The sequence below is a fragment of the Convolutriloba macropyga genome, chromosome 2 (assembly GCF_964194025.1).
Source record: "Convolutriloba macropyga chromosome 2, txConMacr16.3, whole genome shotgun sequence".
In the NCBI taxonomy this organism is placed as follows: Eukaryota; Metazoa; Xenacoelomorpha; order Acoela; family Convolutidae; genus Convolutriloba; species Convolutriloba macropyga.
In genome coordinates this window covers 44,551,001-44,695,179 of record NC_134469.1, presented here as the reverse complement: position 1 = coordinate 44,695,179, position 144,179 = coordinate 44,551,001, and the positions used below count along the sequence as shown (strand labels likewise).

The following is a 144,179-nucleotide window of genomic DNA, read 5'->3' as shown; positions in this document are numbered from 1 at the left end:
CTAGGAAATTTTGAGACTCTTTAGGATTCTCGTCAGGAAAAGTGGGAGATAATGGGTTTCCCAGTGAGAAAAATGAGAAAACAGTGGGATTGTTTGTAGGGAAAATCAGTACTAGAGTTAGCCAGGACCCGCAAAAAGTTGTTCCAGAGAAGCCGGGACAGTAAAGCACAAAAGCACACGATAAGGGTGAGGGACCCATAGAAGCCGGGACCCTAAAAAAACAAAAGCTGTCCCAGAGAAGCCGGGACAGTAAAGCACAAAAACACAATAATGGGGAGGGACCCAGAGAAGCCGGGAACCCAACAAAACAAAAGCTGTCCCAGAGAAGCCAGGACAGAAAAGCAGAAGCACACAAGGGATGGGGAGGGACCCAGAGAAGCCGGGATCCTAACAGAACAGAAGCTCCCAAAGGAGCCGGGAGGCAGCAGCAGCAAGTGCTTTTGAGATGCATTCAATGAGTGATATCAAGGCCACGCTGTCAAGCGGTGCATCAAAATCACCCAAACCATGCATCTCGAGAAAAGAGGGGAAGGGACCCAGATAGGCCAGGACCCGCGAAAAACTGTCCCAGAGAAGCCGGGACAGAAAAGCAGAAGCACACAAGGGTTGGGGAGGGACCCAGAGAAGCCGGGACCCTAAAAGAACCAAAAGCTGTCCCAGAGAAGCCGGGACAGTAAAGCACAAAAACACAATAATGGGGAGGGACCCAGAGAAGCCGGGAACCCAACAAAACAAAAGCTGTCCCAGAGAAGCCAGGACAGAAAAGCAGAAGCATACAAGGGATGGGGAGGGACCCAGAGAAGCCGGGATCCTAACAGAACAGAAGCTCCCAAAGGAGCCGGGAGGCAGCAGCAGCAAGTGCTCTTGAGATGCATTCAATGAGTGATATCAAGGCCACGCTGTCAAGCGGTGCATCGAAATCACCCAAACCATGCATCTCGAGAAAAGAGGGGAAGGGACCCAGATAGGCCAGGACCCGCGAAAAACTGTCCCAGAGAAGCCGGGACAGAAAAGCAGAAGCACACAAGGGTTGGGGAGGGACCCAGAGAAGCCGGGACCCTAAAAGAACCAAAGGCTGTCCCAGAGAAGCCGGGACAGTAAAGCACAAAAACACAATAATGGGGAGGGACCCAGAGAAGCCGGGAACCCAACAAAACAAAAGCTGTCCCAGAGAAGCCAGGACAGAAAAGCAGAAGCACACAAGGGATGGGGAGGGACCCAGAGAAGCCGGGATCCTAACAGAACAGAAGCTCCCAAAGGAGCCGGGAGGCAGCAGCAGCAAGTGCTCTTGAGATGCATTCAATGAGTGATATCAAGGCCACGCTGTCAAGCGGTGCATCAAAATCACCCAAACCATGCATCTCGAGAAAAGAGGGGAAGGGACCCAGATAGGCCAGGACCCGCGAAAAACTGTCCCAGAGAAGCCGGGACAGAAAAGCAGAAGCACACAAGGGTTGGGGAGGGACCCAGAGAAGCCGGGACCCTAAAAGAACCAAAAGCTGTCCCAGAGAAGCCGGGACAGTAAAGCACAAAAACACAATAATGGGGAGGGACCCAGAGAAGCCGGGAACCCAACAAAACAAAAGCTGTCCCAGAGAAGCCAGGACAGAAAAGCACAAAAAACACAATAATGGGGAGGGACCCAGAGAAGCCGGGACCCTAAAAGAACCAAAAGCTGTCCCAGAGAAGCCGGGACAGTAAAGCACAAAAAACACAATAATGGGGAGGGACCCAGAGAAGCCGGGACCCTAAAAAAACAAAAGCTGTCCCAGAGATGCCAGGACAGAAAAGCAGAAGCACACAAGGGTTGGGGAGGGACCCAGAGAAGCCGGGATCCTAACAGAACAGAAGCTCCCAAAGGAGCCGGGAGGCAGCAGCAGCAAGTGCTCTTGAGATGCATTCAAAGAGTGATATCAAGGCCACGCTGTCAAGCGGTGCATCAAAATCACCCAAACCATGCATCTCGAGAAAAGAGGGGAAGGGACCCAGATAGGCCAGGACCCGCGAAAAACTGTCCCAGAGAAGCCGGGACAGAAAAGCAGAAGCACACAAGGGTTGGGGAGGGACCCAGAGAAGCAGGGACCCTAAAAGAACCAAAAGCTGTCCCAGAGAAACCGGGACAGTAAAGCACAAAAAAACACAATAATGGGGAGGGACCCAGAGAAGCCGGGACCCTAACAAAACAAAAGCTGTTCCAGAGAAGCCAGGACAGAAAAGCAGAAGCACACAAGGGTCTTTTCGATCCGAAGAATTGATAAATCTCATTCGCGACAGTTGTCCAACACGAAATTTGAATTGAACTGTCATCCTAACCAACCAGTCAGGCTTTCAAAGACAATACTTTTTGTAAATAGCGTGTTTTGTAACCAGACGTTAATATACGATCAGTCATATGCGAAAGATAACACTTAAAAACGGAAACTGAAGAAAATTTTGGGTTCATTTTACCCCTTAAGTTGATTTTTTGTGAGAAAAAATTATCAGAAAAAACCCTCCGCTAGTGTGTAACCACGCTACGTTAGTCCTCCTATCTTTTGGTTTTTGAATCAGGATGTAAGCAATGATCTCCTCTGACCTCAAACAGTTTTGAAATGGTCTTTTCGATCCGAAGAATTGATAAATCTCATTCGCGACAGTTGTCCAACTCGAAATTTGAATTGAACTGTCATCCTAACCAACCAGTCAGGCTTTCAAGGACAAAACTTTTTGTAAATAGCGTGTTTTGTAACCAGACGTTAATATATGATCAGTCATATGCGAAAGATAACACTTAAAAACGAAAACTGAAGAAACTTTTGGGTTCATTTTACCCATTAAGTTGAGTTTTGGAGAGAAAAAAAACTATGAGAAAAAACCTTCCGCTAGTGTGAAACCACGCTACGTTAGTCCTCCTATCTTTTGGTTTTTGAATCAGGATGTACGCAATAATCTCCTCTGACCTCACACAATTTTGAAATGGTCTTTTCGATTCGAAGAATTGATAAATCTCATTCGCGATAGTTGTCCAACACGAAATTTGAAATGAACTGTCATCCTAACCAACCAGTGAGGCTCTCAAGGAAAATACTTTTTGTAAATAGCATGTTATCTAATCATACGTGAAAATATGACCAGTCATACGCGATAGATAACAGGAAAAACGAGAACTGAAGAAAATTTTGGGTTCATTTTAACCCTTAAGTTGAGTTTTGGTGAGAAAAAATTATCAGAAAAAACCTTTCGCTAGTGTAAAACTCAGCTACAATAGTCATCCCATCTTTTGTTATTTGAAACGGGATGTAAGCAATACTCTCCTTTGACCTCAAACAATTTTGAAATGGTCTTTTCGAGTCGAAGAATTGATAAATCTCATTCGCGACAGTTGTCCAACATGAAATTTGAATTGAACTGTCATCCTAACCAACCAGTGAGGCTCTCAAGGACAATACTTTTTGTAAAAAGCATGTTATCTAAACATACGTCAAAATATGACCAGTCATATGCGATAGATAACAGGAAAAACGAGAACTGAAGAAAATTTTGGGTTCATTTTACCCCTTAAGTTGATTTTTCGAGAGAAAAAATTATCATAAAAAACCTTTCGCTAGTGTGAAACGACGCTAGAATAGTCCTCCTATCTTTTGGTGTTTGAATCAGGATGTAAGCAATGATCTCCTCTGACCTCAAACAATTTTGAAATGGTCTTTTCGATCCGAAGAATTGATAAATCTCATTCGCGACAGTTGTCCAACACGAAATTTGAATTGAACTGTCATCCTAACCAAGCAGTCAGGCTTTCAAAGACAATACTTTTTGCAAATAGCGTGTTTTGTAACCAGACGTTAATATACGATCAGTCATATGCGAAAGACAACACTTAAAAACGAAACCTGAAGAAAATTTTGGGTTCATTTTACCCCTTAAGTTGAGTTTTGGTGAGAAAAAATTATCAGAAAAAACCTTCCGCTAGTGTGAAACCACGCTACGTTAGTCCTCCTTTCTTATGGTTTCTGAATCAGGATTAAAGCAATAATCTCCTCTGACCTCAAACAATTTTGAAATGGTCTTTTCGATTCGAAGAATTGATAAATCTCATTCGCGACAGTTGTCCAACACGAAATTTGAATTGAACTGTCATCCTAACCAACCAGTGAGGCTCTCAAGGACAATACTTTTTGTAAATAGCAAGTTATCTAAACATACGTGAAAATCTGACCAGTCATATGCGATAGATAACAGGAAAAACGAGAACTGAAGAAAATTTTGGGTTCATTTTACCCCTTAAGTTGAGTTTTGGTGAGAAAAAATTATCAGAAAAAACCTTTCGTTAGTGTAAAACCAAGCTACAATAGTCCTCCCATCTTTTGTTATTTGAAACAGGATGTAAGCAATACTCTCCTTTGACCTCAAACAATTTTGAAATGGTCTTTTCGAGTCGAAGAATTGATAAATCTCATTCGCGACAGTTGTCCAACACGAATTTGAATTGAACTGTCATCCTAACCAACCAGTCAGGCTTTCAAAGACAATACTTTTTGTAAATAGCGTGTTTTGTAACCAGACGTTAATATACGATCAGTCATATGCGAAAGATAACACTTAAAAACGGAAACTGAAGAAAATTTTGGGTTCATTTTAACACTTAAGTTGATTTTTTGTGAGAAAAAATTATCAGAAAAAACCCTCCGCTAGTGTGTAACCACGCTACGTTAGTCCTCCTATCTATTGGTTTTTGAATCAGGATGTAAGCAATGATCTCCTCTGACCTCAAACAGTTTTGAAATGGTCTTTTCGATCCGAAGAATTGATAAATCTCATTCGCGACAGTTGTCCAACATAAAATTTGAATTGAACTGTCATCCTAACCAACCAGTGAGGCTCTCAAGGACAAAACTTTTTGTAAAAAGCATGTTATCTAAACATACGTCAAAATATGACCAGTCATATGCGATAGATAACAGGAAAAACGAGAACTGAAGAAAATTTTGGGTTCATTTTACCCCTTAAGTTGATTTTTCGAGAGAAAAAATTATCATAAAAAACCTTTCGCTAGTGTGAAACGACGCTAGAATAGTCCTAATATCTTTTGGTGTTTGAATCAGGATGTAAGCAATGATCTCCTCTGACCTCAAACAATTTTGAAATGGTCTTTTCGATCCGAAGAATTGATAAATCTCATTCGCGACAGTTGTCCAACACGAAATTTGAATTGAACTGTCATCCTAACCAAGCAGTCAGGCTTTCAAAGACAATACTTTTTGCAAATAGCGTGTTTTGTAACCAGACGTTAATATACGATCAGTCATATGCGAAAGATAACACTTAAAAACGAAACCTGAAGAAAATTTTGGGTTCATTTTACCCCTTAAGTTGAGTTTTGGTGAGAAAAAATTATCAGAAAAAAACCTTCCGCTAGTGTGAAACCACGCTACGTTAGTCCTCCTTTCTTATGGTTTCTGAATCAGGATTAAAGCAATAATCTCCTCTGACCTCAAACAATTTTGAAATGGTCTTTTCGATTCGAAGAATTGATAAATCTCATTCGCGACAGTTGTCCAACACGAAATTTGAATTGAACTGTCATCCTAACCAACCAGTCAGGCTTTCAAAGACAATACTTTTTGCAAATAGCGTGTTTTGTAACCAGACGTTAATATACGATCAGTCATATGCGAAAGATAACACTTAAAAACGAAAACTGAAGAAAATTTTGGGTTCATTTTACCACTTAAATTGAGTTTTGGTGAGAAAAAATTATCAGAAAAACCTTCCGCTAGTGTGAAACCACGCTACGTTAGTCCTCCTATCTTATGGTTTCTGAATCAGGATTAAAGCAATAATCTCCTCTGACCTCAAACAATTTTGAAATGGTCTTTTCGATTCGAAGAATTGTTAAATCTCATTCGCGATAGTTGTCCAACACGAAATTTGAATTGAACTGTCATCCTAACCAACCAGTGAGGCTCTCAAGGACAATACTTTTTGTAAATAGCAAGTTATCTAAACATACGTGAAAATCTGACCAGTCATATGCGATAGATAACAGGAAAAACGAGAACTGAAGAAAATTTTGGGTTCATTTTACCCCTTAAGTTGAGTTTTGGTGAGAAAAAATTATCAGAAAAAACCTTTCGTTAGTGTAAAACCAAGCTACAATAGTCCTCCCATCTTTTGTTATTTGAAACAGGATGTAAGCAATACTCTCCTTTGACCTCAAACAATTTTGAAATGGTCTTTTCGAGTCGAAGAATTGATAAATCTCATTCGCGACAGTTGTCCAACACGAATTTGAATTGAACTGTCATCCTAACCAACCAGTCAGGCTTTCAAAGACAATACTTTTTGTAAATAGCGTGTTTTGTAACCAGACGTTAATATACGATCAGTCATATGCGAAAGATAACACTTAAAAACGGAAACTGAAGAAAATTTTGGGTTCATTTTACCCCTTAAGTTGATTTTTTGTGAGAAAAAATTATCAGAAAAAACCCTCCGCTAGTGTGTAACCACGCTACGTTAGTCCTCCTATCTATTGGTTTTTGAATCAGGATGTAAGCAATGATCTCCTCTGACCTCAAACAGTTTTGAAATGGTCTTTTCGATCCGAAGAATTGATAAATCTCATTCGCGACAGTTGTCCAACATAAAATTTGAATTGAACTGTCATCCTAACCAACCAGTGAGGCTCTCAAGGACAAAACGTTTTGTAAAAAGCATGTTATCTAAACATACGTCAAAAAATGACCAGTCATATGCGGTAGATAACAGGAAAAACGAGAACTGAAGAAAATTTTGGGTTCATTTTACCCCTTAAGTTGATTTTTCGAGAGAAAAAATTATCATAAGAAACCTTTCGCTAGTGTGAAATCAATTTAAAATAGTCCTCCTATCTTTTGGTACTTGAATCAGGATGTAAGCAATGATCTCCTCTGACCTCAAACAATTTTCAAATGGTCTTTTCGATCCGAAGAATTGATAAATCTCATTCGCGACAGTTGTCCAACACGAAATTTGAATTGAACTGTCATCCTAACCAACCAGTCAGGCTTTCAAAGAAAATAGTTTTTGTAAATAGCGTGTTTTGTAACCAGAAGTTTATATACGATCAGTCATATGCGAAAGATAACACTTAAAAACGAAAACTGAAAAAAATTTTGGGTTCATTTTACCCCTTAAGTTGATTTTTGGTGAAAAAAAATTATCAGAAAAAACCCTCCGCTAGTGTGAAACCGCGCTACCTTAGTCCTCCTATCTTTTGGTTTTTGAATCAGGATTAAAGCAATAATCTCCTCTGACCTCAAACAATTTTGAAATGGTCTTTTCGATTCGAAGAATTGATAAATCTCATTCGCGATAGTTGTCCAACACGAAATTTGAATTGAACTGTCATCCTAACCAACCAGTGAGGCTCTCAAGGACAATACTTTTTGTAAATAGCAAGTTATCTAAACATACGTGGAAATATGACCAGTCATATGCGATAGATAACAGGAAAAACGAGAACTGAAGAAAATTTTGGGTTCATTTTACCCCTTAAGTTGAGTTTTGGTGAGAAAAAATTATCAGAAAAAACCTTTCGCTAGTATAAAACCAAGCTACAATAGTCCTCCCATCTTTTGTTATTTGAAACAGGATGTGAGCAATACTCTCCTTTGACTTCAAACAATTTTGAAATGGTCTTCGAATCGAAGAATTGATAAATCTCATTCGCGACAGCTGTCCAACATGAAATTTGAATTGAACTGTCATCCTAACCAACCAGTGAGGCTCTCAAGGACAATACCTTTTGTAAAAAGCATGTTATTTAAACATACGTCAAAATATGACCAGTCATATGCGATAGATAACAGGAAAAACGAGAACTGAAGAAAATTTTGGGTTCATTTTACCCCTTAAGTTGATTTTTCGAGAGAAAAAATTATTATAAAAAACCTTTCGCTAGTGTGAAACCACGCTAGAATAGTCCTCCTATCTTTTGGTATATGAATCAGGATGTAAGCAATAATCTCCTCTGACCTCAAACAATTTTGAAATGGTCTTTTCGATCCGAAGAATTGATAAATCTCATTCGCGACAGTTGTCCAACACGAAATTTGAATTGAACTGTCATCCTAACCAACCAGTCAGGCTTTCAAGGACAATACTTTTTGTAAATAGCGTGTTTTGTAACCAAACGTTAATATACGATCAGTCATATGCGAAAGATAACACTTCAAAACGGAAACTGAAGAAAATTTTGGGTTCATTTTACCCCTTAAGTTGATTTTTCGAGAGAAAAAATTATTATAAAAAACCTTTCGCTAGTGTGAAACCACGCTAGAATAGTCCTCCTATCTTTTGGTATATGAATCAGGATGTAAGCAATAATCTCCTCTGACCTCAAACAATTTTGAAATGGTCTTTCCGATTCGAAGAAATGATAAATCTCATTCGCGACAGTGACAGTTGTCCAACACGAAATTTGAATTGAACTGCCACCCTAACAAACCAGTGAGGCTCTCATAGACAGCAAATTTTGTAAATAGCGTGTTTTGTAACCACACGTTAATATCCGATCAGTCATTTGCGAAAGATAACACTTCAAAACGAAAACTGAAGAAAATTTTGGGTTCATTTTACCCCTTAAGTTAAGTTTTGGAGAGAAAAAATCATGAGAAAAAACCTTTCGCTAGTGTTAAACCGCGTTATGTGAGTCCTCTCAAGTTTTGGTATCTGAATCAGGATGTAAGCAATACTCTCCTCTGACCTCAAACAATTTTTAAATGATCTTTTCGATTCGAAAAATTGATAAATCTTATTCGCGACAGTTGTCCAACACGAAATTTGAATTAAACTGCCATCCTAACAATTCAGTGAGACTCCCATAGACAACAAATTTTGTAAATAGCGTGTTTTGTAACCACGCGTTAATATCCGATCAGTCATATGCGAAAGATAACACTTAAAAACGAAAACTGAAGAAAATTTTGGGTTCATTTTACCCCTTAAGTTAAGTTTTGGAGAGAAAAAAAACATGAGAAAAAACCTTTCGCTAGTGTTAAACCGCGCTATGTTAGTCCTCTCATGTTTTGGTATTTGAATCAGGATGTAAGCAATAATCTCCTCTGACCTCAAACAATTTTGAAATGGTCTTTTCGATTCGAAGAATTGAAAAATCTCATTCGCGGTTGTCCAACTCAAAATTTGAATTGAACTGTCATCCTAACCAACCAGTCAGGCTCTCAAGGACAATACTTTTTGTAAATAGCATGTTATCTAAACATACGTCAAAATATGACCAGTCCTATGCGATAGATAACAGGAAAAACGAGGACTGAAGAAAATTTTGGGTTCATTTTACCCCTTGAGTTTTGGAGAAAAAATTATCGGAAAAACCTTTCGCTAGTGTATATTCACGCTACAACAGTGCTCCCATCTTTTGTTATTCGAAACAGGATGTAATCAACAGTCTCCTATGACCTCAAACAATTTTGAAATGGTCTTTTCGATTCGAAGAAATGTTAAATATCATTTACGACCGTTGTCCAACACGAAATTTGAATTGAACTGCCATCCTAACAAACCAGTGAGGCTCTCATAGACAACAATTTTTGTAAATAGCGTGTTTTGTAACCATACGTCAATATACGATCAGTCATATGCGAAAGATAACACTTGAAAACGAAAACAGAAGAAAATTTTGGGTTCATTTTACCCCTTATGTTAAGTTTTGGAGAGAAAAAATTATCCAAAAAAACCTTTTCTCTAGTGTGAAACCACGCTACGTTAGTCCTCCTATCTTTTGGTGTTTGAATCAGGATGTAAGCAATAGCCTCCTATGACCTCAAACAATTTTGAAATTGTCTTTTCAATTCGAAATGATAAATCTCATTCGCAAAAATTGAATTAAATTTGAAAGAAAACACAAAAGAAGTGAAACACTCGGAAAGAAGTTTCCAACAGTTATATTAAATCATTTTCAATCAATTTGAACCGGGTTTCTCTGAAACAGATTAATCGCGCTCAAAAGTTACGCAAAGTGTAGACAAAATTAAGCGTCCGTCTATTTCTCGAACAATGCAAGGCGATAAAAGTTTTTTCACATCAACTAAGGTGACATCACTATTCGCACACTGAATTAAATGATGATTTTCGTAGCAGCTACTGACCAATTCAAGCCCCTCGTCCAAATTCACTGCTACTCTGGAATGCTCGGTTGGTGACGAGTGATTTTCGAGTTTTTGTATAAGAAAACCTGTGAATGTTTTCGATGAGTCAAAATCAACAAGATGCACAGCTGCACTTTTTTCCGAAACATCAACAAATATGTCAGTCAACTGACCAAAACCTGTCGCGCCTTCTTTTTCATACTCAACAAAATGCACGCAGGTTTTGTTAACGTTCCAAGTACATTTACTGCCGTGACAAGCATACATCTTAGAATCTAGCTCAAACGTCTTGCTTGACATTAAAGTCTCCCGGCTTCCATTTACTTCAATTATACGCTCCGTAGGCTGAAGCAGCTTGAGTGAACCCACTGTTATCGTCTTCGAGTTTCCCTTTAACTTTTTCCTGAAAAATCGTCTTTGATGCCGTTTGACTGCTAGCTTTGTAGCAACAATGGCACTTGTGTTTGGACCAATAGCGCGTTTCAGATGAAAATGAGCGGACTCAAATGGAATTGACGACAATGAAGCCAGGGGTCCCGTCTTTTTTGCCTGGTCAGCTAGATGACCGAGAGAATGCATATTGTAACTTTGAGCCGCTTCTCCATAAAAATTAGGAACCAATTTCCGAAAAATTTTGATAAGAACCTCTGCCTTGTCATAACTCTGCTCTCTGACCGGTTCAATTAAATAACGTATTGCAGTACTCAGTAGATAGAAGTGCACAAACATGGGCACTGAGAGAACACCAAAAAAAGACACAAAGCCGTATAAGAGAAACAACTTCAGTTCTGTTGCCTTCCAATACTTGAGTGTTTCTAGAGATCGCAATTGTCTTTTGTTGTCAGTTCCTGGCACCTTACATTTTGAAAGGTTGGCTGACACCTGCGTTTTATTCCGGCCCAAAAATTTTCTCGATCCGTTGATTCTGCAGAGAAGGGTTTTGACAACACCAAGGAGCACTTGATGCATGTAGTCTATCAGCATTTCATCGGGGAGAGTAACAACACTTTCAATTGCTGAGGGCCCTAAACAAAAAGATATCCAAAACAATTGGAAAATTTCTTGAGTTTTTAAGGGACTCTAGGAAAAAAACAGTGACTAAACGTTCTTAAACTCGAGCTATGCAGTAATGGGAGAAAGAAAAGATCAGAAATATTACCTCTTAAACCATATAATGATCTGCACTCTGATCCCAGGCATTCCAAAATTAACTGCCGCTCTTTTGATGTCCTTTGAGACACATCAGGCTCATGGAACGGATAAATCCAGGTATCTTTAGCCAGAGCTCTACGTCCAACAGCTAGGCAATTCGTGCACCCATAACGCCCATTAAACTGAGTTTGGTTCACTAGAGGTGCTTTCATTACCATATCAACAATTACGTATTTTAGCTTCACAGTGAACGTATAGGAACTCCCATTTATCTGGAGAACCTTTGGCGAACTGAAACCTGACAGGATTTTGACTGTATGTTTCATCAGATTTTCACAATGCGGTTTTTTTTCTCCACCAAATAATGAAACTAAGAGTAAATTCCGGTAGCTAACACGTCGCCTTGCGGGTAAGTTGAGAAGCATGAGCCAGACTGGGTACAGAGAAAACTTAGCTGAGTTAAAAGGAGAAACCCCGTCAGTGCTTAGAGCAAAATATAAACAGATTTTATTCGACTTCGGTAAACACAAGTCAGTCTGGAGTTGATAACCTTCAGTGCTAACAAGATCAAAATTTTCACTGAGCAAGTGACTGAGTTGTCGCTCAAAATTAAGGTCATACAGGAGGCCTTCTGGTAGTTGAGTTTCACTAAGGCCAGATAGTGAACTGATTTCTTGTTGTCTTAGTGAATATAAGCTCGGCAGATTGTTAGCTGCAGGTAACGCTTTTCTAAACAAGGAAAGAACTGCGCCCAAACCACGCTCGGGGAGATTATGAATGTCAGCTAATTCTATTAACTCAGAGCAAAATGATCGGGTAGTCAAACTCGAACCCAAACAGATCATCTCTTCAATTTCAGAGCTACTTGTCATGTTCGATCTTTCACGCCTTTCATCATCAGAGTGATCACCTTGAGACCCTATCGGCTCCAAAAGCTCTTCGTCGTTGTCCGATATAAAGTCAATTCTATTAGGCGTTGAGCATTCCTTTTCTCTTACATTGTCAAAAAAAAGATTAGCTTCGGATGAAATGCCTAGACTTTCATTTTCTGATATATCGGGCGACGCAGTAATAGAGCTCGAAGACTCGGAAGATGTTTCGTATCTGACTCTGTACCGAGACTTCTTAATTCTTCGCGGCTGATAAGTTGGCCCAACATCTCGATGTCGCCTACGAAGTTTTTGAAGAGCTCGTTGCTCTGTGGTACTTGTCACGAGCCGTTCGCTAACAGTGCTTAGGCTTCTAACTTTTCCAGAGCGCGTCCAACTTTGAATTGGATGTTCTTTACCGTGCATTTCAGAGAAGGGACATTCGCAATGCACTCTATTTGGGCCAAAATAATCACCACTGTATAGCACAGTTATTTCATCACCAGGAAAAAGACCGTCTCTTGAAATCACTCGAATGCTCACTTTCGTTCGCTTTGAATTCCCAACATAAGTACAGTTTTCCCTGCAACTAGAATTGATGAAGGAAACGCCTCCTAGCATAATTTTCGATCCCGTATGATGACGAAAAACCGACACATCGTTAACACCCTCAACAATTTCGCATTCTTTAATCGGAGCCAAGAAACCAACAAGACCAGGTATAACATCTCCTTTCACAAATCTTTTCTTAGCAAAGACGCCAAAGCTTGTGAAACCGTTGTCCATTTTAAAATTTGAAGAAAGAGCTCGATACTCAACGTTTAACAAAGACAGAACATCTTCCTTCTCAATTTCGTTTTTCAGATGACTGAATCCGGACTGGTTTTTAAGAGATAAGTCGGAGACAATTTTATGGGAAACTTTGCCGTCCGAATCAATGTACTTCGAAGTGAGTTCAGCATCTGCTAACGCTAAGTCATGCCAAAATATATGACGATTCATGTTTTGTACTAAAGTATGAAACAAAGGAGTCAATTGGGTGTGGAAAAACTTAGAAAACAGTATATTCAAACAATTTCAAACACCGACCAGGCTATCTAAATTTGATGTCGATCCCCTAACGAGCGTGATTTGAACCAGTTTAAAGTTGTATAAACCGAAAAGAAAGACAAAGGAGGAATTGCTTTGGCTAAAGTTTTATTTCATTTCAATTGCCTTATCCCACATTGTGAAACAGTCGGAATGGGTTATAATGAGAACGGAAAAAGCGTGCAGCGAAAAACTAGCAGGCCACAGAGGTTGAATTTAAAAATAAAACATTTTAAGCATCACTGAATCAAATTATAGCTTGTCAAAAAATTGATTAGTTCAACACATTATTAAGACAACAGCAATAAGTTCTAAGAAAAGAGGATAATCAAACTCAGTGATCATGACTCAGTGTCCCGGTTAACAATTTTTGCAGCAAAAAATTTCGGATTCTACAAAGCAATCATTGCAACTAAATTCTCCGCACTTCGGACATTCTACAAAGTCAGCATTTGTGGATTTGACATTTATGCGGCAGACCGCACATCGTAGTGGCAAGAAAGAGCCAAAACTTGAAGTCAAATTCCGTTTCTTGAAGCTTTGCCACCATTCAGTTCCTGCTTCCTGCCGTTCATGCCAAGTTGCAGCGAAGTTCACATCATAGTACTTCCCCTTTTGATAAACATATCCCAGTATTTGCTTTAGTACTCTTTTTCTTTGTGAGCACCAACTTTTGATATCAGTAGCCAAGGCTGCCTCTTGGATTTTGTTGAACACGTTCCTCTGAGCAGGACTATTGGTCTTCAGCTTCCTTTTCAGGGTACTCAGTGGCACACCCGTAGACCGTGCAACACATCTTGCTCCATAATTCCCCTCTTGCACCAAAAACAACGCCATCTTCAAATCATACTCTGTGTAGCTATGAGCGGTTTTTCGTTCGTAGGATCTAGGCATTTTGCATCTTAAACAGTTACACAAACGGAGACAATAATTGTTTCAAAAATTGATGCGTTATCTATGTTATTTAGTAAGATGTTCCACAAAGATGTGTCGTAAAAATCAAAATCTAAAAAACGGTTCGATTCATTTGCAGGTTCTTCGGGGGACAACAAAACGAAAAGTCCAGGTTGGCATTGTCTAATTCAGAAAAATTGAGCTCAAAAAAGGAATACAAAGAAAATACAACATATTCCTTCTCAATTTCTTTTTTCACATGACTGAATGCCGACTGGTTTTTATGAGACAAGTCACAGAAAATTTTATGGAAACTTTGCCGTCCGAATAAATATACTTTGAAGTGAGCTCAGCATCTGCTAACGCTAAGTCATGCCAAAAAATATGACCATGTTTCGCACTGAAGTATGAAACGAAAGGAGTCAACTGGGTGTGGGAAAACTTAGAAAATAGCATATTAAAACAATGAAACACAGCCCGGGCTATCTAAATTTGATTTCAATCACCTAACTGGCCCAATTTCAACGAGGTTAAAGTTTGATCAACCAAAAAGAAAGAAAGGAGAAACTGGTTTGGTTAAGCTTTTACATCATTTCAAATGTTTTATCCCAACTTGCGGAGCAGTTGACATGAGTGATAATGAGAACGGAAAAAGATTGCAAAAAAACTGGAAGCCAACAGAAGGTGAATTTACGAATACCGAAAACTTTTTACCATCAATAAGAGTCATTTTAAAAGGCTAAAAAACTTGTATCAAAACAATATTAACACAACAGCATCAGTAAAAGTAAAATAAAATCAAGAACTTCTGGTTCAAAAAGTATTATCGCTGTATAGAATACTGTATGAGAGACGCTGTATAAACCAGGAAACGATCCATCGTAATTGCTCGAATTGTTTTCAAATCGAAGGCTTTCAAAACTCCTAGTTTAAGTCCAATTGTTCACCATTATTTCCGGAGTTGTTAACCGTAGCTGACAGTTTCTTCAAGTCTCTACCTTTTTGATTGATTGCCCTTCTGGCTTCCTCCCATTTATTGCCGAACCTGCTCTCGATATAGCTTTTGATAATGTTGACTTTTTCGCTGTCCAGCGGAGTACGGGTTGAAGTCTTCTGTGGGCTTATTATTCCCTCTCGCAGTTCGTCTTCCGTAAACAATTCACTTGCCAAACGGACTCCATATGCCCCAGGAGTTGCACCAGTTTTCAACTTCAAACCACTGTCACTCTTGCCAATTGACTGATCGTCTTTCGCTGGGGTTGAGATGTCGGCTCCTTCGTTTGACGTTATCGCTACTTTATGATACGAGGCTCTCTCGTTGCACCTACTTAGGGCTTCCTGCAAACGCCTGCTCTCTATTCTAGTCTTCTTAACTGAATTTTTGAGCTCTTCTGACGCGGATTCTAAATCGCTGAGAACTTTCTCAAGCTTGGTGTTCATTTCCAACTTCTAGAAATAAAGCAAAAATGAAAATTTCTTCAAAACTTAGTAAAATTGTGTTGTCCCTAAGGATTCATGCAATTATTAAAACCCAAACTTATGTGCTGTTAATATTTGAAAACACTTCAAACTTTTTAGGATCTGGAAAAAACTTAGAAAACAGCTTTTTCAAACAATTTTGAACCAAGCCGGCTATCCAATTTAACAGCAGTTACATATCTATCACGCTTTGAACGAGGATAAAGTTGATTCAAACAAAAAAGACTAAAAGAGGTTGATTTGGTTAAAAGTTTGTTTCATTTGAAGTGATCTATCCCAATTCTCGAAACAGTCGACATGGGTGAAAATGAGAACGGAAAAATCTTGCTGCAAAAGTATAGAAGCCCAGAGAAGGTAAATTAATGAATACCAAAAAAAAATCAATGAGAATCACTTCACAAGGCTGTAAAACATCAAATGCATAAATACGCCTCTCAATCAACAGTAATTACATTGAAAGCACCACTATGAAAGGTAATCGTAGCAGCTAAGAGAATCACTTTTTTACTGTATTGAAGGCATAATATCAGTTTACATAAACTTATTGCGAAAACAAAACAAGAAGCATTGGATGACTCTGACAGTCAAGAACAAATATCGACTTTGTCACAATTAAATGATTGGAATGAGATCTGGATTAATATAACAGGCAGTTGTATCAACATGAAAGAATAGTTTGCAACAGCATGAAAACGATCACACGATGTATCTTACTTTCTCGCAGCCATAAAAGTATCACCCTTCAGTGACCACCCCAAAGCCATCATTTTCCTTCGACGCATCCAGATCCTCCTTTTCAAAATTCTCAGCACTAGCATCCATCAACCGTTTCTTGACTTTTTTCGAGTCCCGTGCACAATCATTTATCGACTTTCGCGCAAGATACCATTGTCCAGGGAAACGCTCCTCGACCATCTTCTGAATTTTTTCCATGCGCTCAGGATCTAAAGCTGGTTTTGTTGCCTTCTCTGGTTGCGCAATTCCTCTAATGCGCTCATCTAAGGTGAATAATCTTTTAAAAAGATTAATACCAAATTTACCGGGCGTGCTCCCGGGCAGCTTATTGAGCACTTCGCCTCCATCAATAAATTGCTCGCACGCACTGGCTTTCGGTGTTGGCTGCGCCGTAACTTCAGGAGCGTTAGAGTCTAGAAGCTTTCGAATATTTCGAGAATCTCGTCTTTGGATGTTCAATGCTTCGGTGACGAGCTTGAGCGTTTCACAAACGCTTTCTAGAGTCTCTACAAGGCGTTTATTTTGAACTTCATTAACAGCAACTTCCACATTCTCGCTTACTTCTGGTTCATCGTTTACATCGTTGATCATTGCTGTTTCAGCCTCTTGATTTGGTTGATGTGTTTCCTCGTTATCAGACAAGTTAATAGACTCATTATCGCTCTCTACCCGGATTGACTTCGATCCTGACTGCACCGGTTCTGTCGCTTTTCGTTTTCCGGAAAAGAACGACACGATGTCGCCATCTTTCTTTTGCGGGGGTTGACTTTTGCAATTTTGAGACTTGGAATTGTCTGGCAGTTCTTCATGAAGATCAGAGAACGTTAAATCAACCATTTCTGTAGAGGACACATTGTCAATCCTGTTTTCTACTTGCGTGAGTACTTGCCTCTCACAATCCTCAGAATCCGTCACACCAATGAACTTAGCGTGAAAAGTACCCTCGTCATAGCGCAACGGTAGTTTTTTGTTCGAGCCCGGCGCATTCGCGAACTTCAATCGTTCCGAGTAGTTTAAGTCCTTCGGCCAAAACTTGCTATCTAACTCGATCGAATGGTGATCACCAGTTGATGGGAAGAAGAAGTGAAATCTCTTGCCCGCATTTAATTTTAGCAGTCGTTCCTCATTTTTCCTGTTAGATTTTGTTGACAATTCTTCAGGAATTTTGGAGACAACTTGGGAGAATAGCTTAGGCATTTTTGCAACTGAAACGGAAAATTTTGACTTTTAAATTGATCGTTCAACTTTCATGGCTTGATTAGTTCATTCCTGCTTTTTATTTCTTGGAAGCTGTCTTCAAATTCGTTCATCTGAAAAAACTTCTAGAGAAAAAGCGCTCAGACGAACAACTGAAAACAATAAAGACAGACAGCACTAATATAATTGTTAAACTTCGTTTGAGAGCAAATATTCAGCCACTCAATTGCCCGCTCAATTAGGCTCTCAATCGGCTGTTCATTGAGCCACAAAATTGGCTCTTCAATCAGTCACTAAATTGACTGTTCATTGAGCCACACAATCGGCTCTTCAATCAGCCTCTTAGACGGCTGTTCATAGAGCCACACAATCGGCTCTTCAATCAGTCACTAAATGGACTGTTCATTGAGCCACAATCGGCTCTTCAATCAGTCACTAAATGGACTGTTCATTGAGCCACAATCGGCTCTTCAATCAGTCACTCAATCGACTGTTCATTGAGCCACAATTGGCTCTACAATCAGCCTCTTAATCGGCTGCTCATTGAGCCACACAATTGGCTGCTCATTGAGCCACACAATCGGCTCATCAATCAGTCACTTAATCGACTGTTCATTGAGCCACACAATCGGCCCTTCAATCAGTCACTCAATCGACTGTTCGTTGAGCCAGACAATCGGCTCTTCAATCAGTCACTCAATCGACTTTTCATTGAGCCACACAATCGGCTCTTCAATCAGTCACTCAATCGACTGTTCATTGAGCCACAATCGGCTCTTCAATCAGCCACTTAATTGGCTGTACATTGAGCCACACTCGGCTCTTCAATCAGTCTTTCAATCGACTGTTCATTGAGCCACACAATCGGCTCTTCAATCAGTCACTAAATGGACTGTTCACTGAGCCACAATCGGCTCTTCAATCAGTCACTAAATCGACTGTTCATTGAGCCACACAATCGGCTCTTCAATCAGTCACTAAATGGACTGTTCATTGAGCCACAATCGGCTCCTCAATCAGCCTCTTAATCGGCTGCTCATTGAGCCACACAATCGGCTCTTCAATCAGTCCTACTCCTACTTAGGCCCTCAATTTATTTGAATTAGTCCTTCACTATATTGAAAAACACTTTGTTAAACTGTATAAAGATCGTATTTGAGGGCGAAATCTGACAACGTGTTAAGTACTTCTATCTCAGACAACCTAGAACGATAATTCCTTCGGCTTTAGAACCTATTTGGACTTTCCCACTCCTACTAAGGCCCTCAATTGATTTGAAGAAGTCCTTCACTATATTGAAAAACACTTTTTGTTAAACTGTATAAAGATCGTATTTTGAGTCCGAAATCTGACAACGTGTTAAGTACTTCTATCTCAGACAACCTAAAACAATAATTCCTTCGGCTTTAAAACCTATTTGGACTTTCCCACTCCTACTTAGGCCCTCAATTGATTTGAATAAGTCCTTCACTATTTTGAAAAACACTTTTTGTTAAACTGTATAAAGATCGTATTTTGAGTCCGAAATCTGACAACGTGTTAAGTACTTCTATCTCAGACAACCTAAAACGATAATTCCTTCGGCTTTAAAACCTATTTGGACTTTCCCACTCCTACTTAGGCCCTCAATTTATTTGAATTAGTCCTTCACTATATTGAAAAACACTTTGTTAAACTGTATAAAGATCGTATTTGAGGGCGAAATCTGACAACGTGTTAAGTACTTCTATCTCAGACAACCTAGAACGATAATTCCTTCGGCTTTAGAACCTATTTGGACTTTCCCACTCCTACTAAGGCCCTCAATTGATTTGAAGAAGTCCTTCACTATATTGAAAAACACTTTTTGTTAAACTGTATAAAGATCGTATTTTGAGTCCGAAATCTGACAACGTGTTAGGTACTTCTATCTCAGACAACCTAAAACGATAATTCCTTTGGCATTAAAACCTATTTGGACTTTCCCACTCCTACTTAGGCCCTCAATTGATTTGAATAAGTCCTTCACTATATTGGAAAACACTTTTTGTTAAACTGTATAAAGATCGTATTTGAGTGCGAAATCTGACAACGTGTTAAGTACTTCTATCACAGACAACCTAGAACGATAATCCTTTAGGCTTTAGAACCTATTTGGACTTTCGCACTCCTACTTAGGCCCTCAATTGATTTGAACAAGTCCTTCACTATATTGGAAAACATTTTTTGTTAAACTGTATAAAGATCGTATTTGAGTGCGAAATCTGACAACGTGTTAAGTACTTCTATCTCAGACAACCTAGAACGATAATTCCTTCGGCTTTAGAACCTATTTGGACTTTCCCACTCCTACGAAGGCCCTCAATTGATTTGAAGAGGTCCTTCACTATATTGAAAAACACTTTTTGTTAAACTGTATAAAGATCGTATTTTGAGTCCGAAATCTGACAACGTGTTAAGTACTTCTATCTCAGACAACCTAAAACGATAATTTTTTCGGCTTTAAAACCTATTTGGACTTTCCCACTCCTACTTAGGCCCTCAATTGATTTGAATAAGTCCTTCACTATATTGGAAAACACTTTTTGTTAAACTGTATAAAGATCGTATTTGAGTGCGAAATCTGACAACGTGTTAAGTACTTCTATCTCAGACAACCTAGAACGATAATTCCTTCGGCTTTAGAACCTATTTGGACTTTCCCACTCCTACTAAGGCCCTCAATTGATTTGAAGAAGTCCTTCACTATATTGAAAAACACTTTTTGTTAAACTGTATAAAGATCGTATTTTGAGTCCGAAATCTGACAACGTGTTAAGTACTTCTATCTCAGACAACCTAAAACGATATTTCCTTCGGCTTTAAAACCTATTTGAACTTTCCCACTCCTACTTAGGCCCTCAATTGATTTGAATAAGTCCTTCACTATATTGGAAAACACTTTTTGTTAAACTATATAAAGATCGTATTTGAGTGCGAAATCTGACAACGTGTTAAGTACTTCTATCTCAGACAACCTAGAACGATAATCCTTTGGGCTTTAGAACCTACTTGGACTTTCCCACTCCTACTAAGGCCCTCAATTGATTTGAAGAAGTCCTTCACTATATTGAAAAACACTTTTTGTTAAACTGTATAAAGATCGTATTTTGAGTCCGAAATCTGACAACGTGTTAAGTACTTCTATCTCAGACAACCTAAAACGATAATTCCTTCGGCTTTAAAACCTATTTGGACTTTCCCACTCCTACTTAGGCCCTCAATTGATTTGAATAAGTCCTTCACTATATTGGAAAACACTTTTTGTTAAACTGTATAAAGATCGTATTTGAGTGCGAAATCTGACAACGTGTTAAGTACTTCTATCTCAGACAACCTAGAACGATAATCCCTTGGGCTTTAGAACCTATTTGGACTTTCCCACTCCTACTTAGGCCCTCAATTGATTTGAATAAGTCCTTCACTATATTGAAAAACACTTTTTGTTAAACTGTATAAAGATCGTATTTGAGGGCGAAATCTGACAACGTGTTAAGTACTTCTATCTCAGACAACCTAGAACGATAATTCCTTCGGCTTTAGAACCTATTTGGACTTTCCCACTCCTACTAAGGCCCTCAATTGATTTGAAGAAGTCCTTCACTATATTGAAAAACACTTTTTGTTAAACTGTATAAAGATCGTATTTTGAGTCCGAAATCTGACAACGTGTTAAGTACTTCTATCTCAGACAACCTAAAACGATAATTCCTTCGGCTTTAAAACCTATTTGGACTTTCCCACTCCTACTTAGGCCCTCAATTGATTTGAATAAGTCCTTCACTATATTGGAAAACACTTTTTGTTAAACTGTATAAAGATCGTATTTGAGTGCGAAATCTGACAACGTGTTAAGTACTTCTATCTCAGACAACCTAGAACGATAATCCCTTGGGCTTTAGAACCTATTTGGACTTTCCCACTCCTACTTAGGCCCTCAATTGATTTGAATAAGTCCTTCACTATATTGGAAAACACTTTTTGTTAAACTATATAAAGATCGTATTTGAGTGCGAAATCTGACAACGTGTTAAGTACTTCTATCTCAGACAACCTAGAACGATAATCCTTTGGGCTTTAGAACCTACTTGGACTTTCCCACTCCTACTAAGGCCCTCAATTGATTTGAAGAAGTCCTTCACTATATTGAAAAACACTTTTTGTTAAACTGTATAAAGATCGTATTTTGAGTCCGAAATCTGACAACGTGTTAATTACTTCTATCTCAGACAACCTAAAACGATAATTCCTTCGGCTTTAAAACCTATTTGGACTTTCCCACTCCTACTTAGGCCCTCAATTGATTTGAATAAGTCCTTCACTATATTGGAAAACACTTTTTGTTAAACTGTATAAAGATCGTATTTTGAGTCCGAAATCTGACAACGTGTTAAGTACTTCTATCTCAGACAACCTAAAACGATAATTCCTTCGGCTTTAAAACCTATTTGGACTTTCCCACTCCTACTTAGGCCCTCAATTGATTTGAATAAGTCCTTCACTATATTGAAAAACACTTTTTGTTAAACTGTATAAAGATCGTCTTTGAGGGCGAAATCTGACAACGTGTTAAGTACTTCTATCTCAGACAACCTAGAACGATAATTCCTTCGGCTTTAGAACCTATTTGGACTTTCCCACTCCTACTAAGGCCCTCAATTGATTTGAAGAAGTCCTTCACTATATTGAAAAACACTTTTTGTTAAACTGTATAAAGATCGTATTTTGAGTCCGAAATCTGACAACGTGTTAGGTACTTCTATCTCAGACAACCTAAAACGATAATTCCTTTGGCATTAAAACCTATTTGGACTTTCCCACTCCTACTTAGGCCCTCAATTGATTTGAATAAGTCCTTCACTATATTGGAAAACACTTTTTGTTAAACTGTATAAAGATCGTATTTGAGTGCGAAATCTGACAACGTGTTAAGTACTTCTATCACAGACAACCTAGAACGATAATCCCTTAGGCTTTAGAACCTATTTGGACTTTCCCACTCCTACTTAGGCCCTCAATTGATTTGAACAAGTCCTTCACTATATTGGAAAACATTTTTTGTTAAACTGTATAAAGATCGTATTTGAGTGCGAAATCTGACAACGTGTTAAGTACTTCTATCTCAGACAACCTAGAACGATAATTCCTTCGGCTTTAGAACCTATTTGGACTTTCCCACTCCTACGAAGGCCCTCAATTGATTTGAAGAAGTCCTTCACTATATTGAAAAACACTTTTTGTTAAACTGTATAAAGATCGTATTTTGAGTCCGAAATCTGACAACGTGTTAAGTACTTCTATCTCAGACAACCTAAAACGATAATTCTTTCGGCTTTAAAACCTATTTGGACTTTCCCACTCCTACTTAGGCCCTCAATTGATTTGAATAAGTCCTTCACTATATTGGAAAACACTTTTTGTTAAACTGTATAAAGATCGTATTTGAGTGCGAAATCTGACAACGTGTTAAGTACTTCTATCTCAGACAACCTAGAACGATAATTCCTTCGGCTTTAGAACCTATTTGGACTTTCCCACTCCTACTAAGGCCCTCAATTGATTTGAAGAAGTCCTTCACTATATTGAAAAACACTTTTTGTTAAACTGTATAAAGATCGTATTTTGAGTCCGAAATCTGACAACGTGTTAAATACTTCTATCTCAGACAACCTAAAACGATATTTCCTTCGGCTTTAAAACCTATTTGAACTTTCCCACTCCTACTTAGGCCCTCAATTGATTTGAATAAGTCCTTCACTATATTGGAAAACACTTTTTGTTAAACTATATAAAGATCGTATTTGAGTGCGAAATCTGACAACGTGTTAAGTACTTCTATCTCAGACAACCTAGAACGATAATCCTTTGGGCTTTAGAACCTACTTGGACTTTCCCACTCCTACTAAGGCCCTCAATTGATTTGAAGAAGTCCTTCACTATATTGAAAAACACTTTTTGTTAAACTGTATAAAGATCGTATTTTGAGTCCGAAATCTGACAACGTGTTAAGTACTTCTATCTCAGACAACCTAAAACGATAATTCCTTCGGCTTTAAAACCTATTTGGACTTTCCCACTCCTACTTAGGCCCTCAATTGATTTGAATAAGTCCTTCACTATATTGGAAAACACTTTTTGTTAAACTGTATAAAGATCGTATTTGAGTGCGAAATCTGACAACGTGTTAAGTACTTCTATCTCAGACAACCTAGAACGATAATCCCTTGGGCTTTAGAACCTATTTGGACTTTCCCACTCCTACTTAGGCCCTCAATTGATTTGAATAAGTCCTTCACTATATTGAAAAACACTTTTTGTTAAACTGTATAAAGATCGTATTTGAGGGCGAAATCTGACAACGTGTTAAGTACTTCTATCTCAGACAACCTAGAACGATAATTCCTTCGGCTTTAGAACCAATTTGGACTTTCCCACTCCTACTAAGGCCCTCAATTGATTTGAAGAAGTCCTTCACTATATTGAAAAACACTTTTTGTTAAACTGTATAAAGATCGTATTTTGAGTCCGAAATCTGACAACGTGTTAAGTACTTCTATCTCAGACAACCTAAAACGATAATTCCTTCGGCTTTAAAACCTATTTGGACTTTCCCACTCCTACTTAGGCCCTCAATTGATTTGAATAAGTCCTTCACTATATTGGAAAACACTTTTTGTTAAACTGTATAAAGATCGTATTTGAGTGCGAAATCTGACAACGTGTTAAGTACTTCTATCTCAGACAACCTAGAACGATAATCCCTTGGGCTTTAGAACCTATTTGGACTTTCCCACTCCTACTTAGGCCCTCAATTGATTTGAATAAGTCCTTCACTATATTGGAAAACACTTTTTGTTAAACTATATAAAGATCGTATTTGAGTGCGAAATCTGACAACGTGTTAAGTACTTCTATCTCAGACAACCTAGAACGATAATCCTTTGGGCTTTAGAACCTACTTGGACTTTCCCACTCCTACTAAGGCCCTCAATTGATTTGAAGAAGTCCTTCACTATATTGAAAAACACTTTTTGTTAAACTGTATAAAGATCGTATTTTGAGTCCGAAATCTGACAACGTGTTAATTACTTCTATCTCAGACAACCTAAAACGATAATTCCTTCGGCTTTAAAACCTATTTGGACTTTCCCACTCCTACTTAGGCCCTCAATTGATTTGAATAAGTCCTTCACTATATTGGAAAACACTTTTTGTTAAACTGTATAAAGATCGTATTTTGAGTCCGAAATCTGACAACGTGTTAAGTACTTCTATCTCAGACAACCTAAAACGATAATTCCTTCGGCTTTAAAACCTATTTGGACTTTCCCACTCCTACTTAGGCCCTCAATTGATTTGAATAAGTCCTTCACTATATTGAAAAACACTTTTTGTTAAACTGTATAAAGATCGTATTTGAGGGCGAAATCTGACAACGTGTTAAGTACTTCTATCTCAGACAACCTAGAACGATAATTCCTTCGGCTTTAGAACCTATTTGGACTTTCCCACTCCTACTAAGGCCCTCAATTGATTTGAAGAAATCCTTCACTATATTGAAAAACACTTTTTGTTAAACTGTATAAAGATCGTATTTTGAGTCCGAAATCTGACAACGTGTTAAGTACTTCTATCTCCGACAACCTAAAACGATAATTCCTTCGGCTTTAAAACCTATTTGGACTTTCCCACTCCTACTTAGGCCCTCAATTGATTTGAATAAGTCCTTCACTATATTGGAAAACACTTGTTGTTAAACTGCATAAAGATCGTATTTTGAGTCCGAAATCTGACAACGTGTTAAGTACTTCTATCTCAGACAACCTAAAACGATAATTCCTTCGGCTTTAAAACCTATTTGGACTTTCCCACTCCTACTTAGGCCCTCAATTGATTTGAATAAGTCCTTCACTATATTGAAAAACACTTTTGTTAAACTGTATAAAGATCGTATTTGAGGGTGAAATCTGACAACGTGTTAAGTACTTCTATCTCAGACAACCTAGAACGATAATTCCTTCGGCTTTAGAACCTATTTGGACTTTCCCACTCCTACTAAGGCCCTCAATTGACTTGAAGAAGTCCTTCACTATATTGAAAAACACTTTTTGTTAAACTGTATAAAGATCGTATTTTGAGTCCGAAGTCTGACAACGTGTTAAGTACTTCTATCTCAGACAACCTAAAACGATAATTTCTTCGGCTTTAAAACCTATTTGGACTTTCCCACTCCTACTTAGGCCCTCAATTGATTTGAATAAGTCCTTCACTATATTGAAAAACACTTTTTGTTAAACTGTATAAAGATCGTATTTGAGGGCGAAATCTGACAACGTGTTAAGTACTTCTATCTCAGACATCCTAGAACAATAATTCCTTCGGCTTTAGAACCTATTTGGACTTTCCCACTCCTACTAAGGCCCTCAATTGATTTGAAGAAGTCCTTCACTATATTGAAAAACACTTTTTGTTAAACTGTATAAAGATCGTATTTTTAGTCCGAAATCTGACAACGTGTTAAGTACTTCTATCTCAGACAACCTAAAACGATAATTCCTTCGGCTTTAAAACCTATTTGGACTTTCCCACTCCTACTTAGGCCCTCAATTGATTTGAATAAGTCCTTCACTATATTGGAAAACACTTTTTGTTAAACTGTATAAAGATCGTATTTTGAGTCCGAAATCTGACAACGTGTTAAGTACTTCTATCTCAGACAACCTAAAACGATAATTCCTTCGGCTTTAAAACCTTTTTGGACTTTCCCACTCCTACTTAGGCCCTCAATTGATTTGAATAAGTCCTTCACTATATTGGAAAACACTTTTTGTTAAACTGTATAAAGATCGTATTTTGAGTCCGAAATCTAACAACGTGTTAAGTACTTCTATCTCAGACAACCTAAAACGATAATTCCTTCGGCTTTAAAACCTATTTGGACTTTTCCACTCCTACTTAGGCCCTCAATTGATTTGAATAAGTCCTTCACTATATTGAAAAACACTTTTTGTTAAACTGTATAAAGATCGTATTTGAGGGCGAAATCTGACAACGTGTTAAGTACTTCTATCTCAGACAACCTAGAACGATAATTCCTTCGGCTTTAGAACCTATTTGGACTTTCCCACTCCTACTTAGGCCCTCAATTGATTTGAATAAGTCCTTCACTATATTGAAAAACACTTTTTGTTAAACTGTATAAAGATCGTATTTGAGGGCGAAATCTGACAACGTGTTAAGTACTTCTATCTCAGACATCCTAGAACGATAATTCCTTCGGCTTTAGAACCTATTTGGATTTTCCCACTCCTACTAAGGCCCTCAATTGATTTGAAGAAGTCCTTCACTATATTGAAAAACACTTTTTGTTAAACTGTATAAAGATCGTATTTTTAGTCCGAAATCTGACAACGTGTTAAGTACTTCTATCTCAGACAACCTAAAACGATAATTCCTTCGGCTTTAAAACCTATTTGGACTTTCCCACTCCTACTTAGGCCCTCAATTGATTTGAATAAGTCCTTCACTATATTGAAAAACACTTTTTGTTAAACTGTATAAAGATCGTATTTGAGGGCGAAATCTGACAACGTGTTAAGTACTTCTATCTCAGACAACCTAGAACGATAATTCCTTCGGCTTTAGAACCTATTTGGACTTTCCCACTCCTACTTAGGCCCTCAATTGATTTGAATAAGTCCTTCACTATATTGAAAAACACTTTTTGTTAAACTGTATAAAGATCGTATTTGAGGGCGAAATCTGACAACGTGTTAAGTACTTCTATCTCAGACATCCTAGAACGATAATTCCTTCGGCTTTAGAACCTATTTGGATTTTCCCACTCCTACTAAGGCCCTCAATTGATTTGAAGAAGTCCTTCACTATATTGAAAAACACTTTTTGTTAAACTGTATAAAGATCGTATTTTTAGTCCGAAATCTGACAACGTGTTAAGTACTTCTATCTCAGACAACCTAAAACGATAATTCCTTCGGCTTTAAAACCTATTTGGACTTTCCCACTCCTACTTAGGCCCTCAATTGATTTGAATAAGTCCTTCACTATATTGGAAAACACTTTTTGTTAAACTGTATAAAGATCGTATTTTGAGTCCGAAATCTGACAACGTGTTAAGTACTTCTATCTCAGACAACATAAAACGATAATTCCTTCGGCTTTAAAACCTATTTGGACTTTCCCACTCCTACTAAGGCCCTCAATTGATTTGAAGAAGTCCTTCACTATATTGAAAAACACTTTTTGTTAAACTGTATAAAGATCGTATTTTTAGTCCGAAATCTGACAACGTGTTAAGTACTTCTATCTCAGACAACCTAAAACGATAATTCCTTCGGCTTTAAAACCTATTTGGACTTTCCCACTCCTACTTAGGCCCTCAATTGATTTGAATAAGTCCTTCACTATATTGGAAAACACTTTTTGTTAAACTGTATAAAGATCGTATTTTGAGTCCGAAATCTGACAACGTGTTAAGTACTTCTATCTCAGACAACCTAAAACGATAATTCCTTCGGCTTTAAAACCTATTTGGACTTTCCCACTCCTACTTAGGCCCTCAATTGATTTGAATAAGTCCTTCACTATATTGGAAAACACTTTTTGTTAAACTGTATAAAGATCGTATTTTGAGTCCGAAATCTGACAACGTGTTAAGTACTTCTATCTCAGACAATCTAAAACGATAATTCCTTCGGCTTTAAAACCTATTTGGACTTTCCCACTCCTACTTAGGCCCTCAATTGATTTGAATAAGTCCTTCACTATATTGAAAAACACTTTTTGTTAAACTGTATAAAGATCGTATTTGAGGGCGAAATCTGACAACGTGTTAAGTACTTCTATCTCAGACATCCTAGAACGATAATTCCTTCGGCTTTAGAACCTATTTGGACTTTCCCACTCCTACTAAGGCCCTCAATTGATTTGAAGAAGTCCTTCACTATATTGAAAAACACTTTTTGTTAAACTGTATAAAGATCGTATTTTTAGTCCGAAATCTGACAACGTGTTAAGTACTTCTATCTCAGACAACCTAAAACGATAAGTCCTTCGGCTTTAAAACCTATTTGGACTTTCCCACTCCTACTTAGGCCCTCAATTGATTTGAATAAGTCCTTCACTATATTGGAAAACACTTTTTGTTAAACTGTATAAAGATCGTATTTTGAGTCCGAAATCTGACAACGTGTTAAGTACTTCTATCTCAGACAACCTAGAACGATAATTCCTTCGGCTTTAGAACCTATTTGGACTTTCCCACTCCTACTTAGGCCCTCAATTGATTTGTATAAGTCCTTCACTATATTGAAAAACACTTTTTGTTAAACTGTATAAAGATCGTATTTGAGGGCGAAATCTGACAACGTGTTAAGTACTTCTATCTCAGACATCCTAGAACGATAATTCCTTCGGCTTTAGAACCTATTTGGACTTTCCCACTCCTACTAAGGCCCTCAATTGATTTGAAGAAGTCCTTCACTATATTGAAAAACACTTTTTGTTAAACTGTATAAAGATCGTATTTTGAGTCCGGAATCTGACAACGTGTTAAGTACTTCTATCTCAGACAACCTAAAACGATAAGTCCTTCGGCTTTAAAACCTATTTGGACTTTCCCACTCCTACTTAGGCCCTCAATTGATTTGAATAAGTCCTTCACTATATTGGAAAACACTTTTTGTTAAACTGTATAAAGATCGTATTTTGAGTCCGAAATCTGACAACGTGTTAAGTACTTCTATCTCAGACAACCTAGAACGATAATTCCTTCGGCTTTAGAACCTATTTGGACTTTCCCACTCCTACTTAGGCCCTCAATTGATTTGAATAAGTCCTTCACTATATTGAAAAACACTTTTTGTTAAACTGTATAAAGATCGTATTTGAGGGCGAAATCTGACAACGTGTTAAGTACTTCTATCTCAGACATCCTAGAACGATAATTCCTTCGGCTTTAGAACCTATTTGGACTTTCCCACTCCTACTAAGGCCCTCAATTGATTTGAAGAAGTCCTTCACTATATTGAAAAACACTTTTTGTTAAACTGTATAAAGATCGTATTTTGAGTCCGAAATCTGACAACGTGTTAAGTACTTCTATCTCAGACAACCTAAAACGATAATTCCTTCGGCTTTAAAACCTATTTGGACTTTCCCACTCCTACTTAGGCCCTCAATTGATTTGAATAAGTCCTTCACTATATTGGAAAACACTTTTTGTTAAACTGTATAAAGATCGTATTTTGAGTCCGAAATCTGACAACGTGTTAAGTACTTCTATCTCAGACAACCTAAAACGATTAATCCTTCGGCTTTAAAACCTATTTGGACTTTCCCACTCCTACTTAGGCCCTCAATTGATTTGAATAAGTCCTTCACTATATTGGAAAACACTTTTTGTTAAACTGTATAAAGATCGTATTTTGAGTCCGAAATCTGACAACGTGTTAAGTACTTCTATCTCAGACAACCTAAAACGATAATTCCTTCGGCTTTAAAACCTATTTGGACTTTCCCACTCCTACTTAGGCCCTCAATTGATTTGAATAAGTCCTTCACTATATTGGAAAACACTTTTTGTTAAACTGTATAAAGATCGTATTTTGAGTCCGAAATCTGACAACGTGTTAAGTACTTCTATCTCAGACAACCTAAAACGATAATTCCTTCGGCTTTAAAACCTATTTGGACTTTCCCACTCCTACTTAGGCCCTCAATTGATTTGAATAAGTCCTTCACTATATTGGAAAACACTTTTTGTTAAACTGTATAAAGATCGTATTTTGAGTCCGAAATCTGACAACGTGTTAAGTACTTCTATCTCAGACAACCTAAAACGATAATTCCTTCGGCTTTAAAACCTATTTGGACTTTCCCACTCCTACTTAGGCCCTCAATTGATTTGAATAAGTCCTTCACTATATTGGAAAACACTTTTTGTTAAACTGTATAAAGATCGTGTTTTGAGTCCGAAATCTGACAACGTGTTAAGTACTTCTATCTCAGACAACCTAAAACGATAATTCCTTCGGCTTTAAAACCTATTTGGACTTTCCCACTCCTACTTAGGCCCTCAATTGATTTGAAGAAGTCCTTCACTATATTGAAAAACACTTTTTGTTAAACTGTATAAAGATCGTATTTTGAGTCCGAAATCTGACAACGTGTTAAGTACTTCTATCTCAGACATCCTAGAACAATAATTCCTTCGGCTTTAGAACCTATTTGGACTTTCCCACTCCTACTTAGGCCCTCAATTGATTTGAATAAGTCCTTCACTATATTGGAAAACACTTTTTGTTAAACTGTATAAAGATCGTATTTTGAGTCCGAAATCTGACAACGTGTTAAGTACTTCTATCTCAGACAACCTAAAACGATAATTCCTTCGGCTTTAAAACCTATTTGGACTTTCCCACTCCTACTTAGGCCCTCAATTGATTTGAATAAGTCCTTCACTATATTGGAAAACACTTTTTGTTAAACTGTATAAAGATCGTATTTTGAGTCCGAAATCTGACAACGTGTTAAGTACTTCTATCTCAGACAACCTAAAACGATAATTCCTTCGGCTTTAAAACCTATTTGGACTTTCCCACTCCTACTTAGGCCCTCAATTGATTTGAATAAGTCCTTCACTATATTGAAAAACACTTTTTGTTAAACTGTATAAAGATCGTATTTGAGGGCGAAATCTGACAACGTGTTAAGTACTTCTATCTCAGACAACCTAGAACGATAATTCCTTCGGCTTTAGAACCTATTTGGACTTTCCCACTCCTACTTAGGCCCTCAATTGATTTGAATAAGTCCTTCACTATATTGAAAAACACTTTTTGTTAAACTGTATAAAGATCGTATTTGAGGGCGAAATCTGACAACGTGTTAAGTACTTCTATCTCAGACATCCTAGAACGATAATTCCTTCGGCTTTAGAACCTATTTGGACTTTCCCACTCCTACTAAGGCCCTCATTTGATTTGAAGAAGTCCTTCACTATATTGGAAAACACTTTTTGTTAAACTGTATAAAGATCGTATTTTGAGTCCGAAATCTGACAACGTGTTAAGTACTTCTATCTCAGACAACCTAAAACGATAATTCCTTCGGCTTTAAAACCTATTTGGACTTTCCCACTCCTACTTAGGCCCTCAATTGATTTGAATAAGTCCTTCACTATATTGAAAAACACTTTTTGTTAAACTGTATAAAGATCGTATTTGAGGGCGAAATCTGACAACGTGTTAAGTACTTCTATCTCAGACAACCTAGAACGATAATTCCTTCGGCTTTAGAACCTTTTTGGACTTTCCCGCTCCTACTTAGGCCCTCAATTGATTTGAATAAGTCCTTCACTATATTGAAAAACACTTTTTGTTAAACTGTATAAAGATCGTATTTGAGGGCGAAATCTGACAACGTGTTAAGTACTTCTATCTCAGACAACCTAGAACGATAATTCCTTCGGCTTTAGAACCTATTTGGACTTTCCCACTCAATCGGCTCATCAATCAGTCACTTAATCGACTGTTCATTGAGCCACACAATCGGCCCTTCAATCAGTCACTCAATCGACTGTTCGTTGAGCCAGACAATCGGCTCTTCAATCAGTCACTCAATCGACTTTTCATTGAGCCACACAATCGGCTCTTCAATCAGTCACTCAATTGACTGTTCATTGAGCCACAATCGGCTCTTCAATCAGTCACTCAATCGACTGTTCATTGAGCCACAATCGGCTCTTCAATCAGCCACTTAATTGGCTGCATATTGAGCCACACTCGGCTCTTCAATCAGTCTTTCAATCGACTGTTCATTGAGCCACACAATCGGCTCTTCAATCAGTCACTAAATGGACTGTTCATTGAGCCACAATCGGCTCTTCAATCAGTCACTCACTCGACTGTTCATTGAGCCACACAATCGGCTCTTCAATCAGTCACTCAACCGACTGTTCATTGAGCCACAATTGGCTCTTCAATCAGCCTCTTAATCGGCTGCTCATTGAGCCACACAATCGGCTCTTCAATCAGTCACTTAATCGACTGTTGATTGAGCCACACAATCGGCCCTTCAATCAGTCACTCAATTGACTGTTCGTTGAGCCAGACAATCGGCTCTTCAATCAGTCACTCAATCGACTAATCAGTGAGCCACACAATCGGCTCTTCAATCAGCCTCTTAATCGGCTGTTCATTGAACCACAAAATTGGTTCTACAATCAGCCACTCAATCGGCTGTTCATTGAGCCATGATTGGCTCTTCAAAAAAAAACAGCTCAAAAAGCAAAGCAAAAATTCTTAACCATATAACTATGCAAAGATTGGCGTCAAAAATTTGAAACAGAGGTTGCAAACGTTCAATTTGGAAATTCATGACAAAATATAAAAGCACAATAAGTTCATAGCACAAAAGTTAAAAACTCAAAAACTTAAAGCACCATGAATGGCCAAATCAAATAAAAGTTAAAGCAACTTTGCAACTTTCTTCATCAACAACTTGCTAATGTTCTTATAGCACTTTAAGTGAACTCCATCTTGGAAGTCTTGTCGCTTTATCGCATTCTCAAGCTGGATATGGCGCCGCTTGTATTTGTCAGCAAGCCTCGAATTTGTATAATGAATTCCCCGCTCGTTAGACAACCGAGGTATTATGTCACAAACGAAGCATTTGTGATTATTGTCCTCCACGAAAGTTACTAATTCTCGCATGCAATTCATCACGCCTTTGATATCAGATGGTGAGGGCACAGATGGGAACTTCGAACAAATATCATTCCCTCCTAGCATTATGATGATAATATCATAGCCAACCATTTCGTCCGAATAATTCCTCCAATTCTCCAACTTCTCACCACCTTTTCCAAGGATAACAATATGTGGAGGTAGAAGTAGCTTCTGAACATGGGAATCGCCAAACACGGCAATGGACTTGTTGTTTAGATTCATTTCCGACTTGAAAAAGAGCAAAAACATAAACTTTTGTGAAGACATTACACAAATCACATATTTACAGCAGTGACCATGTTAATAAATTACAGCATAAATTAACCCCTATAGCTTAGTACCCCTGATACCCGGGGCTGGGTGGTCCCACTTCGACCCGTGGTGGGTGGTCCCAGCTCACACTTGGTGGCGTCCCCTGATACCCGGGGATGGGTGGTCCCATTTTTAACGACGGTACGGATTAAGCGCAACAAGCGATTCACAATGTAGATACACCAAAACTCTGGTTCTTTTTACTATTGGAGACGTCTACTAGTGCTAACTAATTAATCCTGATCGTATGAAGTCCAAAAAAATTAACTCAAAGAGATATTTTGAAAAAAAGAACGTATATATTGAAAAACACTTTTTGTAAAACAGTATAAAGATAGTATTTTGAGAGCAAAATCTGACAACGTGTTAAGTACTTCTATCTCAGACCACCTAGAACAATAATTTCTTCTGCCTTAGAACCTATTTGGACTTTCTCACTCCCACGTAGGCGCTCAATTGATTTGAATAAGTCCTTCACTATATTGAAAAACACTTTTTGCTAAACTGTATAAAGATCGTATTTTGAGTGCGAAATCAGACAACGTGTTAAGTACTTCTATCTCAGACAACCTATAACAATAACCCCTTGGGCTTCAGAACCTATTTGGACTTTCCCACTCCCACTTATGCGCTCAATTGATTTGAATAAGTCCTTCACTATATTGAAAAACAATTTTTGTTAAACGGTATAAAGATAGTATTTTGAGTGCGAAATCTGACAAGATGTTCAGTATTTCTATCTCAGACCACTTAGAACGATAATTCTTTCTGCTTTAGAACCTACTTGGACTTTCCCACTCCTACTTAGGCCCTCAATTGATTTGAATAAGTTCTTCACTATATTGAAAAATACTTTTTGTTAAACTGTATAAAGATCGTATTTTGAGTCCGAAATCTGACAACGTGTTAAGTACTTCTATCTCAGACAACATAGAACGATAATCCCTTGGGCTTTAGAACCTGTTTGGACTTTCCCACTCCTACTTAGGCACTCAATTGATTTGAAGAAGTCCTTTACTAGATTGAAAAACACTTTTTGTTAAACTGTATAAAGATAGTATTTTGAGAGCGAAATCTGACAACGTGATAAGTTCTTCTATCTCAGACCATCTAGAACGATAATTCCTTCTGCTTTAGAACTTATTTGGACTTTCCCACTCCTACTTAGGCCCTCAATTGATTTGAATAAGTCCTTCACTATATTGAAAAACAGTTTTTGTTAAACGGTATAAAGATAGTATTTTGAGTGCGAAATCTGACAACATGTTAAGTATTTCTATCTCAGACCACTTAGAACGATAATTCTTTCGGCTTTAGAACCTATTTGGACTTTCCCACTCCTACTTAGGCCCTCAATTGATTTGAATAAGTCCTTCACTATATTGAAAAACAGTTTTTGTTAAACTGTATAAGGATCGTATTTTGAGTGCGAAATCAGACAACGTGTTAAGTACTTCTATCTCAGACAACCTATAACAATAACCCCTTGGGCTTCAGAACCTATTTGGACTTTCCCACTCCCACTTATGCGCTCAATTGATTTGAATAAGTCCTTCACTATATTGAAAAACAATTTTTGTTAAACGGTATAAAGATAGTATTTTGAGTGCGAAATCTGACAAGATGTTAAGTATTTCTATCTCAGACCACTTAGAACGATAATTCTTTCTGCTTTAGAACCTACTTGGACTTTCCCACTCCTACTTAGGCCCTCAATTGATTTGAATAAGTTCTTCACTATATTGAAAAATACTTTTTGTTAAACTGTATAAAGATCGTATTTTGAGTCCGAAATCTGACAACGTGTTAAGTACTTCTATCTCAGACAACCTAGAACGATAATCCCTTGGGCTTTAGAACCTATTTGGACTTTCCCACTCCTACTTAGGCCCTCAATTGATTTGAATAAGTCCTTCACTATATTGAAAAACAGTTTTTGTTAAACTGTATAAGGATCGTATTTTGAGTGCGAAATCAGACAACGTGTTAAGTACTTCTATCTCAGACAACCTATAACAATAACCCCTTGGGCTTCAGAACCTATTTGGACTTTCCCACTCCCACTTATGCGCTCAATTGATTTGAATAAGTCCTTCACTATATTGAAAAACAATTTTTGTTAAACGGTATAAAGATAGTATTTTGAGTGCGAAATCTGACAAGATGTTAAGTATTTCTATCTCAGACCACTTAGAACGATAATTCTTTCTGCTTTAGAACCTACTTGGACTTTCCCACTCCTACTTAGGCCCTCAATTGATTTGAATAAGTCCTTCACTATATTGAAAAACACTTTTTGTTAAACTGTATAAAGATCGTATTTTGAGTGCGAAATCAGACAACGTGTTAAGTACTTCTATCTCAGACAACCTATAACAATAACCCTTTGGGCTTCAGAACCTATTTGGACTTTCCCACTCCCACTTATGCGCTCAATTGATTTGAATAAGTCCTTCACTATATTGAAAAACAATTTTTGTTAAACGGTATAAAGATAGTATTTTGAGTGCGAAATCTGACAAGATGTTAAGTATTTCTATCTCAGACCACTTAGAACGATAATTCTTTCTGCTTTAGAACCTACTTGGACTTTCCCACTCCTACTTAGGCCCTCAATTGATTTGAATAAGTTCTTCACTATATTGAAAAATACTTTTTGTTAAACTGTATAAAGATTGTATTTTGAGTCCGAAATCTGACAACGTGTTAAGTACTTCTATCTCAGACAACCTAGAACGATAATCCCTTGGGCTTTAGAACCTGTTTGGACTTTCCCACTCCTACTTAGGCACTCAATTGATTTGAAGAAGTCCTTTACTAGATTGAAAAACACTTTTTGTTAAACTGTATAAAGATAGTATTTTGAGAGCGAAATCTGACAACGTGATAAGTTCTTCTATCTCAGACCATCTAGAACGATAATTCCTTCTGCTTTAGAACTTATTTGGACTTTCCCACTCCTACTTAGGCCCTCAATTGATTTGAATAAGTCCTTCACTATATTGAAAAACAGTTTTTGTTAAACGGTATAAAGATAGTATTTTGAGTGCGAAATCTGACAACATGTTAAGTATTTCTATCTCAGACCACTTAGAACGATAATTCTTTCGGCTTTAGAACCTATTTGGACTTTCCCACTCCTACTTAGGCCCTCAATTGATTTGAATAAGTCCTTCACTATATTGAAAAACAGTTTTTGTTAAACTGTATAAGGATCGTATTTTGAGTGCGAAATCTGACAACCTGTTAAGTACTTCTATCTCAGACAACCTAGAACGATAATCCCTTGGGCTTTAGAACCTGTTTGGAATTTCCCACTCCTACTTAGGCCCTCAATTGATTTGAAGAAGTCCTTTACTAGATTGAAAAACACTTTTTGTTAAACTGTATAAAGATAGTATTTTGAGAGCGAAATCTGACAACGTGTTAAGTTCTTCTATCTCAGACCATCTAGAACGATAATTCCTTCTGCTTTAGAGAACCTATTTGGACTTTCCCACTCCTACTTAGGCGCTCAATTGATTTGAATAAGTCCTTCACTATATTGTAAAGCACTTTTGGTTAAACTGTATTAAGATAGTATTTTGAGCGCGAAATCTGACAACGTGTTAATTACGTTTTTTGTAGACCACCTAGATCGAAAATTAGCTCTGTAGAACGCAGACACAACTCACTCTATGGGTGCACACCGGGCTCAAATAATTGCTTTGCCTCACCACAGGAGGCTGAAGATCACTCGGTGAGTGCTGACACACACGACCTACAAAATTGCCGGGCTTGGTCACAGGCGGTCTTGAGCAAAAAAAAAACAGAGACACGCATTGCTCAAGCCGTCACTGTGTTGCCCAAGAAAGAGCGCTGCACCGCAGCACTGCTACAAAAAAACAAGGCACTCGATGAGTGCTCACAGGACTCAAACAATTGCAGCGCTTCATCACAGGAGGCTCAGAGCAAGCACAAAAAAGAAGCTCAGGCCATCACTGTGAGCGCTGAAAAGCAAAGAGAGCACAACGTGCGAACTCACCATTTGAGGGTTGAAGATAGCTGTTGTTGCACGAAACAAACAAACAAATGCTCTAAAAAAGAGCATTATTCTTACATGAAAGGAAACATAAACACAGAGAAACACAGAAACACACCGAAACGCAACGAAAGACGCCCGCAAAACTCGCGCGCATCGCACGTACGTCCCCATCATGAGGTGCACCAAAGCCCAGAAGTGGGGGGGAGCCGACTAACCGGCGTCTCAACGGGACAGGGGGGGGAGGTGCACCCCATGGGGCGAAACGCCCTCACCTTAGAATAATAGTATACATAAGTAATAAGAGGAGAGAAGATCAACCCCTCAACCAATATGGGTAAAAATTGGAGTACAGTTTACCCACAATACATGGGTACTACAGCGCTGATACTGGTACCCCAAAACATCAATTTTCCTATTTTCCCAAGGAAAATTCATGATTTTTGGCATATATTCATGGGGGTTGGGGGGGTTCACCTGCAGAGTGAAAATTGACCCCCTAGATCTCGGAAAACCCTATACAAAATATATATGGGGACAATCCCCATTACACGTGCTGTTCAAATCAATAATTTTTACACGTGCATTTATGAAATTCAGAGTTCAGAGTGACCGCAGAACTGGCAGTCATCCGCTTCTGGGGACAAAATGGGGTCAAGTTCCCTGGCCAAGTTCTCTAAAACGGCTGAACAAAAAAAAACGCCCTTAGTACAGTTTGTAGCACTGCTTAAGATACGCATCATATTAAAAAATGAGCACAATCGGTCCACTCTAGAAGAAGTTATAGCAAAAAGTAGGTACGGTACCAAATGGCCAAAAAAGCGAGGTGACCTGCCTTCAGAGCTAAAATTGGACATTTAAACCTCAGAAAACGCTACACAAAGTATACATATTCAGAATCTACGTTAGACGGGCTATTCAGAACACTAATTTTGTAACCTGAAGTAACAAAATTCAAAGGTTCAAAAAGGGTACCAAGTACAGGTACCCTGCTTCACCGGGTCAAAATTGGGGCACCTGTCCTGGCCAATTTCTCGAAAACGGCTGAACGAAACGGAACGAGACCTATACCAAAACAAAGCTTAGCTCAAGCTGGGTCTAACAAAAAAAATTATCAAAATCGATACACTCTACAACGAGTTATTGCAAAGTTAAGGTACCGTACCAAATCACCAAAAAGCCGGGGTACTCTGGCTGCAGAGCCAAAATTGACCATCTAAACCTGCAAAAACGCTACACAAAGTATACATATTCAGAATCTACGTTAGACGGGCTATTCAGAACACTAATTTTGTAACCTGAAGTAACAAAATTCAAAGCTTCAAAACTGGTGCCAGGTGGTGTCATTCGCTTCTGGGGCTAAAACGGAGGGCAAGTTTACTGGCCAATTTCTCTAAAACGGCGGAACGAAAACGAACGCCCTTAGTACAGCTTGTAGCACTGCTTAAGATACGCATCATATCAAAAAATGAGCACAATCGGTCCACTCTAGAAGAAGTTATAGCAAAAAGTAGGTACGGTACCAAATGACCAAAAAAGCGAGGTGACGTGACTCCAGAGCCAAATTTGACTATCAACATTCCGTAAAACGCTATAGAAAATATATATGGGGATACTCCCCATTAACTGAGGATTCTAAAACACTAACACTTATTCCGCAAATCAGCTGTTTTGTTGTACCTGAATTTGGGTCACCCAGAATAGCCCAAAAATTCGACTTTTTTCAAATTTAAACATTATTAACTTTCCGATGCGACCGATTTGAGAAACCAACCAAATACTGCAAGCAAGAGGGGTTCAGTGCCGACAAAATGCGACCACTCCCGTTTAATTTGGTCCAGTACTTTAGCAGATATTAACAAAATACTGACTTGTACCCCATTTTTTGGGCTAAAACCGAAGCCCGAAATCTCCGGAACTGACGTAAAACAACGTGAAACAGAGTTGCCGGCGTATTTGTGGGTGTGATTCTGGTCCACTTCGACGTTCTGGGTCACGTAAAACCTTCATGAGGAGGTGGGAAAAAATTTCCCACCTCACCATGAAGGTTTTGATGTTTTGTGTGTTTTGACATAAAACAACATCCACAGAAATTTGATGAAATCGTGAAAAAAAAAATGTTGAGTTAACCCCATTAATTGATACAAATAGCTTCAGGAACCTAAATACTGCTCAGAAAACATAAAAAGCACGCCCAAAAACTTGTTCAATCGCAAGAAAACACCACTTGACTCATTCATTTGGTCAAATGACCTATTTTGATTACCAAGTTTCAAGTTTCGCTAAAATAAACCATAAAAACCTGTAAAAAAATAGTACAATGTGTACTTGGGGATACTCCTCATCTACTGAGCAATCCAAAACACTACAATACTTATTCTTGACACAGAAAATTTCAACTATGTCGCCGCCGAAATAGCCTAAAATGGTCGATAATCGAGGTTCCTCGTTTACAGAGCAAAAATTGACCCACTCAACTCAATAAAACCACATAAAAAATACAAATGGAGAGACTCACCGCTATCAGCGGAATCCAACGAACTAATATATGTAGGGATACTAAGGTATTTTGGGGTATCCATTTTTGGGGACTCCAATCTCACCTAAAATGGTGACTTTTTTACAATTTTACCAATCCATAACTTTTTTTTACCGAGCCGAATTAGGGTAAAAAAATTATCAGAAGTGCCCGACGATTACAATACCAACACAATGAGCTCATGTTGGTAGAATTCTGCAAAGCACTTGCCTACTTATCAACAAAACAACTAACTGTACCTCTATCAATCTGAATCTGAAAGACTTTAAAAAAATGGAAGCTACATGAGGACCCTAAGTCATTACTGCTTCTTTATTAGTGTAATTCAGTTTTCCAGAGATCTATTTTATGCAGAAAGAATAGTTTTTGATTTAATACATAAGGAAGAGAGATTGCAATCAAGTTGGTCCACTTTAAAACAACTGCGTTTCCTGTTGTTATCATTTGAAGAAATTAAAGTCCTTTAAACCGTTTTTTCTGAAACTTCATCATTGATATTCACTTCAGAATCCCCAATGGCTCTCAAATTACTTGTTCGATCCAGAATTCTTAGTAGGGCTAAAGTGTGGGAAACGTTTATATTAAACTTAACCGAAACTTTGCGAAACTTAATAAACGGCAGGAAAGAGTTTCATGAATGTTTGTTTTGTCTTCTATAATTTGTGCAGTGCCCTGTTTCTGAAACATGTACCTAAAATAACAAACAAATTCCAGTTTTCGAAGGACTGGGTTTTTGAAGCAGTGCTCATGTAGGAAAATGGTATTAGTTTGAATTAAAAAGAAAATCAATCTGATTCTGAAAGACTTTAAAGAAATGGAAGCTGAATGAGGATCATATGTCGTTACCGTTTCTGTTTTTGTGTAATCCAGTTCTACAGAGATCTATTTTATGCAGGAAAACTAATTTTTGATTTAATATATAAGAAACAGAGGTTGGATTCAAGTTGATCCACTTTAAAACCACTGCGTTTCCTGTTAGTATGATTTTTAAAAATTAAAGTTTCTTTAATCCGTTTGTTTGAAACGTCAGTATTGATATTCACTTCAGAATCCCCTAAGGGTTTCCCAAATTCTGTGTTCAATCTAGAAACATGAGTAAGGCTGAAGAGTGGGAGAACTTTATATTAAAATTAACCGTTACTTTGCGAAACTTAATAAACGGCAGGAAATCCTTTTAAGAATGGAAGCTAAATGAGGACCATATGTCGTTATCGTCTCTATGTCTGTGTAATACAGTTCTACAGAGATACATTTTCTGCAAGAAAAGTAGTTTTTGATTTACTATATCAGGAAGAGAGATTGGATTCAAGTTGATCCACTTTAAAACCACTGCATTTCCTGTTGTTACGATTTTAAAAAACTAAAGTTTCTTCAAACAGTTTTTTTGAAACTTCATTATTGATATTCACTATAGAAATTCCAAATAGTTCCTTATTTACTTGCTTGACGTAGAAGCATCAGTAGGGCTGAAGAGTGGGAAACTTTTATATTAAAATTAACCGTATATTTGCGAAATTTAACAAACGCCGGAAAGCAGTGCTAATGTTGGAAACTGGAAATAGTTCGAATTAAAAGGAATATCAATCTGATCTAAAAGACTTTCAAGAAATGAAAGCTAAATGAGGACCATATGTCGTTACCGTTTCTGTTTTTGTGTAATCCAGTTCTACAGAGATCTATTTCATGCAAAAAAACTAATTTTTGAGTTAATATATAAGAAACAGAGGTTGGATTCAAGTTGATCCACTTTAAAACCACTGCGTTTCCTGTTATGCAGTGCTTATAATGGAAAATGTAATTAGTTCGACTTAAAAAGAATATCAATCTGATTCTTAAAGTTTATCGCTACCGTTTATAAAGTTTGTATTTGTACTGTGTTTTAGTTTACTGCTAAATTTTTATTGGTTCACTGCTGAATACAAAAAAGGTGGTAACCACACCTGAACTTGTTCAGGTGAAAATTTATCTGAAATACAGTTCAGTTGTATTTCAGGTGCTTTTACACCTGAAATTTACCTGAACTTCTAGTTACCTGAACTTTTTTTAGTGTTTACAAGTTTTATCTTGGTTGAAGTAAAATTCCGACTCGGAAATATCCCATATCCTATTAGAAAACGAAGGAAAACAAGCGAGAAAACTTTACTACCAGGAAATTCAGGAAAAAAAGAAATTGTAAGATTTCCTACTAGGATTTGCGAGAAAAGCAGGCGAAAGTTTTTTTTCCGAGCAGGAAATTCCGGAAAAGCGGGTAAAAGTTTTTTCCGAGCCGGAAATTACGGAAAAGCGGGTGAAAGTTTTTTTCCGAGCAGGAATATACGGAAAAGCGGGTTTTAGTAAGATAATCAGGAATCCTAGTGAGATTAGTAGGAATCGTTGCACCGGGTTACCAAAATCATACCAAGATTTTTCAAATTTTATCATGCCTGTTATCAATATGTTTCACGTTTCATTTTACTGGGCTGGGCTACACGGTCAACATGTCGGATCTGTAACAAAAAAATCATCAAAAATCTAATTCGCAACTCAGTGCGAATTATGTTGAAATTTCCGCTCCAATCAATCAGTGACCGGAAAGACATTTAATCATTGGCGACAATCTTCTAATATTGGAATTGGTCCCAATTAACTTAAACGAACCAAACCTAGGTATTGCAAGGAAAGTTAACACATTCCACAAATTTTTTATAACAAAAAACAGTTTAAAAATTAATTCAGAGAACACTGCTGAGACCAATTTATTTGTTCATTTGAAAATCGCCAAAATGGTTTAATAAGAGTTTAATTTGCTACTTAACAAACAGAATACCGAAAACAGACAGATATTCTGGGACAAATTACGATTTTTTGAATTGGAACCATACATCAGAAAAAATACAAAGCAAACAAAAAAATTTAAAAATAAAGCTCGGAGTATCTTGAAAATTATAAAAAAAATTAGAGTAGCATAATTTACAAATGCAGCTTGATAATTGTACTCTAAATGACTATACAAGGCCAAAACAGCAACTTCACAAGAGAAGCCGTTATAAACAGAAATATTGGGAATTGAATACAATTCCTTCACTTATTGAGAAAGTTATTCATCTTCAAAAACACTCAAATAAACACAAAACAGAAAATTGCAATGAGTTTTCAAACTTGACAAATGGTGAAGCGGCAGGTGCAAATGTTATAACAAACATATGAAAATTCAGCCTGTTCTATATATACGGGAGCAAGTTCTCTAGTCAAACGATTATATTCAGTAAATGTTTTTGTTACAGTTTTCGATGATTACATATTTGCGGGCAACCGTTTTTAACTTGTTCAAGGACTTGAGTCAAGTTTTCATGCGCTTGACTTGATTGATTCACAACAAGCTCCAAAAAGAACAAGGGGCGAAAAACACTTGGAGAGGTCGTCGAAGAGAAGGTAATTCACAGGGAGCCAGCAGAACTTGGAGAGGTCGCCGAGGGGAGGGTAACCCAAGTTAACTAGAAACTATTACGTGAGAAAAGTTATAAGAAATGTGACTAATCAGGAAAAACGCGTGGGAGTGCGGAAGTGGGGCGAACGAAGGTACCGTAAGCCGTTTTTACCTTCATCACACGGTGTTGTCCATCTCGTCCAGGGTGCACCTTCAACACGCGCCCAAGAGACCAAATTTCACGAGGAGTCATGTCTTCCAGGATCCAGACAACGTCATCAACTTTAAGTGGCGACTGGTTGATCTCAATCCATTTGGAACTCTTGAGTAGTGTCGTAGATACTCTTTGACAAGTCGCTTCGAGATGTGGTTCTTCATCTGTTGCGGATTTCTCCATGTCCTTAAGCTAGCTGGAATCTGGTTGTCAAATTTTCCTGGTGGCAGAGAGTTGAAGGGACGACTGATCAGGAAGTGGTTAGGTGTGAGAGGCAACTCGTTGTTGAGAAGACCAGCGACATTTGTGAGAGGTAGTGATTTCAAGGTGGCTTCGCTTTCTACCAGTATTTTTTGGAAGACGTCAAGTGAGAGTCTTGTTGCGCCTAGAATGATCAGCAGCGTTTTCCGCCGTTTGGATCAAGCGCTCCCAAACACCGCCGAAGTGGGGGCCATAGGCGGGTTCACTTGCCATGTCGTGTTTGTAGCTGCAAGACCCTTGTAAATTTTGTCGTTGTCAAAGCTCTTCACACTTTTCTTGAGCTCTTCCGGCGCTCCGATGAATGTCTTTCCATTATCACTGTACAGCAGTTCTGTTTGAAATCCTCTACTAGTGAAACGTCAAAATGCATTTAGGAAAGTCCCGGTGTTGAGATCTGGGCAGCTTTTAAGGTGGACTGCTCGTGAGATCAAGACCGTAGAGATCAAACCATATTGTTTTTCAAGATTTCCTTTTGTGTCCTCTATTTAAATTGGTCCAAAGAAGTTGACACCAATATTGGAAAACAAGATTTGTGTTGAGGTTGATGGGAAATGAAAAGCTGGAAGAGAAGCAATGATCGGTTGTATGTTCTCTGCATTAAGTCTTCCCCACAAAATGAAATACGTGGTATCGTTGCTGAACGAACGCTTTGATGGGTTCTGTTCCCTGATGAATGCATACACTATATCTATTTCATCGGGAGCATATTGAAGTCTTCCGCTAAAAGCAGCATATCGTTTTGGTCGAGTTCAATGACCGTAGTTTGCATATAGGGTGGGGCTTGAGGCATCTTTTTAATGAGGAAACTGTGGAGCGAAATTAGTTCTCTTGAGAACTTCTGGTCAATTGCTTCCCCGACAGATCAATCTCATCGGTCGTGTACTGTTGTTTGTTGTCACGATGTTTCTGCGCTCCGAACAGTAAGTTAAAAGCAGTGGCTAAGCTGAGTAGCATTTTCGTCCAAGACGAAAAACGTGCTGGGTCTATGATTGGATCTGGAGCATCTGAAGCTCTATGTGCTTTTGTTCCTACGACAGCTGGTTTCGACGGCACAGGCTGGTTATTGATTGGTTCTGATCATAACAGAAACTCTATAAGTTGCCGCCATTTGAGAGATATTTCATGTGGATCTAGGCCACAAGTGCCATGGTCGGTTGAATTGTTTAATGTAGAAATATGTCTCCATTGTTTTTGCAATTTTTATCAGTCCGTTGGCATCATATACAGGTTGTTTTGTGGAAGACGCAATCCAATCAAGGACTACCTGACAAATAGTCCAAGATACAGTTTTGTCAATTGCGAAGGGGGACTCTTTCACGATTGTAGAACGTAGCTTAACTCTAATTACTGCAGCATCGAGTTCATGTTTGGGTATGCTTGTTTTTTCATTGGAGAAACTTTACATTTTCCAATAAGGAAACAAGTTTTTGTTACCTCTAACTGGTTGTCTTTTATTCGCAGGTACACTACTGCCGCTGCCGCTATATATATATATATATTTATATATATATATATATATATATATATATATATACATATATATATATATATATATATATATATATATATATATAAATATATAGATTAAGGTATATAAATATATAGATTAAGGCAGACCCAATGTGGGCTCCTTGTGCACCCTTAAGGTATAAAGAGCTAGGGATACTTATTTCTGCGCGCGAAATAGGCTTGCCTATATCTCTCAGACTAACTGACCCTGTAACACACTGAAGATAAATTTTTATTATAACGGTGGTAATAAGGTACAGCACCGGAGTCAAGATTATACACATGGTTTATCTAACTAATAGACTGAATATAGTCAGTGGAATTCTCTCTATATAAATAAGAATAGTGCCTTCTCAGTCTCTGATTGGTTCGAAGTGTACATCCAGTATTTCTAATGCTACATCCATCAGTTGTCAAGAGTTTCAAATCCCGATTTGTGAATTGTAGTAGAAATACGTTGGATTTGTCATCCTCGTTGTAGAAAGGTGGGGTGAAGAGTAGTCTCCTCTCTGAAGTGTAATTGTGACTTGTGCCGTCATCTGAAGTTCTTGTCAGTGAAATAGTGACTAGTGTCCTCAGTGAAGGGTTAGCCTTGATGGTAGAACCAGTGAGGGTGCCAGTTACAGGGTGTGCTGGCCAGGAACGTCAGACATGTTTAGGGTAACCAACTGCTCTCACTGTCATATAGTGAGGATTTGTTCCCAGTTGGAGGATCGCTTGTAGTCTGTAGTCTCTGTCTGGTTTGTACGAGAGGATTTCTGTTTATCTCCATCTGGTTCAATGTTTGAACCAGTCGAATTTACTAGCTTACCTTCTGGTGGAAACCCATCATTTAGCTAATGTGTGTGTTATTTTTCCTATTAAATTTATTGGTCAAATTTAATGCCTTCTTTAGTAAGTCCCGACCGGGAGAAAGAAGAAAAAAAATGATCCTAACCTTCAATTGTGTTAAAGAAGAAAGGAATACAGACAAAAAAGATCATATAAGGAAGGAAATAATAGAAAATTTATATAAATAGCGAGTTTTGAGAAAACAGTGAGTCTGAGTTTTGTGGGACTGTGAGCCCAAAGTGTTATGTAGGACTGTGGACTACGTCCGATATTCGAACTCGATGTCGGGAGCATGATTGTCTGGGTCTCAGAAAAATTCCAAGAATTGTAGGTCACGTGCCAGACAAGCAGCAAGGGCAAGAGGGTTGAGGTCGACGTTGCAGTGCGGCTGCAACGCAAGAAGATTATTGAAGATTTGTGTTTTTTCTTGTGAGGGTTGCCGATTTTCTAACTTGTCCGCCATCCAGTCCCTCTAGAGGAGGTTGAAAGTGTGTCCATGCATACACTTCGTGGCTCCTCCTTCTACACATTGTAGATACTCGATTGGGACGAGGACGGGACGGTTAGTCTTCGCATATAAACGTGAAAAATAAGAAGTAATTCTTTATGGGATCGAAACGGCGAAGAGTGCCTTCTCAATAATTAGGATGAATTATATCGCTATAATTCCTATAATAGGGTAAGCTCAACTTCTTGTTCGGGTACTGAAGGCGCAAATTTGTATGAATGAGTGGATTTGTCCTGTTTAAATGATATTGTACAAATAGGTAATTGTGGACCATGTGAAGCATTTTCACTCTGTTGACCTTATGCGTTTGGTTATTTACATCCATCTAAGTAGGATGTAAAAAAACAAATTGGAGGTAAAAGGGATAATATTTTTGATAAATACGATTGGGGACGGTGTCACGAGTATAGAATGTGTTGAGGTAATCGTTCTGGCGGTCCGTAAGTGCGAAGAAGTATTTCGATTGGTGCCAGAAACTTTCTGTGAACCGATGGTTAACAGGAAAGTGGAGACACTTTAGTGGGAGGTCTCTATCTCAACCCTCTTGAACATATTCGTTCTCTAATTGTCCAAGAGAGCAGGAACTTGCTGTGGGTTTAGGTGTGTGTTGTGGTGGAGTGGGTGTATAAGTGATGCGCTCTGCTACGTGGATTCCTTGAACGGTATTGATACCAAGGGGATTCGTGAACTCGTGGAAACGAAATTTGGGGCCTTCTGATCTGTGGATGATCCCTTGTGTGGGAGCAAAGGTATTTCCTCTGCCACGGGAAGATGAGGGCCGTGAGCTTCTTGGGTGCTTGAAGTGTGACGCGCAGGCAATTGTGAAGTTGTATGGGAGAGGAACGAAGTGGGTAAATTTCGTTTGCTGCAGCTCGCGAACGTCTCCTGGGTGGAGGGTCGACGTACGGCTACTTGTCTGTCAATTTGTCGGTCGGTCGTAGATGGGTGGCTGAGGGAACGATGGTTGTGGTCGGAGAGGCCGTACCGCGGTGAGGATATGGGTGGACGTTGTGTGGGGTGTGGGCATAACCGATGGCGAATAAACCAGTGATTGCGATCGTGATCCATGGACTCTACCAGAGTACGCCCAAATTGAGACAACCGTCTCTGGCGTGGAGCGGCCTGACTGTTCCGCTGTGGCCACTTCATCAGCCCAGGAAGGAATAGTCGAAGGCTGGGAATGTGTTAATTCTGTGGAAGTCGCTGTGTAGGTAGTTGTGAAGATTGGTGGGGGTGTGACACTGTGTTTTCACTTTGTAATAGTAGCTCTTGTGACGAGCTCAGTAGTCCAACAAGAACTGAGGGACAGCTCGTATCGCTATCTATGTACAGGTGAAATTCACGTGAACTTGAAGGAGACGTGGCGGGTGAAGGCAGTGGGTTCACCCGCGCATAATTCGCTGTGTTCAAAGAGTGTGGTTGTGGTGAAGAATGAGCCATCGTGAAGAGGGCTGGGTTTTGCATCTCACATACTGGCTCTTGTACTGGGTGTGGCAGCACCAACGGGATGAGCGGTGAGGGCAAAATTTCCTAAACTTCCCGCATGATGAGGTCGTATGCCGCGGGGTTGACATTTGGAGGAACTGGAGAACCTCCATCCTGTGTTGTGGAGACTACTGTGAAGTCGCTAAAACAAAAATTGTTAAATACGAGTGCTAGGTAGATTTAAAATGAATTTCCTGGAATTTCCTCTGGTAAACAGGATCATCATTCAAAAAGTATCTTGAGAGTGAAATACCATGTGAGCGTTTACGTTTGCTTGGATGAAAAGTGTGTAATTGTATGGACTTAAAATCAAGTTTTTTGTGTGAATCTATTGGTAATTCGTAGCATTGGAAGCTGGATGTAGGGAGAGTAAAAACGTAGTTTTTGTTTGAATTTTTGTGTACTGTAGAAGAGAATTTCTTATAGAAGTTTTCAAATTTTGTGTAATAAATTCAATTCATTGTGAGAGTGTGGACTACAACTGTCGACAGAGTGTCTTAGTGTCTTCTTCTTTTCTTAAGTGATGGTGGTTTATATTGTGTGGAATCAGATTCTAAAACATGGAATATTGATTGTGAAAATACTCCGAATATTCCGGAGGTAATAATTTCAGCCAATGTGACATTGGGGCCTAGGAGAGTTTTAAGATTGTATCTGTTAAATGGACTACGAAATAAGAAAATAGGCACTGTAATAAATTAAAAACAGTCCAAATTATGGCTATTTCTTTTAAAACGTACCAAGCGTATGTGAAGATTCCTATGAGGGATTCGTTTAAATAGGCGCCCTGAATAAAATCACGCCAGTCAAAACGGCGGAGTGTATATTCTTTTCCGTTAATTAAGAGTTTGGTTGAAGTAATTGTTGTACTCACTTTGTAATTGTGAGTATTGTGATTGTAATTGTGCTTGTTATGCAAGGTCTGCAGAATTCACAGCTTGTGCTACTTCGAATTTCTCTGCTGCGTCATCTATTAATTGATTAAATTTCATCTTATCTGTAGGTTTAGTCGAATCGTGTTGACTGTATAAGCCAATTTGTTGTGCGGTAAAATCTGCGTGGTTGAAGCTGTTTTCTACTTTTTCAGGCGTGAAAGTTCTGACGGGATTCCGCGCCTTACGTGGATAGGGTGTTAAGCGATATGTGTCATCGCCGTCTGCGTCTAGTGAAATTTGCTGATCAAATTTGTCAGATTAACATGGTGCTTTAATAGACCAAGGGAAAGTCTTACGTGTGAATTGATCTACAAACTGTAGTTTGTTTTGGTAGTATATGGGAATTCGTTCGAAACATTGACTTTCTAAGATGTAGAGAGGTGATGAAACAACTTTACATTGGAAAAGTGAAATTATGTTGAATTTTTTAGTGTAGCGAATGTTTGTCGCTGTCTTGTGATAACATATCCTGCAATTGGAATTTTTTTGTGTTAAAAAGATAAAGGCCGTTTGTTTAAGATCGATGTCTAGATCGCTAAGTTTTTTGTAAAAAGATAGACTCCTGTGGTCCATTTCTAATAGGACTCGGCTAATCTTGTAGTCGAGTTTTGCATCAATCTGGACATTTGGGTATACCGCACGAAACCAATTTTGTTTTTTAAAAAAATCTTAGTTTTTAGATTTACGATAAACGAGTGATTCTTGGTGTATAACTTATCCATTTCGTATATCAGCTTTGGTATATGGTTTGATGAGAGGTGCGCCTTTCAGGAACTGTTAAGTGTACATCTTTGAATTCAGCTGATGCTTTACCGGTTGAAAAGTGAAGCCGTCATTGTATTGAAAAAAATGTCTTGGTGTTGTGCTGCATAATATGGGCGATCTTCGTTACATTTGTAAAAAAGTTTTGTGAGAACCTCAGAACGAGAAAGTGCGGATTCATCATAAAGGTGTTTCTGAAAACGACTAGAATGCAAGTGTGCGTTGTGTTGGTGAACTCTATTTGTTTCATTATCTGCGAGTGTTTCAATTAAATAGCGTTTTTGGAATTTAATCATTCGTGCGTACGATCTTCCAACATCAAAAATACGGCAGCGATTTTCGGGTTCCCAAATAACTGTGGCTTTAATATAGAATGATTTGGAGGACAGTAGTTTTGTTCAAGATCGCATTTTACGCGGATTTTCCAGTAAAAAATGCTGTCTGATTCTACGTCAAATTAAGTGTGATGTTGGTTGAAGTGACCATTCTAGTGTGTGGATGATATGTTATTCGTGTTCAAGGTTTTTACCTGGACAATTAGCCCAGGGGTTATCGGTAGCATTAGGGATCCATTCATGGTCCCTAGGGTTATAGACAATGCTTCCGTGTTGGAATGCAAAGGGTCGATAGCGATCGAGTTGGAAGCGGCCTTGTTTGGCTTCTATATTCGCTTGCCAGCGTGTGTCATCAAGTACATAAAAAAGTATTATATGTGGGTGGTAGTGGTGTTTCCCTATGAGACCAACGCGTGCAAGTTCTCTATGAGCTTCAATTTCTGTGGGAAATAAAACTCTTTCCAAATTGGTAACATACCAATTATCGCGATCAAACCTGAAGCCTCTTTTGAGTGCGATTTTGTGACAAAAGCTTTTTCTGTCGCTAAATTTAGCGTGTATGGCATAGGCTCGTACTTGAAGCGTTAAAATCTGTGGAAATGTTTGCACTTGGACAAGTAGTATTTGAAAATCTGCTGGTTTGATTTTACACTTTCCATTTTTATTGAGCATATAATACTGCAAATTTGTGACATTCTTTGGGGAACAATCATAATGTGTAACTATATGGTCCTGTACGCCTGATTAAGTTGTGGAAATGTTGTGTCGGCCTACTTCAATTGGCTGTTTTATTGAAAGTGGATGTGAAAGGAATAAATTAAAACAATAAAAAAATTAAATTTGTAATGGACATGTGTAAGAAAGTCCAGAGTGAGGATTGTAGAAAACAAAATGTCCTGCTGTCTTCTTTGTGTATCTATCAAACTTATGGTGAACTTCATGGCAGATAAAGGGTGATGAATTTGCTTTTACTCTGAGAATATGCGGTGCAGCAGCTTGTGGGTAAAAAATTAATTCGTCTTGTTAAACAACAATTTCAACAGAAAACGTGATTTTCGACTGTTTGAGTAGATTATGTGCACTTTTTTTCTGTACGGGTGTGATATTGTATGATTTAGAGATTCGTTGTTGATCCCTGTTATGGAGTTGCTCGCCCATATTATGATCTCCGAAAGGGTGGGAGGGGGAACAACAAACTTTGGGTCAAGTTTTAACAGTCAAAATTCAAGTTGGATAAGTTCTAGTAGTATCTGGGTGTTTTCCGATACAGTGGGGAGAATGTTGGTCAAGATCAGGTGTTGGTGAATTAGAGCTCAGTGTGATTATAGGTGGAGTACCTTGGAAACTGAGTGGTGGTGAATTTTTCAAAAGACGTTGATGAACTGACCATATTAAAAGAGTGATTCGAATGGGCTTGTGAGAGTAAGCGTTCAATTTTAGAGATTGGCCCTTGTGGCGGATTAAAGGGGTTATTCGCAAACTGTGATGAAGTGGGTGAAGAAAATTGAGCGCTAAGAGTGTCCGATATAGAAGTGGCGGAAATTAAGCTAATATTTTGTGGTGTATCACTAATATTCGAGCTATGAGTTTTATCTGTGCTAGGCAAAAGTTATAGGTTGAGTGGAAAATTATGGAAAGTTTGAATAGTTAATTATTTCGAGGAGTGGTGCTCGTAGTGGAACGGGTATTATAGTTGGCGGTTGAAATGTTGTGCTAGATAGAAAACCAGAATATGGTAGCAAAGTGTGTGTGTTTATTTGGTTGGGTTGATGTTGTTTTGCTTGCGCTTGGTGTATTTGCGTTTGACATTGATGGGGGATCCGGGATTACTGATTGTAGGGTAAAGTGGGGGAGTGTCCAGTAGGACGAGGTCTATCTGCAAATTTGGCAATAGTAATGACTGAGTATTGGTGTTCCTCGGTTTCTTGTGCTTGTGATTTTTTATTAAAGAGTTTAAATGATGGTGGGTGGATTATTCGGTCGCTTCACTGTATGAGCAACTAGAAAATTCTGAGACGGGCGGAGCACTTGGGTTAGTGTTGGATTGTTGATTTCGCGCCTTAAATGGATAGGGTGTTCAGCGATACGTGTCATCGCCGTCTGCGTCTAGTGAAATTTGCTGATCAAAATTGTCCGATTAAAAGGGTGCTTCAATAGACCAAGAGAAGGGCTTACGTGTGACTTGATCTATAAACTGTAGTTTGTTTTGGTAGAATTTGGGAATTCGCTCGAAACATTGATTTTCTAAGATGTAGAGAGGTGATGAAACAACTTTACATTCAAAAAGTGAAATTACGTTGAATTTTTGAGTGTAGCGAATGTGTGTCGCTGTCTTGTGATAACCGATCCTACAACTGGAATTTTTTTGTGTTAAAAGGATAAAGGGCGTTTGTTTAGGATCGCTGTCTAGATCGCAAAGTTTATTTTAAATAAATAGTCTCCTGTGGTCCATTTCTAATAAGACTCGGCTAACCTTGTAGTCGTGTTTTGCATCAATCTGGACATTTGGGTGTACCTCACGAAACCAATTTTGTTTTCTAAAAAGTTCTTAGTTTTCAGAATTACGATAAACGAGTGATTGTTGGGGTATAACATATCCATCTCGTATATTAGCTTTGGTATATGGTGTGATGGGAGGTGTGCCTTCAGGAACTGTTAAGTGTACATCTTTAAATTCAGCTGATGCTTTAATGGCTCCAAAGTTGAAGCCTTCAATGTATTGAATAAAAATGTCTTGATGTTGTGTTGCATAATATGGGCGATCCTCGTTACATTTGTATAAAGGTTTTGTGAGAACCTCAAAACGGGAGAGTGCGGATTCATTATAAAGGTGTTTCTGAAAACGACTAGAATGCATATGTGCGTTGTGTTGGTGACCTCTATTTGTTTCGTTATCTGCGAGTGTTTCAATAAAATAGCGTTTATCGAATTTAATCATTCGTGCATATGATCTTCCAACATCAAAAACACGGTTGTATTTTTCGGGTTCCCAAATAACTGTTGCTTTAATAGAATGATTTGGAGGGCAGTAGTTTTGTTCAAGATCGCATTTAACACGGATTTTCCAATAGTAAATGCTTTCTGATTTTACGTCAAAACTGAGTGTGATGTTGGTTGAAGTGACCATTCTAGTGTGAGGATGATATGTTATTCGTGTTCAAGGTTTTTACCGGGACAATTAGCCCAGGGGTTATCGGTAGCATTAGGGATCCATTCATGGTCCCTAGGGTAATAGACAATGCTTCCGTGTTGGAATACAAAGGGTCGAAAGCGATCGAATTGGAAGCGGCCTTGTTTGGCTTCTATATTCGCTAGCCAGCGTGGGTCATCAAGTACATCAAATTGTATTATATTTGGGTGGTAGTGGTGTTTCCCTATGTGACCAACGCGTGCAAGTTCTCTACGAGTTTCAAGTTCTGTGGGAAAGAAAACTCTTTCGAAATTGGTAACATACCGTGATCAAACCTGAAGCCTCTTTTGAGTGCGATTTTGTGACAAAAAATTTCTTTGTCGTTAAGTTTAGCGTTTATGGCATAGGCTCGTACTTGAAGCGTTAGAATTGTGAAAGTGTTTGCACTTGGGCGGGGAGTATTTCAAAATCTGCTGGTTTGCTTTTACATTCACCAATTTTATTGAGCTAATAAAACTGCACATTTGTGACATTATTTGGGGAACAATCATAATGTGTAGCTATATGGTCCTGTACGCCTAATTTTGGTGTGGAGATGTTGTGTCGACCTAATTCAATTGGCTGTTTTATTGGAAGTGGATGTGAAAGGAATAAATTAAACAATAAAAAAATTAAATTTGTAATGGACATGTGTAAGACAGTCCAGAGTGAGGATTGTAGAAAATAAAATATCCTGCTGTGTTCTTTGTGTATCTATCAAACTTATAGTGAACTTTTTGGCAGATAAAGGGTGATGATTTTGTTTTTACTCTGAAAATAGGGGGTGCAGCAGCTTGTGGATAAAAAATTAATTCGTCTTGTTCAACAACAATTTCAACAGAAAACGTGATTTTCGACTGTTTGAGTAGATTATGTGCACATTTTTTGTACGGGTGTGATCTTGTAGGATTCGTTGTTTAGCCCTGTTATGGAGTTGTTCGCCAATATTATGATCTCCGAAAAGAGCGGGAGGGGGAACAACCAATTTTGGTTAAAGTTTTAACAGTCAAAATTCAAGTTAGATAAGTTCTAGTAGTATCTGGGTGTTCTCCGATACAGTGGTGAGAAAGTTGGTCGGGGTCAGGTGTTGGTGAATTAGAGCTTAGTGTGATTATAGGTGGAGTACCTTGGAAACTGAGTGATGGTGAACTTTTGAAAGGACGTTGATGAACTGACTAAATTAAAAGAGTGATTCCAATGCGCTTGTGAGAGTAGGGGTTCAATATTAGAGATTGGTCCTTATGGCGGATTAAAGGGGTTATTCGCAAACTGTGATGGAGTGGGTGAAGAAAATTGAGCGCTAAGTGGGTCCGATATAGAAGTGTCGAAAATTAAGCTAATATGTTGTGTAGTATCAGTAATAATTGAGACAGTGTGAACTGGCTTTGGTAATTCAGAGCTATGAGTTTTATCTGTGTTCGCAAAATTTATGGGTTGAGTGGAAAGTTGTGGAGTGATTGAAGATTTAATTATTTTGAGGAGTGGTGCTCGTAGTGGAGCGGGTTTAATAGTTGGCGGTTGAAGTGTTGTGTTAAATAGAAAGCCGGAATTTGGTAGCAAAGTGTGTGTGTTTATTTGGTGGGATTGTTATTGTTGTGCTTGCAATTGGTGTATTTTCGGTTGACTTTGATGGGGGGATACGGGAATAATGATTGTGGGGGTAAAGTGGGGGAGTGTCCATTTGGACGAGGTCTATCTGCAAATTTGGCAGTAGTAATGACTGAGTAGACTGAGTATTGGTGTTCCTCGGTTTCGTGTGCTTGTGATTTTTTATTAACGAGTTTAAATGATGGAAGGTGGATTGTTCGGACGCTTCACTGTATGAGCAACAAGACAATTCTGAGACGGGGGTAGCACTTGGGTTAGTGTTGGATTGTTGAATAGAGGACGCATTTGTGATGATAATTTGTGGCCCAGATTGGGGCCATTATCACAATCACAGTTTTGGTAGTCAGTGGAAGTGGGATCAACAATAATTGAAAGATTTAAAGTAGTGACACTAACTCGGATTGCTTCGAAGGGTGACTCTGGTGGGATGTCAATATGGAGATAGATGAGATCTAAAAAATCAGAAGAGAAAATTGTTGACAATTCAGCAATCGTATAGTCTTTCTGGTCAAATGATTGTTCATCCAACCTTAGAAGTTCTTTAATATCCTTTATATCGTACGAGGCCGGGACAGTGTCAAGATTAACAGTGTATACAATGTCTCTATAGAGAGGTTCCAATAATTTAGGTGTTGCTTGTGGTGGAAAGATTGGAAGATAGAAAAGAGCAATATGTTCGTTTTTAAAGTCTCTAATATACAAAAACTCATTCACAACCAATATGTGAATATAAAATATGGTCGAGATTGTAGAAAATATCTTGAAAGCGGATTTGCTTAGGTTTAAAATTTTGAATGTAGCGGAAGGTATTGGCGTATGGCGTTCTCATAAATAGTACTTCCAGTCTGTGCTGCAAGTAATTTGCCTGACTGTTTACTATTGAAGATGGAGTTTGCTTTCAGTACTGTGAGACTGATAGTTTAGAGTTGAGACTGAGTGGTGCTTCTGTTAGTAGTGAGCTGAAGTGCTGCGTGGAGCAGTTTAAAGAGACTGAAGTATTGAAAGCTGGGAGGTGTTGAATGAAACTTGAGTCTAAGAGAGAGGGAGAGAGAGAGAAGCAACTAGGATGAGGGAGTGGTAGACTGAGAAGTGATTTTAGACGATATGATATAGCCTGCTCGGGGCTTAAAAAAGTTACCGAATCCTATCTTCCTATCTTGGCAAATAAGTGAGATTAGGGAACTCTTCCCGGACCGAGCCGTGGCTCAAAGGTTAACTTAATTTTTAGTTAATTTCCTTTTTATTAGTTTCGTGGGGAATGACCTGTAATCTCCCTTCTGTCATTTCCAGATGGAGGGGTTTTTGTGGTTCTGCTAAGGTAGCAGGTGAAGAGATAGTCCGTGTGCTTTGTTCACTATGTTAAAGAGTTTGATTTTCTTCCCTGTGAAAATAATTGTATTAAGGGGGAGAGGGGTAAAAAAATTTTCCGAATTATCCCTGTTGTATAGGAGAGCAAGGGAATTGTATTTTTTTGGAGTTTTATTTACTAGGTATGTAGTGTGTTATGCTAAATTGTATTCGGCTAACTAAAGCGAGAAGAGTGATTTTATGGATTTTAGGAATGGTGACTATTTGTGTTGATACGTTCGTTGTTCTTGAAGCCGAAATTTTTGACTGTGGTATAAAGACTCTATAGTCTTTCATCGGTTGGCGTCGCAGTCGAGTGTCTCCTGTAGTGTAGTTTTCCGAAGGGCTGTCAGATATATCAGACAAACTACAAGGTGGTGGGGGACGGGTTATTTGTAAAAGGTATGTCTGGGATGTCTAGACTGATCGAGACTTTGACTTAGCGATAGTCGGTTTTTTAGGATGGAGTCTTAAAAAGGAATTATCCGAGAAATATTTCCCCATTTCTTCTTGAACGAAACGTTTTTTCGGATAATATGGTACAATGTTACTTCTATGGCGGGTGATTTGTTTACCAGAGAAATCTTCTAAGTTATAAGTAACCCATGTGGGGGTGTCAATTTTTTGAAAGGTCCAAGTTTTTGTGGTTGGATCTTTTGTGATATTCCTATTTGTGTAGTTTTACTCACAACTAAAACATAAGTATTAATTTTAAATGGTTGCGCCGTTCCGAAACGGCTGTTTATGAACACGCGTATATGTTTATTCTGGTTTAAATAGTTGTGAACACCGTTATAAACTTCTGAGTGTATCCTTTCACGATTGAGAAACCAATGTGCAAAGGTTCCTTTCTGTAATTTTTTAATTTACGAGTGATGACCGAGATGATCAGTATGTGTACGCTTGGGTAAGGAATTACAAGATGAATTTAGCCAAGGTTTACAATTTCCAAAGCTATCTCTAGTGGAAGATAGGTTAAACCTTATGGGTCGTTTTGGTTTTTATCCAAAAAACAGTTCATATGGTGATAGATTCATATTGGTTTTAACTTGAATCTCTCACCATATCTTCCTAACTTCATATGGTGAAAGATTCATATTGGTGAAATGAATGCAAAAGAAAATTTTTTTTCCTTTTTTTGACCATGCGTCGTATTGTGTCTAAAACTGTGCAAAGAAATGTGTTTAATTGGCAAATAGTATTTTCGACAAATCCATTTGACAATGGTGCTTATGGCGTTTGTGGTTTAAATTGTGCATTATATGTGCGGCAAAACTGTGCAAAGTCTCTGTTAATATGTTCATTTCCGTTATCTGTTACTAGAATGTTTGGTATTCTGATTTTTGGCAATCCAATGGTCAAATAACACAGTGGGTGCATTTGTGGGATCATTTTTGGAAGAAGGGTGAAGTACAACGTAATGTGTTAATGCGTCTGCGATTACAAAGACGTAAAAATTCCCATCCGAAGACGGGGAAATTGGGCCCTTTCGTGTCCATTGAAGTACGATGAGTGAAGTATGGTGAAACTTAAAAAGATGGCTGTTGTGGAGCCATGAGGAGGTTTGGCATGGAATTGCTCGTTTGGCAATTCAAGAAATCTTGTGTAAGTATTGCAATCCATAATTGAATATTTGGAAACAGTAGTTTTTTGTGATTGTAGCGTGTGTTTTTTCACGACCAGGATAACCTGAAAGATCGTGAGAATGTGCAACATAAAATATTACTAAAAGAAGAGAAAACGGTAGACAAATTTTGGGTGAAGTTGTTTGCTGTATGTAGTACAAGAGATTAATCGCTTCATTTATACTTAAATCTTGAAATGTCGGCAAAAGTGTAGCAATCCTTTGTTTGCGCGAATAGCTAGTGAAGGATTGGAGGGGTGATTTTTTTATAGTTTCCAGAGAAGAAGTTGTCAAATAACTGGGTCTTGTTGTTGTGCTTCATAAAGAAGTGTATTATTTGGATCTGTTTGTTTGCTATAGAAATAATTGTAAAGTTCTGGAGATCTTGGTATAAAATCACCCATTGGTTGAATTGAGAATTTTATGGTTTTCAGTAATTCTGCATAATTTGCATCTTGAGTAGAGTGAGTAAAGGGTTCTATTTCATTGGTGTTTAGTGTGACATCCGTATGTTGTATAATGGGATTAGTTTCTAATAACAAGTGATTGTGCTTATATTGTGGTATTTTGTTTTGGTGTATTTGTTCCAAAGGTTGGGCTTTACTTTGAAGTTCGTTATAAAAACAGGTAGTTAGATATCACTCTCTAGTTGTACTTTGAAATAGTTGTCTTTGATCTGTAGGTAAATTGGAAAGTGTGATGATTCTGCAGTAGTGTCTGTATATACTGTGTTAACAGATTCTTTTGATACAGCCTAGTGACACTGTATAGGTTGGGTATTTTGATTGTGTGTCAAAAACAATTTATGGCATCTGGAATCTCAAGTGTTCTAGGACGGTGTTCGTCTTGTATTGTTGTCGTTAGTGAACGACTCAATAAATCTGGAAGTGAAAGTTTTTTTCTTCCGTCCAAACCATGTGTAAGATTGGAAATTTCAATAGTATTAGCTGAAATTCATAATTTCTACGGCTGGGTTTATTCTTTTGTGTGAATAAAAACAGAATCGGCTTGTGATCAGTGTACAGAATAATAGGGTGTTTGAATCTTTGAATAAAGAATTCATATTCTGAGAGTGCATAGATGATCGCTGAGCATTCGCAAAGAATGGTTGAGAGTCTAAGTTATGTGGTAGAAAATAAACGGGAATTTGCTGATACTAATTTCGTTTTCCCAAATTGATTTTTTTGGAGAAGTGCAGCTCCGATGCTGTAGTTGGAGGCATCGCAGAGAATATAAAAAGGGTTTTTGTGAACTAGGAGTGTTCCATCTGTAAATTCCTTTTTCACTCTATCAAATGCTTGTTGTAATTCTGGAGTCCGTTTGAAATCTGTTGTATCCCGGAGTTGGAGATAAAAAGGTCTCAGAATAACTTGTAGGCTATAAATAGTTTTTGAAATGAACGTAAGAAATCCGACGTAGTTTTGGATTTCTTTTTTATTTTTTGGAGGTTGTAATTTTAAAAATCCATCTATCTTTGATTTGAGTGACTGTATGTGATTATTTTGTATTTGGTGTCCCAAAAATTTGACTGAATCTAAGAAAAAAATAATTTATCTGGAGCGGCTTTGAGGTTTTCATTTTTGAGAACGTTGTGATATTGATCAAGTGTTTGTAACATTGTGTCTGTTGTAGTATCTTGAATGAAGACATCATCAAGATTTGTGATAATTTTAATTTTCCGAAGAAGTGGTTTGAAAATGCCACTCATAAAGGACGAGAAAGCTGCTGGGCCGATTGAAATACCGTAAAATAGGCGTTTGAAGCAGTATTGTTGTCCAGCTATTACAAAACTTGTGTGTCTTTCTGATGGTTTATCAAGTGGCATTTGGTTGTATGCGCTGTTCATGTCTGCTATAGAAAAAATTGGTCCTTTTATTAGTGTTATTTTAATTTGAATTGGTTTTATGGGCCAGCTGCATTTTGTTTTGTCAACCATTGTGTTTAATTGACGAGCATCTAAACCGATTTTTTAGTGATTCTCCTTTTCTTAGGATAATCACTGGTTTGATAGAAGTGCTTCCCGTAGTGAGGGAACCTTTATTTACAGGTGCTATAATATCGAAATGTATCAAGATATCGAGTAAGTGTTGTACTCGATCTTGTAATTGGAGTGGAATTCGAGCGCTCTTTGCTTTTCAAATATCGCTGTTGCTTTTAAGGGAAAATTTGGTTCTACTTTAATTTTTCCGACTTCGAAATAAGATGTTGCGTAGCATTGTTTAAATCGTGTAACAAATTGTGCTAATTCTTCAAATTGTCTTTGTGTTAATTTTGTATGTTCGAAATTGAACATAGTGAGAAATTCTCGATCTAATTCCTAAATTTCTAAATATTGAGACATCAAATGGTATATAGAACTTTTTTGTTGTGCTTTGTATTCGTGTTCTTGCTGTTTAGTGAGATTTAAACAATAAAGTTTTTTAGTGTTTCCGATGTACCTTTGGTAAGGTAATTTGAGGTATAAGCATGCTTGAATTCTGTGAGTTCATTAATGCGGTATTTTGTTGTTTGAAAATCGTTAACTGAGACGTCTTGTTGTGCATATTCAATTATTCGTTTTACAAGGGTGAGAGGGTGGTTTAAGGGGTATTGAATTAAGATTTGGATAAATGATTGGTAAGTATATTCAAGATTGTTAATGTCCCTTATAGAGAAGATTATATTTTTTTGTAGTAGTGTAAATGGTATAAATGGAAAAAATCAGATGCATAAATGATAGTACCGTTGGCATATTTATTTTTACATTCGTATGCTGTCAAAGAATAAGTTGAGATTCTATTTTGGAAAGTTTTAAAACACAGTGAGCAATCACAAATGACTGGATGGAAATAAACGTGAATAATATGGGGGTGGTTTTATTGAAAAGTCGTAAAATTTTAGTGATTTAATATCGTAATTGTCTTTGATCTCAAGTGTGTGAGATGAGCATTTAATTTGTTCAATATATTTTTCTAGAAAAGATGTTCCGAGGATGTAAAATTTTGTGTTAGATACATGCAACGTGAGTATAAAAGAAGTATTGTTAAAAGTTTTATCTCTGATACATCTGGATATAGGGTTTTACTGTACCGTTCGATTGCAACCGAGAATTATTTGCTGACGAGAGGACAAATGATAATTCTTTCAGCTGTAGTTTGTGATATTCCTTAATTTCATTCCGAGAGTCATTATTTAATACGTTAAGTGGTGCACCGGATTCTATTATAAAATCGATTTCAAGATGTGGTGGAGAAATTGTTTCCGTGTGATCGAGTGTTTGTTTTGTATAAAGTGTTAGTGGTAGTACCCAAATATTACTCTTACATGATGTGGAAGAAATGTATTTTTCTGTGAGAGTATTACATTCCTCTTGGCAATTGAAGTTTTCACCTTGGTTTTCTTGATTTAATTCTAAAAGACAACCATTAAATTGTTGTTCGGTGAGTGTTTCCTCAGAAACATTCTGTGTGTCTTTATTTTCAGTGTTAGGCACTGTGTTGTCTGTTTGTTCTTGGTCTAAAAGCGACTTGATATAGTTTCTGACGTAACAAAGTTGATTACGTGGGAATGGTCGTCGTGAACGATTTCCATCTCTATTATGTTGAAGTGATTGTGGTCTAGAGTTATATTTAGAGTTGTTCTGAGAGTTTGATGGTCTTGGGTATGGTGAACCACATCTACTCGGTGGTTTAAATTTAATTCTACCGTAATAAGGTTTTGAGTTAAATTTTGTGTACTTGTTCGGGCTTCTATGTCATGAATTATTACAGTGTTTTCTAGTGTTACTTCTAGAACGATATGAGAACGGAAGTGGTTTACCTATTTTATTGTTTGATGTGACTTGTTTGTTTGGAAGGTTTTGTTTACCTTTCATTGCTTGATTAGAGTTTGTTTTTTTCAAAAAAAAAGAATTGTCATGTGGTTTTGTGTGTTTTTTATCCAGGCATGTAGAACTGCTATGTCCTGAGCGTGAATATTTTTTGCAACATTTAGGAAGAATGTTTTTCCTTTAAAATTAAGATCATTTGATTACTTGTGTTGAACTCCATTGATTCCGTGGGCGATATATTGTTCCATTATGTGTATATCATCTACTGTGAGATGATCAACATCTAAAGAAAGATTATTAATTTGTGAAGAAAAAGTGGAGTTTGTATTGAACTTATGTGTCTCTATGTGTGTTCTGGTGATATCTTCCCTGATGTATTTTTTCTACTTATTGTGCAAATTGAAGATTTGGTTCCAGTGAGGTTGATGTATAGTTTGCAATCCTTTTTAGCGCTATTCTAGTCAACTGTGGATCAAGTGCTTTGGCAAGTGCGTCATTCATTTTTGCATTACACATATCTGGGGAGATATTAACATATGCTTTTCGAGTCATCTGTTCATTTCTAAGCGCTAATGTTTTAATTTGTTCACAGACGCACTTGTTATGCTCTCTAATAATAGTTTCGCATGTGTTTGCGGTTGTTGGTTATCAAATGACTTTTGAATTTCGCGACAAAACGCTTGCCAAATCATTTTTTTTCTAGTGAGAGGTGTGAATCACATTGTTGTGCCGGTTCAATTAGGGCCGTATGTATCATGGCATTTCGTTTCAGAATCCATGGTTCATGATACGGTGAATCAGTCTGTTCTGGTCCTGCTGTCATTACCATGTTTGATGTGATAGCATTTAAAAAATCTTCCGTTGTATATTTAGGGTCAGTGCCATCCAGCGGTCTTAGAGACGGTTGCATGGGTACTCAGCTTCCTAAGTAAGGGTACATCATTCGTGTGTTTCGGCGAACTACAGGTTATAGTGTTTGTGTGGACACCGACTGTAGAAAATAAGGAATTGGAGCTTTTGTGGTTTGTTGACAATTTTGTGAATCGAGTTGTCTAACAATATTTACCAATTGTTGTGGAGTTATCTGAATATTCTGGTTTTTATCTAGTGTCGGTTGTGTTGAGTTTTTTTCAAATTAATAGGTTCTGTGTTAAAATGAACAGAGTTCTGTCTGTGTAAACGTGTTAAACGTGTGTTCACGTTTGGTAATATAAGTAAGGTTGTGTTCAACGGATCTGAATTTTGTGTCATTTCAGACGAGTTTACAGGTTGTCTTTTTTGAATATTCTGATAAATATGTGTGTTATTAGTATTATCATTAGTAACATTATTGTTATTATTGTGATTTTTGTTTTTATCAGTACCTTTGAGGTCGACTAATGTGTTTACCGTACGTGATGAAAAAAGTGTTCCATCATCTAATTATGTTGAACTAAAATCTGATTCTGTAGTTTCGTTAGTACGAGTGTCTGTTTAATGAGAATGATTAATGGTATCCATATTTTCTATTGGTGATGCTTCCAGAGAGGTATTTGTAATTTCTGGAACATTTGTGCAGGTAAATGGTGGTGTTTACGCATTATAGTTGTTAGTTTCTATATTATGGTGATTGATGGATAATTTTTGAATAGTTTCGGATGGTATTTCCGGAATGTTTATGAAATTCGGTGGAAACCAGTCTGGGTCACTAATATAACCGAGTGTTTCTGGTATCTTAAGTATTATTTGTGAACAAGTGTCTGCTATCATCTTTGTGGCTGGAAAGATGTGTCTTACCAAACTTTTCCAAAATCTGTCTATATACCAAGATAAAAAAGTAAGAGAGTCAGAATTTTCGTCATTTTTTAGGTTAGCATCTTTCACAGAGCTTATGTTTATTGTAAGAAAATGGGTGAAGCCTTCTATTTCCTGCCGAGTGATCTTGTGTACGCTCCCTCGTCGTGATTGTGAGGCATTAACGTTAAGGGTGGATGCAAGACTTTTCAGAAATGCAAAGGAAGATTTTCGAAATACACCTTCTCTATCCAAAGTTTGTTTCTGACCATACTCCGTGAATGAATTCAAATAGTGTGTCAGATAGTGGATTAAAAAAACTCGTATATAAGACTGGTATATGTATTTGTTAGTGGGTCACAAAAGAAAAGAACCGAGTCCTTTTTGAGCTGAGCTCCATAAATTTCAACCAAATATGAAAGAAAAGCAGTTCGTGAAACTCGTGATGCTTTTACTGGTGTAGAGAGAAGAGGCTGTTGCTCTGCTGCACAGTTGTGGTATTTGAGTTGTTTTGCTGTGTTTAAAAGTATATTTAATTCATCTTGGTGTTGATAGTGTTTAACTTCAAGGGGTAAATTTTCGCGTGTTAGGCATTTGTTCTGTTGTATAAGAACAGCCAGTTGTAATTCGTCCGAATGTGTTGGGACGTTAGAGGAAGGTTGATCAACGCGATGATCCATTTCATTTTTTTCTGTGTTTAAATAATAATAGTTTTGTTTTTAAAGGGGTTGTGTTCCCCCTTTTTTCGAAGTTTTATGTAGTAAAAAGTAAAAAACTTTGCAATCTGGTTCTAAGTTTTTTTCTCAAGAGAGAATAGTGTGTTTTGTGTGAGTTCTTTTTTCGGTTAAAGTTTGTTAACTCACGGGTCGCACCAGTTAAGGCAGACCCGATGTGGGCTGCTTTTACAGACTTAAGGTATAAAGAGCTAAGATTACTTATTTCTGCGCGCGAAGTAGGCTTACCTATATCTCTCAGACTATCCGACTCGAACATTGAAGAAAAAATTCTATTATTACGTTGTTAATAAAGTACAGCACCAGCGTCAAGAATATAAACATGTTGTATCTAACTAATAGACTGAATATAGTTAGTGGGGTTCTCTCTATATAAAAGAGCCTTTAGTGCCTTCTCAGTCTCTGCTTGGATGGATGTTTACATCCAGTATTTCTACCGCTACAATATATATATTTATATATATATATATATATATATATATATATATATATATATATGTATATAGATAATATATATATATATATATATATATATATATATATAGAGAGAGAGAGAGAGCGAGAGAGTGAGATAGATGTAATATTTCCCTTTGTGAGCAGTAGCGAAAGTCCCTCATATTTACAGTAAATTTAAATGCCCACGAATCATATTAATCATATTAAATGGATGTTTACATCCATATGAATCTTATTAAATGGATGTTTACATCCAGTATTTCTACTGCTAGAATATATATATATATATATATATATAGAGAACATCGTAAAGATAAAACCCATCAAAAATGGAGGTTGTTTAGTCTAAAGCGACAAATTTTTGTCTATCAGACAAAACAATTGAACACGTTGAATGTTTCTTTTTACTTGGAGTTTTTATCAAAAGGACAAAAATGACTTCATTCAGTTAATAAAGCCTATCTGGTCTTTGCCACCTTAAGCTGAAAACTCACCTATGTACATCGTCTGCTTAACTCAATTGTTTTCTGCTGGCAATATTGAGTGTAAATTTTAACATGCAAACTGTTCACGCAAATGTTTCTTCTGCATGGAAGGCTGCCATAAGTGGGAGAAAAGCCTGTACGTCTGTGGTTTTTTGTAAAAGATGTATTTTTATCAGAAGTTTACATTTTTTCCAAACGCATCACTTCCAAAACATCTTCGCCTGAGAAATTTCCATACCAATTGGAGGAAAGAAAAGTTTTGTTAATAAATTGACCATGTAGAAAATTTGCATTAATTGTTAGTGGGATTTGAGGTTTTCAAATTTTCTCGCTTTTGTTTTTTCACCGTTTATTTTGTTCCAAACTTTTTTTAAAAAGTTAGGTGGTTCTTTAAAATCCGATACTGTTCTGTTACAAAATTATTTAAGGCACTTTGTTTATAATTTTCCTACTAAGCAGTTCTAACACTGGCGAGGCGAACAATTGCAAAAGCTTGTGATGACAATATTTCATGAGTTTTTTTTCGCCGTCTGTATTTAACCTTAGCATGGTTGTGAGAATTTAGAACCCAGGAGCTACGTGTGAAAAACTGAATTAGGCCACAAAAATTTTTAAAAACATATCTCGCGTTTCACTTTGTTTTTGAAAGATATGAAAATAATTTCTATGTAGGCCAAAAAAACAAGGAACATTTTTTTTGGTCAGATATCTTTGTGACTGGTACAACGATTTGACGGTCGAAGTCCGTTGATTTGCCATCAGTTATCGGTTAGAATTTTTTTTTCAAATAAACGGATATTTCCCATTATAGCCGCCAGCCTTTGGGCGCCAGTAACGGCTATTTAACTACGACTGCCAAATGTATGATGGGTGTCGGAGGGTGCCTGGTGACAGAACCCAGTAAGTAACTATCATAAATGCTTGCTCAAACAAGTCTCAATTTACAAGTGGAGTAATTTTTCTGTTCTGGGTGCCGCTCTTTTTTGTACATGTATCAGCGCTTAGCCAGACGCTTTAAAATTTTTCTATCCCTAAATCTTTGCTGAGGTTATAAAGAATTTGTCGGTCAAAAGAGCTCACGCAAAAATGAAGGCAAATGTTGTAGCAGTGGACAACTGCACGAAAAAGAGCAAAGTGCCTGCAGCTTTCGATAGCAGCAACGATTTTGAATTCTGAAGGGGGTCTAAACCCGGGTCTAAGGCTCGCGGGGAGTGTTCAATTTGATTCTTCAACTGTCCGGGGACCTTGAAAAACTGATCTACTCAAACCTAAACTGGAGCGAGCAAATAAAATACAGGCTCAAAAAAGTAGCCATTTTTTTACCAAAGAACTTCCTTTTGAAAAAGCCCAGGAGACCTTTCTTCATGACGAAATGGAATTAGTTGATAGCTGTAGAGTTTCAGGTAGTGTAATGGGTTCGGTTAATGCAGACAAAAAATTGTGGAGAGATGACTAAGACCGTAGACATTTTTATTAGAAAGATAGCCTTTCCCCTCAATGTTTCCGCTAAAAATGTTCAAAAACCGTTCGTTTCATCGGTTTAGAATAAACTGATTTTCATAGTTTTGTTCAGCCCCTAATATCGAAGACTGGCCGAAGAATTATGAGAAATCAATCAACAATTAGCTTTTAACGAATATAAAAAAATCCGAAATCAGAAATGCATGAATACCGTTTCGTTGCCAATTATGTAGGAGTGGCCTAACCTAAACATCCCTAAACCTGAATACCGTTTTGAAGATTACAATCAATGCAAGTTGCACATCCTTTATCCCTATCCCTGCCAAAATAGAGCGACAAAAATTCGTATATGAATAAAATAAGAGAGAGCTGGATATCAAATCGAACGATTTAAACCAACCACAACAGAACAATATGCAAGAAAAAGCATTTTTTGTACAATTTTTTCCGTGCATTGAAGGATTGGGCCAATCAGCCTCACAAGAGCTTAAAAAAATTGACTTCGAAGCTCTCTGCGCGAAGAGGAAAGCTTACCGAAAGGGAGATCTAGGTTAGGATAGACAAAATATATAATTGGAAAAATTCCCTCCCCAAAACTTGCTAAATATTGGCTGGTGTCGGTCCCACCAAGCATTGCATCTTCAAAAATCATTTCGTAATTTTTAAGTCTATCAGTAAAAAAATACTACCAACAATCATTACCTGAAAAACTTGTGAAGCTAGAGCTAGAGAAGTCTTGAAAACAAACAACTGATGGCATTAGTTGTTGAAGACAATAAAATATGAGGGAAACAAATAACTCCATTTCTAACAACAGTTGAAAGCTTTTATTGAGGCATCAACAAACTTGCGCCACCCAAATGCCTCAGTGCCAAAAGCAGGCGACGGAGCTTCTTAAGAGGGCTAAGCCGATTTGTAATCTTAGTCTTGACATGATGTCAGCGTTGACTGAAAATTTTCGCCATACGCTCATTTTGCGGTAGTGTTTCTTGATCTGATCTATTGAAGCAGAACTTTTCACCAACAAAATCTCGTATAGTGTTGCAGGCTGGATCATAATGTTTTTGTTCCAAATCTCGAAAAAACAATTATTCGAGGCCTTTGTTTTGATTTTTTCGTTTCAAAGAGTACTCTTTTGTCGATCAATGAGAGAATCATTTGTTTGGCATTTGTTGGCCAATTACTGGTTGTAGTGTTCCAGCTGATCAAGCTCTAACCTCAATTGGTCACTCATTTTCTCTACATTTTCGATGGCTGCGCCCTTTTTTGCAACTTTGGCTTTCAAATCGGCCAGCTCTTGCTTCAATACCTCAATGGATTGCCCCTGTTCAGCATTTCTGGCTGCTGCTGACTTTAGTTTATCTCGTAACGCCTTACACTGAGCACTCCATTTGCCCAAAACTTCTTTTGTTGCCTCTTTGGTCTTGTTGCAATAGTTATCGAGTTCCTGTCGAAGCTCGACGAGGTCTTTTTGAAGTGAAGAATGAGTGCTCTTTAATTTCTCTAACTGCAAGCACTGGATTTGCAGTTCCACACAAGTTTGCAGAGCAGGCGACCGAATATTGGCTGGTGCCAGATGTTCTAGCGTAGATATTTTCCGAGTCCGCGGCAAAATTATCCCATCTCTGTCGCCACTATAGTAACCGCCCATGCGCAATACTCTGTCTATGGCTAATTGAGTGTCGTCCTTGGTTGAAATGTAAAGTTAGAAGTTGAACTGTTAAGTAAGTTAAGAAGAAGAAAAGTTGTCTGAAATAGATTAAGATTTAATAGAGTGTTTAGCTCTGATAGTAAGTTTGGTGTTCAATGAATTAATTTAAACCGCGTTTTGGTCGGCACCCAATTTCGGTTCTATCATCATGGTAAATTAACCAAGTCAACAAAGATATGTCAGTTGTGTCGATTTTGCTCTAAGCCCGAGCTTTGTCTAATCACAGATCTATTTTCTTCTCTGACACCCATCAACCTTGTGTCAGCCATAAATCAGGTAATAAATCAAATTTTAAACTAAATCTTTAACCTGGAAACCCATGGTTTTTAGTACATCTTTTTTATATACATGTGACCATCACACTGCCCCCTATTAACAGGAATAGAGTGCACCAATCACTCAGAATCAAACAATATTTTCATTCACAGATCTTGTTATATGAAAGTCTTACTATACAAATAGTTTGTAGATTCATATGGAGAGTTTAATTATCAGTTTTCCTTGTTCATAACTTTTTCTGCCTCGTCAAGTCCAAATATGTTGTACGTTTCCCATGCCGCATCATTTGTGAGAATTTAATATGCTCGGTTGAAGGTCTTGAAGAATTCTTCGTCTCCACCAGCATCAATAGGCTCATTTTGTGGTAGTGTTTCTTGATCTGATCTATTGAAGCAGAAATTTTCACCAACAAAATCTCGTATAGTGTTGCAGGCTGGTTCATAAAGTTTTTGTTCCAAATCGCGGATAAACAATTATTCGAGCCTTTGTTTTGATTTTTTCGTTTCAAAGAGTACTCTTTTGTCGAGCAATGAGAGAATCATTTGTTTGGCATTTGTTGGCCATATACTGGTTGTAGTGTTCCAGCTGATCAAGCTCTAACCTCAATTGGTCACTCATTTTCTCTACATTTTCGATGGCTGCGCCCTTTTTTGCAACTTTGGCTTTCAAATCGGCCAGCTCTTGCTTCAATACCTCAATGGATTGCCCCTGTTCAGCATTTCTGGCTGCTGCTGACTTTAGTTTATCTCGTAACGCCTTACACTGAGCACTCCATTTGCCCAAAACTTCTTTTGTTGCCTCTTTGGTCTTGTTGCAATAGTTATCGAGTTCCTGTCGAAGCTCGACGAGGTCTTTTTGAAGTGAAGAGTTAGTACTCTTTAACTTCTCTAACTGCAAGCACTGGTTTTGCAGTTCCACACAAGTCTGCAGAGCAGGCGATCGAATAGTGGCTGGTGCCAGATGTTCTAGCGTAGATACTTTCCGAGTCCGCGACAGACTTATCCCATCTCTGTCGCCACTATAGTAGCCAGCGATGCGCAATACTCTGTCTTTGGCTAATTGAGCGTGGTACTTGGTTAAAATGCAAAGTTGGACGTTAAATTGTTAAATTAGATTAAGGTGAAGAAAATTTGGTTTAAATAGATTAAGATTTAAAAGAGTGTATAGCTCTGATAGTAAGTTTGATGTTCAATGAATTAATTTAATCCGCTAATTTTGGTCGGCACCCAGTTTTGGTTCTATCATCCTGGTAAATTAACCAAGTCAACAAAGATATGTCAGTTGCGTTGATTTTGCTCGAAGCCCGAGCTTTGTCTAATCACAGATCTACTTTCTTCTCTGACATTCATCAACCTTGTGTCAGCCATAAATCAGGTAATAAATCAAATTTTAAACTAAATCTTTAACCTGGAAACCCATGGTTTTTAGTACATCTTTTTTATATACGTGTGACAATCACACTGCCCCCCTCTTAACAAGAATAGAGTGCACCAAACACTCAAAATCAAACAATATTTTCCTTCGCAGACCTTGTCATATGAACGTCTTAATATACGAAAATTTTTAGATTCATATGGACAGTTTAATTATCAGCTTTGGTTATTCATAACCTTTTCTGCCTCAAGTCCAAATATGTTTACGCTTCCCGTGCCGCATCATTTGTCAGAATTTTATAAGCGCGGTTGCTGGTCTTGACGAATTCTTTGTCTCCACCAGCATCAGGGTGCGTCAACAGGCTCATTTTGTGGTAGTGTTTCTAGATCTGGTCTTTTGAAGCAGAACTTTTTACCAATAAAATCTCATATAGCGTTGCAGGCCGGCTCATAATCTTTTTGTTCTGAATATCAGAAAAACAATTATCCGTGGCTTTTGTTTTGCCTTTTTCGTTTCTACGAGTACTCTTTTGTCGATCAATGAGAGAATCTTTCTTCGGCATTCGTTAGCCCAATACTGGTTGTAGTGGTCCAGCTACTCAAGCTCTGACCTCAATTGGTCGTTCATTTTCTCTATATTTTGGATGACTTCGCCCTTCCTAATAACTTTGACTTTCAAATCGGCCAGCTCTTGCTTCAATACCTCAATGGATTGTCCCTGTTCATCATTTCTGTCTGCTGCTGACTTTAGTTTATCTCGTAACGCCTTACACTGGGCACTCCTTTTGCCCAAAACTTCTTTTGTTGCCTCTTTGGTCTTGTTGCAATAGTTATCGAGTTCCTGTCGAAGCCCGACGAGGTCTTTTTGAAGTGAAGAGTTAGTACTCTTTAACTTCTCTAACTGCAAGCACTGGTTTTGCAGTTCCACACAAGTCTGCAGAGCAGGCGACCGAATATTGGCTGGTGCCAGATATTCTAGCGTAGATATTTTCCGAGTCCGCGGCAAAATTATCCCATCTCTGTCGCCACTATAGTAACCGCCCATGCGCAATACTCTGTCTATGGCTAATTGAGTGTCGTCCTTGGTTGAAATGTAAATTTAGAAGTTGAACTGTTAAGTAACTTAAGAAGAAGAAAAGTTGTTTGAAATAGATTAAGATTTAATAGAGTGTTTAGCTCTGATAGTAAGTTTGGTGTTCAATGAATTAATTTAATCCGCGTTTTGGTCGGCACCCAATTTCGGTTCTATCATGTTGGTAAATTAACCAAGTCAACAAAGATATGTCAGTTGCGTTGATTTTGCTCGAAGCCCGAGCTTTGTCTAATCACAGATCTATTTTCTTCTCTGTCACCCATCAACCTTGTGTCAGCCATAAATCAGGTAATAAATCAAGTTTTAAACTAAATCTTTAACCTGGAAACCCATGGTTTTTAGTACATCTTTCTTTATATTCATGTGACCATCACACTGCCCCCTATTAACAGGAATAGAGTGCACCAATCACGCAGAATCAAACAATATTTTCATTCACAGATCTTGTTATATGAAAGTCTTACTACACAAATAGTTTGTAGATTCATATGGAGAGTTTAAGTATCAGTTTTCCTTGTTCATAACTTTTTCTGCCTCGTCAAGTCCAAAAATGTTGTACGCTTCCCGTGCCGCATCATTTGTGAGAATTTGATTTGCTCGGTTGAAGGTCTTGAAGAATTCTTCGTCTCCACCAGCATCAATAGGCTCATTTTGTGGTAGTCTTTCTTGATCTGATCTATTGAAGCAGAACTTTTCACCAACAAAATCTTGTATAGTGTTGCAGGCTGGTTCATAATTTTGTTTTTGTTCCAAATCTCGAAAAAACAAGTATTCGAGGCCTTTGTTTTGATTTTTTCGTTTCAAAGAGTACTCTTTTGTCGATCAATGAGAGAATCATTTGTTTGGCATTTGTTGGCCAATTACTGGTTTTAGTGTTCCAGCTGATCAAGCTCTAACCTCAATTGGTCACTCATTTTCTCTACATTTTCGATGGCTGCGCCCTTTTTTGCAACTTTGGCTTTCAAATTGGCCAACTCTTGCTTCAATATCTCTATGGATTGCTCCTGTTCAGCATTTCTGGCTAATGCTGCCTTTAAATTATCTCGTAACGCGGCGCTCCATTTGTACAAATCCTTTTTTCTTGCCTCTTTGGTCTTGTTGCAATATTTATCCAGTTCCTGTCGAAGCTCGACGAGGTCTTTTTGAAGTGAAGAGTTAGTACTCTTTAACTTCTCCAACTGCAAGCACTGGTTTTGCAGTTCCACACAAGTCTGCAGAGCAGGCGATGGAATATTGGCTGGTGCCAGATGTTCTAGCGTAGATACTTTCCGAGTCCGCGACAGACTAATCCCATCTCTGTCGCCACTATAGTAGCCAGCGAAGCGCAATACTCTGTCTTTGGCTAATTGAGCGTGGTACTTGGTTAAAATGCAAAGTTGGAAGTTAAAATGTTAAAGTAGATTAAGGCGAAGAAAATTTGGTTTAAATAGATTAAGATTTAAAAGAGTGGTTAGCTCTGATAGTAAGTTTGGTGTTCAATGAATGAATTTAATCCTTGCTTTGGTCGGTACGCAATATCGGTTCTATCATATGGGTAAATTAACCAAATCAACGAAGATATGTCAGTTTCGTTAACTTCGCTCGATGCCCGAACATTGTCTAATCGCAGTTCTATTTTCTTTGCTGACACCTATTAACCTTGTGTCAGCCATGAATCGGGTAATAAATCAAGTTAACTAAATCTGTAACCTTAAAACCAATGGTTTTTGGTACATCTTTTTTATATACGCGTGATACTCACAAAGGGTTGATATTTGAATTAGAAAAAATGTTTTTTTCTGTTCAAAAAAGAACTATTTTCGAACAACGTTTTTTTAAAAATTGCAACGGGCGTAAACTCATCGGAAAAATATATTTAAATATTTTCTTATTTAACTGGGTTGCATTAAATTGCGGGAAGGTTCTCTCTACTGCTGTTTTAACGTCCTCGTGTGCCTTTGTGGTTAGTCAAAAATCTAGCTAAGCGGCAGAGTCCTCGATCGCTCTCACAAATCACGAGGACTTAAAAGAACTAATGTCGAAAATGGTTCTTTGCCATCTCGATACATATCACTGCAGGCGAGAGCCTGGGATGAAAAAGTTAACTCAGAGCATTGAACAGCGCCCTTAAAAGAAGGAAGCATAAGTTGTCTTTGGCGGATCCCTGTATAGAATTGGCTCTTGAAGTAATGTCTCGCCGAGTTTTACCTTTTTTAAAATGTCTCCAATGAGCCAATGATGGTCTTACTGACTCAAAACTCAGCAAAGTAATGAAAGTGAAATCGAGACTAGTAGATTAAGTGCGACTAGTTAGCAGCAATTTGTCTAAACGTTAATCAATTCTTTTGTGAATACTATTGGGCCTGAAAACCTTGCTAGTGGGCAAGCAACGCAGGGCTAGTACCAATATGCTGTGAGGGAACTTGAGATGATTGCTGCACTGTATTAACCGAAAGTTGATGCGTTTGAAGAGAAAACTGACCCTTGCGCGCAATTATTATCTGAAATGTAAGTCTTCGACTATGAAATACTGTGTAAAATCCCGACAAGACGTGGTTTTCACTGAAAATTAATCTAAGCAGTGTTCCAACTCTGATCGCAGAGCTAATATTGTTGTTGTTGTTGTTGTTGTTGTTGGGGATTTACAGCTGTGCTGAAGAGTCTAAAGTCCCAGTCATCAAAGTAAAATAAAGTCCAATAGTTTGATCATAGTTCAATAGTTCGTCATTTTGAAAATTTCGTTTTTCCTTGTTTCTTTCGTATGTACTTCAGGTAGCTCGATGCCGCTATTCTCTTCATTCAAAGATTTTGAAACCAGCAATAGATCGTTAAGTTGGATAAACATTGGTAATGGCAATATGTTTAATAGTCGAAGCTGGCTTTTGTATGCTGTATCTTTATTTCCCGTTATCCATTTGACTACCTTTTTTGAAACTTTTCCAGAATTTGAATTTCAGTTCTTCCTGCAGTCAAGCACGTGAAACCATACAGAAATACCGGCAGAATTAAGGACTTATATAATCCCAATTTCACAAACGTGTTTACTTTAGTTGCAACATTTCGCGTAAGCATGTACAGAACTTTATTTGCTTTCTTCATTCTTTCTTCAATATGTTGTTTCCACGATACATCAGCCGCCACGTTAATACCAAGATATACCTGCTCCGGACAACACATGCTCTGCTATGTCCCGAAAAATAGTTTTGAGGAGAATTGAGGCTCACAGGACTAAACGCAGCAAAAAGCTAAACCCCCAGACGGTCCTAACACCAATGCGCTAGTCTTCGTGACTTGGAACTTCTTCCTCTAATTGTCTGATGGCTAAATACTTTAGGCTGCGGCCAATGGGCGAGGTGCCTATGCAACTAATAGCGGAAAGGTTTCACACGCATTGAGTTTCTCATAAAATCTATGCTAAGCCTGTAAGGGCAACCTCAAAATGTTAGTTGCTCCACATCTGCAACGTTGATTTTGCTGTATTTTTGTGATTTGTAAATGGTATCTTATTTCTTGAACTCCCCAACTCATGTGTAATGGGCAGTAGTAGTAGTAGTAGTAGTAGTAGTAGTAGTAGAATAGACTTCAGGGCAAAACGCTCTAGGTGGTTTTCCCCTTTTGCAGTCCAAGTTTTAAGTTTGTCGTAGCTTTACAAAGATGTTGCAGTTTTCGCATCTGCATAAGGGTCTCCATGTGCATTTGTTTGTCTCGATGTACTTTCTCTTGAAGAAGTTCACATAGATGTCAGTTAGAGGCGTTTGTCGGGTTTTTCGTGAAAGCTGAGACAGGCGCGGATAAGGCAGTTTTAGAGGCTCTTAGTTCGTGCCAAGAAGTTGTCGCCAGTCTTTTGCAGCCTGGTTTTGCTGTGACAGAACAAAGTTCGTTGCAAAAAGAATCCTCCTTCCCTCGATTAGGTTTCTGTCACTTTCCTTTACAGCATACTCTACAAATATTGTATCTCCTGACGATTCTTTTTTTTTTCAGAAGAACATGCCTAAAAAGGGTAAAAAAGGAGCTGGTGGGAAAGGTAAAAAGGGAAAAGGAAAGAAAGGATCGAAAAAGGAGTAAGTAAAAATTTAGCATTAAAAAGGCAGAAAAAATTAATGCACTACCCCTTCAGATCCAAATTGATTCTAAAGTTCCCCGTGCACTTTTGGGTCACAAGTGATGTATCATCCACTTAGCTCATTGAAAAATAAATGGAAAAAATCCATCCATCGAACCTAAAGCGACTTTTGTTGAAATAGTGCCCAAATCTCGAACCCAGCTATCATGTGTATAGTTTACCATGAACATCCATTTAAGGGCAGTCAATACGGAAATGTAAGTAAAGTCGTAGAATATCTAGCTATGTATGTTATCTTTTTGTTGTAGACTAAGAATGAAGATATATTCGAAACTGCACCTCATATATTACACTTCTTAAGTTAACGAAAGAAAATGAATTTCCTTGCAGCACTCTCCATCGAATTGCGCTTTGATCTGAATCGATCGAAGACTTACCTTGTTAGAAAAAAGTTTGAAAATGGTGAAGTGTGTTCTCAATTTTCAGGAAACCTGGAAAAGAAGACATTGCTGGTCTAGCAGCCGCCAATGCTCGCATCTGGGAACATCGACTTGATAACATAGAGAAATCAAGAAATGAGTACAGGTTGGACAATTCTACTCAAAACCTTCAAAGGCTATTTATTAAAATGGGAAAAGACCTGATGGTATCCGTTGAAAACTTGACAAGGAGGCTCAGTAGTGTGCGTTCGCACATAATGTTCCGACCCCGCTTATCCACAAGCTGGCCTAATTGTCTACCAAATTAGCAGATAAAAAACTTCCAGAAATCTCATATATTGAGCGCACATGACAAAAATCTCACATATTGATCAAAATTAGTTGGTGTATGCGTACAAAAATTGCTTCCAACTTTCAGTCACTCAGTAATGTGCAATGTAAACAATGCCATGTTAGTGTGCCGAAGAGACCTGTCATTATTAAGACTACGAGACAAGACAAACAAAAAAAATAAAAAAAAACATTTACATCCAAAACTCAATGTCTAATTTTTTGAAAAAAAAACTTCCTAATAACAAAGTCAAAATAGCGTCAACAAAAATTGAAAGAAATAATAAGTATTTCACTAGACAAACGTGGATGGAACCAGAGTTTATTAAAACTCGGTAGCAAGTAGACAAAAACGACACAGTAAAAAAACGTTTGTTTTCTTGAAAAATAATTTTAGTTAATGAAAACCATTAGATATCAATTCAAATCCTTAAGTATGTTTCTGGTCATTCATGCCGCAAAATGAGCAATATGAAACTTGTCCTTATTAACCAGAATATATCGTACGTCAACAAAAATAAACGATGAATTCAGCCGTATAAAAGATTCTATTAAATTTTGAAAATGGCGTCAAAGCCGTTATGACCGTAATCTAATCCGTAAACAGTAAGATATGAGCAACTGCGCTAACTTTGAACGACAATATTGAGATATGTAACCTTTGAATAATGCGACTAGGTAACAAATATTAAAAAAGAACAAAGGGAAAAGTCGTAAAAACTTTAGCTAGCTACTCAAATCCACAAACAGGTCTTTTTATTTCTCGAAAAAGCCATTGAGATGTGTCATTTCCAGATTGTGCCATACGTCTACCAAAAGAACGATAAACACAAATGAAAAATGTTGCAAAAAAAATTTGCGAAAAAATGAAACAATTTTGCGAAAATCTTATGGAAGCCGTTAAAACAATAAGCAATGCACTATAAACATAGATATGATCGATTTTGCTATTCTTCGACGCCAATAATTTGATACGCGAACTGTAGTTGTTGATACTAGGTAAGAATTAGACAAAAAAGATCAGCAAAATGCAAATCGAAAAAAAAACAGCTTTTTATTTTTTTTTATAAACATCTGATTCCAAAGTCATGAAAAATTTTAGATCAACTGCAATTAGTAAATGGGCTTCTTTCCATAGAAAACTGCTATGACCTGCAGTTATCCAGAATTTTTCATTCAGCTACCGAAGGAACCACAAACGAAGAGGACAGTAGAAAATTAAGTAAGCCTTTTGGGAGACTTGTATCAATGCTATTAAAACGATATTTGATGCACTAAAAACGTTCGATTTGGTTAATTGTGCCTTTTTGCGACACAAATAATTTGATATGCAACCTGCATTTTTTGAGAACAGGTAACATCTAGATAAAAAGAACAGTAAATTGAAAAATTATAGAAAAAAAAACGTTTGTAATTTTTCTTAAACAGTTAATTTCAAAAGTCTTGGAATACTTTAGCTATCAACTGAAACCATTTAATAAGTTCCTTTGTTTATCCATTGGAAGCTGTTAAGACCTACAATTATCCAGAATATGTCAAACGACTACAGATAAACAAAAAACTACGACAAAAATAAGTAACTCCCTTTAACTCTGCTAGAAGACGGTGTCGAAGCAGTTAGACAATCTATTCACTGAAATCCTGCTGTGTTCAATTGTGCCTCCTTTTTATGCGCCGATAATGTGATAACTGACAGGTCAATAATATGGCAAAAGCAGATCATAAACCTGAATGATGGGAAAAAGTCGAAAAATCAATAAATAAACGTTAAAAAAAATCGTATCGAAGCTGAAAAGCCGATACTTAAAACGTAAAACCGCATTAAGTATGAGATCTTTTTGGTAAATTTTAGTAATTATTGGTAAATTTTAACTCATTGCAAACACGATGCAACCTGTCTTTGCCGACCTTCAGGTCAAAGTTGGCCAAAAAGAAAAAAAAGAAGAAAAAGCTGAATTATCCATTGTTTTTTCAAAATTGTGTTTTTAAAAGTGAAAAGGACTATAAGCTTAAACCAGAGAGATTTCCTTGAAACACCATAGGCGGCCTATTGGAACGGGCATTAGTACGCTATGATTTGAATCGTTCTTTTCTGTAATTATCGTAAGAAAAAGCAAAAATGTGAAAACGATTTAAAAAAATATCGACTGATTACAATCCGAAAGTTATTGGACTTTAAGAAACAACGAATGGACGAAAACCAACCCTGCTATTGCCGTTCGTCCTAGTAACAAGTAATTGTGCATTTTTCATAATTATTGAGTTGAATTAGCCAAAAACCGGCACAATTTCAACTCACGAACAGCAGTCTCAAAGGATCCAGAAGGAAAACTATCTATCTTTGAACTTAACGAACTTATTTTGTAAGCAGTTTTTAGGAGTGTTAATCCGGTAAATGTAAACAGAGTGGACTATAGAGGTTTCTTTTGTGCCATTTTGATTAAAATATGCTGATTTTTAAAAGATTTACTAATACAATTAATAGACAATTGGTAATATGTTCAAATAATTCCATTGAAGGCAAAAGAAGTTATTACTGGCTTTCGAACGAAATTTGTAGCGTATATTAGGACTGTTGGTCTTTTCTTATTCTATTTTTGTACAATCTGTTTTTCTTGATTTTATCTAACCTAACTTTTTGTCCTCAAAACCGGCATAAACATGTAAAGCATTAAGTCTGTATTCAGTGGTATAAAGATTTTCTAATCTCCAGATATCCTTTTCATCTAAACTGCCGAGGAGGTGTAGTTGCCTGCTCTCAAATGAGGTTTCTAGCAATTATAGTCGTGCTGGTGTTTTATTAATAGCCGCACAGCGATAGCTGGGGCTATTATTGGCGTGCTCTTGGTTTTTTTTACAATTCAAAGAATTTGAATTGTGTTTGGGCGCTGTGTTTTTTTAGATCTGTTCACACATTTTATTATTTTTGAAGTCAAATTGGAGTAGTGATTTTGGTCACGTCGAAACAGGAAGTGGAGCAAAAAAGCTAGTGGTTTTGCGGCGTGAAATTTTTTGCTCTAATTTTGAAGTAGAGTGAGAAAACAGTGTTTGAACAAAAATTCGCTTTCTCGCTATTGGTTTTTTTGTTCACATGCGGCAATTTCACTTGGATTTTTACTGTTTTTTTTTATTTTTTCGATTGGATTTTTTTTCTAAATGGTTTTTCCAATCCATTCATAGTCGGTTCTAGGTCTAGTTTTCTGTTGAGTCAATGAAAATTCTTTGATTGCACGTCAGGACTTGTCCTGCTATGTTTTTTTTATTTCGTCGTCTCGATTTTTGTTGTCGCGAGTAGTGAAAAATGGGGTGGTCTACCGCACATATAGGATCCCTCCCTACCCAGTCTCGAATCTACGCCAAAATCACTCTATCTAGCACCTAGAAAGCTGCCTACTCCCTTGAGCTACAAAACCCAAATACTGCTAACATTGTATCACTATTTACGGTTATTGGATTTTGTTATGTTTAATACATGGTAACACAACTTGCGATTGTTGGATTAATGCACAAGTTCAGAAATTTTAAACGCGTTTAGCTACACAACATCAAATTAGCTTTAAAACAATTCAAAATACCGCAAATTCTAAGGCAACTTGGCCCAGATGGTACGTCATTATGACCAACTGGGCTAAGTTGCCTTCTTGTAACCAAAATTACTTTTTATCATGATTGAACAAACTATGCTATCACAATTTTGGAATTTATTTGAGTTCGAATAAATAAGCCACCCTATAAATACTAAGCTCCAAAACTTACAATCATTCAATTTCAGCAGTTACCATGAATAGCTGTCCAGAAAATTCAGATAATTTTCGATTCATAGTCTACAGTGCTCAAGTCCTCATTCCCTCTCAGTTTCCATTCGATTCAAGCAGCAAGAGACGCAAGACCGACCAACGAGAGGCCAGTCAGACAACCCAAGTTCAGCCAAAAGGCCTTGCACACTGGACTGATCAGTTCACAGAATGGCAATTTGCTGTTGTTAACCATGAGCCAGAAAAGACTCAACAGCATTTCAGATGGTGCGACGACATCTCATTTGAGCACCAACACATTCTGGTCTATACAAACGATAATCCAAAACATACGGAGAAGATTATCAAATCCTATATTCGCCATGAACGCAAAATCCTCTTTGAGATCAAGGCAAGAATTTTTGCACCATCAAGCGCGTTTCAGACGTTCAATCAGTAATTCTTGCGTCTCAACATATCAGACATTACAAGACGGGGAGACATCTTCGAGCAATTCACAAGAAACGCTGATACCGTAAGGGACATTTCACCCAAAAGATGTAGCGCAATGGAGACAGTGTGGGAAATTGAACGATCTTGCCCAAATCGGCGATTAGTGCCAGCAGGCATGACGGATTATCAGAGAAGAATTCTGACGAAAATTGAAAGCCTTGAGAGTACCGATTCTCCGTTCAAGAACACTTTAGAAGACTACATTGATATATTGGCGACTGGCTGGGGATCAATTTACAGATCGGATCACTCGGTCTACTTGGAAGTTCAATGTGGAATGAATAATGCGCAGTGTACTTGCTGGGAATGTTGGGACGCTCCTTTAGAGGAGGACTGGGAGAACAAGGCGCGCAAAGAAGAGGTGGAAAATTCCGATGAATCATCTAAACAAAAAAAGAAAAACTGATAAAAGAAACTGTAACTATAAACACCATTTTCTTTATATACACTCTGTAAATCAGTTGGTTGGGGCATTTGAATGATAAACATTCCTGATATTAATAAAGTATTGAACAACTTTGAAATTGTTTCCAAGCATTTTCCTAGGAACGAAACAACAAAGAATGCCTTTTTGGCAGTTTGTATGTTCATTGAACCAAATTCTGATCTCCAGGTCATCAACAAACTGGCCCCACATGGTGGATTGATAGGACCTGGTAATAGCAGACTTCATAAATATCTCAAGCATTTGAAAATTTTGAGAACGCATGCTGCATTTCATGATGCCTTTGGGTTCATGAAAGAACAATACGCAACAGGGCCCGGCTATGTATACATTGTTTCAAACATTCCTAGCCATTTTCTGTGCGGGCACGTTACCGGTGTTCTTTTTTGGATAATATTCAAACTAGTTTTTCGGTCCTATTTTGATGCGTTGCCATTTTAGATGACTAGATAAGTTTACACTGCATATTTCAAAGCTCGCAGCTCTGCAATTTTTAAACAAAAATCAGAATGAAATTATTTTGCGGAAACTGTTGGAAAAAGGTGGGTCAGAGATGTGTTCCCGTTCAAACCGAAATTGATCTTACTCGAGATGAAATTGAACTGCTAATTGAGGCAGCTAAACTGTTGGAATACTTTGTCGCTATATCACAGCAATCGAATAAGACGCCAACACCTGAGCCACCGCCGAGGAGTACACTATAGTCATGGCCGACTCACCGGATTGACAGTTGGATTTTGCCAGTAAGATTATTTTTGATGATAACAATGAGGAGCGCCCACCGTGGAAACTGTGTGGAAACATTGAAAGATCTTTGGTATTTTACAGTATTCACATCTTTCTTTTGATTGGAGCGATTGCAACGAGTCTTTGCTTTCTGTTCATCAATAAGTTCTCAACCGAAAGACCAGAAATTTGGTCTCTTTTAGCATTTAGTATTGGCTGTTTTATTCCCACACCCAAATGAATAAAGTTATTGTAACGGAACCTCATTTGATGATGGTGGTCGTCGGACCCAGTGGATCAGGAAAAACACGCCTGGTTGCAGATATCCTCATCAAACAAGAACGTTTATTTTCTCCCAGCTTTGACAAAGTGACATATGTATATCAGCATTGGCAAAATTTTATACAGAGCTTGCCAATATTCTTGACACAAAAATAAGTTTCATTCATGGACTTGATTGGAGCAAAATCAACTCCACTCATGAGAAAAATCGTCAACTAGTGGTTTTCGACGATGTGTACAATGAAGCCAGCGAACAAGAAGAATTTTTAAACCTAGTTTTTTCTGGTCGCCATCAAAACAGACACGCAATTTTATTGAAGCATAATTTGTATCAAAAAAGTAAAAACTCAAAAACAATCGATCTTAATGTTACGCATATGCTTTTGCTGAAAAACCCCAGAGATATTATACAAATTGACGTTCTTGGCCGTCAATTGGGCAGCCGTAATCTTTTATTGTCAGCGTATAAAACTGCAACCAAGGAACCATTTGGATATTTCTTGATTGACCTGGATCCTCGATGCTGTGAGCAGCTACGGTTATGTTCAAACTTGACGGACAATTTTACAATATTTTACAGTTCACAAACCTTAGATAATAAAATTCAACTCGATGAATCATTCACATCATCTGACTACTTTCAAACTGCTTATGGGCTTCAAACCTGTATTGAAGCGTTTCGCAATTCTTAATGAGTTTATAGAGTTTCTACTGGACTGTATTTATAATATTGTTCATGGGAATGTCTCATTAGCTCAAACTACTTTAAATTAGAGCAAATTAAAAAAATTTAAAAACATTTTAACATTTGTTTGTAATAAGAAAGTGAAGTTCAGTCAGAAACAAAAACTTCTCGCAACCAATCAGGGATTGCAGCTAATTAAAATAATTTATGAGCCTGTTCAAAATCATTTTAAAGATGAGCAAGCAAACTTAAGTAGAAGCAAAAAAGTTTTTACTTATTTCATTACAAACCTATAGCGAGCTGTTGAACGGAAACAAAACAGTACAAGATAGCCAGACCTCAACCTCCACCACTAAAGAATACTTACTTTCTCACAGCAACAAAAACAACGAAACAGACGTTGCAGCTCAATTGAGTGTTGCAGCCACCCTCAATCAAGTACCTAAGCCTGGTGGTCAAACCCAGAAACAGATGAAATGATAGCTAGGGAACATCAGCAAAATAATTTGAGTTCGGACGAAGCAAACGAAATAGTAGAACAATTATTATCAACTGGACTGTCAAGTGGGAAAATTGAAAAATCAAAAGCAATAATCAAATTGTTGCAGAAATCAGAAACAATAGCAATTGACAAGCAAACAGGAAAATTACAAAACAAATCCGGAGGACCTCCATCAGACAGCAATTTATTTCAACTTTTGATGAACATTCAGCATCCCACAAAAAAATTTTCACCTGCAGACCTTGAATTGATTAGAGCATTGAAAATTGCTCAACACTTAGTTGCAAATACAAACGCCAAGGCAGTCAGCCCTAAACTTACGAGAGATTCGAACACCACGTGGCTTTCCATGTTTTCTCCCAGATACTGAACATCTCAACACTACACCTTCTTATTGAATTGCTCCTAATACTTGCCGGAGTGGAGAGAAACCCGGGACCAGCCAGGAAACTCAAATGTGGAAGCTGCAAGAAACTTTTGGGGAAAAGTACAAAAAACGACCGCTTTTCTACTGCAAAATATGCGGTTGGGTGCATTACCAGTGCTCTGGCTTACAAAATGTAAATGACTACAACAGCAAAACTTTTACTTGCACAAAATGCAGAAATGAAAGGGTAATCTCATCAGCAATCACCCATAGCCGTGGCCTACAAACTGCACAAAAATTCTATACCAACTCAAACTACCCCTCAGCCTACGGCAGTGTCAATAGATTGATAAAAGAAACCGGACTAAAGCGGAAAACTGTAGAGATCTATCTGAAAACAAATTCAACATACACCAAGTTCAAACAAACTAGGCACCGTTTTCCCCGACTGAAGGTGCAATCATACCGCTTGAATGAAATTTGGTCCCTTGATCTCGCAGATATACAATCACTATTTGCCGACAACCGAAACACCAGATATTTACTAGTCGCTGTGGACACATTAAGTCGTTTCCTGCGTGTTTAACCAATGAAAAACAAATACGCCACCACAACTAGGAGAGCTTCTGCAACAATGACAACAAAAATCAAACCAGAGAAAGTGTGGACTGACGATGGGAAGGAATTTTTAGGCTCTTTCAAACAGTTTTGCGAACAGAAAAATACAATTCTCTACCAAACTAGAAACGAAAAGAAAAGCGCTTTTGCAGAACGAAACATCCGATCAATCAAGTCTCTGATTTACAAGTACTTGAATGAAAACCATACAAGCAGCTACATAGATAACCTACGAAACGTTGTCAATGTAATCAACTCGCGTGTAAACAGAGTGACTGGTTTCGCTCCAAAAAAAGTGACCAAGCAACATACAAGCTTCTTGGTATCCCTCACATTGAACGAGAAGATCCAGAAACCAAAATTTTCAGTTGGTGAAACGGTTCGGATAAAGAGAAATATTAAAACCTTTCATCGTGGTTATCAGATACAATTCAGTCACGAGATATTTCGAATAGATAAGGTCCTCATACTCAACCCTCCAACATACCGTGTAGTTTCCCATGAAACAAGTGAAGCGATAGACGGCAGATTTTACGAAGCTGAACTAACAAAATATTCAGAAATTTAATATGACATCATTAGACAGCCTTAGAAGTTTCACAATAAATTTAATTTCAAACTCGTCCACAAACACTTACCCCGGCAACACAATGGCATCTTTTACCAACTTGTTGCCAAAAACAATTGATCTCAACAAAAAATTTGGCCGCTGGCAAGTGGCATTGCTCGAAATTTCATGGCCCGCTAAATTTCAAAACGTTACACAAGGATTACTAGAAACTAATCATGGGGAATCAGAGTCCTCTGAAGATGATAACGATGATCATGACGATGATGGCGATAAAGTAATAGAGCCAACAAGTGCTGACGAGCTCTACGCTGACATAGGCCGTCGTCGGCGTCGACCTACAGGTGCGACGGAAAGTCCTGCGAAAATTTCCAACTCGAGATGCACAATTGACACCGGCTACTACCCATCGATTGATCATTTGATGAGGACAATTTTTGCTAAGAGTTTTCGATCAAGACACGCAACTGATTGGCCTTACAATTGGTGTTTATCAAGTCACAGTCAAAAGCTAAAAATATTGCCACGAGGTCACCAAAAAGATGATTTCCAGTCTACAGAAAACGAGGAGGACGGTTTTCCGACAGCCGCCAGCTCAAGTGAAGATGAAGGCCAACAGACATTGAACGGAACAAAACCCTTTGAAACACCTTCCAGTATATAACTCATTTCCAGTGACCTTCAAAATATTCTTGGTACAGACATTCTTAAAGTTGGCGTCAACCCAAAATTTCCAGTTGACATTTCAGGTGGGCGCCATACAATGCTTGTCTATTGTGACCTCATACAGGATGAAATACTGGGCAACACTTTCACATCACTTCTTAGATCAATTGCGATCAATAGTACATCAAATAGGAAACTAGACGAGGTAGCAACTATTTGTCACCAATCCTTCTCAAACCTGCTGTGGAAAGATGTAGTCAAGTCATCATTTCAATCAATAACCATAACTATTCGCGATGAAACAGGCCAACTTATGCCTTTTCTATCAATAGGTCGCAGCTGGCTGACTCTGAAATTCCAACTTTTGCCCCAATAAAAATCATTTGTCCCATTACGAACACAAAAAGCAGTCGCTCATGGACGCACATTACGACGCTCAAATTTCAAGAAATCAAGACAATTTTGTTACCCATGTAGGCCCTGCCAGACAATTTGGTTCAGGTGCCGCTGGTCTTGGTGCTCTAGCTGTGCGTATTGGCCGTTGCACATTACCTCTTTTGAAAAAATACGCATTGCCGATTGCCAAGAAGGTTGGACGGAATCTTGTCAGTGCAGCAATTCCAGAAATTGGTCAGATGATAGCCGGAAAAAAGAAGCTAAAAGCTGTTGCGAAAGATTCGATCAAAAAATCAGTTTCAAAAACAATCTCGGACTCCGTGAAGCCGTCCCGCTCGCGTGCGGCGCCGAAAGGACCGCGCTCCACGCACGCATCGGGCGCCCGGGCCCGCGTCGCCGCGCCGTCCGTACGCCCGGTGGCGGATGGGAGCCCCCCCAGGGAATCCTTATCAGCAAATACACGAGAGATAAGAAGAAAGACAACCTCTCCCAGGCGGACTGCAAAAACGATCAACGGCAGCACTTAAAAGCCAAACGCAGTCGAACTGATATTTTGTCAAACATAAAGTACTAAATGACCGAGTTTACGACCTTAGCAGCAGATATTGCCAACCCTGTAACACATACAGCGCTAGATTTTTTCGAAAAACCCAATGTTCTTGTTAATTATGAAAGCGGATTCGACCAGGAAATCTACCCACAAGTTGGTTCTCGAGGTCCAACCTTGGATTGTCTGATTTGTGGAGATCAACGCAATTGCATCGACCTCAATTTTTTACAATTAGGACTTCAAGTGGCTATTTACACGCCCGATGGAAAAGATCCTACCAAGACAAGCGACGCAAGCAAGGTTGTTTTTGCAAATAACGCGCTACACAGTCTGTTTTCACAAGTTGAAGTATACGCTAATGGAATTCTGATTTCGGACAGCAACAACACGTACCATCATCGCGCTTTTTTGGAGACTGAGTTGACAACAAACAGTGATAGTAAGGAGACTTGGGCAGCTTGTCAGGGATACACTTACGATCCAGAACCCTCATCAGATGCCAATAAATCAGAATGGCTGCAATACCGCTTAAAGGACACATTGACCGGCGAATACACGTTCAATTTCTATGGCTCTCTATATGTGGATTTTTTCAGTTGCGAAAAACTAATGCTCCCGGAAGTTGACATTCGAATAAAACTCTACCGCGCAAGTAATGAGTTCAGTCTGATTAGCTTAGGTGACGACTCAGACAAAATGTTTACAGCAGTTATTGAAAAAGCCTCGCTGTTCGTTCGCAAAATTACTGTGACCGAGTCCGTTCGGCTTTCAATTGAAAGGGCACTGCTAAAAGTTCCTGCAAGGTATCCTTATATAGAATCCTTGTGCAAAAGCTTCATCATGCAATCTGGACAAAACTCTTTTGTTAAAGAGTCCATATTTGGAACTGAGCCAATCAGACGCTTAACGTTGTGCATGATCGCGAACGACAAGTTTAGAGGTTCGAAGGACACAAACCCGTTCTTGTATCACAAGTACGACATGAAACGAATCGAAATAATACGCGGTAACGGCCTACCAATAGCAGGCACTCCCGTCGACAGAGAGAACAATGTCCGCATATATCACAACAGTTTAACGGCTCTGGGATTTAAAAACGGTGGAAACAAAATTTCTCTGAAGGATTTTGCAAACAAACTCATTGTAACCTTTGATCTGACATCATCACAAGAGGCGTCTAAAAACCTCACATTATTCCCCGAATTGACAGGAGCACCAACAACCCTCAAATTATTTTTCTCTGAAGCTCTCCCGAGGCAGTTGAACTTTTTTTGATTGGAGAAAGGTTCAGTCAGGTCTTTATTGACGCAAAAAGAAATATCTCCAAAAACCAAACTATTTTCAATGGATAACGTGTCCATTAAGAATGTAGCTAAAAAGTTTTGTCTCCTAAAGTTTACTTTCGGAGGCGTATGGTCGGCCAACAATTTTCCAAAAATAGCTCAACGCAGCGCTCGTTTCCAAATAATAAACACTTCCCCTTCTTATATGAGGGGAACACATTGGATACTGATTGTTGCTATTCATTCAACCTTTTCTGGAACTACTACAAACTAAAATAAGAGGCGGCGTGGTAGAGAGAGTCATGTTAAGCCAGCAAAGAAGTCAATAACTAATATAGTAATTTGGAATAGCTTGCCAATTCCACTAAGTTTATGTCGATTTCTACGAAAGGGTGCATATTATTTATTCAAATTGTGACAAATATACTATTCATGAAATTGCCTCATCACCTCATCCACAATCCCAATCTTCCAATTTGTGTGGCATGTACTGTCTTTACACCGCATTGAAAATTTTTGAAAAAATTGGACATGCCTACTACAATGACTGAAAAGACTGCATAAGTGCGATGAAGCAATTTCGACACCTTGTTGAGAGCGCAGTTAAAAATATTGGTTTGAATAATGAAGTAAATTTGATACGATTTTTTAATAGCCGACTGCAGTCAAAACATACGTTCAAAATTATGTAATAAAAATTTGTATTTGACATTTCTAATTTCTCTAGTCTGAGTCAGAGTAAGGAACAATCAGCCTCGATCGCTTTGCTGGCAATACTTCAATTGAACAACTTTCATCATCGCTCTCGCCAATCAATTCTACTTCTATCGCCTCATCATAAATGAAAGGGTTCCCAGTCCCACACTCTTTCTCGCTATCATCCTCTTGCTCATTGTCACTCAGATCACTCCAATTCAAAGTAGGTTCATTTTGATCAAACTCTCGCGGAAAGAACCCGAGATCAGATGGAGCTAAAACATAGTCACTATAAAATTTGTTCTAATTGCATTATTAAAAAAACATTTAACAACCGAAAGATGAAGTTGATGCAGTGGAGACAGAATCTGCGTCATGTGGAGTGAGCTCTTTGAACTCAATTAAGTTCTTCTCTTAGTCAGCTGACTGTGAAGCTCGATCGTCGTCGTCGGTATCGCTTGAAAAGTCAGTACTGGTTGTGCAAGGTTTTGGTGGCTCCTGGCCAAGACTATAATGACCGTACGGTAAGGTGTCAATGCCTTTATCAAGAATAAACCGCTTGTCGTCGAAACAGCTCAGAGCTGTTTTATTGGTAGTGGTAACTTGTATCTGGTGATTAGCGGAATGTATTCTGGTCATTGGCGCCCTGCTGCTAACACCTGTTTGAAGACACTGGAGGTATTTGTCGTGATGAAGCGTTTTCTTAAGTACCTTCTGAACGCCCTTTGCACTCTGTTTAACACCGCTGACAAATTTGATACTATACATTTTCGATCGCAAGATTACACTTTCCTCCCAAACTGATCCATTTAATTCATCTGTCATTGTCAAAGGAACTTTTTTGTTTGTCGGGTCGAAAAGTGGATGAGATGTTGGATAGTCGCTCAAATCTAGCAAATGTTTGAACTCCTCCATGTCCTTATACAGATCATCAGTCTCTATGCGATACAAAAGGGAGTCCGTGTCCTTATAGGTGACGCAAATTCGCGAACCGTATCTTGGTCTAATCTCGTTGTAATGAAAATTGTATAGTGCGAGTTTAGAAAGATCAAGGATGACCGCTCCCACAGGCGTTGGTTTATCCCATTTAACAGTTGGCACGGAGAAGTAAACGGAACATAAGTTGTCACTGATAATTTGGAACGATTTGAAATTCGTTTTTGATGTTAGTTTCGAAGCTTTAACCTGATCCGAAACAAACTGAATGTTTTTCTTTTTCGTTTATTCTCCATGGTTTTCCCGAAACAGGCGTTGGACATAAGTTTGTAGAAATTTTTTTCGAAGGTAGTTGATGCCATTTTACGCATAGAAGTGTTCTTTTCAATATAAGGACGCAACCAGTCTGACTGATTAAACTGGAGCACGCGATGAAGAGCAACCATTTTCAGTCCCTGTTCCAGATAAAACAACAAATTTTCAATATGACAGATATAATTCTTCTTATCAAATAAAGTTTCCACAAGCTTCGGAACAGATGCCCGGTTTTGAGCTAACTGCTTACTATAGGGTGACAACCAGTCGTCACTAATAAAAAGTTTCTCAGGAGCCAGTGGAAAATCAGAATGATCGTTGTGAATTGAGGCGGGATAATTGAGATCAACTTCGACAAAGTAACCGACACTATCTTTGTTTTTATAAGTCTCAATGAGAGAATCAATATCAGCAAACTCAGCCCACTGGTATCCGTCTTTTGGCAGTTTTTTCATCATTATCCCACCATAAAGCGAGGTTACGTCTAAAAACGCCCCATAAACTGACTTTTGATCCTTGTTGTAACCATTCAGATCCTTGTTGTTTGCTCGAAAGTGGCGAAGGGCTCCTACTCCGTTGAGACCACCTCTGATTGCTTTTTTCGCAAAAGAGGAGCATATCAACGTCCGAAAGCAATCGAAGTTCAACGTCCGTTGTTATCAACATTGCGTCCCAGCTGAGATTCGGTGCACTGTAGAAGTATGCTGGATCTAGACGGTAAACATTAATGCACACTGAACGGAACAGTTCAAATACATCGGCCAGCAAAAAGACATCAGTTTCCAAATAAGCATCGTGGTAATCTCACATTTGAACAACTGATACATTTCAACAGCTTTCTGATGCATTTCCTCTGTGATATCTATCTTTCCTGTTAATGTGTTTTTCCACTCTTCTCCGTAAACGGGAAGACAATGCTTAAACTTTTCAAAACAGTCCAGATAGGAGTAGGGAAAAATTCCTTTGCTTCTAATTCTTTCGAAATCAGCATCTGAGTATTGAGCAAAATGGCTACGAAGCAACTTAAGATCACCATCTTGTAACGTCTGAGCCAAAGAATCAAGACCTGAAGCCATAAAACTGAAACTATCGAGAAAGCGTATTTCGTTTCGAACAATTTTCTCAACACCACATTTATTGATGTAGGTCTTAACAGGAACTTGAACCGAAAAAGAAATAAACGTCTCCTCAGTTCTTGATATTGCAGAGAGAATTTCGTTTTCCTCCAACACAAGGTACTTCACTATGTGATGAGCATCGTATCGCGACAAATTATGAAAGAGAACCGGTAAAAACGATCCAACTGTAACAGCTAAATTGCAAGCTGAGTGCGCCACTCCAAGCACAGTTCCAGTTAAATGACAGTGATGGACTACTTTCTCCTCAGTGATTAGAAAGTTTTTTTTCACAAATGCAACACGGCGCTGTCCAGTTCTCAACAAAGTCTTGTTTCGCAGAATTTGACATTTTTAGAAAGCGATAACGTTGTCGCTCGGAGTCCGCCCATTTAACCCAACTTCGCAAAGTACTCATCAGAACTGAAATGTAGTCTTCTCCTCTATAAAACTTCTTTAGTTGCACGTTGGAATTCCTGCTGTCAACTAATACAGCACCGAAACTACAAGGGTACTGTTTTTCAACGACAAAACTCGAAGCAGAGCTTTCATTGAAGCCTTTTCTGACAAGTTCCTCAACTGATTCAAAAGCCTCAGTTCGAACGTCGAGAGCCTCTAGATCCGCATAAACCACGAAAGGGCATTTGAAAGTTTTTTGCCAATTTTTGAACTTCACCGTTGACCCTTCTTCAGGCATCTGAATAACTTGAGGTTGATGATGCTCGCAGAGAGATTTATGCAGCTTAAACTTTTCTCGCGCAATTCTCTGTAGACAACGCTCGCAAAAATTTTGTATATTGTTCTTTGAGTTGGCGGTGGCAGGCGAACGCAGCAAAACTTTCATAACACGATCCAAATTTTTTATCAGGCAATAATGCCAATTGTTTTCTTCTGATAAAAGTAACAAATTTATTCTTTTGGTTTTGCCTCTGTACTTGCTCAAATAAACAGGATAAAATTTTGTCTGTTCATATGCGAAGACCTTGATTTTAAGGTGATTATTTTTCTCAAAAGCCGGTATGTTAGAGCAAATGGCATTTTTTTTGGATTGTAGTCAAGTGCGCTAAAATTTTGACGGTAACTTTGAGGTCTTTCTTGATTTTGCTTTATAGGGAAAAGCGCAGCCAACATAGAGTAGAGAAAACAAAAATTATCCTTTAGATTCTTGATGTTCAGAACCGATTTTCGTTGATTTTCGAGTTCCGGCGGTGTAGCTATATATGAACCGGCTCGGAGAGGCGCAAACTTTGTAACCTTCAGCTCAACTAAATGCAATTTTTCAATAACCCATCCACTTCCAGCTGTGCAGAAAACGTTGATTTTAGTCAACAGTTTATCGACGTGTGAAAAATATTCGTCGGCTGTTAAAGTCGTCGAGAGGCTTTCCATTGGACTGTGAAAAAAGCAAACAGTGCTATCATCGGTCAACGGCTTCACAAATTTCACTTCAATACACATTCCAAATTTGATCAATATCAGATCTTCCAGTTTGCTGTTGATGAAATCAATGATATCACTTTCCTTATTAACAAGAAACTCAAAAGGGTCAAAACTGGAGTCTCCTGATAATTTCAGCCGAAAGGACTGAAAGTGCTCCCGAATAGCTTTTCTTTCACGCTGTAATAAAAAATTATCGTTTTGACAAAGACGAGCAGGATTTGTTCTGGCAGCAGGAGCAGTCACTGAATGCTCATCCGTGCAGTGTTTCTGCCATGCGTCCTGTTGACCGAAAAAGGTCTGACATGTGTTGCATCTTACTGAACGATCAAACTTGTGCACATTCTTTAGGTGACGGACTAAGTTTTTGGCAAGCGTAAAAACAGTTTGGCAATGGCTACATCGAAAACTCTGATCAGGCAGCTCGGAATGTTTTTGATGCCTATGCAATAGAAAATCTTGTCGTTTCGCAAAGTCTTGATTACACAAATTGCATTTCACCATAACGCCTAAACAAACTAATTAAATCAATTTTTATTATTTATTCCTTGTTGGAAGTGGCTACAAGGAAGTCTCTGGCGTTGTTCAATTGAACAAGCCAGAAAATATGCAAGGGTCCAGTTTATCCAAAACCGGGAGTCCAAGCATCTTTTTTTGTTTAATTCCTGTAATGGAGGATAGTCGGAAAACAGACTTCGAAAAACATCAACTCTGTTCTCTTTGTATCTTGCAGCAAACTCAGCCCACTGGTATCCGTCTTTTGGCAGTTTTTCATCATTATCCCACCATAAAGCGAGGTTACGTCTAAAAACGCCCCATAAACTGACTTTTGATCCTTGTTGTAACCATTCAGATCCTTGTTGTTTGCTCGAAAGTGGCGAAGGGCTCCTACTCCGTTGAGACCACCTCTGATTGCTTTTTCGCAAAAGAGGAGCAGATCAACGTCCGAAAGCAATCCAAGTTCAACGTCCGTTGTTATCAACATTGCGTCCCAGCTGAGATTCGGTGCACTGTAGAAGTATGCTGGATCTAGACGGTAAACATTAATGCACACTGAACGGAACAGTTCAAATACATCGGCCAGCGAAAAGACATCAGTTTCCAAATAAGCATCGTGGTAATCTCACATTTGAACAACTGATACATTTCAACAGCTTTCTGATGCATTTCCTCTGTGATATCTATCTTTCCTGTTAATGTGTTTTTCCACTCTTCTCCGTAAACGGGAAGACAATGCTTAAACTTTTCAAAACAGTCCAGATAGGAGTAGGGAAAAATTCCTTTGCTTCTAATTCTTTCGAAATCAGCATCTGAGTATTGAGCAAAATGGCTACGAAGCAACTTAAGATCACCATCTTGTAACGTCTGAGCCAAAGAATCAAGACCTGAAGCCATAAAACTGAAACTATCGAGAAAGCGTATTTCGTTTCGAACAATTTTCTCAACACCACATTTATTGATGTAGGTCTTAACAGGAACTTGAACCGAAAAAGAAATAAACGTCTCCTCAGTTCTTGATATTGCAGAGAGAATTTCGTTTTCCTCCAACACAAGGTACTTCACTATGTGATGAGCATCGTATCGCGACAAATTATGAAAGAGAACCGGTAAAAACGATCCAACTGTAACAGCTAAATTGCAAGCTGAGTGCGCCACTCCAAGCACAGTTCCAGTTAAATGACAGTGATGGACTACTTTCTCCTCAGTGATTAGAAAGTTTTTTTTCACAAATGCAACACGGCGCTGTCCAGTTCTCAACAAAGTCTTGTTTCGCAGAATTTGACATTTTTAGAAAGCGATAACGTTGTCGCTCGGAGTCCGCCCATTTAACCCAACTTCGCAAAGTACTCATCAGAACTGAAATGTAGTCTTCTCCTCTATAAAACTTCTTTAGTTGCACGTTGGAATTCCTGCTGTCAACTAATACAGCACCGAAACTACAAGGGTACTGTTTTTCAACGACAAAACTCGAAGCAGAGCTTTCATTGAAGCCTTTTCTGACAAGTTCCTCAACTGATTCAAAAGCCTCAGTTCGAACGTCGAGAGCCTCTAGATCCGCATAAACCACGAAAGGGCATTTGAAAGTTTTTTGCCAATTTTTGAACTTCACCGTTGACCCTTCTTCAGGCATCTGAATAACTTGAGGTTGATGATGCTCGCAGAGAGATTTATGCAGCTTAAACTTTTCTCGCGCAATGCTCTGTAGACAACGCTCGCAAAATTTTCGTATATTGTTCTTTGAGTTGGCGGTGGCAGGCGAACGCAGCAAAACTTTCATAACACGATCCAAATTTTTTATCAGGAAATAATTCCAATTGTTTTCTTCTGATAAAAGTAACAAATTTATTCTTTTGGTTTTGCCTCTGTACTTGCTCAAATAAACAGGATAAAATTTTGTCTGTTCATATGCGAAGACCTTGATTTTAAGGTGATTATTTTTCTCAAAAGCCGGTATGTCAGAGCAACTGGCATTTTTTTCGGATTGTAGTGAAGTGCGCTAAAATTTTGACGGTAACTTTGAGGTCTTTCTTGATTTTGCTTTATAGGGAAAAGCGCAGCCATATAGGGAAAAGAGAACCGATTTTTTGTTGATTCGAGTTCCGGCGGTGTAGCTATATATGATCCGGCTCGGAGAGGCGCAAACTTTGTAACCTTCAGCTCGACTAAATGCAATTTTTCAATAACCCATCCACTTCCAGCTGTGCAGAAAACGTTGATTTTAGTCAACAGTTTATTGACGTGTGAAAAATATTCGTCGGCTGTTAAAGTCGTCGAGAGGCTTTCCATTGGACTGTGAAAAAAGCAAACAGTGCTATCATCGGTCAACGGCTTCACATATTTCACTTCAATACACATTCCAAATTTGATCAATATCAGATCTTCCAGTTTGCTGTTGATGAAATCAATGATATCACTTTCCTTATTAACAAGAAACTCAAAAGGGTCAAAACTGGAGTCTCCTGATAATTTCAGCCGAAAGGACTGGAAGTGCTCCCGAATAGCTTTTCTTTCACGCTGTAATAAAAAATTATCGTTTTGACAAAGACGAGCAGGATTTGTTCTGGCAGCAGGAGCAGTCACTGAATGCTCATCCGTGCAGTGTTTCTGCCATGCGTCCTGTTGACCGAAAAAGGTCTGACATGTGTTGCATCTTACTGAACGATCAAACTTGTGCACATTCTTTAGGTGACGGACTAAGTTTTTGGCAAGCGTAAAAACAGTTTGGCAATGGCCACATCGAAAACTCTGATCAGGCAGCTCGGAATGTTTTTGATGCCTATGCAATAGAAAATCTTGTCGTTTCGCAAAGTCTTGATTACACAAATTGCATTTCACCATAACGCCTAAACAAACTAATTAAATCAATTTTTATTATTTATTCCTTGTTGGAAGTGGCTACAAGGAAGTCTCTGGCGTTGTTCAATTGAACAAGCCAGAAAAGATGCAAGGGTCCAGTTTATTCCAAACCGGGAGTCCAAGCATCTTTTTTTGTTTAATTCCTGTAATGGAGGATAGTCGGAAAACAGACTTCGAAAAACATTAAGTTTTTCGAAATCTATTTTCCAACTATCCCCCACCCGACTTCTGCTTGGTCCCTTCGACGAGAGGTAGCCAAGACTGACGGAAGCTAGAAGGTGAATTCAGTATCCTTAGTGATGTATAAGAAAACTACAAGAAACAAAAAGAACAGAGTCAAAAATTTTGAACATCACTTTGACGCTCAAAACATCAACTCTGTTCTCTTTGTAACTTGCAGCTTTCTCACATCAAAAAGCATACTGATTTCAGTAATCTTAGCGAGGTATAAGAAAGCTGCATATAAGAAAAAAACAAAGTCTAACTTTTTGAACATCACTCTGAAGCTCAAAACCTCAACTCTGTTTCCTTTGTTACTTGCAGCTCCCTCACATCACAAAAATTACGGATTCCTAATTTTTGCTTTTTCTTTTGTAATTTTTGAATGCTTTTAGCAGTACTATCAAGACCACGAACTATTAATTTTGAGAGCAGATCTCAAAATAGCATGCCGATCTGTTTTTGATTAGCAATTAAAATCAAACGGGACTCAAAGTTTCAGACTTTTGGTCGATATGCATAAAATTTTCAGTAACTTGACGGATATCGGTAATTAAACTCAAATATTTTTTGAGAAAAAAAGCAGGAAGAGCACAACTCTTCGTATTTAACTAGCTTAGCATAAAGTTCATTTTGTCAGCCAGTCCGATAGATTAACCAAAAGTAAATTTTCATTTCAAGGTATGAATCGAAAAGGAGTTAAAATTTCACTGAAAAAGGCACCAAAAATTGTTGATGCGTGTGGGCTGACAAACCAATGCGAAATTTTTTCTGAAAAAATGAACAACCCAGTGAAGTTCATATTCAGCGATCGGAAACTTTAAACTCAAAAATAAGAGCTCAGCTCTTTCGGTAAAAAAAAGCTTCGCTCTTCAAGAGCACCCAGCATAAAGTTCCTAAAACCCTCTTTCTTTCCCTCATACCCGCATATCCCATTTCATCAGTTCACTATATTGACCAACCCATACCCCATTTTCTTGATATTAGTTCTAACAATAACGTGAACGATTCTCACCTCACAACTTTGGATTATTAGTGCTACCGATTTTGGAAAATATCATAAATTCGATTCTGATTGTATTTCAGAATTATTTCAAATTCGACAGAAAGTTAGAGAACGGAGTACATTTTTCTTGACTGCTCAGCAGAGGCACAAGTTTAGGAATTAGGACCGAATGAAAGAAGTCTCCGTTATTTGGCTCATATATTTGATATTGGTATCATCTGCTGATAAATTGATACTATGTTTGTTCATGAAGAAGATGGCTGTTGGTATTGAATATATCTAGTGAAAACTTGTTCACGCCGAAAAGATAAATTCGACTTATGCAGGCTTAAGTCGCACCAAATTAGGTGGTAACACAGGTTTTCCATATGCACGGACCTGGACAAAAAGCTATAAAAACGCCAAGATATTTCTGATTTACGCGACGATTACCGTTATCAATAAAAGATTAGTAGTATAAAAAGGGCTCACGCAGGTACCGATTCATCTCAACAAACTCAAATTTTAATCAAACCGAATTTCAAAAAAATCAAACCGAACTTCAGTCCCAGTCGATGATGGAAAGTGTCTCTGGTGGATACTTCTTTGAGTATAAAACATCAACCCGCCTTCTTCGAGTTGCGAGAGATGAATCGGAGAACGGGAGCAATATTGAGATAACGCTGTTTAAGTTCGCAAACGACGAACGATATCTGAACCAGTCAGTAGTGATACCTGAACACCACTTCTCAGAAATAATGGACTCTTGTACTCTCGAGTCTGATATACTGAGACTAATCTCCGAGGGTAAATTCAACACAGAAGGCCGAATCGTGATTAATTTCAATGTCTGCCAACGCATGAGGATGGACAGCAAAAACTGCGAAGTGATACGAGACATAAAGGGTAATATTTTATATATGTTCCAACTAATTAGGGTTTATTGTAGAATAGCAATCTGCTTATTAAAACTGTGCGGATTGGTAGAGGTGTTCTGATATGAAGGTCTAGATAATTTTGTTTCTATTTAGGGTAAGATTTTATATATGTTCCAACTAATTAGGGTTTATTCTAGAATATCAATGTGCGTATTAAAACTGTATGCGGATGGGTAGAGGGGTTCTGATACATAAATGTCTAGACAATTTTGTTTCTATTTAGATACAGAAAACACGTACTACAGGTTTGCGGTCAAATACTTCGACCCGCAGGACATCATACTGAGTGTGTTCTTCTACCTTAAGAAATTCAGTCTCAAAGGTGATATGTGGGCATTGCAATACACAGCCATTCATCTACGTGAATTTACAGCCCTGATGCTTCACCATAAAAACTATATGAGGGCTAAGCGAGAGAAAATCAATAAGCATTTGATTCCGATTGCCGAAGTCAAACCAATGAAAAGAATGCGGGAGACTGAAAGCGAAAATAACCCCCCCCCCCGAGGTTGTTGATTTAGCCTCAGAGGAGGATAAGCCTCTGATAAACTTTAGAGACTCAAGAGAATAATTTTTAAATTATCATTCGCAAAACAATAACATTAAATTTGATTATTAAAAGCATTGTTGTATTGTTCCTTGTATTTAATAATCAGAGCTGTCTTCTTGCTACAAATTACTTCTTAATTAGAAATCTTGTTTGAAAGCTGTACTATTGTATGAGCGAAAGAGAACGGTTAAGATTTTCGCATTTGAATTGTAGCATTTCTTAGTCTTTGAGTCTACACTAGATAAAAGGCGGCAAAGATAGAGATACCAAAACGTGCAGCAATAAATGAGTTTTAGCTTTTATCTAAAACAACAGTTTTTGATTCAAAATCAAATTTACCCAGAAGCGGTTTGGTAAATTGAGCACACAAGACAGAAGCAAAAAGGACCAAAAGCAAATTAGTCAATTTGCGATATGTCAAACACAAAGATAAAGCAGTAAATAATGGGCCATAAAATGAACGTTGTATGAACTAACCTTGATGAAGTTTGGTATATGATTGCCAAAAACGTTTCAAAATGATGCTCCTGTAGTACGGTGGTTTAGGCTAAAAAACTATGAGAAACATATGAAAGCACTAAAAGATTGGGTTCGAGACTAATAACAGGAGGGATCCTTTTTCTGTGCGGTAGACCACCCCATTTCTCAGTACATCCGTTCTAGGTCTAGTTTTCTGTTGAGTCAATGAAAATTCTTTGATTGTACGTCAGGACTTGTCCTGCTTTGTTTTTTTTATTTCGTCGTCGCGATTTTTGTTACGACCATATGATGTCACAACCACTTCAAATCTGCTTTTTGCTCATTCGTTAATGCAATTTCAACTGAAGTGCGTGTGTGACGTCATCCGCGTGATTAAATTTTTGGTCACACTTGACTTACCTCACTCTCAAAAATGACTTCCTCACTTTGAAATTGACTTTTATTTACTTTAATTCAAAGAGAAAAGGTCAAATGGGTGTGAGTCACTCTAAATGAAGGTTATTTGAGAGCAGCTAATAGAGACAACAAAAATTTATACTGATTTTTAATCAAAATATAACATATCAGTCTTCAATCAAAAGGCGAATTTTTTTGGTCTGTCTTTTGTACTGTTTTTTGCGACTGCAGATCTACGAAGCAATTGCGGCTATTTTCTGGCAATCTGCCAGCTATTTTTGTAATATTTTGTACTAACAATTTTTTGTCTGATCGCTGTTTTTGGTCTAACCATCATTACACCGCACAAGCAGACCAGAATTGCATTTGGCTGATTTTGCCCTCGTGGATCTCGGTTACTTTACAGCGTGAAGTTTTGACTTCGTCCTTTGTAGCCTGTATTGCACAAAAATTGATTTTTCTAATTTTGTTGAATTGCGTTGCGTTAAAAAACGAAATCCGGGCACCAAATCCGTTAATTCATTTCCCTAATTTGGTAACCAAATAGCACATTATCAAAATCTACAATGTTTTATTGAAAAAAAAAACACTTTTGTAGCTAACTATACGTTTAATTGCACTTAATTGTAATTGGATTTAATTGTAGCTAAGGGATTGTTCGCTGCAGGGGATTAAGTTCCCTTAGAGCCTTTGCTGCCCACTACTCTCCGCGTATGCGATGCGATTCACCGACCTCAGAAGAAATAAACATCGTCCTTCACTTGTCCTCCTTTAAGCCGCTGTTAGCTACTGACGAACGAAATGGCTGGCCAGTTGTTTGGGAGCAGTTTGATGATCTGTTTGATGAATTGAGAGTCAAGTTTGGACCCCGCACACATACTTTTAATTACCCTGAGACCCCCACTCCGCTTTAACTTTTTTGTGGTACTATATGAGAGATGGGAATTTCTCCTCAAGGCAATAAGCAAGTCAAATTTTGGTCTAAAAACGTTATATTTGAAGGGCTTAAAGTATCTTCTGTGATTTAATTTTAGTTTTTTAATTGCTCTCCAACGAAGTTTGTAGCAATTAAATTAGTTCTGTCGCTCTTTTTTTATGCGATTTTTCGCTTGACCGATTTTCGCTTCAGATTTTTGTCTGACGCTTTTGACTGTTCGTCCTCGAAAACGGGATAAACAGGTGGTGCCCAGTGAACATTATGTCCTCTTAGAGCCATACTGTTCTGGAGACATACTTATGGTGTGAAAGGCGGTTCTTAGAGGTTGAAGACACCCCTGCGGTTGATCCCCTCACTATTGCCCCCACCGCGCTGTTGCCCCCCACCCCACTGTTGCCCACCTGCACCCCCTCCCTCCCCATTAGCCCCCCCTTGTGCGCCCCCCCCCTGGCTACGTTCGAGCAACCGATCGCTAAAAACAGGCAATTTTATACTAATTTCCACAATTTTTTCTTGCGTTTTGAAATTTCAAGCTTATTGAGTTTTTTGAGCCCTAGTTTTCAAGGAACCTCCTCTAGTGTTTTATATTAGGTTATTGCAATGTTTCTGGTGGTAGTGGAAAGGTTTCAACATTTTAACATCACGAATTTTAGCATTTTTAATTTAGAGGTTGAAGACCCCTCCACTGTTAACCCCCCCCCCCCACTGTTAACCCCCCCCCCCACTGTTGCCCCAACCCCCCGCCCCGCGCGCTGTTACAACCCACCCCACTTTTGCCCCGCGCCCTCTAATCAGCTCATGGTAAACCAACCCCCTCCCCCGTTTTTAGCTACTGACGAACAACCGATCGCTAAAAACACGCAAATTTATACTTTTTTGCACAAGTTTTCCTAGTTTTGAAAATTTTTGACATTTTTTGATTTTTTTCAGCTCTAGGTGACTCCTCTAGATTTTAATAATTGGTCACTGCATAGTTTCTAGTGGCAAGGGAGTGGTTTCAACATTTTCAAATCACGAATTTTAGCATTTTTTTTGACAAAACGTGCAATTTTTGAAAATTTGACCTTTTTTTTTCTTTTTCAGATCTTTCTGGACTCAGGGGACAGAAAACATTCCAAGGGGTTTGAGGAGATGTTACTGACAATTTTTTTTGGGCCATGGAATAGTTTTTCAACTTTTTAATGTCGCAAATTTTTTGATAAAACTTGATCTTTTTTCAAGTTTTTTTTGAGAACTGTTGTCATTTTTGGTTTTTCAGCCTCACGAGCCAAGGAACCTCCTCTAGGGTTTGAAAATAGGTTACTGCATAATTTTGAGATGTAATGGAATGTCTTGCAAGATTTTAACATCACAAGTTTTAGCATTTTTTTAAAAAACAATTTGTGCCATTTTTTTCAATTTTTCGACATTTATAATCATTATTCAGGTTTTTGATCCTCAAGGGTCAGAAAACCTGGGTTAGGGTTTTATAATAATTTCCGGTAAATTTTTGTTGGTCATGGCTTACTTAATATCATAAGTTTTAGCAATTTTTTTTGTATAAAACTTGCAATTTTTTTAAGTTTTTTGAAATTTTTTAGGTTTGTCTGGCCTCAAGAGCCACAGAACTTCTTCTAGGGTTTGATAATATGTTACTGCCTAGTTTATAAGATGTAATGGAAAGTTCTTTTAATAATATTTGCATTTTTTTCATATGAATTTTTCCGGCACCAGGGGCCCTGGGACCCTCTCCAAGGTTTAATAGTTTGCTGGAAAATTTTCAGAGTTAATGCATTGGTCATCAATTTTATATCTCCAGTTTTTGTAATTTTTGGATAAAATATAAAATCTAGTTCCAAATTTTGGGAATTTTTTTTCATGTTTCAAGTGTGTGGATCTTTATGAGCCACTGAAACTATTTCAGGCTTGAAACAGGGATACTGGATAGTCTCCTGAGACAATGAAATTGTTCTTAAGATATTACTATCTTAATTTTTTGCGAGATATTGTTAGAATTTGCAATTGTTCCAAATTTTTCCAATATTTTTTTACTTACTGGCCAACGAAAGTCCTGGAAATGGATTACTTTACAGAACTTTCGAGACAAAAAATGTTTTTGATTTTTTACTGCGAAGTTGAAAACTTTTTTTATTTTTGCCTTTTTCAGTTTTTTCTATATGATTTATTTACTAACAAGGCGAAAAAACTAGAAGTTGCTGAGTCGAATCCGATTATGAAAATTATTCCTATCTCTCCTTCTCTGTCGGTTAGAGTTCCTTTCGTTCTCGTTCACGTTTTGTCTCTCTCTCTCTCTCACTCTATCGCTCTTTCTCTCTCTCTCTATGTTGATGCCGCACTTCAGCTGCTGTTATATGGCGTAATGTCATCATCTCTGATCCTCATTAACAATGAGTTATAGTAGAAATAAATGACTTAGTTTTTATTATAAATGACTTAACAGGCGCTTTTTAGGAAGTCTTTGTTAATTGCTCTCAAAGGCAACTTGTAGCAAAAATATTAATACTGTTTGTCATTTTTATGAAGTTTTTCGCTTGGCCGATTTCTCATCGGACCCAATTGACTTTCGTCTTCAGAAACGGGATGGAGGTAGCGACCAGTTTGCATAAAGTTCTCTTGGAGCCAATGAGGGCACTAGTCTCCATGTATGCAATTAACTGAAACTGTTTTGGAAACTTATACTCAGTGTGAAGGGCGGTTCTTCGAAATTGATTCCACACCCCTAAGGCACTTTTGCACCCCAGCTGCGCTCACCTTACGCCCCTTCAATGAATCTAATGCTAATTTCACTAAACCGTGGCTAGCTACTTACGAACACAACCGCTCGTTGGTCGTTTTAGAGCAATTCGCCCGACGTTAGTTGGTTTTGTTTATTCAACTTGTTGATAAATTTTGTAAATTCTTCGCAAATGAACTTTGTAGCAATCATATTGGTCGTGCGGTCTTTTTAATGCAATTTTTGTGATAGGTTTTTGCCTAACTGGTTTGTTGTCTAAACTGTTTGACTTTTTGACCTCGAAAACGAGATAAAAATGTAAAGCCCGGATGTCATTAACGGACCGAGCAGCTCTCTAGCCTCCTCACGCAAGCGATTCATCGAAAGTAAGCGGTTCATTGACACTTTTTTAGGAGACAATTTCATTTGAAGGGAAATCCTATATCTTAAAGTTTAACCGCCACACCTCACCCTTTCCCTAAGAGTGCCACCGTCCACCCTTCACCTGGCGATCTGAACCCCCTCTCGTCGCAACCTACCAACCACCCTCCACCAACGATTGAACCCTCCCTTCCTACAACCCTAATGCTAGCATACCTTTAAAAGATTCGGCCTTTAAAGAAGCCGATCTTTCGCTTTGCTCTGATTTGAACTTTAGCACAAGTTTCCTGTTTGACCTTAAAGAATTCATGTTAAAAACACTTGTTAAGTGCTTTGTTAAAAAGCACTATTAACGCATCTCTACAATATTAACAGCTCTCAAATCACACAGTAAAGCAATATTATTATTTAATAAACGAAAATGATTGATAACAAGCAGTATTCCTCTCTAAACAACCAAGATATCTACACACTCTATGTTTAAACTTACAAAAATTGGAGGAAATGGAGAAATTTATAGAGGAAACAATTACAAAATTTAACAAGATGATGGAGTACTGTTTGTATATGTCTAATCCCCAGCCGGTAAGGGGTGAGACGGTACAGGGTGTGCTTAAAATTCAAAAAGAATGCAAAGCAATGGGCACTATGACACATGCAAACGAACTGGTTCGCGAATCCCCAAAAATAGAACTGGAACCAGAATGCTAAAATCCTGTGATTGGCAGTAGTTTAATAGGCAAGCTTGAAGTTGACGAGTCCATTCCAAGCGACTACGCAGTCCATGCTTATCGGGGTCCACTACCAACGAGAAAATTCAAAGTTCTGTGCAACTATGATCCAAAAAGAGCGAACTTAAGTGATTCAAGACGGTAGCGACAACGTGCTCAAGTATAATATTAAATCTGCCTCTGACAATTTCCTGTAACAAAAAAACTGATACATTTATGCATTGAGAAATTTAATCCAAGTGTTAGTTGTTTGAAATGCCACCACTGAAAAATATTGCAGTATCGGGATAAAAATTAAAAAAAATTTGACGAAATCAATAATCTTTTTAAATTGCACTATTCCGATAAATCCTTCTTCAGGATTTCATTGCGTAATGATAGTATCAAAAATGTTAATGCTACTTTAAACGAAGATAATAGCAATACCATTGGATATATTTTTTTTTATAATTTGATAATGTGCATTTAAACTACCAGCTTGGTGTGCCTCTTCTCAAAAACTGGTTGCTTTCTCATCTCAATGAATCAAAGATACTCTGCGCTGAACTATAGGGGTGCTTCAAACTTTTATGCTCAATCCTATTAAAGACCTCCTTTCCAATATAAACTTTTTATTGCAATACTGATGATTTTGAGAACTGTTGTTGCAATTATTTATAATATATGACGTTGAATATTTTCTATTCGTCAACCCAGCAATCAAAATTGGCGTCAACAGTTGCCATATTACTACGTAATAAACAATTTTTTATCAAAGGCCTTTATAAAGCTTTAATGTACCTTCCACAAACAAGGTTACTAATTATGGGTTTTGAGTTTTTGTTATTGGAATTCATGTTTGCATCGGCTTAACACTGCTTCTAGGGGCTGGTGACAAATAAACCCAGGACATGCTCTAACATGCAATGAGTTTATCGGGATAGCTCAGAGAAGAGAGCCGGAAATAAAAATTTGTCTCCTAATTGTACAAACTATTTTCAGCAAGGAAGAACAACTGCGCATGCTAGTACACAGTCTGGGACCAAACTGCATTTTTTTGTTTCACAGAAACCCGGCTCTGAAGATTATGATACAAATTTTTTAATCCTGACAAAGAACGATACTTTTGCTTTAGAAGTCACCGTATTTCTTCGGACGGAATAAAACAAAAAAGGTGGTGGAATTATGATGCTTGTGTCAAAGATTTCTGCAAAAGTTCGCAATGATTTAAATCTTTTCACGGATAAATTCGAGTTCTGGGTGTGATTGAAACGAGAGTTTATGGGATAACTTCGAGAGTTTATGGGTCTCATTGTAATGCAATTACAAAAAATGTTAACTTAATACTTCTGGGTGATTATAACATTAACTACTTAGATAAGATGGAAAGATCTATGCTCAAACAGTAATACTTTTGTATTACTTGCATGTCAAGAACAAAACCATTCCTACTCGTTTAAACTGGGCGATTAAAACCGAAAGCCTCATTGATTTTATTATCACTAACTGCTCACTTATAAACGACACTGTACTTTGTGATAGCATTGTAAAAGTTGAAAATCTTGCTTCTTTAAGTATGTTTGGGCTTCGTGTAGAAAATAAAAAGGTGCCAGTTCTGAAAACATTTTAAGATGAAAATCTATAATGCATCTGATTTTAAACATTGCCTAGAACAACGAAAATGGCAAAAAAATGTACGTTCAGAGCAGCTAGAATTCCATGCTACTTATATAAAAAAATTGCTAACCTACTAAACTATCGTTTCTCTACAGTTGGAAAGTTCCATGTCTCCCAATATACACTACAGATGTCCAACGCTTGCATTTCTAAGCCATCACTCTGCAACGGAAAGAGACTGCCAGGATGCACTTAAAGCACTGGGAAGAAATAAACCAGTCGGACCATCAGACATTCCAGCATGGGCTATTAAAGAATCGAGTTCTGTAATTGTATATCATCTAATTTTTCTTGTGAACTATTTCATCAAAATATCTTGCTTTCCCAATGAACCTAAACAAGCACATGTTGATCCACTGTACAAGTAAGATTACCCTAATAACTGTCGCCCAATCTCCATTACCCCTTGCGTATCTAAGATTATTGAAACCATCTTGAGGAATCAAATTTGTCAGCACCTCCACGACAACCACTTACTAAGTAAAAATCAATGATTACGGGAGAAAAAACTCAACAATCGATCACCTGTTATTTTGCACAGAATCCATCCAAAGCAACATTGACATAAGCAATTTTTTTTAAATCCGTTGGACAACTTAGGGTTTGATGAAAGCTCAAAAAATCTAATAATTTTCCTTACAAACCGTCGACAATCTGTTATCTTACAAGACTGCATATCAGATGAAATAACGCTTCTTAGATGTGTACCACAAGGAACAGTACTTGGGCCGCTTTTATTTAATCTCTATATTATTGGTATGGCAACACGAGCAATGCTGACGATACTGTTATTTTAGCTTCTGGTACATCCATTGACAAAAGCAAGGCCAAGTTAGAACAAACTGCCAAACTAATTTATTTTTTTCATGAACGCCAACTCACAGTAAACACCTCAAACTGAATTCTTGGTATTTGGTAAGAGCTAAAGGAAAGACTTTAATGAACAGGTCATTATAAATTCAATTCCAATGGACGAGCCTGAAGTAAAGTGTTTAGGGGTTCATATAGACAGCAATTTAACATTTCAAGGGCAAGTTAAACATATCCTACAAAAAGTGGACCAAGAAAAAAATCAATTTAAGCTATTAGAAATTCTATCCCATAAATACTTTTGAGACTTGTATTTGTATTAAGTGCATTCAAGTGCACTGGTATTAAGTCATTTGCACTACTCAGCAATTGTCATTCATGCAATTGAGCAGAATATAATAGTATTCTTGGAAAAACAGCTAAACGGGGTGGTAAATTTTAGACAAAAATTTGAATCTGTTCAAGATATTGAACGCAGTCGGAACCTATTACTTGTTAAGCTATTTTTGCAAACAAAAAGATTACAATTTTTCAAAAAAATAAAAACAGTTACGACCTGCTTTTACAGCGCAACTGGATGGAACCTGAAATTTGTTTCCAGCAAAATGCAGAATTCATTTGTGAGATTGGCGATACTAGATTGGAATGAACTACTCAGAAATTAAAATCAAACGAGACAAAAAATTTCCCCAAGCTGCTTAGAATTTTCTTCTGCTCAGTCTTTTACTTGAACCCTTGTTTTTGGAAGGTTACTAATTCAACATGGCGTGACTTCAAATTGGGAAATATGAACTAGACTTACTGTTGTTGGGTTGACGTAAAAAAACGTATTAACTTAATGCGTTTTTTATTCATTTAGAATGCCACGAAAATGCAATTCACTTAGATTTTCTGTTATAATTTTAAAGGAAATTGTAATTATTTACACTGCCGGACTATCATCAGATGTATACTCCGTGACATGATTCGGAATTCAGTGTTCTTTTTTTATCCCTCAGTCCTATCTTACTACTACTGAAGTCAACCGCTCCCCGGTAGTTTGAGAGCTTTCAGCCCTATGTTAGTCCGTTCTGTTTTGTTTATTGGGGCCCTATATATGTGAACCACAGTGAAACGAATAATTAAAAAAAAAATTAAAACGACGTTAGTCAAAAGTCGTAGAGCGCAAATTTGGCTTAATTTCTTGAAACTTTTCTATTTATTTAACCTCCAACATTTCATCTCCCAGAGTAATTAATGTTAGGCTGCAGTACGCATTAGTCAACTCCAGAAAATAATTTCAGTTAATTTTCTATCGAAATCTAAAACAACATGAATCTGTCGGTGAGATAACGTATGGTATCTATTTCATTATTGCTATTATTTACAGAGATGCAGCTCGGTCGTTGGCCGTGGCGCAAGATAACATGCACTCACAGATGCACTTGACTGAGCGAGACACCATTGATGTTATCACATATCTCAAGAAGCAAGATTTGACCAAGGAAGAGAAGGTGAACATACACTTTGTTCAGCTGTAACAATAATCAATCCAATTCTAAATTTTTTCTCTGGAGTCCCATGTAAAAAGATAATAAAACTAGATTTTATTAATACTCATACTTCTAGAACATTCTTCGACTTCTTGAGTGACTTTCATACTTGAATTATTCATTTTTCAGTGACCTAAGTTGCTCTCTGAGTTTCTTGCTAATATAAAATCGATTGTGAGCGAAAAAGGATCAACGTCAATGTAGCGTAGTGGTTAAGATGTTGGACGGTCGTCCTGGAGGTGTGAGGTTCAAACCCATGTGGTTGGATTTTTTTGCACCCATAAAACATTTGTTAGCTACGTCTAATAGTTGCCCCGCCTGTTGTTCAGGAGCAATCCATCCGACGTTAGTCGGTTTATGTTTAACCAATACCTGAGTTTTTTGTTGTTTAGATTAGCGCCCTTGAACACCAACTGAATGAGGCAAAGAGACTGGCCAGAGATGATCGGGAAAAATTGGTAAGCAGATGCTTTCTTTGTTTAGAAGTTCAATGTACATTCAATCAATGGTAGAGGAGTTTTTTGCTGATTGGCTTGCTTAACTGTTGGACGCAATGGCTTAAGATGTGTTCAAGTTTCAATGGTCTATAGAGATTTTTTAAAATTTCTAATGGATTTGTGCTTTTTTTCCTATAAGGCCTAATAAATTGCCTAAGTGGATAATTTTGTAAAAAATCGGCGATTGTTCACATTTGTCAGAATAGGCATAACATTTAAAAACTACATCATCTGTTACAAAACGGCTGCTAACTGCGCAAAATCATCAATAGCATGGCTGTCGCTTTTTGGCTATTAATAAAGGAATAGTTTTTTTCTTTTCCGGATTGTAATGTTCATTGAGTTACGGGACTTACAAAAGTTTATAAATTAAATAGAATGATTTTTATCGAGCATTTTGTCGCCAGAGATACCAACTTGCGTTGTGATTTCATTTCACTGATCCTCAGTGTGAACTCAAGGTGCAGGGAATTATTTTCAGTCAAAAGTTTGTGATGTAGTGTCTCTAAACGATTGATATCTTGTTGCAGATCACGGATTATGAGAGGAGGATCAAAACATTGGAGGAGAGTTTGGGCATGCGCAATGCAGACGTGCAAACGATGCAGAATGAGCTCAAAATGGTTAAGGAGTTCAGGCGCAAGCGGGGACAGATGCAGAAGGACTTGGATGATGTTTGTACCATGATCTTTTGCTAGTTTGCAGTCAGAGCAAACACTCAATTGCATTGTTTCGGTCACCTGTTGAGATCCTTTGATTGAACATTACCCGATGAGATGTAATGTTCATTGTATATTGTCAAAATTTCGGTAAAGTGGAAGCAAAATAATTGTGTTGGATGTCCATTTAATTAATAGCCGCGAAGCGATTAGTGATTTTGGTCTTTGGTCACGCCGAAACAGGAAGTGGAGCGAAAAAGCGAGTGGTTTTGCGTCGTGAAATTTTGTCACTCTAATTTCAAAGTAGAGTGAGAAAACGGTGTTTGAACAAATGTTCGCTTTCTCTCTAGTGGTGTTTTCACATGCGGCAATTTCACTTCGATTTTAACTTTTTTATAGCTGCGAAGCTGTAAGCTGAGCGTAGCTATATTGCGGTGCTCTTGGTTTTTTACAATTCAAAGAATTTGAATTGTATTGGGGCGCTGTCTTTTTTTTTAAGAACTGTTCACACATTTTCATGATTTTTGAAGTCAAATTGGAGTAGTGATTTTGGTCATGCCGAAACAGGAAATGGAGCGAAAAAGCGAGTGGTTTTGCGGCCTGAAATTTTTTCGCTCTAATTTTAAAGTAGAGTGAGAATACGGTGTTTGAACAAAAATTCGCTTTATTGGTAGTGGTTTTTTGTTCACATGCGGCAATTTCACTTTGATTTTTACTGTTTTTTTGATTTTTTGGATCGGATTTTTTTCTAAATGGTTTTTCCAATCCATTCATAGTCCGTTCTAGGTCTAGTTTTCTGTTTAGTCAATGAAAATTCTTTGAATTGTACGTCAGGACTTGTCCTGCTATGTTTTTTGTTTCGTTGTCTGACGCTCTTTTTTCGTTTTACATTAGTTCACACAGCAAAGCTGAAAAAGTCAAATTTTCTGAATGACTTCTTCCTCTCACTAACGGCATTTGCGCGCATGACGTCATTTCTCACTCGCTTTAGCGAAAGTTTTTAGGTTATTTGTGTGATTAGATTTTGATCATACGTGACTTACCTCACTCAATAAAATGACTGCACTTTAAAACTTAAATTTAATTTAAATTTGTTTAAGGTCAAAGGAACTCCGATGTGCAGTAAAGGTCTAATAAGAGGCTTCTGTGGAATGAATTTTAACAAGCTTTATTAATTTATCGCTGAATGTTTTTTTACTTAGTTTTTTGAGCGGCGTCGATTTTTTTTTCAATTTAGATCTGTATCTGTTTCTATCTGTATTATATGGCACGCAGGTCTATTCTTTCGCAGCTCTTCCGGCAATCTGCCGCAGCTATTCCGGCAATCTGATCAATTTTATTGATCAGATTTTTTTCTAAGTGGTTTTCCCAATCCATTCTTAATTCATTCTAGGCCCAGTTTATTGTTTGAACCGAATTTCCATTTCTCGCTAGTGGTTTTTTGATCACATGCGGCTTTTTGACATTGATTTTTTTTAGAATTCAAAGAATTTGAATTGTATTGGGGCGCTGTCTTTTTTTAATAGCCGCACAGCGATAGCTGGGGCTATTTTTGGCCTTCTCTTGGTTTTTTTATTTCGTCGTCGCGATTTTTGTTTCGACCATATGACGTCACAACCACTTCATTCGCGTGATTAATTTTTAGGTCACACTTGACTTACCTCACTATCAAAAGTGACTTCCTCACTTTGAAATTGACTTTTATTTACTTTAATTCAAAGAGATAAGGTCAAATAGGTGTGTATCACTCTAAATGAAGCTTATATGAGCGCAGCTAATAGAGGCAGCAAAAACTTATACATTTTTAAATCAAAATATATCAGCTTCACTGGAAAGAAGAATTTTTTTGGTATGTCTTTTTTACTTTTTTTGGGACTGCAGATCTACGAAGCTATTGCGGCTATTTTCTGGCAATCTTCCAGCTATGCTTTTAAGTTGTGTTCACACATTTTCATGATTTTTGAAGTCAAATTGGAGTAGTGATTTTGGTCACGCCGAAACAGGAAGTGGAGTGAAAAAGCGAGTGGTTTTGCGGCGTGAAATTTCTCGCCCTAATTTCAAAGTGGAGAGAAAACGGCGTTTGAACAAAAATTTGCTTTCTCGCTTGTGAATTTATTTTCACATGCGTCAATTTCTTTTAAGTTTTTTACTGTTTTTTCGTTTTTTGGATCTGATTTTGTTCTAAATGGTTTTTCCAATCCATTCATAGTTTATTTTAGGCCTAATTTTTTGTTTGAACCAAATTTCCATTTCTTGCTAGTGGTTTTTGTAAAAACACGCGGCATTTTGGCACTGATTTTCTGTTTTTTTAAAAAATTTTTCTGACCTGATTTTTTTTGAAATGGTTTTCCCATTTCACTCATAATCCGATCTAGCTTTTGTTTAGTCAATGAAAATTCTTTGAATTGTACATCAGGACTTGTCCTATGTTTTTCATTTTTTTGATCTGATTTTTTAGAAATGGTTTTCGCAATTCACTAATAGTCCGTGCTTTGTCTTGTTTTTTGTCTGGTCAATGAAAATTCTTTGAATTGTACTTCAGGGTTTGTCCTGTTATGTTTTTTTAAAATCGTCGTCTCCATCGATGATTATTACGACCTGACTTCTTGAAATTGACTTTTTCTCTGAGTTCTACTGCTTTGCATTTAAAATTTGTGTGTGACGTCATTTCTGCTTTTAGGTCAATTGCGTGATTTACCTCACTCAAAAAATGACTTCTGAACTCACTTATGGAACTTTAAATTTAATGAACATTTACTAGTTAAAGATCAATAGTTTGCATTTTAGTAGTGCCAAACTTATATGCCCTAATTCTTGAGTATTAGTATTGAGTTTATCAGTATCGATTATAAATTTTGAAAAAGCTTTTTCAGGGCTCTTTCTTTATAGATCGTATGTGTCATATCTTTAGTTGTTTCCATTCATGGAAGGCCACAAGCGTCTATCGCGGCTATTTTCCGGCAATCTGCCGGCTATGTTTTAATAAATCTTTTAGTTTGAAAAATAACTAATCTGATGTACCCGGAAAATTCACCGTTATGGCTACGAAAAAGCTGACAGAGATACCTCAGTAATAGTTGATAGTAAAAGTTGAAAAGTTCAAGAAAAACCATTCCTAAACCATTACTGTAATATCTAGGGTGTGTGGTGGTATGCGTTTTGCATTCAATTGATGATTGATAACAATTAATAATGTTTGTTATCTATCCATGGTCAATTCAGTTCTTTTAACATGAAGGTTCTGAGGCAGGTAATTGCATCGGAAAGTTTTAGAGAAATATGGATGATTGATATGATGTTGCTAAGAAGCTGTTATATGTCTTGTTTACAGATCAGAGATCAGATGGTGGAGGAGCACCGTGTACACAAGGGAGACCTGCAGAAAATGGAGCAGAAATTCTTCGAGGAACGAGTGAGTTTACTACAATTGTACAATGGATTAAATTGTAACCTGGAACAAAGATTTGTGGCTCGGGGTGTAGAATGCTGTCTTAATCGAAAAAATAATTTTTTTGCATTGGTAGCTTTTCATCATCACGCCCTGTATTCAATAGGAAAATGCTCCATACTTTTTAAGCTTTACTATATTCAATTGTTCGTATTGTTATTAGATCCGTATGAAGGAGGAGTCTAACGCCCGGATTGAACAGATTACCAAGAATGCACACGAGGAAGCTATCAGGTCAGTTAAATAGCTAAATGCTAGATGTATATTTTATTCGATGAAAAATAATCTAGTTATGAGAAGCATTAAGGCCATTAAAGCTCAAAGCAGAGGGATCAAAATGACATTTTAAACCGATTAACGCCTGTATTGGTTTGAAACAAATCCTTTCAGTGTCATGTTTTTTTAATGTACTGTTGCTTTCATCTTGTCTGGTGGAAATCTATTCGAAACTCTGTGATTTGTGCTTGGTAAAATGTTTTTTACCAAAGATATCGGCCTACCTCAAAATTTTCAGCTTTTTCAATTATTTTTCAGGGATCATAGCTGTTTTTGTTCAGGAACTTAGATGAAAACACAAGATCTGTATACAAAGAAAATGTACGTCTCTCAGAGGCTCTGCAATTGCACGTGACGTCAGAGGAGAAACTGAAGAAAAAGGTCGATACTCTGGAAAATGTTACCGGGGACTACGCGGCTGAGCGGGATCTGCACGATGTGCTGGTCCAGGAGAAAATCATTGAGGCAAAGCGACAGAAGAATCACATTAAAAAGGTATGAGTTGAGCTGTCCCGTCGATGATACCAGCCAGGACTTTTTTCTAAAGAGGCACTGAAGAATTCCGAATCAGAAAAATAAATAACAATGAGGCACAAGGTCCGAATCCTTTGAATAGTAGCAAAATGCAATGAGGCCAACAATCACCTCATCGCTTCCAGCTAATACAAGACGTATTGTTGAAAGGTTTAGAATAATTGGGCAAAATATCTAAAACTGGTCAGATGTGAAGGCAAACGGAAAATTGGCCTTCAATAGATTTAAATTAGCGCAACTCTCACTTAATTAAAAACTTGAAATAAACTCTTTGACCACATTTTGATAACTCCTCAAAATAGACAAATTTGAAAAACTGATTTTGAAATATACTCCATGCTTGGTAAGCTTTATGATGAAACTTACCACAACTACATACGATAAGTATATTGATCGGCCAAAATTGACCACCAAAAACCCAATTCAGGACCTCCAATAAGTGGAGGCAGAACAGTTATTCATGTGTGAACATTTAAAATTCGACTTTGATGAGAATCCTTCAAAGACAACTGAATTTTCCTGAAGGATTGAAGCTCAGACGTGAACCTGCCAACTTAATTATGAAACTAATTATGTTGAGAAAATAAAAGGTTTGGAAAAAGTTACGTTTTCCCTACGGAGGGAAAATTCAAGATTATTATTAATTTCTCATTTCATTTGAAAGGGTTCATGTATATTTCGGTCTTGAAAAGTAATAACTGCCATAGGATAAAACACTTACTCTCCATTTGTTCGATATTTTAAGTGCTGTTTTGCTTCATCTTGTTTTTTGCTCTTAAACGATGTTTGTTGCAACTATATTAGGCATGTTGTTCTTTATGCGGTTTTTCGCGTGACCGATTTTTCGTCTGACCCATTTGACTTTTCGCCCTCAAAGCTGGATAAACAAGTAGCGCCCAGAGGGTAATAAGCGCTCTTAGGGGCTTTCAGCTCAGTAGTCTCAAAGGAAGTGATTCACCTAAATTGTTTTGCAGAATTGTGGTGTGAAGGGCGGTTCTGAGAGGTTGACCCTATAACTCTCCCCCGCTTTGCCCGCCGCTGCGTTCATCTCACATCTCTTCAATTAAGCTAAAGCCAGGCTCACTAAACCGTCGTTAGCTACTGACGAAGCCAGTCGCTTGCCGGTCGCTTGAGAGCAATTCGCTCCCGCGTTAGTCGGTTATGTTTAATAGCCGCCCTCATCTTCTCAGCCGGCTATTATTGCGCTCGTTTTTTTCTTACTTCGTCTAACTTTTTTTCGCTTTACCATTTTGCCGCTTTTTCGACATTTTGCGTGAAATCTTTTTGACTTCTCTAGGCTAGTGTCTCTCATTCTGCTAAAAGTGAATTTGAACATCAGTTGCTAAGCAAAGCAATTCAAAATGAACAGAGTCGGTATAAAAAATTGAAGTCAGAAATAGAAACGGGATAAACACATAAAGCCCAATTTTAGATGCCCGCTATTTGAACGTCGTTCCTATAAGTCTTAGTTACCGCCTCTAATGCTTATTGGTGTTGATAGCAGCCCCTGTAGCCTCTCTCTAAGAAACAGAAGTATGTTCAACTACGAAATGCCATCAAAATAAATCGGACTTAAAAAATATTCTTGTACAAAAATCTTTTTTTTTTCAATATATTCTATTCGTTCAATCCCAATCATGCTTATTGGAATCAACGGCGGCTATTTTCCGGCAATCTGCCGGGTATGTTTATACTTTTTATCAAGAAATTTTGATACAGATTTGAATAGTAAAACGCGACGAAATTGAGTTGAGATTCTGTGACTTGAGCGGTATTAATCTACGAATTTGAAGAAGACCTGTAGTTGATCTGCCCAGTACGTTTTTGGAAATATTACTCTAACCTCGCCTGTGTTGCAATTGCTAATGTTAAAAAGTTAGGGTGCAACTTTTACAATTCTTTAAATTTTGCGGTTATCCACTCATCTCTAAATAGTAATCCCATCTGAAGAAGAGGAACAGTTTCGATAACGCTTCTCAATAATCACATTACACAACTTAACATCAAAAAACAATGAGCTTTTGAGATCCCTGGGTTTTCTGCTTTTTTAAAACAAAATAATCGATGCTATGCTAGAAAGTCGATTCAGAAAAGTTTTTGGCTTTAGCTCTTTTGAAGGTGCAGTAAGCAGTTGTCATTTTTGCTAGGTTTTACAACGCTTGCTTTCCAAAAAATAAAGCAACTTCTTAAGTTTTAACCTCATTCACTTATTTTGTGTGAAGAGATTTTTCTTGATGTTGCCCAAATGTCTTGCAGAGATATTTGAAGAAAAGAGATATTCGGAGAAAAAAGATATTTCGAGAAATTCGATTGTGCTTCTTTGCAGATGTTGTCGTTTTTGCTTCATTTTCAAATTTTGAATCAAAAAATGTTTCTTTCAAAAAATAAAGGTTCTTTGTTTTGAGTTGCTATAAAGCTTTGCGGAACAGCTTGAGATTATTGTTAAATTCAGAACGCTGATTATTAGAAAATGTGACCTTTTTCAGTTGTTCGCAAGTTTCTCTGTTAGTCATTACTTGCTATGCGTGATTTTTCTAGTAAAAAGCATTAAAGTTGCTCTGGTACTATTTTTATTGGCTGTGGCCAGATTGATTTTTGAAAATTTTGTTTTCTCAGTTTTGTGGGCACTTCATGCTGTTCAATGTTAACAAATGATAATGTAAACAAACAGCTGGAATTGCTTGCAAAAGTAAGAGATATGATGAATGTGTTGCTTCTACCCGCGGATGTTCCGTTTAGTTGAAAGGTGGAAACTAGCGTTGTGAAAACACGGAGGCGCGATTGATTTTTAAAATTTAAATCACGTCATGATGAAAAATTGACCTGTCACGAACAAGGGTTCAATTGAAATTTAGAGCCCATTTTATATCAGTAAATATGATTTTGTGTTTTGTTGGCAACATTTTTCTGTGATTTAAGTAATCCTTTTTTATAGCTTTGAGCTAAGCTTAGTTGTATTACGTAACTTGTTTTTTTTTACGACGAGAAGACAATTTTTGGTGGAAATTCTTTTCCTAATTGCCTAGTTGAAATCAGACGTGGAATGCGTTTTGTGCAAATTTGGAAGAACAACGAAATCTACAAATTCATTTGTAGTTATCAAGCTTTGCACTTGAGCATAGATCACCAGAGAAATTTCAAATATTTCTGGGAGCAATAAAAAAAATTGGATCATATTGTGGCTAATGTTTAAATATTGAACTTGTGATGGCAGGGCTAAATGTATAGGGAAGCTTGGGTGGAATTCAGGCTTAATTCCCTCAGGCCAAGAAAAATTTTTTAAGTATGCGTGGAACAGAGTCCTCAAAACCCATTCGTTATGGAAACGAGCATCATTTTCAGAACTTTTTATTAGGGACTAGAGACTGAGCTTGCCTGATCCCGCCGCAAAAACCCGTTTCTCGCAGTCTGTGGACAGAGTTTATGGATCCTGGGAGCGGTTGTCCGCTCGTAGTTCTGCCGCGTAGAAGCGTTCATACTTGGGAACTGACACTAAATGATACTTTTAGGGACCTCGTGAAACAACACAAACAATAAAGAGCAATAAAATCGCAAAGAATACAAAAGTGTGCTCAAACGCATCTACCGACACACGGTCTATTCTCAGTTGAAAAAAGACAGCAAGAAACTAGCACACCTCAACCAAAGATAGCAGAAAAACAAACGCTGCCACGAATTGCACGTATCCGATTAGCACAACTGAGAACTGAATACTACCTCCCGCTAACCTCTTGTTTGAGTATGGTCTGTAACAATGTTGATAACCGCTGTCTCAAATGTAATATTAACACCACATGACGTAAACCACATTTTCAACTACAGTAAGAACACCACGCACCTGAAAGTGATTGATCTCTGGGAAAGACCAGTAGAGGTAGATAACTGGCTTGACTTAATACCATCAGTCCAACACGACCACACTGCTCAGAGTAATCCGTCTTCCTTGCGCCTCTCCCCCGATTTTGGCGATTCACCTCCTGGCTCCCCTAGCCCGAGGAGCGCATGTCATTCACCCTGGCGTAGATGCAGAAAGGTAGCCGCACCACAAGTAAGTTGTGGATAGGCAGTCACACTACTACTTATATATCTATTTTTATCATGATACAACTGCAACTAGGGTACCAGTTAATACGGCAATAAGCGGCGGTATCCCGCCAAAATTACCTGCGAATTGCAGTTCTGCGCGACAGCTGCAACAACAACAACAACAGTATAACTTTATGCAATTCAAAGCTGAATGATAGTCTACGAATCAGTGTATACTGAATACAGGCTTAAATCCAGAGAAAAACATCAACTTACCAGGGTAAAAGTTGGCACTTTTAGGGATATCAAATTTTTCTTTCATAGCTGTAATAATTTTATAGTTTTAAAGCTTTATAAAATAGCTTTTAATTGCATCTTAATTACAACCTATAGGGTGGTTAAAATCAAACATTGCATGGCCTTAGTGATGGGAATTGATTGAATTCGTTGATAGCTGTCACTGATTTACTGGAACTGTGTAAAAATTGTGGAATTGTTGTGGTCAAAAATCCAATAAGTACAGACAACTAGAACGGAAAGACAAAAAATCAAGTTTTTGAACAACAGACAGTGTATTTTTCAGCTGTATGCGAAGATCCAGACATTGGAAGAATCTTTGACTCATATAGTGGCTGAATTTGAGGAAGAGAAGGCGCGAATAGTGTTAAGTGCACAGGGGGAGATGCAAGATTCCCGAATGGAAATTGAGCGACTGAGGCGCATGCTGGATCTGAAGACCAAAGAAAACGTCAAGATTAAGTTTCTGGCCAGGAACATACTCGATCAGGTCAGTGATCTAACCATGGTTGACTACCATGCAAACAAATCTTATTTATAGCTGCGAAGCTGTAAGCTGAGCGTAGCTATATTGCGGTGCTCTTGGTTTTTTTTTGTTTCGTCGTCTGACGCTCTTTTTTCGTTTTACATTTGTTCACACAGCAAAGCTGAAAAAGTCAAATTTTCTGAATGACTTCTTCCTCTCACTAACGGCGTTTGCGCGCGTGACGTCATTTCTCACTCTCTTTAGCAAAAAATTTTTGCGTGATTAGATTTTGATCACAAGTGACTTACCTCACTCAATAAAATGACTTTTGCACTTTAAAACTTAAGTTTAATTTGAATTTGTTTAAGGTCAAAGGAACTGCTATGTGCAGTGAAGGTCCCTAATAAGAGGCTTCTGTGGAATGAATTTTAACAAGCTTTATTAATTTATCGCTAAATTTTTTTACCTAGTTTTTTGAGCGGCGTCGATTTTTTTTTCAATTTAGATCTGTATCTGTTTCTATCTCTATTATATGGCACGCAGGTCTATTCTTTCGCAGCTATTCCGGCAATCTGCCGGCTATGTTTATTAGTCTGAGACGTTTAACGTTCTTAATTGCTCTCAAACAAAGTTCGTAGCAATTATATTAGTCCTGTCGGTCTGTTTTTTATGCGATTTTTCGCTTGACCTATTTTTCGTCTGACGCTTTTGACACTTCGTCCTCAAAAACGGGATAAACAGGTAGCGCCCAGCGGGCATTAAGTGTTCTTAGAGCCTTTCAGTTCTGTTTCAGCTCAAACTGTTTTGGAGAGTTATACTTATGGTGTGAAGGGCGGTTCTTAGAGGTTGAAGACCCCTCCACTGTTGACCACCCCCCACTATTTAATAGCCGCGTCCTCGAATCAGGCGGCTATTATAGCGCTCCTATTTTTTTTACTTCGTCTAACAGATTTTTGTTTCATCTTACCATGACTTCTTGGAATTGACTTTTTCAATGACTTACCTCACTCAAAAAAATGAACTCACTTATGGAACTTTAAATTTTATGAACATTTACTTAATAAAGGTCCCAAACATATATGCCCTAATTCTTGATTTTTAGAGTCTTGAGTTTTTGATTTCAATATTAATTTTGGGATCTTTTCCGTTTCTGTCCCCCAGTACGTTATGTGCCCCCAGTTACAGAGCACGTGCCATTACATAGTAAGTCATTATGTAGAAAATATTGCACGTGCATCTGAGGGTTGCAAATAATATGCGCCCACTAAGCTGAGGGGGCACAAACGGAAAAAATCCTAATTTTGAAAAGCCCAATAGGGCTTTCTCCTTATAGATCTTATATGTCTCATAAAAATGACAGTCCAAAGCTAACCCAAAAAGTCTAGTGGTCTATTAAAGGACTGGTGGTCGATCTGTCTATCTAATCTCTTTAGTTGTTTCAATTCATGGAAGGCCCCAAGCGTCTATCGCGGCTATTTTCCGGCAATCTGCCGGCTATGTATATTAGCACTAGATGTCAGGGAGTCTACTCTAGGTTTTAATAATATGTTTACTGCCTAGTTTCTAGTGGTAATGGAATGGTTTCAACATTTTAACATCACGAATTTTAGCATTTTTTTTTACAAAATGTACAATTTTTTCAAGTTTTCTCGACATTTATTTTTCCTTATTCAGGTGTTTCCAGACCCAGGGGCCAGAAAAACTCCTATGGGGCATGATAATAAGTTACTGACAAATTTTTATTGGCCATGGAATAGTGGTTCGACTTTTTGATGTCACAATTTTTAACAATTTTTGAGTAAAGTTGCTTTTTTCAAGGTTTTTGAAAATTTTTGTCATTTTAAGTTTCTTCAGCCTCAAGAGCCAAGAAACCTCCTCTAGGGTTTGAAAATAGGTTACTGTATAGTTTCTAGATGTAATGGAATGTCTTTAAGATTTTAACATCACGAATTTTAGCATTTTTTTTACAGTTTTTGCCATTTTTTTCAATTTTTTGACATGTCATTATTCAGGTTTTTTGAGCCTCAAGGGCCAAAAGACCTCTTTTAGGGTTTGATAATAAGTTACTGGAAGTTTTTTGTCGGTCATGGATTAATTTTCAACTTTTTAATATCACAAGTTTTAGCAGTTTTTTATCAAACTTTTTTTTGGCATTTTTTTTAGGTTTCTCTAGCCTCAAGAGCCGAGGAAGCTCCTCTAGGCTCTGATGAAAGGTTTTTACTGCATAGTTTCTTGATGTATTGGAATGTTTCTCAAGTTTTTAATATCACGAATTAAAGCAATTTTTAAAAAAACTTCTTGCAATTAATTTTCAACTTTTTAATATCACAAGTTTTAGCAGTTTTTTTAAACTTTCAAGTTTTCTGATTTTTTTTGCTTTTTTAGGTTTTTCTAGCCTCAAGAGCCAGGGAATTTTCTTTAGGCTTCGATAATCTGTTACTGCATAGTTTGTATATGTAATTGAATGTTTTCCAAGATTTTAATATCACGAGTTTAAGCATTTTTTTGTTTGAATTTTTCCGGCACCAGGGGCCCTGGGACCTCCTGCAGGGATAAATAAAGAAGTGATATTTAGCTGATGCATAGTTTCTAGAGTTAGTAGAACGGTGATCCATTTTTTTATGACTCCAGTTTTTGTAATTTTTGGATAAAATTTAAAATTTCGGAAGTTATGTTCCAAAAATATGGTATCTTTATGAGCCAGTGAAACTATTTCAGCCTTGCAGCAGGGATACTGGATAGTCTCTTGGGGCAATGAAATAGTTCTTAAGATATTTTATCCTAATTTTTAGCAAGATTTTGTTAAATTTGCAATTGTTTCCAAATTTTTTCATTATTTTGTCCTTTTAACGACCATTACTGGCCAAGAAACTTTTTATGTCTTGGAGATGGGTTACTTGACAGAACTTTCGAGACATAAAATGGTTTTGAACTTTCTTTACTGCGGAGCTGAAAACTTTTGTTTTTAATTTTACCTTTTTCGGTTTTCTCTATGAATTTTTTTACTAACAAGGCTAGGGTTCTCTCTTTTTGTCGGTTAGGGTTTCTTGCCCTCTCGTTCTCGTTCACGTTTTATCTCTCTGTCTTGATGCCGCACTTCAGCTGCTGTTATGTGGCGTAATGTCATTCTCTGATCTTCAATAACATTGAGTTATAGTAGAAATGTTTTTATTATAAATGACTTAACCGGAACTTTTTAGGAAATCATTGTTAATTGCTCTCAAAACCAATTTGTGGCAAATATATTAATCATGTTTGTCCCTTTTTTGAATTTTTTCGCGTGGCCGATTTTTCATCTGACTCATTTGACATTCGTCTTCAGAAACGGGATAAAGAGGTAGCGCCCAGTTTGCATAAAGTTCTCTTGGAGCCGTTGAGGGCACTAGTCTCCATGTATGCAATTAACAGAAACTGTTTTGGAGACTTATACTCATGGTGTGAAGGGCGGTTCTTCGAAATTGATTCCACACCCCTAAGGCCATCACATCAGTCCCCCCAATCCACTTTTGCACCCCAGCTGCGCTCACCTTACGCCCCTTCAATTATTGTAATGCTAATTTAACTCAACCGTGGCTAGCTACTGACGAACACATCCGCTCGTCGTCGTTTTAGAGCAATTCGCCCGACGTTAGTTGGGTATGTTTATTCAACTTGTTGATAAATTTTGTAAATTCTTCGCAAATGAACTTTGTGGCAATCATAATAGTCGTGCGGTCTTTTTAATGCAATTTTTGTGATCGATATTTTGCTTAACCGGTTTTTTGTCTAACGTTTGACTTTTTGTCCTCGAAAACGAGATAAACATGTAAAGCCCGGAGGTCATTAACGGACCGTGCAGCTCTCTAGCCTCCTCACGCAAGCGATTCATCGAAAGTAAGCGGTTCATCGACACTTTTCAGGAGACAGTTTCTTTGGAACGGAGATCCTATATCTTAAACTTTAACCGCCACACATCACCCTTTCCCCAAGACTGCCACCGTCCACCCTCCATCTGGCGATCTGAAACCCCTCTCGTTGCGACCTACCGACCCCCCCCCACACCCCCCAACGATTGAACCCTCCCGTCCTACAACCCTAATGCTAGCATCCCTTTAAAAGAGTCGGCCTTTAAAACAGTCGATCTTTCGCTTTGCTTCGATTTGAACTTTCTTCTCTGACCTTAAAGAATTTATGTTAAAAGCACTTGATAAGTTTAAGTGCTTTGTTAAAAAGCACAATTAATGCATCTCTACAATATTAGCAGCTCTCAAATCACACAGTAAAGCAATATTATTGTTTATTAACCGAAAATGATTGATAACAAGCAGTATTCCTCTCTAAACAACCAAGATATTTACCAACTCTATGTTTGAACTTACAAAAATTGGAGGAAATGGAGAAATTTATAGAGGAAACAATTACAAAATTTAACAAGATGATGGAGTTCGGTTTGTATATGGCTAATCCCCAGCCGGTAGGGGGGTGAGACGGTACAGGGTGGGCTTACAAGTCAAAAAGAATGCAAAGCAATGGGCACCATGACACAGGTAAACGAACTGGCTCGCGAATTCCCAAAAATAGAACTGGAACCAGAATGCTAAAACCCTGTGATTGGCAATAGTTTAATAGGCAATTATAGACAGTAATTTAATATGCATTGAGTTTGAGCAGAAATGTTTTTATCATAAATGACTCAACCGGTATTTTTTAGGAAATCATTGTTAATTGCTCTCAAAAGCAATTTGTGGCAAATATATAAATCATGTTTGTCCCTTTTATGAATTTTTTCGCGTGGCCGATTTTTCATCTGACTCATTTGACATTCGTCTTCAGAAACGGGATAAAGAGGTAGCGCTCAGTTTGCATAAAGTTCTCTTGGAGCCGTTGAGGGCACTAGTCTCCATGTATGCAATTAACAGAAACTGTTTTGGAGACTTATACTCATGGTGTGAAGGGCGGTTCTTCGAAATTGATTCCACACCCCTAAGGCCATCACATCAGTCCCCCCAATCCACTTTTGCACCCCAGCTGCGCTCACCTTACGCCCCTTCAATTATTGTAATGCTATTTTCACTAAACCGTGGCTAGCTACTGACGAACACAACCGCTCGCCGGTCGATTTAGAGCAATTCGCCCGACGTTTGGGGTACGTTTATTCAACTTGTTGATAAGTTTTGTAAATTCTTCGCAAATGAACTTTGTGGCAATCATACAAGTCGTGCGGTCTTTTTAATGCAGTTTTTGTGATCGATATTTTGCTTAACCGGTTTTTTGTCTAACATGTTTGACTTTTTGTCCTCGAAAACGAGATAAACATGTAAAGCCCGGAGGTCCTTAACGGACCGTGCAACTCTCTAGCCTCCTCACGCAAGCGATTCATCGAAAGTAAGCGGTTCATCGACACTTTTCAGGAGACAGTTTCATTTGAAGGGAGATCCTATATCTTAAACTTTAACCGCCACACATCACCCTTTCCCCAAGACTGCCACCGTCCACCCTCCATCTGGCGATCTGAAACCCCTCTCGTTGCGACCTACCGACCCCCCCCCCCCCCACACCCCCCAACGATTGAACCCTCCCGTCCTACAACCCTAATGCTAGCATCCCTTTAAAAGAGTCGGCCTTTAAAACAGTCGATCTTTCGCTTTGCTTCGATTTGAACTCTCTTCTCTGACCTTGCAGAATTTATGTTAAAAACACTTGTTAATTTTAAGTGCTTCGTTAAAAAGCACAATTAATGCATCTCTACAATATTAACAGCTCTCAAATCACAGTAAAGCATTATTATTATTTATTAACCGAAAATGATTGATAACACTCAGTATTCCTCTCTAAACAACCAAGATATTTACCAACTCTATGTTTGAACTTACAAAAATTGGAGGAAATGGAGAAATTTATAGAGGAAACAATTACAAAATTTAACAAGATGATGGAGTTCGGTTTGTATATGGCTAATCCCCAGCCGGTAGGGGGGTGAGACGGTACAGGGTGGGCTTACAAGTCAAAAAGAATGCAAAGCAATGGGCACCAGGACACAGGTAAACGAACTGGCTCGCGAATTCCCAAAAATAGAACTGGAACCAGAATGCTAAAACCCTGTGATTGGCAATAGTTTAATAGGCAATTATAGACAGTTATTTAATAGGCATTGAGTTTGAGTAGAAATGTTTTTATCATAAATGACTTAACCGGCACTTTTTAGGAAATCATTGTTAATTGCTCTCAAAACCAATTTGTGGCAAATATATTAATCATGTTTGTCCCTTTTATGAGTTTTTTCGCGTGGCCGATTTTTCATCTGACTCATTTGACATTCGTCTTCAGAAACGGGATAAAGAGGTAGCGCTCAGTTTGCATAATGTTCTCTTATAGCCGTTCATCCCACTAGTCTACAAGTATGCGGTTAACAGAAACTCTTTTGGAGACTTATCCGCCCACCGCCCCTACATCGGGCCCCCAATCCACTTTTGCACCCCCGCTGCGCTCACTTTACGACCCTTCAATTAAGGTAAGGCTAGCCTCACTAAACCGTGGCTAGTTACTGATGAAGCCAACCGCTCGCCGGTTGTTTGAGAGCAATTCGCTCCGGCGTTAGTCGGTTGTTTATCCATTTTGTCAAGAAATACAGAATTGAATAGAAAAGGGCGACGAAATTGAGTTGATTCTGTGATTTGAGCTGTATTAGGCTACGAATTTCAAGACCTGTAGCTGATCTGCCCTGTACGTTTATGGAAATATAACTTTAACTGAACCAATGACTTTATCATCTCTCACTAAATTAAAAATTGAAATGACATCATTGACCACATTTTGATATCTCAAAAAAGACAAGTTGATAAAAACTGTTATTTAAATATATTCCACCGTTGGTGAGCTTTCTTATTAAACCTATCACAACTACATGTGATATATTGATTGGCCAAAATTGACCAACAAAAACCTCAAAGAGACTCTCAGCTCACCAGTCTCAAAAATGCGTTTGTCAGAAAATGTTGGAGACTTATGTTATGAAGGGCGGTTCATAGAGGTTGACCCCATAGCATTACCCCCGGTGAAACTCAGCTGCCTTCACCTCACATCCCTTCAATTAAGCTAAAGCCAGCCTCACTAAGCCGTAGCTTGCTACTGACGAAGCCAGCTGCTTGCCGGTCGTTTGAGAGCAATTCGCCCGACGTTAGTCGGTTATGTTCGGAAGAATTGGTTTTAGCTCTCCATTTCTGTTTAATTGCTTTCAAATGTGGTTCGTAGCCTATTTTCGTCCTGCTGGTCTTTAATGCGTACTACCAACTTTGCGTCAGATAATTTTTTTTGTCGTCTGACCATTTGACTTTTCGTCCTCAAAAACGAGATAAACTGGCAGAGCCCGGAGTAGTTCTAGAGCTTTACTAGTCTCTAAGTATGAAGGGCGGTTCTTTAGAGGCTGACCACTCACCTCCCACCCACCCAGCGCACACAAACGTTTACCCTATCATTCCCACCTTGGTTGTTTACCCTTACACGTCCTTCTCATTCTACCCTTAACCTTCCACGCTCGACCTCCCCTCCTTTCGTCGTCAAGATTTTTGTTGCGACCATGTGATTCACAATTTCTTCAAATATGTTTATTGTTCTTTCGTTCATGCAATTTCAGCTGAAATGCGTGACTGAAGTCTTTTTCACTCTTAGTGGAGCGATTTTTTTGTTCATTCGCGTGATTAAAGTTTCTGGTGACACGTGACTTACCTCACTCTCAAATGTGATTTCCTAACTCTGAAATTGACTTTCCTTCGTTTTATTCGAAGCGATAAGGTAAAGCTAGTGTCCGTCACTCTAAATGGAGGTAATTTGAGAGCAGCCAGTAGAAGCAGCAATATGTTGAATCCATTTCTAATCGAAATACAATTTTCCAGTATTTAATAAAAAAAGAGTTTTCTTTTTTGCCGCCGTCAGGCTCTCGACGGCTATTATTCAGGCGCTCTCCTTTTTTAAAATTCCCTTTACTTTTTGATCAAGTTTTTTGTTTTATGTAAGTCACAATTGTCGCGCTTGAATTCTGACTTACCTCACTCACTGTTTCAATTGAATGGATTTTAAATTCTTTCACGCATTTAATTATTAAGTTTAATTTCACGGAATTCATTGTTTGCTTTTCTGGGTTCAGTCTACCTAAAAATGATGATAAGCAAGTTCATGAATCAACCGTACTTTATCTAGATTTTGGGAAAGCGTTTGATAAAGTATATCATGACTTGCTACTACACAAGCTGATGAAAATGGAAGTTGGTGGAAAATTTTTGCCTCCTAAAAATTGTACCTGGAAACCAGAATACATATTGTCAAAATAAACAACAAAAAGTTAGATCAAGTAGAAGTTACCAGAGGAGTACCACAAGGATCAATCCTTGGGCCTTCCTTTTCCTGATTTTTATAAATGACCTACCAGACGCAAATCCCAAACTTGAGAGCTATGGTTTTGCCGACGACTTCAAGTTAATAGCCATGACAAATCAAGATCTACACGCATGCGCAGAGCAACTCGATACTTGGTGTTACAAAACTGGTATGAAAACAAACACAAGTAAATGTAAACTTCTAAACATAAAAGGAAATGTGAGCACATCTTTAAACAACATCAAACATGACACCACGCATGTGCAAAAAGACGTAGGCCTAATGGTCACACCTATTTTGACCTAGAGTGAAAATTGTGATAGGCATGTACAAAAGGCTACCAGGGCATTCTTTCATCTCAGCATGTCGTCCATCTATTTATGGACAAATAAACTGAATTCATACAGGACACATTGTTCATATCATTACGTATTGCTCGCACTCGCAGGCATGGCTCCCCAACAAAGCAAACCTTATGAAATTTGAAAGAGTGAAGTTAATTGTATCAAGGTGGATTCTTCCCTCCATCCACGGGTACTAAGAAAAACTATTAATACTTAAATTACTACCTCTTAATCTCTTATGTAGAGATGCACGAACTGCTGCTCTTTTTATCACTAATAATTTCCGTGTATGACATACCAATTACATTCGAAAAAGCACGCGTCGACAAAACAGTCGACAATAAAGTTGAGGAGAATTCAAATTGAAAAGAAACCGGATGTTAAATTTCGACGAAAGTTACTTCCATCGAACAAAATTTTTATATAACATCGTCAACGAAACTTTTGATTTTGGAAGTGAAATGAACGAAAGGACAATTAGAGATCTGCACTGGAGTTTTTTCGCCAATAAATACAACTACGTTAATAAATGCACTTGGCGGACCGTTTGCAAGTGCATTTGCTGGAAGAAATTAGAAATAACCTTCAGTCCAATGACAATTTAAAAACTATCTAAAAAATTTGATGAGCTACCATCAGAACTGTATTCAGATATTCAGATTGAGTTTCAACACCCCTGAGGCGATACCTCAAAAGCCTTAACTACTAATACTAATTACGTAATGTAGTGAATACGTTCAAAATCAAAAGAGCAAAATCAAAAACGGTATAAACCGATAAAGCCCGGTAATTAATTCAGAGCATTAGGTAATCATCAGATTGATTGATAGCTGACACTAGTTTTATGCTTAACAGCTGTCAGTTTAGATGCAGAATTAATTATAGTTTTAAAATCTAACTGAAACTGCACGCCAAATTAGATCACTTTTTGACACTAAAAAAACAAAAAATTTCGGTCAATTTCTATCTCTTTTCTGTTTCAATCCCGATGTGCATCAAGCGCGCAACGGTGGCAATTTGCCGCTTTTGTCTGATTATATTGACCGTCAAAAGTAAGTTCGCACCCCTCATTTTACGGAGTAAAAATTAAAATCGTTGAGGCAATCTTACTCCAACTTGTGTACTCCAACGTGCTTTTGGCGACAATGCTTACAACATTATTTCCCTTGATTAGCGGTGTTGCCTACCTGTGAAATTAAGATATCAGCCAATGTAAAGTTGATGAGCTCCGTCCAAGTTTCATAGTAAAAGGAAAGGTTTCTCAAAATGTGGTATTTAATGTACATTTGAATATTGCGTCGGAAAATTGATTTTAATTCGTGCAATCAGGGGGCTCGGACTTATTTTAGACGTTCAGTATTGATGTCTAATTTTTCAAAAAATTATTTGACATTTTTTACAGCGTCCTGATTAACTGTTGCGTGAAATGAAATTAAAGCGGGCTTCAAACACGCTCGTTGAAATTCGGAAATGACAAAAATTGGAACCAGTTTGGAGTTCACAACGTTAGAAGTTGTTATATATTATTCCAGAATTTAAATACCCAAAAAAATGTTTCAAGATGCTTAAACAATGGTGCGCAGCTTTGCGACTGTATCCAAATTTTTTGCTCACATTCTCGATCGAATATTATGCTGTTCCTCTTGATGCCAGTAGTTGTCTGTGACGTTAACATTAGGTGGTCAGAATAAGATGATCGGAGAGTCGATTGCATATAAGAATTAGTGTTGACCTTCACAGTCTGTAAAGATAAAACAGTAAAACGAAAGCTTAATTGCTCTTGAACAAAATTTGAAGCAGAGCTGTATCTGTCTTTTATGCAAAAGTTTTGGTCGACCAATTTGTTCTTCCTTCTTTCTTTCTTCTTCGTCTTTTTTTCGTTCGCTTCTTTTCTAGTGACTTTTTACCCGGACTTCCTGGATTTTGTGTGGTCTAAATTGTTCTTTCATTCACAATTTGAAGTAGCTGTTTTCAATTTACGAGAGTCTAATACAGAAAGTCAATGAAAATGCGCCAAATTTGGTTTTTTTCGCTATCTTATTGGGCGCTGAAATGAGCTCTAATAATATTATTTGAAGCACCTTAGTGATTTATCCAGGCTACTACAGCCCCTTACTAAAGCAGGCTACAATAATTAAGCCCTTTCGGGTGCAATTCGTCCGGTCGTCGGTTTATATTTTTGTAGCTGCAAAGCGTTAAGCAGAGCGTAGCTATATTGGCAGTGAGCGTGCTTTTTACAATTCAAAAAATTTGAATTGTTTTGGTGCTGTCTCAAGATCTGTTCACTCATTTGATGATTTTTGAGAGGCCATATCCGTCTCGGCGAACCAGGAAGTGCAGCGAAAAGGTGCGTTTTTCACTCTATAGGCTACGTAAAGTGAGAAAATGATGTTTGGACAAACATTGGTTTTTATTGATGATGATTTTCTTTCATGTGCAGCAAGTTTTCTTTTTATAGCTGCGAAGCTGTAAGCTGAGCGGAGCTATATTGCGGTGCTCTTGGTTTTTACGACTTTCAAGAGGGTTATTGGTTTTCTATCGGTCTTTTTACAGGAATTAGATTTGTTCATGCGGCATTTTGACCTAAAAGCGAAAGTGAGAAAAGATGTAATGGTCAACACATTTTCGCTGAGCAAGAGAAGTTTTTTGATCATGCGTTTTGTTCAGTGAATGACTTTTTGACTTGTAATTCGGTTTGTTGTAGAAATAATTTTTAATCGATGCCGCTATGATGTGTAAATTTCTGAAATTGCTACCAAAAAAGTTTTGAAGAGCCTAGTCATGCGTTTCAAGTGTAAAATAGGCAGATTTTAGTTAATTTTTGTTTTTTTCCCTTATTTTTATTTTTGCATCTTTGGATTTTTTTTTTGGGAAGAACCAGTGGATATGGCAACGCACTTTTGACATTTTATGCATTGAACACCTGTTTTTAACGTCAGGTCTTATAAAATTGTACTCATCCTTATCCGAATCTGGTGGATCTTGGTTCAGTTTTTAGTTAATTTTTGTTTGTTTTTGGTTTTAATTAATAGAATGATTTTTTGTGCACAGCTAGGGGTTTAATTTCGTGCTAATGAAATTTGGTTGATTTTTTGAAGTTAAATAATTGAAGTTCGTTGAAATTTTGTTCCTGAATTAAAATTTCAAACATTTTTTTGCAAAGTTTTTAAATTTTCGAAGCTTATTCATTCGCACGTGTTTTCATGTCCCATTTTTATTTCAACTTGATTTATAATTTTAAGAATATATGATGTAGCCTTTTCGTTTCTTTGTTTTTTACAATGTCTTCGTTTGCTCCACATTTTAGTATTTGTTGTTCTAGAATTTTCCTACTATCTATAGTTCTTTTCATTTTTTAAACTGTTTGTAATAACGTAATTGGTTATAGCCTTTTTAAAGACTTTTTTATGTGAGCGAGCAAAGGAACCGTCGAGAATTGTTGATATGAAAAGTGTTTGCTAAGCAATTGATTTTTTTTGGTTCACGTGCTTCCTTTTCATTTTTTTAAAAGTTTTTTATAGTCTTTCAGCTAATTGCAGACTAATTTATTACTTTTCGAACTGCTTTGACATCCTTCTGAGGTCTTTTTTGGTAATAATGGAATTTTGACGCTATTTTGAAGGTTTTCAACTTTTTTTGGTAATTTTTAGTTAATTGTTGGCCCAATTTTGTAGCCTATCATTCTGGGTATTGGCAAAAAAATTTCTAGACTTATGCCTGTAGTAATTAATTACTACAAAATATACGAGTTTATTTTATACCAAGTTGTTGTTTTTCATGAAATTTGGCAAAGAATGAAATTTGATCGTTTTTCTCTTTTTTTGTTTCTCATTTTTCTCCTTTCAATATTTTCCCGGAAAAAGATGTTGGTCAGGGCATTAGGGCTTGGTTTAAAATTGTGTTTAGGTTACTAGTTTGCATTGCTATAAACAACTTGTTTCGTTTGTATGTGTGCTCCTACTATATGAAAAAAGAAATGAATTTGTATTTTTAGTTTATTTTAGCTGCTTTTTTATCACATTTTTGAATGCAAGTTGTTGTTTTCTCTGCCTTCATGCGTTTATTGGCAAGATATTGGCTATCTGAGAAGCCATTTCTGTTGGGGAATACGGCTTCGAGTCGTTTCTGGAATTCTTTCGGCTATGTTTTTTTTCTTCGTCTGACGCTCTTTTTCATACAGCAATGCTGAAAAAGTCAAATGTTCTGAATTACTTCTTCCTCTCACTAACGGCATTTGCGCGCGTGACTTCATTTCTCACTCTTTAGCCAACGTTTTTAACCCATTTGCTTGATTAGATTTTGATCATACGTAATTTACCTCACTCAATAAATTGACTTTTGCACTTAAGTTTAATTTGATGTAAGGTCAAAGGAACTCATTTTTGTGATAAAGGTACCTAATGAAAAGGCTTCTGCGCAAGTTTTTTAACAAATTTTATTAATTTATCGCTGAATTTTTTTACATAAGTTTTTGAGTGACGTCGATTGAGTTTTCATTTATATCGGTATGTGCTTCTATATCTATTATACGTCACGCAAGTCTATTCTTTCGCAGCTATTCCGGAAATTTACCGGCTTTGTTATGATTTCGAATTTTTTCATCCGTGTTTTTCTCCTCAAAACACTTTTTCTTCTTTTCATGCCTCTGCAAATGCTTCTATAAGTGTGAAGCATAACGGCTTCAATGCATCTTTTAGTTGTTTATTAATAGCCGCCCTCATCTTCTCAGCCGGCTATTATAGCGCTCCTATTTTTTTTTACTTCGTCGAACTTTTTTTCGCTTTACCCATTTTGCCGCTTTTTCGACATTTTGCATGAAATCTTTTTGGCTTTTCTAGGCTAGTTTTACTCTGTCATTCTGCTCAAAGTCATTTTAAACAGCAGCTGCTCAGCAAAGCAATTCAAAATGAAGAGAGTCAGTATAAAAAAATCAAAGTCAGAAATAGAAACGGGGTAAACCCATAAAGCCCATTTTTAGATGCCCGGTACTTGAACTTTGTTCTCATAAGTTTTAGTTACTATCTATAATGCTCATTGGTATTGATACTAGACCCTGTAGCCTCTCACTGAGAGACAGGAGTATGATCAATTACGAAATGACATCAAAATAAATCGCACTTAAAAATGTTTTTATACAAAAATCAGTTTTTGTTGATATTTTCTTTTCTTTCAATCCCGATAGAGTTATGGGAATCAACGGCGGCTATTTTCCGGCAAACTGCCGGGTATGTTAGCAGTGAGTCTTAACCGAATGGAGGGGCAATTTTATCAAAAATGAGTCAAAATCACTTAAAACACCAATAGTGGGGTGATTTAAGGCTACTCCCTACCTTTCCAAGGTTAAAATAAAGTAGAAACCTTTTCAAGGTTTCTCGTATGTAATAAAGGCTTAACGGCATTTAAAAGACTTCCTTTGTTAGATTGGTTTTATTGCGTCGGCGACTCGAGCAACTCAGATCCGTATCTGTTTCTACTCTATTCTATGGCCAGCGTGTCCATTTTGGCTATTTGCCGGCTATGCTAATTATTAATTGCTCTCAAACGAAGATTGTAGCAATTATATTAATCCTGTGTTCTTTTTTCTGCGATTTGTCTGGCCCTTTTAACTTTTCGTCCTCAACGGGATAAACAGTGAAAGCCCGGCATTAAGTTGTTGAGCAGCCCTCTTAGAGCCTTACCTCTTACTAATCACTAAATATGCGATTCACCGAAACTATTTTAAGGAGACGCTTGAAAACACTTTGGTTGGTACTTTAGAGATCTGAGATGGAAAGATTTTTCCTGGACTCCCTGGAACAGGTGCGAGATGAGATAGCGGTTAATCAGATGATGTACAAAAAGGATGCCCAGAAAGCGTATCAACAGCGTATGTTGGCTGCGCATGCTGGAAAAGCGGAGTATCCCAAAGTGCGCAACTTCGGAGCTGCCAACCAGGACACCTCTACTAACACAGTGTTCAACGACTTCGAAATTGCTCAAGACTGGTTAGTGCCAAACATTTTTTCTGTTCACTGGCGGTGTTTGTTCCATGTTGCCGACCTTTGAACAAACACATTCAAACCTGCAATATTAGGCAGAACTAATCCTGTTGTTTTGTTTAATGTCTTTTTATGCTAAATTTTTGCTTGACCGTTTTCTTCTAGAAAATTCTTTTGATTTCGTTTCGCGAGTGACTTTTTCACGTTTGACTTTTTGAGTGACTTGAGCTGCGCGCATTCAGAAATTAATTCTTGCTAAAATAAAAACGATTGAGAGCTGACCGTACATAGCCCGTGTAGCGTAGTTGTTAATGTCCTCTCATCCAAGAGGGGGGATGTTCGAACCCTTCCCTAGTCAGTAGTTTTCACCATAAAGTTTCTCTAACCGGTAGAGATTTCCCTTTTAAATTGTTTGCCTCTCCAGTCGTTCGAGAGCAATTTGTCTGACTTTAGTGGGTTTATGTTTGGCTGAGGTAATTTTTTACCTGTTAACTAATATCCCCTACAGCCAGCAGACATAGAGAAAAGCACAAAACATTGAGTAAAATTTGGCGCCGTTTTTATATCAAAAATTGTTACTTTAATGTGTTTCAGGTCGCATCTCGGTCAAAACGTGGACATAGGACAGCTGAGTTGGGAGCAGAGAGAAAAAGTTTTGCGACTGCTATTTGCGAGGATGAACGGCTATAAGCTCCACAAACAACACACTGACCTAGCTCCCCCGCTTCGCCCTAGCAGAGGACAACTCCCTGCCATTAGTGCAAGGTAGTATTTCTTGACTGTGACTCATTTATTAATAGCCGCCCTCATCTTCTCAGCCGGCTATTATAGCGCTCCTATTTTTTTTACTTCGCCGAACTTTTTTTCGCTTTACCCATTTTGCCGCTTTTTCGACATTTTGCGTGAAATCTTTTTGTCTTCTCTAGGTTAGTTTCACTCTTCCGTCATTCTGCTCAAAGTCCTTTTAAACAGCAGCTGCTCAGCAAAGCAATTCAAAATGAAGAGAGTCAGTATAAAAAAATCAAAGTCAGAAATAGAAACGGGATAAACCCATAAAGCTCATTTTTAGATGCCCGGTAATTGATCTTTGTTCTCATAAGTTTTAGTTACTATCTATAATGCTTATTGGTATTGATACTAGACCCTGTAGCCTCTCACTGAGAGACAGGAGTATGTTCAATTACGAAATGACATCAAAATAAATCGCACTTAAAAATGTTTGTATACAAAAATCAATTTTTGTTGATATTTTCTTTTCTTTCAATCCTAATAGAGTTGTGGGAATCAACGGCGGCTATTTTCCGGAAATCTGCCGGGTATGTTTTTTTGGAGAAGACGTCTGTGAAATAATTTAAAAGTTGCTTGTTCAAAACAACCATTTCAATTTTTGACAGACGCATCATCTCAAGCAGCTATTGTTTAACAGCTCAATTATAATTTTTCAATTTTTTAAAGCCAGAATTAATATTCAAAAACTAATCTTAGTCACCGGAAGAAACAAGTAGTTTGTTGGCGTAACATTTTCGAATCTAAATAAGATGGGATAACTGTTTTCGGAAACCGTTTTTTATAGCTGCGAAGCTGTAAGCTGAGTGGAGCTATATTGTGGTGCTCTTGGTTTTAACAACTCGAAGAGCACTATTGGTTTTCTTAAGGTTTTCTACCGGAAGTACTATTTGTTCAGGAGGCATTTTGACCTAATAGTGAAAGTGAATAAAATTGCAGTGTGGGAACTTTTTCTGAGCGAGGGAAGTTTTTTGTTCAAGCGCTGCGTTCAGTGAATGACTTTTTGACTTTGAAAAGTGTTTTTGAGAGATTGGCGCATATAGATGACTGTTTTTAGCCGTGTTTTCGTCAATTTGGCCCAAGTTTTTTAAATTGTGACTTTGTTTTTTGTAGAAATACATTTTGATCGATGCCACATGAAAATGCACCCATCTGAAATCGATACCACAATGTTTCGGCTTTGTTAAATAATTTCCTTTTTGGCTGTTTGAGTGGATTTTGTTAAAACCAAATTTGTGAATGTCGACGTCTTTTTGATAATTCCTGAATTGGATGCCTCTTTTTTTACTTGCGGTGTTTTTGTTTTAAAAAATTGTACACATACTAATCCAGTTTTGGCGGTTTTTGTCAAAGTTTTCTCAGTTTTTGGAGTTTATTTACCATAAGTTTTACCTTGGAGTTTATTTGCCATAATATTGAGTGGACAATTTTAAACAAAATTAGTGAATATGTCAACGTGTTTTTGATATTTTCTGAATTTGATGCCTCTTTTTGACGTGAGGTGTTTTTGTTTTATAAAATTTTACGCATACTAATCCGATTGTGGCTGTTTGCGATAAGTCTTTTAAAATCAGTGAATTTTTTCACTATATTTTGAACATTTTTTTTCAAATGGTATTACTTTCAAACGGCTATTATTTAGGCGCTCTCCTTTTCTAATGCGCTTTACCTTTTGATTACGTTTTTCATTTTACATAAGCCGCGATTTTAACGTTTGACTTCTGACTTACTTAACTCACTGTTTCAACTGAATGGATTTTAAATTCTGTCACGATTCGAATTACGCAATGTAGTGAATACAGTCAATGCCAAAGGAGCAAAATCAAAATCAAAAGAAATGGGATAAACCGGTAAAGCCCGGTCATAAATTCAGTTCATTATGGTTTCAAAGTTCATTAGAGCGATTGCTAGCTGATATTAGTATTAAGCTTAATACCCTTAAGATTAGAAGCTGAAGTAAGTATAGGCTTAGTATATAACTTAAATTGTACACTGAAGTGGGACAATTTTTGAAACTTAGGAATTTTTTTCAATTTCTATCTTTTCTTTTTTGTTTCAATCCTGATGTGTGTCTAGCGCGTCAATGGAGGCTATTTTCCGACAATCTGCCAGCTAAGTTTAACTTTTAAGTGACTTCTAACAACAACGGTTGGTTCGTGTAGCTTACTTTTAATGTCAGCGAGTCTAATGTGGGCTATCGCGGGCCGGAACCCCACTCTTATTAATAGCCGCACAGCGATAGCTTGGGCTACTATTGGCCTTCTCTTGGTTTTTTTTATTTCGTCGTCATGATTTTTGTTACGACCATATGACGTCACAGCCACTTTTTGTTCATTCGCTCATGCAATTTTAACTGAATTGCATGTGTGACGTCATTTTTCGCTCTTAGTGGAGCGAGTTTTTTGTTCATGCGCGTGATTAAATTTTTGGTCACACTTGACTTACCTCACTCTCAAAAATGGCTTCCTACTTTGAAATTGACTTTTATTTACTTTAATTTGAAAAGATAAGGTCAAATGGGTGTGTGTCACTCTAAATGAAGGTTATTTGAGATCTGCTAATAGAGGCCGCAATAACTAAATACAGATTTTTAATCAAAATATATGAAAATACGAATTTTTTTGGTTTGTCTTTTACTGTTTTTTTAGACTGCCGATCTACGAATCTATTGCTGCTATTTTCTGGCAATCTGCCAGCTATGTTTTGAAGTTTTTGCACCCAAAGAAGTTTCTGTAGCCTCTACCCCCGCTAAATTAAATTGAGCCGATAGTCGTTCGAGAGCAGTTCGTGCGACGCCAGTCGATTTATGTTCAGAAATATACGTCTGCGTCCTGATTTCAATAGCAGAAGTCAATGCACAGATTATTTCGAGCCCAAATTGAAATTAATGCAGTTCGTTCTTCAAGCTGATTATTGCATTCCTTGTTATAAGTTAAGGCTCGTAGAATTCAGAATAATATGTATAATAATATGTATAATAATATGTATAATATGAATAATTTATATGTGACTATTACAGCCAAGAAGCACATGTAACCGATGATAACACTTTCCTAACTCAGCAAGTGATTGAAGCAGAGTCAAATAGGATCGCTTCTGCCGAGCAAAAGATAACTCACACAGTAGAGGCAGCAACACTACCAGCCATTGAAGATATTCCGCGTGAACAGCAGGAAAACGTTGAAATACCCACAAACGTATAAAATAATCACAGAATTCTTAGAAACTTAAAATTGTACAATATTGTAGATTCTGTTTACTAAATGATTGTAAATTTTGTGATCTTGATAGTAGTCAGTGGCTATCATTTGTATATGTCTCAGTGCTTTTTAGCGCTTTTTATATTACATGAATTTAATTGAAATTCAATCAAATGTGCGTTCTTTTGTTCTTTAGTTAAGGGCTGTCAAACAAAGCTATTATTTCTGTCCTGTCTGTAGTTTTATTTGACCCGTATCATCTATGCTCGAATCAAACCATATTCGCTTTTCATTTTCTGATAAACTTACTAAATGTTAGTAGCACTTTCAGATAACCATACCTGTGTTGGCTTTTGATAGTGATCAAATACTCCCAGTTAAGCCGCATGCGAACTTAAATAGTTAGGGAAATTTGATTTACGTTGTTGCGCTCTACAATTTTTTGTCATGTATTCTCCAGAGTACTTATGAGGGGCATTTTTTAGTATTATTTTTCGCAGTGCAAGCTTCACTCAACAGCTCGCAGGTAGTATCATTTGCATGCGTGATGTATATTACTTGTCGCACGTTATTGATTCCTTACTGGCAATAATAGCCGCCATCAGCTTGTAAAACGTGAAATGTGTGTTCTATTAATGCGTAGTCGCAGTTGCTTGAACCCCCAAAAGACAACTAATGTTATTTTTTACGACTTTGAAGCTATTTTTCATAAAAATAAGTTTTTTGGATTCTGTTTGTTTTTAATAGCCGCCCGCATCTCAGCCGGCTATTATAGCGCTCCTATTTATTTTTTACATCGTCGAACTTTTTTTCGCTTTACCCATTTTGCCGCTTTTTCGACATTTTGCGTGAAATCTTTTTGACTTTTCTAGGCTAGTTTTACTCTTCTGTCATTCTGCTCAAAGTCCCTATAAACAGCAGCTGCTCAGCAAAGCAATTCAAAATGAAGAGAGTCAGTATAAAAAATCAAAGTCAGAAATAGAAACGGGATAAACCCATGAAGCCCATTTTTAGATGCCCGGTACTTGAACTTTGTTCTCATAAGTTTTAGTTGCTATCTATAATGCGTATTGGTATTGATACTAGACCCTGTAGCCTCTCACTGAGAGACAGGAGTATGTTCAATTACGAAATGACATCAAAATAAATCGCACTTAAAAATGTTTTTATACAAAAATCAATTTTTGTTGATATTTTCGTTTCTTTCAATCCCAATAGAGTTATGGGAACCAACGGCGGCTATTTTCCGACAATCTGCCGGGTATATTTGCAATTTTTGTTTTTTTGTCAATTAGTCTCATCAGTGAAAGGCCACAATAGCTCTGTTGAGGCATTGTTAAATAATATGCTGATTTGAATCTAAATGTATAATTTGGCATTATTAAATCCTAAATGCATATTTTGGTATTATTAAATCCCCTTAAGGATTTCATTTTTTTCTAATTTTGTTTCTGTGACTTTGACACCATATACTTCCGACAATGTTTGAACCTTCGATTGTTTTTCCTGCTTTTGCTGCTGTTTTTGTTTCGTGGTCACCCAGTGGTTTGCATTGAAGTTGATTTACACAACCTATCTGTCGATAGTGTAATAGATGGCGAGGAGTTCAAGCTTTAGCTGGGTGTTTTAATGACTTTGATGTGATATATTTCCAATGACATCGTAAAACAAGTTTTTGTCATAAGCTGTTTGTTGTCCTTTTATATTGTCTCTCAGTGGCTTTCGAAAACGTTGGAGTTTGCTGTCTAAGGTCTCATTGTGTAGAGGAATTTCGAAGTTGATGTTGTTTGACATAAAAAACTTCGATGACCCCTTTTTTTCTAAAGAGAAATGAAATACACTTGTATAAGATTTTTGTAGAGTGCTGTTTACTTTCGTGGACCTCTTATTATATGATTTGTTTTTTGGAAGGTGGCATATAGTTTTGGCTTCAGTTTAATCAATGCTTCGAAATGTAATTCAGGACTGATCCTTCTAGGTTTTTAAGTATCCGAAAAATTTGAAATGTATTGGGACTTAGTCTTTTTCATAGCTGCGAAGCGATAGCTGAGGCTATTATTGGCCTTCTCTTGTTTTTTAAATTTATTTCGTCACGATTTTTGTAACGACCATATGACGTCCCAATTCAAATCTGCTTTTTGTTCATTCGTTCATGCAATTTCAACTGAAGTGCTTGTGACGTCATTTTTTGCTCTTAGTGGAGCGCGTTTTTCATTTATGTGATTAAGTTTTTGGTGTCACTCTCAAAAATAACTTCCTCACTTTGAAATTGACTTTTCTTTACTGTAATTCAAAGAGATGAGGTCAAGTGAGTGTGTTACTCTAATTGAAGGTCAATTGATAGCAGCTAATTGAGGCAGCAAAAATTTATGCAGATTTTAAATCAAAAGATAACATATCAGCCTTCAATGAAAAGACGAATTTTTTACTGTTTTTTTTAGGTTGCAGATCTACGAAGCTATTGCGGCTATTTTCTGGCAATCTGCAGGCTATGTTTTTAAGATGTTTTTACTCCTTTTTCCCATGTCTTTGAGTTTTTGAAAGGAGGATAAGCATTTAAGCTCGGCTGGCAAGAGTTGCAACAGAGGACCACAGCTTTTTTAGTTTCGATTTACTTCTCTGTTCTTGGATCAGTTGCTGCTTTGTTTGACTCGTCTATAAGCCGGATTTTTGTACCCTAAAGGTTTGCCAATTCGTAGTCTTTGTAATGAAATTACCAGTTTTTATGAAGTTAATGTCTTTGAACGCAACGAAATTAAAAATTAATTAGTGAAAAATTTTGTTTTGTTTTTAAACTGCTTTTTCTTTCAACGTGTTTTTTTAGTTTTTTTTTTTAGTAGAAACGGCCAGTTAATCAGTAGATTTACCTAATGCTGGGATCAATTTTCAGAACACAAAAAGTTCCTGAGGACAATAACACTAATAATGATAATAATAATTAAAAAATATTGTTTCCAGAACGCTATCTGTGAAATTCCAATTTGAATTTTGTTTCATTTTTTAATTTTTTGTAATATGATTATCGATATCTTCAATACAAATTCTGCTTTCATTAGTCTCAATAATTTTGTTTGTTTTTGTCTTGTGTTATCCAACTCTTCTGTTAGTCAATTGAGAAAATCTCGAGGCTTCCATTCATTTCTTTAGATTGTGACATAGGGCTTTTCCTGCTATATTTTCAATGCCCTTTAACTTTTGAGCAGGTTAATTTATTTACATAAGTCTTTTTTCAGCTTTGACTAGTGACTTACCTCTCTCACGTTTTCAATGTTCAATCCCAAGAGCAAAATTAAACAACGAAATAAACTGATATAGGCCGGTCATTAAATCTTAGTGCATTAGGTAATCCACGTTCATTAGAGCGATTGCTAGCTGACATTAGTTATAAGCCTAATAGCTTCCAATATGAAAGCTGAAGTAAATATAGTTTTAGAAACTAACTGAAATTGCGCACCAAATTGGAACACTTTTTGACACTTAGAATAAAAATTGTGTCAATTTTTCGTTTCTGTTTCAATTTGGATGTGCGTCAATGGAGGCTATTATCCCAAAACTTGCAGGCTAGGATCTTCTCCGTTAATGCCCCCAGCGTAGTGAGCGCATATTATCTGCAACCCCAAGACGACGCACGTGACATATTTTTACATAATGATTTACTGTGTAATGACCCGGGCTTTGTAAATGGAGGGCGCATAACGTACTGTGGGGCACAAACGGAAAAGAACCGCCGGCTATGCTTAGATTTGACATGATTGAGTTGCGTATTTTGGCGAGTTGACTTCTCTACTTGATAAGTCAAGTTCAACTTAGTTAACGAGCAGTTAAGGCTAAGGCATTGCTAAAACTGATTTTATTAAGGCGTCTTCAGTGTATTGAATTAACTTGAACGATTTTTTTTGGCTATGGAAAATTTCACTTTTATTTTCTACTGCTGAGCGTGACTATTGCGGTACTTTTCGGTTTTTTGTACCGTTGTCTGAAGCTCATTTTTCTTACGTGTTTTGACGGTGCAAAGCCTAAGAGAAAGGTTTTGATCACGTGTTCATGCAGCTGTTCAGCTGCTTTTATAAGCACGATGTCATTTTTTGCGCCCATTAGCTGTAAGTTCTTAACTGGTTTAAGTTTTCGATTTTAAATGACTTGCATCACTCATTTATATCACTTGGTAACTCTAAATCCATAACGCTCAACTTCTTCATAAAAGCTGGTAAAAGTATGGTTTCGGGAGTAAAAAGATATAAGGATATTGAGTTTTGGTGTCATTTTTTTGAGCTAAAATGAATTCAAATTTAAATATTTGGATCTATTCCGTTTGTGCCGCCCGGTTATGCGCCCCTCCCCCAGTTACAGGAACACGTGCCATTACAAAGTAAATCATTATGTAAAAATATTGCACGTGCGTCTGGGAGGTGCAAATAATATGCGCCCGCTAACGGAGGAGATCCAAAGAATTTTATGGATTGCATCGGCATGTCTATTGGTTGATTTAAATAACTGATGGTTGTGAATAGGCTACGTCGCCTAAATTATTTCGGCATGCTATCAGCTGGATTTTAAAATTGAATGCGAGTTAATGCATTCATCTTCTCGATGTTCAACGTCACTCAAAATTGATACGTTTATCGAAAAAACCTTTGCCTTCTGTTATGGCTTCTGTTCTAAACGAGCTATTTTTGGCCATTTCTTCATTTTTACGAACCGGAGGCGAGTTTTGGGTTTCTAACCGGTCGTTATAATTGTTCTCACACGCATTCTGAATTAGTTTTTGCAGTAGTTCGTCATTCTTTCTGGAAAACATTAAATCGATTGAATCATTTTTACTTTCGAGAGGGTGTATAGCAACGTGAAAAGCGAGCAACTCGATTTTTGGACAAATCACAGCGTTAGATCTAGCGGTTTACAATGCACCTCTATGCCTCTCCCGGGTACTCTAACAATTCGTGATTAGATGGTATCTAATCACGATGGGATGGTAACAAATAAAATCTTCAGAACTCCAAAAAGTGAAGTTTTTGAACACAAAATGTAGTGTGCATAAAGGAATACATTGCTGTACGTAAAGATGCGCAATTCTTCTTCAACTCACATCTTGATCACCGCAAGCCCTCTAACCTCGTTCTGATGCTTCATTGGGCAAGTATTGGTTGATTTTTGCAATTATTTTAAATGTCTTTTCACAAGTAAATATATATATACCTTTTACTTTTTGCATCTGAGCATATACTCCTCCCCCCTAAAGTGCACCGGGTCAAACGGTGAAAACAAGCCAAACAAAAGTCAAATGATTTCGCCATAAGATAAAGGTTTGCAGAATTTCCGGTCTCTATCTCGTTACACTTAAGAAAATTTATATAGTTGTATGCAAAGGGGGGAAAATTTGGTTTTATTCAGAAGCATAGCGTAAGCAGCTATCGCATTTCTGGAGGCCTTGGAGGGAAAGACGGCAATCGGTTATTTGAGCACGACCTTTTCATTGTTTGTGTTAAAATGTTTTTTGGGTGTATCAATGGTACTATTATCTCGTGTTTGTAACAAAAAAAAATATTGAAACTTTAACAATATGTTGGCAACCTTTTTTCCGAACTACAAATAATGATTTTCATCTGTAAGGGTAGCTTTTGGTAAAATCGATTTAAATATCGCAAGGAAACTTATCAATCGTTCTTTATCCTTTAGCAAATCGATATCGATTTTCCAAACTACTATTTCTCCTTGGATGATATGATTTCTAGTAGAACACTCTTGATTGATAGCCGACTTTTCAGCAGTTAACTTATATCGTTCTTGTATTTTTCAGTTGTTCTAACACAGAGCAAACAAAACTGAAAATCAATTTATTTGTCGGATCTTGTTTAGGCAACAGTTGCATTAAATACTGATGAAATAATTTGTTAACGCCTGACGAATACTGTGAAAATCTGAAAGAGCGGCAAGACTTTGATTTATAATTAGACTACAATTTTCTGCCACCATTTTTGCGCCACTTGCTATTTGAAAACTGGCAAGCAAGAATTGGCGGGAAAAGATAGTCTAATCAATTGCAGTGTGGTGTAAATTATGCAAAACTGAAGTTATGTTGCAATTCGTCTTATAACAAACAATTTGTCATTAAACTTGAAAACTAAAAATATGCTCCACATAGATGAATATCATATCTGCATATCCTTTGTTTATTTTTCACGCTATTTCAGAAACGGGTTCATCAGACACTACGCATTTATTAGAAATTTCCCTAGCTGTCTAATTTTTAATGATATTACATGTAGCTAATTGTTCCAAGATTTGTTTTTGAAATTGGGGGGAATATATATGCGGAGAGGCTGACTCTTTTTTCCTGTCAAACTTCACTTTTGGTTTACGCATCGTAGAGAAAAAAGGAAAACACCATTTTAAAGCCCTTGGGATCTAGTTTTGATATTTAAATAATTTTCATATCTGAAAAAGGGGGAACTCATTAAAATTCCGGAGGAAAAATCAAAAAACATAGCAGGACAAGCCCTGAAATACAATTCAAAGAATTAAATTAATTTGACTTGACAATCATTTACTCAGCTTCAAAAGGCAGATGGGAGGTGTTATTAGTGAGACTAAAACAGGGCCAGAAGAACAAAATCAAGCAAGACTAAAAATTCAACTTATTTTTTGAAAAGACAGGATCAACATCAAAAAACAACTGCTAAGAACTCAAACTTCAAACTATATTCCTCTATTTCTCATTAGCAACCTGCCATAATATTTCGATGAGTCCTCACGGACTCCTCACGGACGTGAAAAATCCGAAAAAAGCGCTAACAGATCTTTAAAAAAAGACAGCGCACAAATACAATTCAAAATTAGTTAGGTTAAAGGGAGTTTTGATTTTCACGAGTCATTCTTCATTGTTTCAAAACTAAAAGTTTTTCCGTATTGTCTTCTGTCAACTAAGACCTAAGAACCAGTGATTCTCTCGACAGATTTTTTGAAAATAGAAAACTTCAAGATATTTACAACTCTAAAAATAGCAGAAAGCAACTTTGAAATTGTAAAACTAAATGCAGAACATTTTTTTTTCCTAGTTTATAATTTTTTTGGAAACAATCGTGTTTTGTATCATTAAAAGTAAAATTTTCAGTGTTTTCAAAACTGCGGAAACGTAACAAAACCGGTTTCATGGAATGAATTTCAAATCAACCAATTTCATTATTGAAAATGAAGATGGAAATCTTTTATCTTTTTTAATTTTGTAATCCTTATGTTGTCAGAGCAGAGCAGATAGTTTGAAGTAACGTCGTTTAATATAATGCAATATAGAAAGCGTTTGATTGTTGGAGAATCTTTTGATTGGCAGGTTAAAACATGTATATCAGAATTTGTTCTTCACTTTTCTGTTTTTTGAAATTGCTCTTCGAATTGACCTTTTCCAAACTGTGGACGTTTCTGTAAAATAAAAACAATAGTTTATTGACTGTGAATGTCATCACATAAAATACGAAAAGTTTTTTGAAAGATGAAAATTTTTTCTTTTTTACAAAAATTCACACAAAAACTGAGAGTTTTTTTTACTTCTTCTAAACTACAAACTACTCCGAAAAAGCCGAAACGTGAAGTTGCTGATAGCAATTTTTCTTCGTTACTACTAAATGAGAGCTTTTAAGGAC

At 37.5% G+C, this 144,179-nt stretch overlaps 1 protein-coding gene across 1 annotated transcript; it reads left to right on the top strand.

Annotated features, from left to right (window-relative positions):
• The first annotated feature begins 75,276 nt into the window (after positions 1-75,276).
• LOC142358695 (basal body-orientation factor 1-like) lies at positions 75,277-136,720 on the top strand. The gene is made up of 12 exons (XM_075410216.1): positions 75,277-75,388; positions 75,877-75,975; positions 107,517-107,640; positions 108,072-108,137; positions 108,707-108,850; positions 112,167-112,247; positions 112,447-112,517; positions 112,841-113,054; positions 117,703-117,906; positions 132,336-132,562; positions 133,151-133,321; positions 136,362-136,720. The coding sequence occupies exons 1-12, from the start codon at positions 75,315-75,317 to the stop codon at positions 136,543-136,545; spliced, it is 1,659 nt and encodes a 552-aa protein (XP_075266331.1). The 5' UTR covers positions 75,277-75,314; the 3' UTR covers positions 136,546-136,720.
• Positions 136,721-144,179: the final 7,459 nt, after the last annotated feature.

Bases quoted from the DNA above. Each gene is read 5' to 3' on its own strand.
- LOC142358695 (XM_075410216.1), top strand. From the start codon at position 75,315: ATGCCTAAAAAGGGTAAAAAAGGAGCTGGTGGGAAAGGTAAAAAGGGA. The intron at 75,976-107,516 runs GTTGGACAATTC...TATTATTTACAG, and splicing joins AAATCAAGAAATGAGTACAG to AGATGCAGCTCGGTCGTTGG. The intron at 133,322-136,361 runs GTAGTATTTCTT...TGACTATTACAG, and splicing joins CTCCCTGCCATTAGTGCAAG to CCAAGAAGCACATGTAACCG.